Source organism: Rattus rattus, chromosome 3 (genome assembly GCF_011064425.1).
Source record: "Rattus rattus isolate New Zealand chromosome 3, Rrattus_CSIRO_v1, whole genome shotgun sequence".
In the NCBI taxonomy this organism is placed as follows: domain Eukaryota; kingdom Metazoa; phylum Chordata; class Mammalia; order Rodentia; family Muridae; genus Rattus; species Rattus rattus.
The window spans coordinates 8,833,380-8,977,558 of record NC_046156.1 but is presented as its reverse complement, the minus strand read 5'-3'; the positions used below and the strand labels follow the sequence as shown (position 1 = coordinate 8,977,558).

The 144,179-nt window shown below is 45.0% G+C and overlaps 2 protein-coding genes across 3 annotated transcripts in view; one reads left to right on the top strand and one right to left on the bottom strand.

Annotated features, from left to right (window-relative positions):
* Positions 1-9,468, bottom strand: part of Ak5 (adenylate kinase 5) — a 193,904-nt gene extending 184,436 nt beyond the window's left edge. Inside the window, exons 1-2 of one of the 2 annotated variants that reach the window (XM_032897134.1) lie at positions 9,132-9,468; positions 401-587 (exon numbers count right to left, since the gene is read on the bottom strand). In XM_032897134.1, the coding sequence (XP_032753025.1) occupies positions 401-587; positions 9,132-9,191 (247 nt within the window). In that variant the 5' untranslated portion in view covers positions 9,192-9,468. The remainder of the gene's footprint in view (positions 1-400; positions 588-9,131) is intronic. The other variant, XM_032897135.1, reaches the window with a different exon arrangement.
* A 42,537-nt stretch (positions 9,469-52,005) lies between these two features.
* Positions 52,006-134,477, top strand: Pigk (phosphatidylinositol glycan anchor biosynthesis class K). The gene is made up of 11 exons (XM_032897133.1): positions 52,006-52,115; positions 53,222-53,275; positions 58,215-58,306; positions 75,030-75,165; positions 76,818-76,929; positions 78,212-78,308; positions 79,818-79,935; positions 80,077-80,187; positions 82,878-83,050; positions 109,290-109,374; positions 134,027-134,477. Exons 1-11 carry the CDS (start codon positions 52,023-52,025, stop codon positions 134,141-134,143), a joined length of 1,188 nt encoding a protein of 395 aa, XP_032753024.1. The 5' UTR covers positions 52,006-52,022; the 3' UTR covers positions 134,144-134,477.
* Positions 134,478-144,179: the final 9,702 nt, after the last annotated feature.

Genomic DNA, 144,179 nt, shown 5'->3' with positions numbered 1-144,179 from the left:
CGTACTTGGACGCAATATTAGCCAGCCAAGACTCTGACTAATATACAAATGCTGAATCGTTATATAATAACTACTAATTTTATCTGCATTCTACTTGTGTACTTGGAAAAGGCCTATTTGCAATGTTAAAAATAAAACCATCATTCTTACATGTAATTTATGTTGCAAGCTAATGAGTTTAGCGATACAAACTTTCATTACACTTACAGAAAATTGCCGACAAACAGTATGTTGCTTTCTTCCCCTTATCACGGGCGATTAGAATTAGCAACTGAAAAAGATAAATCCTCCCCAAACACTTATCAACCCAATCACCGAAAGCTCTCTCTCCAGTCTGCATGGTGTATCTTAAAGAGGTCTGCTCTCCCGTGAGACGCCTGTCATTCTGCACACACATTACCATTTCGGAGGAAGGATCTTCGTGATTGTCCTCCGTTTAGTGGTGGTAGCGTCTTCTTTTCCTGGCTGACGAATGTGTCCCACTTCACCTTGTCACAGCCTCCGAGCTCCTTGACTTTCTGTAAACAAGTTTCCAAGTACTCTATGGGGTCTTCTGGCTTGGAACACATCAAGCCGTTCAGCAGGCTCTGAAATATATATGTGTAAAAAGGTAAAAATAAAATCTATTTTGACACCTTGTCCTAGTTTGCTTTCTTTTGCTGTGATAAAGCTCTAGATGCATGGAGAGGAAACGGTTTCTTTGGCTTACACTCTTGCATCACAGTCCCACATCACAGAGGGACATAGGGACATTGGAGCAGGAAGTTAAGCAGGACCCTGGGAGCAGGAACTGGAGCAGCCCCCCCCCCCCAAGCAGGCACTGGAGGGGGGGTAGAAGGTGGGGTAGAAGGGGAGGGGAGGGGGGGAGGGCGGAGCAGGGGCCCTGGGAAACAGGAACTGGAGCGGGGGTGGGAGGGGTGGGGGAAGGGCGGAGGAGGCAGGAACTCAAGCAGGAGTCTAGAGGCTAGCACTGCTGGGTCAGGGACCCGGAGGCAGGCACTTGAGAAACCATGGAGGAATGCCGTGCCGGCTTGCCCTCGTGGCTAGTTCATCTGGATTTCTAATATAACTGGGATCACCTGCTCAGAGGTGGCACCGCCCACCGGTGAGCTGAGCCCTTCCTCGTCGATTATTAAAGAAGACAATGAATGCCTCTCAGATTCCTCTTCCCAGATGTCCCTAGCTTGCACCAAGCTGACACACCCACTAGCACACAGGATCTTTCTTACGACGCTGTTATGCCTTTTCTCTAAATTCGCCCGGTTCAGTTGTTTTCTTTTCGTTGTACAGACTAGACCTCGGAATGGCATTTGCATAACCGCCGTGAGCATCTCATTGTGCTCCGCTCATGTTCACGTTGTCCAGTCCCGTAGTCTGTCCGCTCTTGTTCCCTCTTCCTTTGTCCCTCTTACCCGGAAAGGGTCCCTACTCCACTTTCCTGCCATTCTATTGTTATGTATAGTTAAGTCTAGATTCCGTCCACAAGACAAGATACGCAATACTGGTGCTTCTCCAGCATCCTCTCCCCTGTAGCCTCCTTCCTCACCACAACCAGCGCCTTTCTGTTTCGATGCCACTTATTTGTTTAAATCTTGATTTTTTACATGAGAAAAAGCCTGTGATATTTGTCTTTTGGGCCCGGCTTATTTCGCCTAACACGGTTTCCAGTTCCAATCGCATCTTTTAGTGTCCCTGAAAGCGGCAGGATTTTGTTCTTCTGAATAACTGGCTAAGACTCCATTGTGTGCAAGTATCATATTTTAAAAAATCCATCTGTTGATCAACGTCTGTCCTAGTTATTGTTAACTGTCAGTTTGACACAGTCCAGAGTCATCTGGGTGAGTCCCAACTGGAGGATTACCTAGATCAGATTGTCCCGAGGCCCTGTTAGTGGGATTGTTAATGGGATTTCCCAAGAGATGATTGATATCAGAGACCACACCACTGTGGGCGGAACCGTCCCTAGGCAGGTAAGCCTGGGAAGTATAAAAAAGCTCAATGGGCGAAACCAAGGGAAGTGAGGCAGGGAGTGTCATTCAACCATGGCATTAACTTTGTTTATCACCTAAGCTGAGCATAATCTCGGCTATAGTGAATCGTACCAAAATAAACATGGGTGTGTGGGCATTTGTGTGGTTGGCTTAGATTCCTTTGAGTGCCTAGAAGTAGCCTGGAGTCATATGGTAGGTATATTTTTAATATTTTAAAAATATTAAAACATTTGGACAGGGTTCCACACAATCTAATGTGGCTTTGAACTTGCCAAGGAGTCGAGGATGATCTTGAACACCTAATTCTCATGACCCTGCCTCCCTTGTGATGGGTTCCATACATCTGGCTTATGCAGTGTCTGGGCTTTTACCTGGGGTCTCCTGCACTTGGGACAGGAGCTAAAGCTTCAACCCATTTCATTCGTGGCTCCATCCCCACAAGAAGCACATAAGGAACTTCCTTCCGCTAAGACTTCTGGCAACTTCTCCAGCATTTGCTCCCAGCGTTTGCTCCATTTCTTTGCAGTAGCTTTTCTGACTAGGGGGGGTGGAGTCTCATCGGTGAAGATTTGCTCTGCCCTGATGACTAACGGTGTTGACCGCTTTTCTCTTTACATTTTTTAAAATCCAATTTGGAATTCTTTTGCGAACTGTATTCTTGGTTTCTTCTGTCCAGGTATTGACTGAATGATTTGCTTTGATGGTGCTTAAATTTATGATTCTTCAGATGTCACGCATGCTAACTCTTTGTCAGGTAAATAGATGGTATTTTTTTTTCTCCATTCTGTATGCTGTATTTTCCCTCTGTCTTACAAACACTTCTGAAGTTCAGCTCCTTGCTCATATTGCTGGAACTGCTGGGGTTTGATTGCTCAGAAAGCTTTTGCTCATGCCTAGATCCGCTGGGGTTTGTTTGCTTGCTCAGAAAGCCTTTGCTTGTGCCTAGATCCTGATGTGTCTTCCCTGTGTTCCTCTAGTTGCTCCAGAGTTTCAGGTCTATATTATATTAGGACTTTGATTCACTCTGAATCGATTTTTTAGGGAGATACAGACTTAGTTCCACTCTGCATGGGAGTACCCAGTCCCATTTGTTAAGAAGGCTGTCTGTCTGTCTGCTCTCTAATGTTTGTTTTGGCATCTCTGTCAAAAAATTGGGAGTCTTTAGCTTTGTGAGTTTTTTCTAGGCCCTCCGTTCCATTCCATTGGTCTACACATCTGTCTCTATGCCTGTATCATTGGTCTACACATCTGTCTCTATGCTGGAATCATTGGTCTACACATCTGTCTCTATGCTGGAATCATTGGTCTACACATCTGGCTCTATGCCTGTATCATTGGTCTACACATCTGGCTCTATGCCTGTATCATTGGTCTACACATCTGGCTCTATGCCTGTATCATTGGTCTACACATCTGGCTCTATGCCAGTATCATTGGTCTACACATCTGGCTCTATGCCTGTAGTATCATTGGTCTACACATCTGGCTCTATGCCAGTATCATTGGTCTACACATCTGGCTCTATGCCTGTATCATTGGTTTACACATCTGGCTCTGTGCCAGTATCATTGGTCTACACATCTGGCTCTATGCCTGTATCATTGGTCTACACATCTGGCTCTATGCCTGTATCATTGGTCTACACATCTGGCTCTATGCCTGTATCATTGGTCTACACATCTGGCTCTATGCCTGTATCATTGGTCTACACATCTGGCTCTATGCCTGTATCATTGGTCTACACATCTGGCTCTATGCCTGTATCATTGGTCTACACATCTGGCTCTATGCCTGTATCATTGGTCTACACATCTGGCTCTATGCCAGTATCATTGGTCTACACATCTGGCTCTATGCCTGTATCATTGGTTTACACATCTGGCTCTATGCCAGTATCATTGGTCTACACATCTGGCTCTATGCCTGTATCATTGGTCTACACATCTGGCTCTATGCCTGTATCATTGGTCTACACATCTGGCTCTATGCTGGAATCATTGGTCTACACATCTGGCTCTATGCCTGTATCGTTGGTCTACGCATCTGGCTCTATGCCAGTATCATTGGTCTACACATCTGGCTCTATGCCTGTATCATTGGTTTACACATCTGGCTCTGTGCCGGTATCATTGGTCTACACATCTGGCTCTACCAGTATCATTGGTCTACACATCTGGCTCTATGCTGGTATCACGCCGGTTTTGTTGCTATGGCTACACAGTATAATTTTAAACAACCAGGCACCGTGATTCCTAGCAGGCCCTTTTCTGTTCTTGCATTTCATGGAGTTTGGATTGAAACTGTGATATGACTGAGGATTTAAGATAACCCCTTAACTTCTTGACCAGTTCATTGTGTCTGGATATTTATCTATCTATCTATCTATCTATCTATCTATCTATCTATCTATCTATTTATTTATTTAGAGGCAGGGTCTTGCAATGTAGTCTTGGGCTAGTCTAGAACTCATTATGTAGACCAGGCTGGTCCCAAACCTATAAAGATCTCTCTGTCTCTGCCTCCCATCATGCTGAGCACAAGTGAGAATTCAGCTCAGTGTTCTCTGCCTTTCAAAAGCAAGGCAGGCGTGCCTTTTAATACAGAAGAGTGTCATCAAGGCAAGACCAAGTGCATCATGGGAAACGAAATGTCCTCATCGTTATTTATGCCCCTCAAGTCTTACCCCATGTTTATTAAAGCCAGCAAGGCTTTAGCTCTGCTGTGAGGTGGGCTTTAAAGAACTTTTAAAAATACATTTATATATTGCTTATTAAGTGTTTGATATGTAACACACGCATGCTTCACAAATGTTGGCTTTGCTTCCTATCGTGGTAATTATCACAAAGCCTTTTCTGAAAACCCAGGCTGGCCTGTGGACCCTTGCTCACATGTTCCTAGGGACTCAGGATGAAACACCACACTTGTTATTTATACTGGAATGTTGATTTGTGAGCCAGTCTCCCAAATCTTAAGATTTCAGCAGAACAGAGTAGGCCCCATCTGCTTTCTTCCCTGGTGTATAGTACATACATGTTGGAGTTTTGATTAGGACTACAAGATAATTCCAAACTCATGTTTAAGTGAGACTTAAAATTGAAGTCAGGGGCTGGAAAGATGGCTCAGTGGTTAAGGTATCTCTGTTGCTCTTGCAGGGGACCCAAGTTTGGTTCCCAGCACCCATATCAGGCAGCTTACAACTGTATATTCCAGCTCCAGGGCACCTGACACCTTTGACCTCCACAGGCGCTGTACAAACCCAAACATGCAAGATGACACATGTGCACACATGCCAAACAAACACACACACACACACACACACACACACAATTAAAAATAATAAAAACAAATATAAAATTTTGATGTCAGATTTTAAATGCTGATTGGTATGCAATAAATCTCTACAGTATTTATAAGATTATAGAGGGAAGAGTATGGTCTGACTTGTCTTTAATTCATGATGCCTTGTAAAGCAAGAGGTCCACGTGCTCACAGACTTAGAGGAACCAGGACTGTCAACCACACAGGCTTCGTTCTTCCGTGGAAGAACCGACAGCTGCTCACCCGGAAGGTTGGAGCAGACACTGCTTGTTAATCTGGTGATGTTTTGCTAGTTTTTAGTGCTAGCCTTCACCAGAATCCCCTGGAATCCTGAGCAGCGTTTCTCAGTCAATAGAATACGTCCTTATTATAAACCCCTCCTCTCTGGGTCCTGAGCACTGCTTCTCAGCCAATAGGATGCATTCTGTATGTAAACGTCACAGGTGCTTTGCTAAGGAGGTGTACTTTGCAAAGGAGTTCTGGGGTAGCCCTGCCTGAAGCTTTGTTGTGATAACTGTCATGGGGAAACTTTTCTCCAAGTTTTATTGTGTTAAATGTGTAAAAAATAAACCACTTGGCATCGGGCTCCAGAAGTTTGAATCAGCACTGGCTAAGTCGTGCTGAACCTGAGTTTCCCTGTCTTAGCTCCCTCTGACCGTGTTCCTGCCAGCCACTGTATTAGCAGGGACCCCTCAGGTGCCTGGTGTGTGTAACTAATGGAGACAAGCACATGCCAGTTCCCACAGATTCTACACCTTTGAAAACGTCAACTCCTGGAAACTGGTCCAAAGTGCAAAATATTTTCCTTTAGAGTGTTTCGTGGAAAAAGCATACATTATTATTCCTACCTGCACATTACTAATGTATAAAGCACTCACCCTTCAGAATGTTAACAAACCCTAACATAGCTTTTAATTTTTAAACCAGTATTTTCCACCACCGCCACCCCCAGGCCTTTGGTGCCTTTGCTTTCTAAAATCCTGAATGGGGTGGGTTTGGCTTCATCAGATGAGATCATCTGCTGAGGGGCAGAGGAAGTGTCATCCAATTCTGTGAGGCAGGTTAGCGTCCACACTCCTGTTACTCTGTGGGCCAGAACCAACTGTATCAACACGTGAGGTCTTGTCTCTCACGTGAACTCTCACATATACTCTCAACCCCGTGGGCTTCACTACCTCTACTTTTGGGTCAGCAAATCTTGTTTCCGGGATATCAGTAGGTTTCCCAAGCGTAATTACCCAGATGGTCTCAGGGTTAGGACTCCAAGCCAGATTCTCACATAATCTTCCTTGTACACTTTATGAAAACATGGAATGGGGTGAAAGAAAATACCAGATTCTCTGAACCTTGTATACAATCCAAGCACAACATTAATACTTAAAATCCAGGTCTGTTAATTATGTCTTTTCCTAAAGCTTAAGGTGGGTGGGTATATGCAGTGCAAGTTTTCCGAGTGGGAGACAGACATTTCGAGTTTCCCCAAACAAAACTAGTTCCCCAAAGGATTTTTGAAGGGATTTTGATTTTTAAAGGGAGCAGTGAGCCTCACTCTTTCATTGATAATTCAAGTCCTTTTCCCTAAAAGCCAGCAGCATCCCAGGACTGAATATAAGTGGTAGATGCTATTTCTTTGACTCTGAGTTAGTCCTCTGAAAACGTAAATAATCTAATTAGACTTTTGATAGCATTCAACTAATTGCAACTCTTGGCTCTAAGGTCTGAGACCAATTACGTGTTACAATTTGTCATGTTACAAAGCTGCCGCGAATTAGGAACACAACAGAACCAGCTGGAAGTGTTTCGTTTTTTAATTTATTTTTAAAGATGGAATACTTTTCAACCACAAACCTAGCAGATACTCTATATCACCCAGAGAAATCTGAGAAGTTCCTTTACTTCCGTAGGTTTCGGTGATTCAGTCGTCTGTTCCCATGATCTGCAATGACATGTGCTATCTGTCATGTAGTAATGGTATGTGCTATGTAACTGTCTGGGGCTTTGGCAGGCACCCGGTTAAACTTTATATACTCAGAACGGTGTGAATTCTGGCACAGGAAACCCATTTTAGAAACCTGAGGTGTTTGATTTTTGAGGTCTGTACTCGTCACATGGACAATCAGGCCCTGCTTCCCTCTGAGCCTCACACAGTGGATCTCACCGTTTGAATGGAACCTAGAAGTCTCCTGGTCCTGTCTGGCTCTTGGCTGTCCTGAACCCAGTTTCTCCAGTACACTGCATTAGTGCCTCTCAGGTAAGCAAGCTGACACACTTTTGAGAGTGCGAACTATTTGGAGACATCCCATTCATATGCAGAAACGCCAATGAAAAGCTTGAAGCCTAAGCAGCTACCTACCTCAGCTCATTAGCACACACCTTACCGAGTTCTGTGAAAGGCCACCCTGGCTGTCACCTGGCACCAAGGGAGAGAAACAGTTCCCACATTTTGCAGTCAGGCAGCTTTGCCGGGGATTATCTATCATTCTTTTAGAAGCGTAGAAATAAAATCGGGTTCACTCTTAACACTTATAATTTTTTTTAAAAAAAAATCTGCTATTCATGTCCACATTTACAAAAAAAAACCCAGCAAAAAACAAACAAACAAACAAAACCTCTCGAAGCACTGTAATTATGGCATTCTGTGTTCAGTAAACATAGTTGGGGGGTATTGCAAAAATTATTCTCTTAAGGGCTGCACTTTCCTTTTAAGAGAACAGATCCCCTAAACCGGGGAAAGAACACTGCGTGGCCTTTAGTTTATTATATTATTATATTATTCTACCACTTCCTTTAGAACGGGAGGCCAGGTTTTCCAGGACTCATCCTATGAAGCTTGGATTGGTATCGTTCTTTTTTGAATTTTATTTTGTTTTATAACCTAAGCGAAAGCACTTCGGATTTAGGGTGTTTTTAGATGGAATGTGGAGAGAATAATAGGAAGCAGGACTTCTCTCTGGGAAGACGGCTGTGGCTTGAGCAAGGTACCTTTAGCTCATTCCCCAAGCCTCCTTTCTCAGGTTCTTTGAGAGTTACCGCATCCCGGGTCCCCGGTGCGGATGCTGCTGCTACGCCCAGCAGAGGCCAGCAACAGGAGTCACGCCTGTCTGGCCGCTCCCAGTCGAACCCAGTCTGTGTAGGTAGGCGGGAGGGAGGGTTGGGGCTGGAGGCTGCGGCCCAGAGGAAAGCCTGAAGAACCTTTCAAGCAACCAGCAAATGCGCTCAGGAGTTCATTGACTGGCGGAGCAGAGCTTCATCGACCCAGGAGATAGCGCTGCACTTGATCGGCTGCGCTGTGTGTGTATATGCCTGTGTGGTTTTCTCTCTCCCTCTCCATCTTCATCCCTCTCCTCAAGCCATCCCCCCGGGAGAGTCGCTTCGTCCAAGCTTTTCCCTCCCCTGCAGGGGGTCCCAACGCTTGGCGCCTGGAATGTTTAGATCTCTGGAACCTTCAGTTTCTTGTCCTGGATCGGTGTGGGCGACAGTGCTCTCACCTGGCTTGACCCTCAGCCCCAGAGAGTGCGGCCAGGCCACGGTCTGCTGTCCACTCTGCGAGCCCATCTCGGGGAGATGCTCTGCGGGCAGCCTGCACCCAGAACCCAGCTTGAAGAGGGAAACTTGATCCCAAGATACAGATTTCGAAGCCTGCATTTGAAAGGGACCCTAGCGACCCGCGCGAAAGGCTACTTGACAGGGGCGAGGGTACAGCGAGCTTCCGTGAGTGCCTTCATTAGGTACTCCGCACTGGAAGGTGCGGCCGAGCGCTGGCCCTCTGAGCCCTGGGGATGGTCACTGGGGATCTATCGGCCACCCCAACCAACGTCTTACCTCGAAAAGCTGAGGAATGTCCCTCCGGGCCAGGTACTCCTTGGCTTCGTTGGTGTTCATGGCTGTACGGCGCGTGCAGTGGGAAGCAGAAGGGGAGGCTCCCGAGGTTGGGGTTGACGGGCGCAGCCCTCACTTGGATGCGCTCAGGCCAGGGTCCCCTCGGCGACTCCCGGGCAGCTGTGCCGTCCGCGCTCCAGTCGCCCCCGCGTCCGCGCCGGTCCCCGTGCCAGCCAGCAGCGAGCAGCGGCGGCTTCCCAGGCGCAGGCAGCGCGAGCGCCAGGGGAGGGGCGCGGAGGAGGACCACGCGGCCGACGCCACCAGCCGCCGCCTCCGGCTCTGCGCGCTCGGCCCGCGCCTCCAGAGCTCGCTGCGGCGGCCGCCAGTCACGCTGCGCGGGCGGACGCGGGACGCGGGGGTGGGGACGCGCGGGCTGCAGTCACTCCCCAGCCCGCAAAGCGGTCAGGGCATCTAGGACCGGGCGATTGGAACTGGATACATTTTCACTTCTACACACCACACACACACACACACACACACACACCCCACAGACACGTATACACACATATCTCACACACACACCACACACACACACGTATACACACATATCTCACACACACACATACACACACATATATACATATATCTCACACACACACCACAGACAGACAAACACACACACACATACACACACACACACACACACGCAGGCATACATACACACACTATACAGACACACACATATCATACACCCACACACACACACCACAGACAGACAGACACAGCACACACACACACACACACACACACACACACACACCATTTACCATGAGCTCCATTAGGAGCTCTTCTGGGGGTCGGGGGAAACCCAAGTCAGGGAATTCATATATTCTTAAAGTTAAGGTCTTTCAGTGACAGCGAGTTGGGAGTGGGGAAGGAGGAAGCGTTCTGTTGGGTCTTTTTACATTTGAGTCCTTAAGGAAAGTTGGGCCAACTGGTTTCACATTTCCTTAAAGCTTTGAGTAGAAGTCCTGAAATCCTTAGCACAAGACTTAGTGAGTAGTCAAAGAATCACTTCTGCCCAGAGGCACTGAAGGAAGAGAGGACTGAGTGGGGGCGAGCTGGGGTCTGCTTAAAACTGGAAAGGGCTGGATGAGTGGAGTGAGTTGATCTCAGATTAGAGGATCATGTGGTCCCTGGCCCAAGGGCCATCAGAACCCCCTAATAAAAGACAGCTGTCGAGGCACACTGGTGCCTACCCAGTTGCAGATCACTACCAAGGTGCACCCATCCTCCCCACAGCTACCAAGATGACTCATTCCCCACACAAGATGTCTTTTCACTGCCTCTTTGAGAGATGCTCTGGGCCTCCTGGGAATGTGATCTCTAACTGCTTGCAAGGGCCCACTCTGGAGAGGGTACGTGGGAGAAAGGAGGCAAAGGCTACAGACTCCTGGGTCTGGGGTCTGGCGGGAAGCACACTAAATACTTCAGATTAACAACTCACCATCTGAATGACTGTTTCAAGATCTATCACCATCTGAATGACTGTTTCAAGATCTATCACCATCTGAATGTCTGTTTCAAGATCTATCACCATCTGAATGTCTGTTTTAAGATCTATCACCATCTGAATGTCTGTTTCAAGATCTATCACCATCTGAATGTCTGTTTCAAGATCTATCACCATCTGAATGTCTGTTTCAAGATCTATCACCATCTGAATGACTGTTTTAAGATCTATCACCATCTGAATGTCTGTTTCAAGATCGATTCTTGGACCTATTTCTTGGTCCACATCATCCTCTGTTGCTCAGGCCCAAGGATGGATACAGCTTTGTTTGACCAGAGGGAGGGAGCTCAAATTCTAATTAGTCCTATTTTGTGAATTAAATAAAATTTGTGAACATTTGTGAAGCCACGTGCCATAACGGTGTGTCGTGTGGTAACCTTGATGGAGGCCATTTTTCAGTTCTGAGGACATAGGCTTCCTCTGTGAGAATATGTCTCTATTTATGTTTCTCTAGCTTAGTTGACAGCAGGCTCTGGAGGGAGCCAAAGCCATTTTTTGCCCTGTGAAACCACCATCCTGGAAAATCCTAGGGTCTGGTGGCTTAGTAGACGCAGAAGCACAGGGGACTGAAGCGGTCAGTTCCTGTAGGTCTTCTTGGGGTCCTTCTTCCCTGGGTTCTGTTCCTGGTGTTATGATTTGTCTTGTTCTGAGGTGATACATGAGACTTAGCGTCTTTAGTAAATCCAGCAAGTGACAGCAGAGGCCCAGCAGAGAAGGGTCAGAGAAAACACACTGTAGCTAGCTTGAAAACAGATGTAGCAAGTTTTCGTTAGCCTTGGAGAATGACAGCCGGTGCTCTCTGGCATATCCCAGAGTAGAGAGGTGCAGCCTCATAGGGCCGGGGCCTATGCAGAAAGTACAGGCTTTAAAAGCAGGGCTAAGGGGTGGAAGAGAGCAGGAACAAGATCACAAGTACATCCTTGCCTAACCCGTGCTGTCTTACCAGCTCTGTGATGATTCTAAGGCTGGTATGGAAAAGGCTTGAAGCCCCTCACACTGCGGGGACACATTCCTACAAGCTCAAAGGAACGATGATGCTCTCCATATCTGCTTTTTTGGGAACAATTAGCACATCGTGACATTTCCCTACCTTATGTTCAGGTAAGTGGGTCATGCCCAAATACGTTTAAACAAAGATTTATGGGTTTTCACTCTATATTAAATACGAATGAAATTGTCCCCATCCTCTTCAAAATCTCTTGGTAAGGCTTTAATTTCTACAGTTTTTGAAAATGCTTTACGTTTTGAAGGTATAAGGAGTTGGGACATCTGAGGGGAAATGAATAAAATTGTCTCTTGTGGTCACATCTTGGGAGACTATGGTAAGTTTTTGTGCATGGCTGTAACTAAGAAGGACACCGTCTCTTGCTGGCAACGAGCCTTGTTTCCATTGGAGAATGTGTGTAATTAATAAGTGTGTGTAATAAGTGTGATGGGGCCAGCAAGATGGCTGTGTCGACAAGTCTGATGACCTGACGTGTTCCCCAGGACCCCCATGCTCGGAAAGAGAGAACCGACTCCCCAGATCTGTCCTCTGGCCTCTCCAAATGTGCATCCACAGGTGCCAGCACCCATCCACCTACACAAATTCAGGCAGACAGACAGACAGACACATACACACAGATACACAGGCACACAGACACAAAACAAACAAATGAATAAAATTCAGTAAGTGATTTAAACAGTACCTGGGGAGGAAAAGGCAAAGAAAATGATCAAACATCCGACTGTGGTAAGCAAAAGCAGATAAAGCACAGAGAGCGGGGAAAATCAGACACAAGCAAGAACTTATCAGATAGCGGCCAGTGTGGTGGGAAAAAAAAATTAAAGCTGACTCTATTGATTTGAAGCAACGGGGCCGGTCCAGACCTGTCCTGTGGGAAGGGGCAGGGGAAGTGGAACTGTAGATAATCACAAGACTGTGACAAGGACTTTCGAAGGGCCAGGGATGCTGGAGGAGGAAGGAGCTGTGGAAGGGATTGCTCCCTGAGTCAGCCATAAGGAGCTGGTTCCTGCTGACACACAGACCTGGCCTCAGCAAAGGACTAAGCCTGCTGAGCTTGTTCTTTCAGTAGCCAAGATGGAGCACCACTTGCCCATCCACACAGAGAAGGCTTGAGGACTCTACCAGACTCTAGACCAATGGGTCAACCTTCCTGATGCTGCCACCCTTTAATACAGTTCCACACGTTGTGGTGACCCCTAACCACAAAATTACTTTTGTTTGTATTTCATAACTGTAATTTTGCTATCGTTATACATTGTAATGTGAAGATCTGTGTTTTCTGGTGGTCTTAGACAACCCATGTGAAAAAGTGTTTCAACCCATGAAAGGGCTAGAACCACACGCCTACACTCAGCCCCTCAGTGACCCCTGGCCAGCATGTCTGTCAGCCATCATCCAACTATGGTCAGGGTAGCATGGAAGCGTTTAGCAGTAATGCAGAAAACAACTAGAACAATGCTAGAGGAGGAGGGAGAAGAGGGGAGGGAGAAGAGGGGAGGGAGAGAGCAAGAGGGGGATAACAGAGGGCAATGGAGGGTATGATCATTTGTAAAAGAATAGGAATCTCTATTGGTAACAGTGGAATAGAAAGGAAACCTTTCTCATTCGGTAGTCGCCCCTCCCTCATGGGAGCTACATGGAGACAATGGCAGGGACTAGTCTAGTTGATGGTACTTGTGTAATGACAAGGTTGACCACAATGTGCAACAATGTATCATTTGTTATGTGCCCACAGGTGCTAAGAACCTCAGAAAGTATACAGTGTTACATATGTGTCTATATGTCATATAAATTTTTAAAACAACCAGTAAGGTATACATTATTTTTATCATGTTAATCAACTCACCAAAAATCAGCAGGCCTAATCCTAAGGTTACCCAATGGTAAGCACTGGTTTAGTTACAGGCTGCTGCCATACAACTCTTCCCTTACACACCAGCAACACAATCCCTTGCAAGCTGACCAAGGACTGCAACAATTTCCTTTTGTCTCTGTCACTGCTTCCCCTCAGCCCCTCCGTGTGTGTGTGTGTGTGTGTGTGTGTGTGTGTGTGTGTGTGTGTACTTGAGTGTGCAAACACAATTGTGTGGAGGCTAGAAGTTGACTTTGGGTCTCTTCCTTACTCACTACTCACCTTATTTTCTGAGACAGCACTGCTTACCAAACCCAGAGCTCACCATCTGGTCAGACAGGTAGGGCAGACAGCTCTAGGATCCTCCTGTCTCTGCCTTTCCAGCCCCAGAATTGCAGGCACAGGCCACCCTTCATGGTCAGCTTTCCCACCCACACCACACTCTGCAGGCACTGGGGATTGAACTCAAAGCCTCGTGCTTACAGGGCAAGCATTTCCCCCTAAGCACTCTCCCCATCCCATCCCCACTATGACTGGTTTCTAAGGGACTTTCCATCTCTCACTTCTGTTTTCCAGCAGATATTAATTTTCATTGGGAGCAATGTGTCATTTAAATCATGAGCACTAGAGCAGCAAACTTACACTGTGGGTTTTCCAACTGGTGAGCTCTGTTTTCTGCTTGAAAGATCTGTGGTTCCAGAGGTTGTATAGAAAGGATACCATTTCCAATCATTAAATGTCTGAGTGCTGAATTTCTCATGTGTAGTGCAGAAAATATCTCTTCTAATAATTCTATTTCCTTCATTAATTTACAACCTACTGGACCATTTAAGTCTATGAGAAGTTTGGATGCTTTTTCTCCCCTAGAAAAAGTACTAAACATGTAAGACCTGCTTCTACATTTTTGCATACACCGTTTTGATAAGTAAGCCTCTGGTTGATAAGCAGTCTGTTTTTAGGGTGTCTTTTTTGCTTCTGTGGTCATTGAGATGCATGTATTAGTCTCTTAAATCTAAGATGAATGCAGGATGATATAATAGTGTGTGTGACACAAATCTTCAGCCATAGAGAAATTTCGCTATATTCCCTTTCTTCCCTACACAGGCTGCACACTTACATTCTAGATTTCAAAGATCACCAGGAATTCTCAGGTTAGGATTTAAAAGACTGAAACTTCTCAAGGTGTCTGAACGATTTGAGAAAAATTCCAAGTTGATTCATTCTAATCTGGTATCAAAAAATAAAAAAAAAAAAGGTATGGTTCTGGGGAGCTTACCTGATGGCTTCATTAACAGACCGTCAAGGCCCAGCGCACTCCTTGATCTAACGCTCATGGATAACTGTCTATGCTTCCAGCCCATATTTGGAGATGGAATTACAAAGGGCAAGACCCAAGGAGTTCAATGTCTGGTAGAAAGAGAGAGAAGTGTGTCACATAGCTTTAGATAAGTGCTGTGCTCCAGTGGTGGGGTGCACAGGTGAAGGACTTCACAGTAGGGGCCGAGAGTAAGCATCACACAAACCTTCGTAAAAAGCACGGGGCAGAAACCCCCAACAAACTTTGCTTCCGCTTTTCGCCAGCCTCAGAAACTGATTTGTGCTTTACCTGCTGAGCCTTCCGGTTTCTGCCCCCTGACAGGCAGCTCTTCACAGCTGTCATGGTGGCCATGATGTTCACGCTGTCGCATCATTTAAATGGCTTTCCAGTCACTTGAGAGGCTTGGAGCAACGTCCCCGTCGTCTCCCAAGGATGCACATTTTGGTTGCTTCTACTCTTCTGCTACGCTAAGCAATTCTGGTACAAACTCCATGCATAATTTTTCACATTTTAAATTATTCCTTAGTATAAACTTCCCAAAGTGGGATGGCTAGATGAAATGGAAAAATCATTTTGTGGTTCTTACTTAAGTTTCCAGAAGGGTCTGGTCTATTTATAGCGCCATAAGTCATGTTTGGAGTAGATGAGAGATCTAGTTTTATTGCGCATTCTCTAATAAGGAATTCTATTGTCATCATTCATGTGAAGCAAAATGGATAAAGACTGCACATTAAGGCAATGGCACCTGTGCCTTCTTCCCTTTTCCAGTGCTGTCTTCTGGCATTAGACCGTTTTTGTCTTCCCTCCCCTTCCACTGTCTGCTCTTCACTGCTTTCTTGTGATGAACGCACAGTTTATGACTTGATTACAGTATCTATTATACTCTGCATTATAGGACAATTAATTCCCAAATTGTGTTTTTAATTGGCTTTGGAAGGAAGTTATGTTTGTATGGGCCACAACTCAGTGTAGCATTTTCCCCATTGAGGTGTTGGTGAGCATAGCACTGAGCACATTGTCTCCTTTATTGGCACATAACTTAAACAGGCACTGTTTCCCCTTTGCGGACAAGAAGAAAATGAATCTGATTCTCAGATTGCATGAGTGTAGAGAGATTAAACAGTACGACAAATGCGCTTAAGGTCTAAGTAAACAGTAAAGCATGCAGCTTCTAGAAGGACACCGAGGAGAAAAGGTCTGTTACTGAGATGTAGATTAAAAGTTTTAAGCAGGTGGTTGACATAGTTAGAAATAGAAAGACAATAGCGGGAGAAACAGGAGTAAGAACTTCTGTTCAGCAAAAGATACAATGAAGAAAGTGAAGACCCAGCCCCTGAGAGGGAGGTGTGCAGTCAACAAAGGATACAATGAAGAAAGTGAAGACACAGCCGGTGAGAGGGAGGTGTGCTGTCAATGTAGCCAGCCAATAAAGGACTCAGATACATAAATGACTTCTACAAATCAAAGAAAAAGACAATCCAATGTAAAACTGGTCCAAACACTTAGGGAGACAGGTAAGACACCAAAGATCACTTTGTTACAGGAAAATATGATAGCAAGTTTTAATTGTTAAATTGATAAAACCAAGAAACACCTGTTTAAAAAAAGTCTCAGGGAATGATTGTCCTCATTGGTCAGCCTCTGTGCCTGTCTGTGAGAGGATTGTATTAATTAAGGTAATCAATGTGGGGCCGGGATCCAGTTCACTGTGGGTGACACCGTTACTACGCAGGTTTGTGTTGATACACTATCTAGAAATGCAATAGTTTATGAGAACAAAATCGAGCTACACAAACCACTAACAGTGAGAATTGAGCCAAACATAAGCAGTGGAGTGAGTGTGTCTTCATCCACTGCTTTCTGCTCATAATTACAGCGGTGAGGGGACTAGGTGAGGTGACTACTCTTTCAAGTTCCTGCCTTGACTTCCCCAGAATGATGAACTGTAAGCTGGAATTGGGAGCTGAAGTAAACGGCTTTCTTCCCTGAGTTACTTTTTTGTTGGAATTTTTTTTTATCACAACCACTGAAAGTGGGACAAAATGCAAACTAATATCACAAGATGACACGAGTGTATACCCACTGGAGCACTTACATTGGAACAAAATAAAAGACGGCAATTATCAGCTAGCGGGCCTGTGGAGCTGTGAGAGTCTACTGTGCTTTGGGGAGGATGTAAATTTCTGCAACCACTCATTATATAGTAGGTCCTTTATAGAAGCATTGTCTGAAACAGATCCAGGCTGGAAACTACAGTGGCAGTCCCCAGTAGCACACATCGTGCGTTATTCACAAAATGCAGTCCCCTAAGCACTGAGAATCACCGACCTCCAAGTACTTGTCGAAATGGATGAAGCTCAGAAATACGTTGAGCATGTGTCAGACCAAAAAAATACTCACTCTGTAATTCTATTTATACGAAGTACAAAACTAGTCACAAGAAAACTAGTCACCTTAGAAACCACAACAGCGTTTGCCCACAGGAGACTGAAGTGGCCAGGACTTGAGCAGAGCCTTGGGGATGACTGCTTACGTTCTGGCCCTAGATTTGGGAGCGAGCTTGCATGGGTATAGAGCGGGCTTGCATGGGTATGCCCTAATCGTGTGGACATACATCCAGCTGCACCAGAGGACAAGCATTTTTCTGCATGTGTGCCACACTCCTACAGAGACTTAAAAGCAAAATGTTATAGAGCACGAGACTCAGGTCCAAGACTCTACTGTTTTGTTTTTGTTTTTGTTTTTGTTTTGTTTTGTTTTATCCTAGCCTTCAAAGCTGCACCGTGTGATTTTGTCATTGAAGGATTGGATTTCAAGAGAAATCTGAAACCCACAGCCATTTCGCCCTGGTCTCCATTGCTGCTTTTGGAGTCAACATTGTACTGAAATACATTATATTGTAGGCCATAAGCTGTTTCCAGATCTTTCTCTCGCTGGCTCTGGGTTCCCCACATGCAGAGACCATGTTCTAGAATTCTCTATATTTCTGGGCTTTGGACATTGCCTATCTCCAAATAGACACACATGGGTGGAGGAATGAAATGCCTATCTTTGTAGCTATTATATCTGTAGCTAGACTATAATAAGATGCTCGAGACTGTAGCAGTGGCTTTATAATATCCAGAAATGCAACCGTTTATAAGCACACAACTGAGCTACACAAACCACAGGAAAAAATAACACAGGATAATTCCTTCAGTCAACAGCCATTTCACAAGGACCTACTGGATGCCAGACACCAATGGCAGGAGCCAAAGTGAGTAGGACCAGCTAGGTTGCTCAGCCTGATGGGTGACCCAAGTGCTGTCCGACCTGTATGATGCGCCCCCTACAGTCTAAAAGAAAGTTGTACAGAATGCAAATGACACATTTTCAGTTCTTTGTATCGTTATTTGATAAATCGCCTGGAGACCTGAAGCACTATACCACACACCTGTAGCAGAAACAGTTATACCCTTCTGGGTGCTGAGACCGTCTATCTTTATACCTTTACCTTGTGGCTCATGAACAATGCATTAGTAATGCATACGTTAATCACCAGGGATGAGTAAGACAGGCCCCTAGCATCCAAGGAATAAAATGGGATGGTTCTCAGCAGCCACAAGTCAGTCACGTTGGCATGCTAGAATTTTTTTTAAAAAAAAATTACCAGAAATCTACCATCTGCTCCTGTTTTTATCTAATCTTCCCAGCCACGTGTCTTCTGTTAATTGCCATCCTGAGGTATAATTAATTAATTTCCATGCTGCTTCTAACTGGATGGAATTAAAAGAAACTAAGAACGGAGCACATCTCTGCAAACAGTGGGTGCTTCAGGAGAACTCTTCCCAGGTAAGTCAGCTCTGCCACAGAGGCCAGAGGACCGTGTCAGGTCCCCTGGAGTTGGAGCTATGGGTGACTGTGAGCTGCGGCTGACTCATGTGGGTGGTGGGATCTGAATTCTGGTCCTCTAGACGAGAGCGCCGAGAGCTCTTAAGTGCCGAGTCATCTCTTCAGTCCCTTGTGTAAAAGTCTGAGTGCCATCTTCTACACCACGCCCCACACTGTCTGCCCGCATTTAAATACAGTTAAATGCAGCTAAGTCTAAACCCAATCAGAATTTTAATTTCTTCATCGAATGAGCCACACCGCAAATACTCCATAACCACATGTGTCCAGTGGCTGCCACACTGCATGGGTGTAGAGCTCACCGTTACCATAGCCAAGACCTACTGGGTCTGTCTAGAGAACGAACTGTCAGCTTCATAGCACAGAGCTCGAGGCACTCCACGGTTGCACCCCAGCTCACTCTGTATATGTGTCTTCCGGTGTTGCTCACACATGAGCTGTGTGCCCTGAACTTCTGTGTGAATTTCTGAGCCTCAGGTTGATTCTCTCAGTTAAAATTTAATCCCCTTCTTCTCCACTCAGTAGAATATTCCTGAACCACTGAGGCCCCATTTTAAGAAAGTCTATAAAAGCCATTGAGTCTTAATGGGTTTAAGTGTTCTCTCCTTCAGCCCCATCTCCCGCCTTGAACCTTTTGACCGTCTACCCGGGCCTTCAAATGTGTCTCCACAGTTGTATCCCCATGCAGCTTGTCATAGGTCTGTGTACATAATAAATACTCTAAAACGACTTTAGGGATTTCAAACATTAGGTCTGTCTTATGAATATCTGTAGATCCATCGCTTGATGTGCAGTGGATATTAAAACTTACTTGAGCCATTGTTTTCTGGGATTACTGTTTCTAGGATGATTATTGTTGTTTTGAAACAGGGTCTCTCTGTGTAGCCCTGGATAGCCTGGACCTTGCTATGTAGACCAGGCTGGCCTTGAAATCGCAGAGATCCACCTGCCTCTGCCTCCCGAGTGCAGGGACTGAGGTGTGGGTCGCACTGCCTTACTTCTCGTAGTAGAATTCTCAAATCGCATCAGCATTGGCTGGGGGCAGTTGGGTCAAACAATTACGTCATGCCACAGGAACAAGTTTCCCTCTGGCTGACTGGAGTTGAGGCCGGAGCATTTTGGTTACCATGCTCTCTCACGACAGCAAATGAGATGCCATCTATGCTTTTGGTTGTGAGCCCAGCCTTTAATGGCTGAGCCATCTCTCCAGCCCATGAGATGCATCTTAAGCCAATCAAGCACATGAAAAATGTCTTTAATTCCCGACAACTGGTGCTAGGTGCTAAGTACTAGGTACTAGGTACTAGGTACCAGGTGCTAGACATTCTTCCCTTCTAGCTGTGTCTGGTCCCTGGTTTTACAACCAACAGAGGCAGGGAAAGGTTGTTAGAAATGTGTACGCTCTCCTAAGACACCCATCATGACGTTGCCGTTATTTAGAACCACAGGAGGTTTGATATGAATTTATCTGCTTTCAAATGCTAAGTTGCAAATAGTTGAGCAGAGATCCTCCACCCTTTCATTCCGGGAGACTCCACAGACACAGGATGCTGCGTGCTCCTTCTAAGGGTACTTCGAATTGTATTCCTCTTCTACGGTATTCTTGTTTATAACTTTCAGAAATTGGCATGGTTATTTGTGAAAATCATTTCACACTAATAAAGTGTTCTATGTCCTAACGATGGAATTACCACCACACAGGTGAGGTGTTTGTATATTTCTGTTACCCTGAACAGACACTTTCAAAGGATGATGTTCCCTAATACGGCCCTGGTGGCTTCCGGTCAGTCCTCCCAGCGTCTTGATCATTGTCATTCAGTGAGAATGGGCAGTGAAGCCACCCAGTGCTCAGGCCAGAGTTCTAGCAGGTGATAGCTCCCTTTACAGTTCATTCTCAATGCCTTCACACCCATCCATCTGGTAACTACACCACTGACCCTTCTCCTTGTGGTTTGACTGGATGTCTGCTGATGTAGTGCAGCAGGAGGAGCAGAAGTATGGAGCTGCCCCCACTCGCTTGCCTCTCTTGCTCAGATATCAATGTCCACAAGTGATTAACTGAACCTTGACCTTATTTCTCCTGCAATTGCAGTCCTTGAGCTGCAGAGGAAGGAAGAGCAAAAGCTCGAGATCATCCTCGGTTTCTTAGTGAGTCTGGTTACAGGAGACCCTGCCTGAAAAACTCAAACCAAACCAAGAAAAACGATGAGGGTAAGGACACAGTCACCTCCATTTCACTGAGCTCTTGTGTGGGAGCGAACTGATGCGTGCAGTTGACTCTTCTTTTTAATTTAACTTACCTTAATTTATTTATTTATTTATTTATTTATTTATTTATTTATTTATTTTTCTTTTATCAAGACAGAGCTTCACAATGTAGCTCTGGCTGTCCTGGAATTCACTATATAGACCAGGCTGGCCTCGAACTCACAAGGATAACCTGCCTCTGTCTCACAAGTGCCGGGATTAAAGGAGTGTGCCACCATGCCCGGCTGCAGAGTTGAAATGTAATACAGCTCTTTGCCTCCAAATTATAGTCCATGGCTTCCTGAATCCCTTATTCTAATCATTGATAAGATCCTGATTCTAACAGCCCCTGCTCCCTCCCCCACATGCTAAGCTCAAATTAGGTAGATTTGTTTCCATGGACACAGGGACCTGATGCTTCCTTGTTCTGCTGAGTGGATCCTTCCTGCCCAGATCACATTCCCCATCCCACACAGCTAAATTCTTCCTGTATCAACAACCTTGATGAGCACAGTCCTTACTTTAATATTCCCCTGTTTCCTGCACCCCAAAACAATTGTCTTCCATGACGTCCCCAGCTTTTCATTCAGAGTTGTAAAAACATTGTGTGTGTGTGTATGTGTGTATGTGTGTATGTGTATGTATGAGTGTATGTGTGTGTATGTGTGTGTATGTGTTTGTATGTGTGTGTATGTGTTTGTATGTGTGTATGTGTGTATGTCTCTGTGTGTGTATGTGTGTGTGTGTGTGTGTGTGTGTGTGTGAGACATGATACATTGAGTACAGAATGAGAATAATTAAAATCTACACATAGAGACCTTGAACCTTGACAACAGTTTGCACTTTGAACTTGGGGGAAATATGGTGAAGAGTTTTAACACTAAAATCAAAAGAAACCTGCGGGGTATGAAGAAGGGACAGTGAGCTTTCAGGTCACCGTGACAAAAAGCCCAGCGGGAACAACTCCTGGAAGAAAAGCTTCAACATGTCTCAAGAGTTTCAGAGGGTCATCCGGCACTGGGCGCGTAGGCAGAACATCATGGCAGCCCAAGGAAGAGGTTGTCCACTTGCTGACAGGTGGAAAGCAGGGAGAGGAGACGCAGAAACGGCCAGGACATGGCGCAGCTCAAGACGCAACGTACGTATCTCTAGTGCTCACACGTTCTTCTCACTCAGGAAGCTGGGTGCATGCTTTAAAGGCAATTAAAACTGCAACAGTTTACCAGTCCTAAAAACTTGATGTCCTGAGACCTTGTGGATAGTTTGAAGGTGGCCACTTTCTATCTGTAGCTATTTCCCCGGTTCTTGGTAAGCATGGTTTTGCTACTTCTCTTTAAACCAGCTTTCAAAAGAACCGAGCGCTTGAGAAGAACTTGCTCTGATGTGTACCTTCAGAGCTTCAAAATGTTTTAATTATTGAAGAAAGAGTGGATTTCACGGTGACGTCATTTGCTTCCCATGCTATTAGAACACTGAAGCACTGGAAATGCTAAATAATCGTAAATAAGGGATACTTTCTGAGTCAGCAATCCAGTCCCATTGTAAGGTTTGCTCCTGGGGAGCCTGATGCATAATGAATTAAATTATTCATTGCCGAACAATAGAAGTTCGTGTTTCTGTTTGTGTATACTTGGTGCAGAGTGTTCTGAGCTCTGAAAATGTCCACGTTCTCCGAGTGTTAAGTATGACTTGGTGGTAAACCCTTCCCACTTTCGTGGTCAAGCAGGGCTTAGAAGATGCTGAGACAAAAGCAGTGGGCAGCTATTTATAGTCCTACATTTCGCTCATACCACCAGCTTAACTTCTTTTTCAGAAGTGGCCTTTTTTAACTTCTTTTTCAGAAGTGGCCTTTGTCTCTGTGTCCCCGTTAATGTGCACCCGAAATGAAATAAAATGAGTGTGTGTCTCCCAGGCCCCTGACGAGCCTGCCCTTTGCCACTTTGCCCTTTGAACTTGACTCACACTGCACTTTCCTGTCTCACGGGTGTGTGGGGGGGGGAAGGGGATGACACACTCTCTCTGATTGAGTTTATATAATGTTCCTGCACTCAGAGGCTTTCCTGACTCAGCATCGCTGCCTCATCTGTCTCGCAGAGTCAGTGAGGTGGGAGCCCAGGCAGCACTGAGGTAAAAGGGCTCACATCCAAAGAACACAGTTTGACACTGAGTGGGTGTCTTGACCTGGGTACACCCGGTCCCACAAGGTACCAGCAGGGATGGCAAGGAGGAGTCCCCGAGGCACCCCATTCTGAGACAGTAGATTGGAAGCCGGGGTACGGAAATAACCATAGAAAGTGACATTCTGCCACGGTATTTATGAAGGGAAGAACAGCTACACCCAGGAGTGATGCTACCCCCAGGAGTGATGCTACACCCAGGAGTGATGCTACACCCAGGAGCGATGGAGCCCATTGGTCAACTTGGGCCAGCCAGGGCAGGGAACATTTGTCACTTTCCCAAGACAAAACCCAGTTATAGGAAATATCTGACCTGGGCAGTTACAGTGAGCTCCAGTGCAGGAGTTTGCCTCACAGCTGAACCCAAATTCCAGAGAAAGCAGCCAAAGGAGGGACAGAGGGAGCAGAGGACAGCTGAGGACCTCAGCAGTCCCCATTGCCTCCCCAAGGCATATGCTATCCTCAGCACATGAAGACCATCTAACCAGAGAGGAGCTGGGAGGGCTTTCTGAGATGCTGTGTTTATATAAGACAGAACTTACCAAATATGCGTGTGCAAGAAGCTTTCACACAACTCTAGCTGTATAGGTATATAAAACAGATTTGCAAATCAAATTGTTAACTTACTGATAATATATCATAAAGAAATGTTTTTTAAAACTATTCTGTGGTAAATATATTTTCACTGTTAAAATTGAAAGCAAATCCACACACTAACAAGATGGGCATGTTTATATTTATTTTACATCTTGATTAATCAAGATTAATTCAATCTTGGCTGAATAGTTGACACTAGAGGACATAGACCATCTATAATGTTTTTTCTGGGTTGACAGTTTTGATTTATAATCAATACCGAGAATTCTGCTGTGCACAAGTACATAATACAAAATGGCAGAAGTGTGTGGACAGTCATCTCAGAAACTTCGGAGCTCTGAACTAATCTCAAGCCAAAATTTATTGATTTCTTTTTAAACATCACCCAAGTCAGCAATCCAAATACCGATTTTTAAAATCAGACATTTTAAGACAATAATATCAAAAGCATGCTAATTTGGCACTTGGGTGCTGAGGAAATGACTGTGAGACGGTATTGTCATTTTCCATAATAAACTAATTATACTGCTCAAAACTCGGCCCACACAATAAAGAGCCTACAGTTCATGTGTTGGCATATGTAGGATTCCAGCGCATGCAGGTGCATGTGTGCATGTGTGTGAACACACACACACACAGACACAGACACACACACAGACACACACACACACACACACACACACAGAGTTTATTTGGAACCAAGACAGGGGTAAAAATTGTTGGATACAACCCGGACAATTGCTACCGGCAACACCTTAGATTCATTTTGCATTTGATTTCCATCCACTTTATTAATGTTACTGTGTGCTCAGAAACCTTTCACTTTTGTCCAAATTTCCATAAGCCTATCTGCAACTGCACAGAGTCATGGCCCAGGTTTAAGCACTTAGGATCCAAGGGACTAGAGACCTCAGGTAGGTATTTAAATGTCTGTGTGATGCAGAAGTTTAAGACATACGGACTGAACTGTTTCTGTTCCTGTGAATGACAGGCTCACTTCCTTTGTGCTCCTGGAATTCTGACTTCTAAACATGCTATTTTGAGGATGAACAAGCCATTGCCTGACAACCTCATAGGCATCCTCAGCAACCCTGGCACACAAACGGTGCTAAACACTGGCAGACACCCTTGGTATGACCACTACATGCTGTGGGCTTTTTTCAAATGACTCTTATTTTACTTAGAATGGTACCCAAAGTGCAAGCACTGAGATGCTGGCATTTGGATGTGCCAAAGAGAAGCCATGATGGGGTTTTCTTAATGAAGAAAGAAAGATACTGCGTGCCGACATCTGTAAAATTGAGAGTGAGTTATCGCTGTTAATCTCCTGGTGTTTCTAACTTACAAACTGAGCTCTATCACGGGAAAGCACCTGCTAAGTCCCGACTTATATCTTAATGGGAAATATAATATTATTAACTTGAATATCTTATTGTTTGAGACAGATGTGTGTGGGTTTTACTTTTTTGTAGCTCATATCGTCGTGGTTAGCTTTGCCTCATAACTGTGACTTCAGTAATCCTCCAGTTTTTCTGTTCTTTGTGGCTGCAGTGAACCTTAGTTTCATGTTACTACCGACCTAGTCACTCTCCTGGCTGTCCTGAGACTCCTCTAAATTCAAATACTCTGTCATTGCTTCATCCCTACACACTAATATATACCAGATACTTTTTACTTGCAGGCTGTGTTTCACACTGTCTTTTGGATGAAGAATTTACAGATCCTTAGAAGAAGATGAGGTGGTAAAATCGAATGGAGCTCCACACCAATTTCTGGTTCACATTATCAATATACGAATCATAAAGAAGAGTAGCATCGTTCAGATGGTATTAGCATGTGCCTCTAATCCTAGCACTCAGGAGGCAGAGGCAGGTGGATTCCTGAGTTTGAGGCCAGCCTGGTCTACAGAACAAGTTCATAAACAACCAGGGCTAAACAGAGAAATCTTGTTTTGAGGGGAAAAAATTAATACTCAGTTTAGCCTCAAACTGACCAACCGTGGGACAACAAGTTATGCCGAGCAGTTCTCTTCTAGACTCATTGTCCATGCCCCTTGTTACCTTTGTTGGTTCCTTCTGTTGTTGTAGAATATAAAAAAAATAAAAAGGTATCTTTTCTCCCCACTAGATCTGGCACCACACTGCCCCAAGATATCTAGCAGACATCTTAAGTCTCAGTCAGCAAAGCCTCTCACCCTCTCTGCTCCATCCTATAACACACTGCCGAAGGCCTCTCTCTGAGCCTGGCAGCAATCTCTCTACCTATCTAGTTCCCAAGGCAGGTTTCCATGCCAGAAACACACATCCCAACTCCGCGGCGGCCCAGTGTCTCCAACTGCTGCATGCTTTCCTACACTCAAACCCTCACATAAAGAACACACAACACAATAACCTCTGATCCAATTGATAAGATATAATTGCCCACCTAAACATACAAAGCCCAGTACCATCCATCCCTTAAGAACATTAATAACAACCTGTAAATACACAGAGTGGAATCTTAACGTCAGCTTCCATTTTCTCTCCACTGCGGCTACCCTCTCTGTTCCTCCTATCTCTCCCTCTTTCCATTCCAGTCTCCTCTTCCTTCAAACTTTTCTCCCGCCCATCCTTCCTTCTCATCCAATGACAGGCCTCCTTCTCTCCTGTACCTGCCCCTCACCTGTATTTTACAAATTAAATAGGGAGAAGGTTCTGGTGAAGTCACCTGAGTCTTGAGTACAAGACTAGGCAGCTGTCCTTGGGGCAGTGGAATTAGCATCAAAATACAGATAACTCCAGGGCAAACCACAACATTTCACCCTTTTTTGTCTAATTAAAAAAAAAAACTTTTCTCTCAAATATCAACTGACCAACTGAGGGGCAATAAGTCATGTGCACAGTTCTCATCTAGGCTTTGTCTGTGTCCCTTGTTACCTTTGTTGGTTCCTTCTCTAGTAGTAATTGTGATGGTGAGTATGAAGGAACTTACTTTGTGACCTTATCCATTCTCTGGCTTTATCCACCGTGTGTATACTCTCAGTGTTTCCAAATACAAGCTCTTGGCCTATACCTTGATTCTAATAAACACTTGTGTACAACACTTACTTGATAATTCCACTTTAAAGTACCGCTAACACTTTCATTTTAGAGCTCTGAAACCAGGTTTCTAATTGTTCTCGGTGCCCCCACCCTTGTGATGTCTCCTCTGTTGCTGTGGTTAGAACATGGGTTTCCCTCCAAACCACACAGCAGTACCTCAGTCCCCATCGTGTGGGGAGAAACTTAACTCAGCTGTGGTGTTCAGACTCAGGACCTTTGGGAGGTGACAAAGGTTAGAGGAAGTCATCAGGAGAGAGAGCACTTGCGATTGACCACTGGTGGCTTTGTGGGAGTAGAGGTTAAAGGCTGCAGATACATTTGTACATGTGTGCACCGCCCCTGGACTCTGTCTTTTGGTGTGTGCTTTCTCGTTTATCTCTTGAGACTCTACGGACAAGAAATGGCTCCCTGATCTCGCCAGGAGGGTACTGTGAGGGCACCGTCCATATGACAAGCCACCTCCCCAACTGCTGGAAAGATTTGTAATGAAGCAGATCTGGGGACAAGGCCAGGCCATATCCTCTGCCACATGGGAGTCTGTTTCTTCTAATATTCATTTTACATCTGTGATCATTAATATTATATATAAAAGACTAGAGGTTCTGATCTACTTGTCTGGAAAGGTATTTTTTAAAGATAATTTATCATTTGGAGGAAAAAAACAATAAATGCTTAATTTGACAGAACTTAATTCCTGGAAAATATTCCAAGTCTTGACTAAGACTATTGGCAAGATAATCCATTACAAAACCTGGCTGGATTTCTTGCTGACCATAGGAAACAAGAGGATTACTTTTAAAGATTTTGTTTTCTTTTTCTGTGTGTATATGAGTGCATGCCCCATTTTTACCAGGAGAGGACATCAGATTCCCTGAAGTAGAGGTGCAGGCAGTTGTGAGTTGCCTGTTAGGGATACTGAGAAGTGAACTCAGGTCCTCGGCCGGATCATCAAGGGCTCTTAACTTATGAGCTGAGTAGTAGATTTTTTAATACAATATATTCTGATCAGAGTTTCCCCTCCCCCCAGCTCCTCTCAGATCCTCTTCACTACCCCACCCACCCAAATTCACACCTTTTGTTTCCCTCTCTCTGATTAGAATACAAACGGCCTTCTTTAAAAAATACATTCTTTCTCTCCACATTTTGCCACTAACTCAAAAGTTGTCAGTGTTACTAATATTCTTTGTCTCTTAGGGAATGCTTTTTAGTTTTCCTGTCCAAAACCAAAAAATAGCGTTTGAGCCAATTAAATTATTAGCTCTATATATCATGCTTGTTATTCAGCGAAGATATTTTTATGTCACATTAGGAAAAAGACCAAGAATTTCTAATGTCAACTTCGCATTTTCTCACCCCTTGTCTCGCGCCCTCCCCGCCCTGTTCTAGCCTCCGGCCCCTGCCTGGCTCCAGCCCGACACTGCATTGCACAGCGTGTTTTGAGATTGTTCCCCCGAGATCTGTCTAAAGAATCGGTGAATTTACTGCGTGTTTGCAATGCTTTATTTTCATAGAAACTATTCTAGGCTTGACCTCGGCTCCCAAAGGCATGTGATACAAAGGAAAGAAATCGGGAGCAGCTCAAATCAGAGGAGCCTTAAAGGTGAAATATTTAGTAAAGTTCTCACAGGTTTCTGAACATTGTGGGGTCTTCAAATGGCATTGGGTTACCACGGTCTAACTGTTAGCTTCCGAAAGAGACCATCGATGCTCGGCCCAACTGCTGCCTAGCAACAGCTTACATCATCAACCTGCAGCCAGGTGGGAGCAAGGCCCTGAAGAAGGACTGCTCGGCTATGCCAGCTCTCTCTCCCTCCATCTTCTTTCTCTCTGTGCTCCTGGTCCCTGGTCCGCCTCTTCCTCTCTTCTCCTCTCTCCTCCCTTTTTCTGTCCTCTATGCCCGCCTTTCTCTGCCTCTACCCATTTTCCAGGTCCCCCTCCCCCAATAAACTTCCTTTATACTAGGCCTGCCCCAAGGTGTGATTGTTCAGGGAGTACCTCAGCATGGACCCACCCAGGTACAAAGGCATTTTGAAGGAGTCTTTTGAATTCCTGTTCGAGCCAACTGCCCCAATATTAGTGTTCTTACCAGATATAGTACAGGTCTCCCTAAAATAAAAATACCCCTAGTAATGAAAGGATTAAGTTTAAAAGCATAATAAAATAGCGTGCATTTCCATACGCGAAAACTCCTGATAAACTCCTCTGGGGACACTGATGAAATAACGGATGGTTCTCTCTTGGTGAACTTACCCAGGCTAATGCTGCGTCAGTGCGGGAGCAAGTGCATTGTGATAGCTTCTGTGGTCTGTGGGGTGGAGATGCAGGGAGCAGAGCGCTGGGGCCTGGGACCCGGGGGTCTGGGACCCGGGGGTCTGGGACCCGGGGGTCTGGGACCCGAGGGTCTGGGACCCGGGGGTCTGGGACCCGGGAGGGTGCTATTCTTCCTTTCACGTGCACGTGGCGGCACCATGGATCTTGCCTTTGCTGCGGGCCTGGTGTTTTGGAATCATCAATCCAGAGTTAAGCACAGTCCATGTTTTTGTTTGTTTTAACTAGCGTGAGGGCCTTCTGAAGGTTCTTTTGTCTCGTGTCTCGTGTTTTTTTATAGTCACGTGCAAACAGCAAGTACTTATCATCTTTTGTTAAAATTATCATCTTACAGAGCAGAGCTCTTGGCCAGCAGACGGACTGAAGCCTTCCACAGTAGCCTTCAGGGCTGGCCCATCACTAACGAAGATACCAACGTGCCTAGTTTCCCCTTCTTCATCTCTGCTCCCCAGCTTGCTCCCAGCTCACCCCCTGATATTGTTTTTCAGGCGAGTGCTATATTTATAATGTCCATTGGCACCGTGAGATCTGTTTTTATTAAAAAAGTTTCATGCATCGCTGTGCACATTGCTGGTAACCGATATGTAATAAAAACCACCCTGCCAAAACCTTACTATGAGAAACTCACAGTGAACTAGATTAAATTTTACTTCATTTTTCTATTCATATAATTTTTTTCATGTTTTGATGAAAAGAGACAGCATAACTTAGCAGCTGAGAGGGCAAAAAGTCATTGTAACTCTCAGGGCCTTAATTTCTTCATCTGAATGACAGGGGTAAAATTATATCACCTCAGAGGGCTGAGTGCTGAGTTAGCCCGCGTGATAGTTCCTTCCCCTGGTTCCATGTAAGCCATTGTTTCCCAGCTTAAGAGGAGTCATTGAATTCTGTGTAGATGAATTGATGGTATTGAATTCCTGATAATGATTTTATAGAATTCCTAAACGGATACAAGTAATCTCAAGTCCCCTGTAGAATAAAAGCTGCAAATAGAGCTCTCTAAACCTTCCCACGTCACGGGCTAATTGCATTTGGAAAAGAAAGCGGGCTTAGAACTAATTTATGATCAAGGAAAGCACTCCTTTTAGGTTAAGAACGAGGCCACTATCTGGTAACTAAAGGTCATAAACCGGGAATGGACAGTTTATTGTAGGTGCGGGGAACAGAAAATAAACGATGGACTCGTCTCTCTACACAAGAATTGGAAACAATGAGGCACAGGGCAGATGATTTGTCTCTGGACAAAACCGAGCTAACTCATGACATAAAGAGTATTGCTTTAAATTTAGAATGAACTAATGGACCTAGTAACAGATAATGAATGTTTAGCCGGGCGCTAGCCTTAATGGAAAGACATGCAAACCATTGCTTCTGTAACTCTTTATGAGTCTGAGGCACGGATCATTGCCTTAAAGTCACTGTGAACTTAGGGAATTGAAATGCTTAGAGAACTATGTGAGCAACTATCCTGAGAAAGCATAAATACTAAGTGTTGGCATTTCGCCTAGGCTCCGCCCCACAGTTACCTAGCAACAACCAGGTAAGCCTGACTCACTATAAAAGGGGCTGCTTGCCCCCTCCTCTCTCTCTTACTCTTGCTCTTCTTACTCTCTTCCCTCTCTCTCCCCATTTCCCACCCCCTCTATCTGCACATGTTCATGTCTGGCCTCTCCTCTCTCTCTCCCTCTCTCTCTGTCTCTCTGTCTCTGTCTCTGTCTCTGTCTCTCTCTCTGTCTCTGTCTCTCTCTCTGTCTCCCTCTCTCTCTCTGTGTGTGTGTGTCTCTCTCTCTGTCTCCCTCTCTCTATCTCTGTCTCTGCCTCTCTCTCTCTGTCTCCACTACCCCCTAAACTCCCCTCCCTATGCCTTAAATAAACTCTTCTATGTGGCTGTACCTGGGGGGTGGGGGAACGCCTCAGCATGGGTCCCTAGAGGCACCCCCTTCCCCCACCCATGCCTTGCCTCCTCTAAACATATCCCTGATTTCTTTATCTTTTTTATAAAACACAACACTAAGAACAGCAATAAAAAAGGCAATAAAGAGGCGATTTAGCCATTCTTTACTTAAAACAACAACAATGAAAACAAAACAAAACAAATAAACAAAAGTTTAATTGGAGTGGCCTTAAAGTTTCAGAGGTTTAGTCCATTATCATCATGGCAGGGAGCATAGTGTTGTACGGGCAGACATGGTGTTGGAGAAGCAGCTGGGAGTTCTGCATCCGGATCCGCAGGCAGCACTGAGAAAGAGACTGGGGTGGACACAGGCTTTTGAAACCTCTAAGCCCTCCTTGAATGATACACTTCCACCAACAAGGTCGCACCTCTGAATCCTTCTCAAGCGGCTCCACTCCCTGATGACTAAGTGTTCAAATATATAGGCCTATGGACCTGGGTTAGCAGATTTTTCTAAAATGCCTCTGCATGTCAGGCTAACATGCTTTGTGTGCTACAGGAAGACAAATTCCTACTGTACTAATTCCCACATGTGTGATAGGCTCTCTGTAACGGAGGGGAGGGCCTAATCAAAAACAGAGAAGAGGCCCATTTAGATGGACGAGGACACTCCACTATTTAGCAAAGAGTTGGCGACAGAGCCATGTCCCCAGCCTCTCACCATAAGCCCCAGTTTGGAAAGGAATTAACGCTGAGTTAAATGGGTGGGTGTTGTAGGTTCTTGGAGCATTTTGTGATGCAATGCCCGTAAGTTTCAGCCATTTTGCAGAGTGAAAGGTCAAGCTTGGGTGAGGTGGAAATTTCCGGTTTCTTTGGAGACTCTGTTGTGTCATGTGATGTTTTTCTGGAAACTGTCTCATGAGAGGATTTTTTTTTTTCTGAAGCAGACACGTGGGAGGAGGTTTTGCTGAGAACAGACACGTGGTGTTTTTCTGGAGGCAGCCTGGAAAAAGAGTGCGTGATGCTTCGCTAGAGTAGATGCCTGAGAGCGCCGTGACGTTTGGAAAGGCATCCAATAGGCAGTGGATGGCGCTGTGCTGGTCATCATTTGCTGTGACTCCACAGAGAGAAACAGACCAAAAGCCTTCTGGTGGTGCTCTGCAGATCTGGGCCCATTGACAGAGACTCACGGACTCTTCTGGATCGACCTGCCGTTGCTGGTTTGCGAGTGGTGTTTGTGAGTGGATCGAGCTGTGGCCGAGGATTCCTGTGAACTGAACAGCCGATCCCCTGTCAACGTAGATCGGGTTTGCGCCAAAGACCTAGTTCTAAACAGGTCCACAACCTCCGTTGCCCTGTTAACCTTTCCTTTCTGCTACCTCTGGAAGGGAGGTTAAAGCACTTAAGAATCCTTATTAAAAGGTAGATTTTGAAAAAAAAAAACTAAGGCAAAGATTTTTCTTCACCTAGTTTCCATTATTCTCGTCTGTTATTCTGTTATTCTGTTATTTTTCTGGCCAGGGTGCTGAGAAAGCCAGGGTTGATCCATCTCCATTGATTAAGTCTGCAGTTCTTGGCACACAAGGTCCCCATCCATATCTCTCTCTCTCTCTCTCTCTCTCTCTCTCTCTCTCTCTCTCTCTCTCTCTCTCTCTCTCTTCTGAATAGCTATTCTATGGCACTAATTCAGAGTGGCAAATGGGGTTAGATGTCTTCATAATGTTTTTTTTTTTAATATTAGGCTAAATCATCATTGAGCTTCACTTTACCTTCGTCGGCTGGAATAAAGTAATGGAATTTTAAAATAATTTTCTTTCTTGATGTTACATCTTGGGGGTAAAACCGATCTCCTGTCCGAGCAGTTTCGAAAGCCTTTCTATTGACTTGTTTCAGGAAGATTTCATTCTTACGTTCTTAGAATAGAAATAAATGATGTCAGGCTCGCCTAAGCAGCACATCATATTTAGCATCTTTCGAGGCCATTACCAGGAAAGCAGTAATGGAAATCAATTATACACATCTGTCCTAGTCCTCTGGCAGCCATAGCCAGTAAGGCCGTCACGTGTTACACAGGCACACACAATTTTATCTTCGATTTTTAAAGTGCTTTCAGTGCTTTTATTGGTTTGCATCAAAAGGAAAACATTGTGATTTTTCAAAAATCAAAACTCTTGTGGGCAGGGTTGGGATCAGGGTTGGGGTCAGGGTTGGGGTCAGGGTTGGGGTCAGGGTCAGGTCAGAGGGAGGGGTAAGGGTTGGGGTCAGGGTCAGGTCAGAGGGAGGGGTAAGGGTTGGGGTCAGGGTCAGGTCAGAGGGGGAAGGGTTGGGGTCAGGGTCAGGTCAGAGGGAGGGGTAATGGTTGGGGTCAGGGTCAGGTCAGAGGGGGGGAGGAGTCAAGTCAGGGGGAGGGAGGGGGGGGCAGGAGCTGTAGTAGGCTGAATCTGAGCGCAGTTTGCATAGCCCTCCCCTCCACAGAGCCCTGGATTCCATCCGCAGAACTCCATCCTCAGAACACACGCCTGTAATCCTAACACTTAGGAGGTGGAAACAGGAAGATGAGAAATTCAAGGCCATCCTCAAATACATAGCGAATTTGAGGCTAGCCTGGGCTACGTGAGACTCTGAAAACGCAAACAAACTTCCCGTCAACAAAACCTAAAAACTCGTACAGGCAGTGATTGTTCTTTCTCTTTCCTACAGTTAGTTGTATCTCTAGTCCACCTTAGTCAGAAAACTCTGTCTCTGCAGCTTGAGGTAAAGGCAGGCAAATGCAGGAGAGACCCCGAGTTTAGTGGCTGGAGTAGACACTCAAGGCTCGGTGGTAGCACTGGCTGGGCAGAGAGCTGGATGCGGACATTCCTTGAGGTGGCTGATAGCTGCATATGCTCAGACCCACCGAGTCCACGCTGGCACTGGGTTAGGAGGTGACACTGTTGTCTCTCGAGATGGTCCCTCTGAGGGACCAGCAGACCGTGAACTTCAGGTGCCTCCTCTGTGCAAGTTTGTCATTAAAGCAAGTGTGGGGAGGCATAGGCCTTACCCCTTGCCTTCCTTATCTCTAAGTAACTCAAAGTTTCTATCGGACTCTGTGGCATGCCTTCCTGGCAGAGAGGCACAGGAAGCTTCTCTGAGGTTACACGTGCTTCATTTTCAGATCTCCAGCGTGGAATAGACGGAAATCTCCTCTACAGGGCTCACTGCGGTTCGCACCACTGCGGTTCGCACAACAGTTGTCTGCTACTCCCTGAGAAACCAGCTCTTAGATGCCGAAGTCTATCTTAAGGCCTTGCTTCATCTTCGACGTCTCAGAAGACAGCAAGTGGGTGCTACTCTAGTAGTTTCTCGAAGGAAACGTGGGTCTCGACTCCTCTAAAGCTCAACCTTTTAAAACTCAAAAACTTACTGGTTTCAAGAGTCTACTGCCGAATCTAAAATATGGCTATTCCTCTTTTTAATTTTTATTTATGTGTATATATGTGCACCTCCTTGTCTGCGTATGTGCTCATGGACCCTAGAAGAATGCTTTAGACCCCCTGGAGCTGGAGTTTCAGGTAGGTGTGACTTGCCCAGTTCAATACTGGGAACTGAACTTGGTCTTATTAACCAGTGAGCCATCTGTCGGGCTCTGTTTAACTATTTCTTTTATAGCCTGCTACCCCTGGAGTCAAGAGATACCTTGACCAAGCAGAGGAGCCCTGAATGAGGAAGTGTGAAGGAGTGGGCCAAGGAGGAGTTGGAAGAGAGGACTGGAAGGAACCTGGTAATGCCTGAGAAGTCTTTATTCCTCTGGGAGTTCTAGGATAAAGGCTCTTGTGGTTTTCTTCTGACTTCCTCCTCCTCTTCTGCCTCAACTCTTCTCTTTCCTCTCCTTGCACCCCACTTTCCTCACTGCCCTCTGCTTCTCTGAAATCCCAACTCATTCTACCTTCATCTGGTGTATCTGTAGACAATGGCCCATCTAATTCTCCCTTCTGCCGTTGTACGTCAACGCTGGAGACATTTCTGCTCGGATCGAGAATCACTTCCGCGTAAGACACCCGCGTAGACTCCATCTTTCATCCACAGTTTAAAACTTGCCTCACTTTTCTCTTCCTCTCTGTGGAAGGCAGCCCTTCACTGCACTCAGTGTCCTTCAGTGTTTTGACTTCTTGCTCTGCCTGGGCCCTGTGCTTGGTTACCTTTGAAATAGCTCAGATTCAATCCTGCCCGAACCCGATACTTACCATGGACAGCGGCAGCCTGAGCGTGCTCCCTTTGATGTAAGAATTTGTGTAGCTTCCTCTCCCCCTGCTCTGACCATCCCCTTTGATCTCTAGCTTACATCCGTCCTGATTTAGCTTCATGTTCTCACTCTCAGATTCCAGGCTGTTTCTTGGGTGAATAGATTTTGGACGTTATGGTCTCCCTCTGACTCTGAGCATCCTTTGGAGTTCTGTTGTTCATCCTGTGATCTGGGGATGGAAATTCTGCTCGCCAAGGTTCCCAACTAACTTTGTGGAATGGGAGGAAGGGCTCCGATCAACTAGCTTTGCTGCTTGCAAGCTTGTGTGCACTGTCTTGACGTTAATGATAATTTTATTCTGCTTATTTCTCACTTTCTGGTCTGCAGGGATTTCTCACTGTCTATAAGAGAAGGTTTAAATGCATTGGTCTTATTTAAGCCTTACTGCATTCTATGATCCCAGCGGTCTGGCTGCATGGCTAATGACAGCCCTAAAAGAGTTAGGGCGAGGCTGAAAAAATGGCTCAGTGGTTAAGGGCACTGACTGCTCTTCCCTCTGAAAGAGTCCTGAGTTCAAATCCCAGCAACCACATGGTGGCTCACGACCATCTGTAATGAAATCTGATGCCCTTTTCTGGTGTGTCTGAAGACAGCATATATATATATATATCTTTAAAAAAGAATTATGGTGTAAGAAAATGGCTCAGTTGGGAACATGTTTGCTCTGGGATTCTATGTGGTAGCATGCATCTGTAATTTCAGTGCTGGGGAAGGAGAGGGGAGGGACACTAGGGCTTCCTGTCCACTTAGTTGAGTCACATTAGTGAATTCCAGGTTCAGTGAGAGACATTGTATACAAAATTAAGGTGGATAGAGATAGAGGAGGACACCTGATGTCTACCTCTGGCCTGCCCTGTGAACACATGTGATCACACACACACACATACCACATACACATATACATACACACTCATACACACATACACAACACATACACACTCACACACACATTCACACACACACTCACACATACACACACATACATACATACACACACACTCACACATCACACACACATACACACTCACACATACACACACATACACACACACACACACACACACACACACTCACACACACACACACACACACACTCACACACACACACACTCACACACACACACACACATACACACACACTCACACACACACACATACACACACACACACACACTCACACACACTCACACACACACACACACACTCACACACATACACACACATAAACACACATACACACATACACAAGTACACACACATGCATACATACACTCATACACATATACACACATACACTCACACACACACACATACACACATACACACACTCACACACATACACACATACACACACTCACACACATACACACACACACTCACACACATGCACACACACAGCACACACACACAGGCACACACACACTGCAGAACGAGGCCTCAGTGACTCCACTAAAGCATTCTGAAACATTCTGATTATTGTCTCTCCAGCATCTCTTGCTTTTGGATAGATCTTCTGAGACATCTGAAATAGCCTCCACCTGAGCAGACATCCACTCTTGGAAACATCCCTTGTTCTAACTTGAGCTTAAATTACTTTCTGAAGATTTCTCATGGGCAGATCAATTCTCGTTCACTGAAAACCGAAAGCAATAATCGGAAGTAAAATAATGTCTCATCGTAATCGTATAAACAGGAGCACGAAGCATTATGACATCCACATATACTGGTTGCATATAAGTAATCTTATCATCTGGTACAGCAATCAGGGTGTTGAGGTTCTGAGAGGTTCCATGGAGAAATAAAACGTGTTTTTAAATTGTGTGACAAAGATGCTAATGACCCCTGAAGCCATGGGTCTCTTCTCTTTTCCTGGATTTCCCTTTTCTTGGGCTCGTTGCTAGTCTGCTTCCCCCGGGCATTCTATGACCCTTACAGTTCTTTGCTGGCGTCTTCAGCAGCCATCCCTGGGGTCTTTCCTCACTGCATGCTCCCCTAAGCCCGGCTTTCTAGTTTTCTCATCCTAAACCTGGTGTACTGTTGCTCCCCAAGTGATTTCAAAGATCTGCTTTTGATTCACGACATTGCTTTCCACTTTTAATGAGTTCACTAGCTAGCTCATTTCCAAGTCTTTCAAACTCAAGGCCTATGGGCTTCATGCAGCCAGGGATAGTTATGAATGCAACTCAGTAGCAACTTAAAGCACTGAGATTGCTCTGAACTCTTTAACTGGATTTTCCAGTCCTTTAGAATCATTTACCGTTGACAACACTGTTTCAATGTTCAATGGTTGACCACACCTGATCAACACGTTTGTAGCTTGGATAGTCTGTATATGACTTAGACTTCAAACGCCCCAGGGTGAATTCACTGTTTGTCCTCCTGAACCAGTATTTTCCGCTCCTGTATTCAGCGCTTGCAACAGAAGCCTCATCCCTGGAGCCAAACATTTTGAGATAATCTTCAGATGCTCCTCCATTCTCACAACACCCATTCTCTCCCTTCCTGACACACTTGCACATCTCACTGTGACCTCAAAAAATTTTTACCGTGCTGTTGGACGTTCTGCAAACTGACCCCTACTTGACCTCCAGCCTTGTTGCGTGCCTCCAATCTCCTCTCCACTTCTCAGCGCTCACAACTCGATTTTTCAGACCACACATTGTTAGGTTTACTGGGATTATTCACAGGAGGGCTTAAAGATCACCCATCACAGTCACAATTTACCCAATTATGCCTTAATTATGTTAGCTTCCCCTGGGCTGTTTTCTACTGCTTGCCACATACTATTCTTTCCTGCTTTGTCCTATTAAAGAGCAGCAGAATGCACGGCTTTGGAAGGAGTGTGATTCTGAACTAACAGCACTTGGAAAAGTAGCATATGTATAAGGATTCTCAGACTGACCCTTGCCTCTCCTGGAAGGCCAGCGGTAATCTCCCTGAGGATGATACTTTCCCTATCCCAGAAGGGAAGTCATGATCTTAACTTTTTAAAATTATTAAATTAACTAAATAGCTTAGTGTGTATGTGTCGTGTGTGTGTGTTTGGGAATGTGTTTTCTCTCGCACTTGTGTGGGGGTCAGAGGATTACTTGGAGGAGTCAGTTTTCTCTTTCTACCACACGAGTACCGGGAAGCAAACGTTCTGCTTGGCAGAAAGCACCTATACCACTGAGCTATCTCCAATCAAGGATGGGAAATTTGGTAGTTAATTTTGACCTCCAGTTGATGGAATTTGGAATTTCCCAGGCGACAAATGATGGCTGTGAGGATGTTTCCAGGGTAGTTTAACAGAAAGAAGACCCACCCTGAATGTAGCTGGGTCCCTGGACTGAATAGAAAGTGTGTGTGCTTGTGTGTGTATGTTGGGGGGGGGGGGTTGGTTTCAATGTTTTGAATTAATCCGGCTTCCCAAATTGGGAATCTGTGAGTCCAAACACTGAAGGTCCTTGTCCCCAATTGGGTTTTGATGGATCAATAAAGAGCCATCAGCTCTTTAAACTGAGGTGGGACCTTTAGATTTTCACGGACTAGGAACTAGGAGAAAGTAAGGAGGAGAATCATCATGACTCAAGGGAGAAGGTCGGGATGTAAGAGCTGCAGGAGAGGGGTTGGGGATTTGGCTCAGTGGTAGAGTGCTTGCCTAGGAAGCGCAAGGCCCTGGGTTCGGTCCCCAGCTCCGAAAAAAAGAATTAAAAAAAAAAAAAAGAGCTGCAGGAGAGAAAGCCAACCAGCCACAGGCCACATCTTGAATTGGGCCTTGGTTAGCAGGGAAAGGTTTAGGAGTCTTAGGAGTATGGGATAGGGGCTAGTCATGGCAGGTCCAAAACTAACTCTGTGTGTGTGTGTGTGTGTGTGTGTGTGTGTGTGTGTGTGCGCGCGCGCGCGCGCACATGTGTGTTCCACTGGGAGCCAGAGCAGCAGTTTAGGTAAACTTACCACTACAACAAAGGACAAATGAAGAAGAGCGGCTGTTCTCTCTCTCTCTCTCTCTCTCTCTCTCTCTCTCTCTCTCTCTCTCTCTCTCATTGTAAAAATATAAAAATAAAAAAAAGGTATTGGCATCTTTTACCTCGCTGGTTCCAGCACCGAGGTGCCCCAAGATATCTGCTAGATATCTTGGCGGAAACACATCCCAACTCCGCGGCGGCCCAGTGTCTGCAGCCGCCGCACACTTTCCTACACTCAAATCATCGCATAAAAGAACACACAACACAATAATCTTAGATCCAATCGATAAGATATAATTGCCCACTTAAACATACAAAGCCCGGTACCATCCATCCCTTAGGAACATTGATAACAACCTGTAAATACACAGAGCAGAATCTTAACATCACCTGCCATATTGTCCTGCCACGGCTTCTCCCTTCTCCTATTTCCTGTCTCCTCCTTTCTTTTCCCGTCTCCTCCTCTTCCTTCAAACTTCTCTCCCACCCATCCTTCTTTCTCCTCCAATGACAGGCCTCCTTCTATCCTGTACCTGCCCCTCACCTGTTTTTACAAATTCAATGGGGAGAAGGTTCTGGTGAAGTCACCTGATTCCTTAGTATGTGACTAGGCAGCTGTCCTTGGGGCAGTGGAATTAGCATCAAAATAGAGATAACTCCAGGGCAAACCACAACATCTCTCTCTCTCTCTCTCTCTCTCTCCCTCTCCCTCTCTCTCTCTCTCTCTCCCTCTCCCTCTCTCTCTCTCTCTCTCTCTCTCTCTCTCTCTCTCTCTCTCTCTCTCTCTGCTTGCTAACTGGGTAACGTGACCAGTCACCCCGTGCTCCGTGGCAGTGTGTTTCTCTCACGTTCTGTGGCCAGAACAAACTCCTTCTTGCTTAAGTTGCCTTTGTCACGAATGCCAGGGCAAGCAGTAATCACCTCAGGATCTGTTCTGAGAAGTGAGGCTGTGCGTCCTAGTGTGGGTCTCATTGCTGTGAAGACACACCATGATCAAGACAGTTCTTATAAAGGAAAACACTTAATTGGGACTGGCTTACAGGTTCAGAGGTTCAGTCCATTATCATCATGGTTGGAAGCATGGCAGCATCCGGGCAGGCATGGTGCTGGAGAAGCCAAGAGTTCTACATCTTCTTCTGAAGGTAGCAGAATCTTCCACGTATCTTCCACGAATGGACCCTTCTTTATTCAAAGCAGCCTGCCCCCTCCCCCCATTAGCAAAAAAACAAGAAGAAAACCTTCTAAAACAACACATGAAAAAATTAGCCTTTTTAAAAATTGTCAACACTGACAGATAAATTTAGAAATTCTATTAAAAAAATGTAGCTTTGTGAAAATGTTTAGTTTGTTTTCTTGCCAGAATATGCTTCTAAAGAGAAAGATGTCAGGCAGTGGAAATTATAACCACTCTGTTTTGCTATTTGCATGGATAGAAGTATTACAACATTAATTTGAATTTTAGATTTTCTTGAAGTTATTGTGGAAATAAGAACAATGGAAATAGATCCTTGGTGAATTAAATAAAACCCAGAAGAGCAGGGAAGTGGATTTGGTGACAGAGTTACTTGCAGACCACTGTGGTGATTTTTGTGCCCATCGGCTCCCGTGGTCTCTATGTGGCAGTGACTAAGCAAGGCTGGGTGAGAGGAATGAAGACTGAGAATAATGCAAGGCCATGCCCACAATCAACACGGACTGAGTATCTGTGTATCAGGTGTCCCGTGTGAGCATATACATTTAGAAGATGTCCTTTAAACCCACCACAGCTCCAAGGAGTCAGCATTTCTGTTATCTCTACTTCCTGTCAAGAAAACCAGGGCACGGAAGGACTTGCCTATGGCTTCTTAGGTAGTAATGCCCACACTGAGAATAAAACCCATGCTAGCTTGCCCACAATGTCGCAGATCTCAGCACCATGCCATAAATGACTGGAGACCCATAGGACTCGGGTAGATCTACATTTAACATCAACTACAAATAATGAGAAGCGTATGGCGGTCCACAGATAGACACTTAACATGACCACACACAGCAGTTAGGTTCAACTTAACACATTCAACAAAGCAGGAAGTCAAGGAAAACATTTCCGGTCACGGTTGGTTACTGCTGGTCTTTGAAGGGCTGTACCTCTTAGGAATGCTTTTTAGACGATGAAAGTTCAGAGCACAAAAGTACCAAGGTCAAGATGTAACTGAAAAGCCATAAAGTATTTGGCCCAGTGGAGGAAGCTATAGTGCTAAAATCGTAGAGAGGAAGGTAGAATCTTTGCAATAGTGTCAAGATCTTCAGAAAGGGTAGTTTCCAGTTTCCATGACAACATGGTCATGAAAGTTTCCAAATGTTTAACCTAAACCTATCCAATTTCCCTAATTATAAATTATTCGTACATGTTCAGTGTAACACTGCAGGGAAATGGTGACATTTGGGTAATTAATTAATTAGAGTAATTAGTGGCAAATTCTATAGGCTACAGCAGTCCATGAGTCTTCCAAGTGTTAAGGAAAAGCCAACCTCAAAGGCCTAGCTCAGATTTTGCATTTGGAATTCCCTGTGCAGTTCACCTCTCTCCTCCAAGCAACCCTTCTGCTTCTTTGCAGCTGTTCGTTAGGGAAGGAGAGCACAGGCACTGGTTAGGTATTAAAGCAGGACTTTTGGTTGTGTCACCGTGCTCCAGCATAGCGTTACATTTGTCCTGATTGACAGACGTACAGAAACAAATCATGACATCATGCTTCCTGTCAGGGTTCTGTATCCGTTACTTTTCCTGTTTGTGTGATGAAAATAAGATACCATGGGCAAAAGCAACACCTTAAAGGAAAAGAAAGTCTATTCTGGCTTTCAGTCCTAGAGGGCTACAGTCATTTAAACCACCAAGTTCTTCCCCTTGGACTAAATAACAATCTCTTGGCCACATCCTAATGCAAAATTAATTTAGTTCACCCTCAAAAGTCCCCACAGTCTTTAAAGATCTCAGTATTATTTCTAAGTCCAAATTTCTTTGGCAGGCTCTTAATTGTGAAACCCCATGAAAAAAAGCAAACAAATGAGAACCAAAAAAAAAAAAAAAAAAGACAAAACAAAACAAAAACCCCAAATTATGTATTTTCTTTTCTTTTCTTTTTTTTTTTTTTTTTTCCGAGCTGAGGACCGAACCCAGGGCCTTGTGCTTAGTAGGCAAGCGCTCTACCACTGAGCTAAATCCCCAACCCCAAATTATGTATTTTTTTTTTTTTTTTTCTTTTCTTTTTTTTTTTTTTTTTTTCCGGAGCTGGGGACCAAACCCAGGGCCTTGCGCTTGCTAGGCAAGCGCTCTACCACTGAGCAAAATCCCAATCCCTCAAATTGTGTATTTTCAACGTGAAAATATACATTACCATTCAAAAAAAGGAGCAACAAGGGTGTAGTGATAAAACCCAGGACCAAATCAAGACCTGGGGCGCCCTGGGCAGCCTATCTGGTGCTTCATTCACGAAGACCTGAATGGTTCTGCCCCTCTGGCTTAGCTGCCTGTAACAGGGCTGTTCTTGGGTTTGTTTGCATTGTGTGGGTTTTGACAACTGTGTACTGAAACATCATTACCATTGTAGTCTTACCCCAAATCGGCTCGCTCCCTAAATTCTCTCAGCCCTGAATCTTTCCCTCCTTGCCCTCTTGGTCCTGCTCCCCGCTAACCTGTTGACTGTCGCTAGAATTTCACACAGTTGGAATCACACAGGACGTAGGCTTCCAGTTCGATTCCCTTCATGTAGCGATATGTGTTAAGACTACGGACGTTCTAATAGGTGTGAAAGGAATTTTCTCAGCTTCTGCAACCACAGATGACGACACGTTCTACGTGTTCGCTTGCTGTCAATCATTGATGGCATCTGAATCTCCCTGTGGGGAGGCTTCTGAAGCTTGCTTCCCAGCAGGGGTCATAGCAGGGGGGAGGTGGGGGTGGGAGGGGCTGGGGAACCCGCAGGAGGTGGAGCCCAACTGGTGTAGGTCAGTAGGGGGCAGGTCTTAGGGGGCTGTACCAGGGCTGTTCTAGCCTGTTTCTGCTTCCTTGTCTCAGGTGTGCAGAGTTAAGACTTCATGCTTCAGAAGCGTGGAGCTGCTCTGCTAGGTTCGTCCCGCTAAGATGAGTAGGGACCCTCTGAAACAACGAGCTGAAACAAACAAAAACAATCAAACAAGCACACCCTTCCTGTCCTTAGCTGTTTCTGTCCTGTATTTTAATCCCAAAGATGGGAAGATGATGAAAACACTGCTTATGTTTCCACTAGGGGATTTTCCTCCTTAACTCTCTTGCTTTATTTGTTTATTAAAATGTATTTTATTTTACATTTGTGAGTGTTTTGTCTGCAGGAAATTCTGTGCACCACACGCCTGCAGTGAATATAAGGACCAGAAGAGAGAAGTGGATTCCCCAGGGACAGGAGTTACAGATGGTTTTGAGGCACCATGTGGATGCTGGAAATCGAACCTGGGTTCTCTAAAAAAGCAGGCAATGCTCTTAACGGTGGAGTCAGCTCTCCAGTAACTATTATTTACTTATTTACTGTTTAATTTATGTTTGGCAGTGTTGGGATTTGACCCCACTCCCCATTTTTGTACCTGCTAGGATTGTGTCCAAAGAGTGTGGTAATTTGATCACAAATGACCCCCATAGGCTCATAATATTTGAGTGCTCAGTGACCAGTAAGTGACATTATTTGAAAACTTGGAAGGGTTATAAGGATTGGGAAATATGGCTTTGCTGGAGAAAGCGTGTCACTGGGAGTGGGCTTTGAGGCCTCAAAATCCAGGATGTAGCTCTCGGCTACTGCTCCAGTGCCCTGTGATGCTGGACTCCCTGCCATGGTGATAATGAACTAAGCCTATGAAAGTATAAGGCAGCCCCAATGAGGCACTTTCTTCCCAAGAGTTGCTTTGATCATGGTGTCTCTTCACCGTAATAGAACAGTGACTAAGACAGCCAGTGAGCCTCCTAACTAAAAAGATGGCCTGCGGATGGTGTCTGTGGTTAATTTGCTTGCCACCAAGTCTGGCAACCTGCGTCCAATCCCCCGAATGTGTGGGAAGAGAGAACCAACTCCTGTGAGTTGCCTTCTGACCTCCACACGTAGGCCATGGCACCCCATCCACATAAATAAATGCAGTAAATGATAAGGGACGTTTAAAAATAAAGTAATTGAATAGTGTCTCCAGACGCCATTAAGAGAGAAGACCCAGAGAATTGTGCGTGGAACAATGTCTTTAAAATTAGCAAACAACTTTGCGAACGTGTTCTTTTCTGTTTGCACACGTGGAGTGTAGGCATTCTCTTCTCGTTCACCCAGGTTAATCATTAATCATCCACTCTGGGCAAAGAAGGTCTGGGAACTGGGAACGCAGGGAGAAATGGACTCCCTGCCCTCACGGAACTTCTATGTATAGCGGAGAAGGCAGTTATTAAACGGACAACGGCACAAGTTATTAATTAACTATGCGATGACACTGAATAAAGGATGGAGCGAGGTGACATCGCCACGAGCTAGGGCAGGCCAACCTACCTCAGAGCTGGAGAACCTTCAGGGCAAAGGCAGGGAGGAAAACCTCTACAGAGAGCGAATAACATTTTCATCAGGAAATGGCATTTTGAGCTTTTTAAAGAGAAATAACTTACATCTATCTCTCTCTTTCTCTCTCTCCCTTTGTTCCGGAAACCCACAGCTGCACCACACCAGACGTTTCTACTCTCTGCTTGAATCGGGAAAATCTAGCTCAGTGATGAGACATTTTCTCTCACATTCTAGTACATCAACTGAATGAGATGGAAATAGTTAAGATAATAAGTTCAGGCGGCGGCACAAAATCTGTAAAACAAAGTGATGGTTAAAGAGCCTCCTTGCCTGGGGCTTACATTAGGGAACAGAGTTGTGACCTTTGATAATGCGTCCACCAAAAAGCGTCTGAAATAGCCTCGCTGGTGACCTCGAGGAGAGTAAGAGACAGCGTCTATGCTGGCCGAGGTTCTGCTTTTATAGGTTCAAAATTGAGGGCCACAAGAAATGAACAAAGGACAAGAACTGTTTTTATATCCGCACCACACGGATCAGTAATGGAATTTTCCTCAAGTTTCATGAACAAAGCAGCTGGGCTGGATGCAGAAGAGTAAGGACTCTGAACACCTTCCCTCACGCCCGCTAGGACTCTCCGGAGATCACTTTTTATCTCTCTGAAACACACTCATGACCAAGTTAGCCAACGCAGGTTTGCATTCATCATTTTTCTGGGCACTGGGAATACAAGGTGAACGAGACGCTTGCCCTCCGCCTCAAAGCCTTCAGTCCTACAACCATAGGCAAATCAATAGGAAGACCAGTAGGATGTGATGGGCGTGAAAGAGTGTGCAGCCTCACTGGGACTGTACCTTCCGTGAGGCTAGAGGAGAAACCACCTCCACCATTCAATGCGCAGCCAGGATCTGTTTTTCTAAAGTTACATTTACTAATGTTATTGTTGTTGATGATGATGGTAGGGGTGGCATGCATGTGTGTGCACATGTAGGAGTGTGTGTGTGCATGTGCCTGTGCATGTGTGTGTGTACATGTGTGTACGCACATGCAAGAGTGCGTGTGTACGTGTGTATATATGTGTGTGTACATGTGTGTGCACTCATGCAAGAGTGTGTGTGTATGTGTGTATGTGTGTATATATGTGTGTGTGTACATGTGTGTATGTGTACGTGTGTATGTGTGTATATATGCGTGTGTGCATGTGTGTGCACACGTGCAAGAGTGTATGTGTGTGTGTGCACATGTGGGAGTGTGTACATGTGCCTGTGCATGTGTGTATATGTAGGTGTGTATGCATGTGTGTGTATATGTGTGTGCATACCCGCCATGATGTGCATGATGTGACAGTTTTCAGGAGTCAGTTCTCTCTTTTCACTGTGAGTTCCATGGAGTGAAGTCATTAGGTTTGCTTGACAAACACTTTTTTGCCCACAAAGTCACCCCTTCAGCCACATTCATGATTCTTGCAGTTCCTTATTACCATCGCTAGGGAAAAGAGAAGAGAAAAGAATGATAGCTGGGCCTATTGACACCCACTAACCATGCCAGGAAAAAAAAGCACCAAGTAGTCAGGGTGTAGGTGCTGGATAAGTTCCTTTTGCTGCTTAAACAATTAACCACAAACCAGGTTTGCACCCTAAAACAAATGCACAGTTTTATAGCTCTGCAGGTTAAAAGTCCAAATGAGATGTGGCAGCTGCCTTACTTCTGGAGGCTTTGGGAGAATCTGATTCCTTCTTCCAAGACTTTCTCCCGACCCTTGGCTCTTGGCCCTTCACTCTGGCCATTGCCTCTGTTTTTGTATCTCTTCTGTAGCCCATTGCCTCATCTTTAAGGACTCCTACAATGTGAATGCTCTCAGTATTTCAGAAGAATTTATCTTTCTCAATATTCTAAATTTAATCACTTCGTACAAACTTTTCATGTACAGTGACCTTAATTTCATTCATATAAAGTAGCATATTCTCAGGTTTACAGGATCAGTACACACACATCTTCACAGAGCCATTTTTCTGCTCGCAGTGACATCTTTACAGTAAATTTCTACAAAGAATACTCATTCCTGTGTCTCTCCTCCCCAGTATCCTCCTATGGCTGGATTGTCACTTTTTATTTCTGTGATAAAAACATTATTACCAAGGCAACTTATAGAAAGAAGATGACATATGTTTCCAGAGGAGAGTCTGCAATGTCAGAAAGGCAGGGCTAGAACCACGCACAGAAGCAGAAAGAAACCACAAGTGGGGCAAGACCATACACTCTCAAAGCTCTCCCCACCAAGGGACATGCTTCCCCTAGCAAGGCTGATCCTCCCCAAACACCACCACCAACTGGAGATCGACTGTTCAAATACCCGAACTTTTAAGGGACATTTCTCATTTGAACCCCCACAGAAGAGCCATTCAGGTTGTCTCACAGTTTACAGGACCTGGTGTAATTAAAATAACTATTAAATGTTCCCAAGATTTCTGAGACTTGCAAAGGATGTTTAATTAAAAAAATACGTACAATTAAATTTAAAAAAAAACAAACAAGAAAAATGCGTTGCACTTGTAGAGAATTCTCAGTTTGTGGAGAACTGGATGTTTCATCTGTCAGCTTCGTGTCAGGAGAACTAGGCTTGAGTGACATGGGAGGATTTTAACAGCCTTCCGGTTGCTGAGGACTCTGACATGACTTTTTGTTCAGGTCATTATGGCATTTCAATAGCTGCACTTACTGAAGGGCAGTTGTTCTCCTTTGGCACTAGAGGGCAGTCTGCAGCTAATTAGAAGGTCATGGGTGGAAGTGGGCTGGGCAGGACAACAAAACAATGTTACCGGTTCATTAGAAAGATGGAAGGAAAGCATTTCAAGTCAAGCCAAAATGGAACGGGAGGTGACTCAGTGTCAAAATAAGACTGAAAATGGTGTAGATGCACTGGAATCCAGGTCTGCTTTAGTTATCTTTTTCTGTTTGAATCTTATTCAATACATACAATTGCCTTTTATTAATATTTTTCCTCTCTGTAAAAATTAATTTGTTTTTTCCCTTTTTTTAAATTGGATTTTTTAAATTTACATTTCAAATGTTATCCCCTTTCCCAGTTTCCTGTCCATAAACTCCCTATCCCATCCTCTGTGCCCCTGCTTCTATGAGGGTGTTCCCCCACCTATCCACCCTTCCCGCTCCCTGGCTCTGACATTCCCCTACACTGGGGCATCGAGCCTTGGCAGGACCAAGGGCTCCTCCTCCCATTGGTGCCTAACAAGGCCATCCTCTGCTACATATGCAGCTGGAACCATGGGTCTGTCCATGTGTACTCTTTGGTTAGTGGTTTAGTCCTGGGAGTCCTGGCTGGTTGGTATTGTTGTTCTTATGGGGTTGCAAACCTCTTCAGCTCCTTCAATCCTTTCTCTAACTCCTTCATCGGGGACCCCATTCTCAGTTCAGTGGTTGACTGCGAGCATCCTATCTGTATTTGTCATGCTCTGGCAGAGCCTCTCAGTGGACAGCTACACCAGGCTCCTGTCAGCATGCACTTCCTGGCATCTGCAATACTGTCTGGGTTTGTGGCTATGTGTATATGAGCTGGATCCCCAGGTGGGGCAGACTGTGAATGGCCATTGCTTCAGTCTCTGCTCCAAACTTTGTCTCCATATCTCCTCCTATAAATATTTTGGTTCCCTCTTCTAAGAAGGACTGAAGCATCCAGACTTTGGTCATCCTTCTTCTTGAGCTTCATGTGGTCTGTGGATTTTATCCTGGGTAATCCGAGCTTTGTGGCCAATATCCACTTCTCAGTGAGTGTATACCATGTGTGTTTTTCTGTGATTGGGTTGCCTCACTCAAGACGATATTTTCTAGTTCCATCCATTTGCTATGAATTTCATGAAGTCATTGTTTTTGATAGCTGAGTAGTACTCCATTGTGTAGATGTACCACATTTTCTCTATCCATTCCTCTGTTGAAGGGCATCTGGGTTCTTTCCAGCTTCTATTATAAATAAGGCTGCTATGAACATAGTGGAGCATGTGTCCTTGTTATATGTTGCAGCTTTTTCAGGTATATGCCCTGGAGTGTTATAACTGGGTCCTCAGGTAGTACTAGGTCCAATTTTCTGAGGATCCTCCAGACTGATTTCCAGACTGGTTGTACCAGCTTGCAATCCCACCAACAATGAAGGAGTCATAAAACAATCCTCAACAGATACAAGAAGATTGACATAGTCCCATGTATCCTATCAGATCACCATAGGACTAAGGCTGGCCTTCAATAACAACAAAAACGACAGAAAGCCCACATAGCTATGGGAGCTGAACAACAGTCTGTGTTTTGTTCTCTGAACAGCAAGTCCAATGCAACTCTCACCATTCCTCTGTTAACCTAAACGTCTTTCTACTCGGGAGTGTGCACACGGGTTGCTGTGTTTGTCCCGACATTTTTTTCTGTTTGCCCTCTGCTCCGTTGTGGCTTTCTTCCCCTTGGAGGCTGTTGGCCACTCGTCCCTGACATGGGGAGCAGAAGTGGGGGGCCAAGGTTTGGAAGGCCAAGAATACTGACAGATTGACTTCTGGGATCAGCTCAACTTAATTTGGGGGTGGACAGGGCTATCTAGATCTTGGGGAGTGGGTGGAAATTTCCAAGGTGGGTAAACTTTATTGTTGAGGGCAGAGGCCTGGGAATGCTTCATTTGCACGAAGAGGAATTTCAAGACCCTTTTTTTTTTTCTCAGTACAACCTCCTTTATTTATTTATTTTTTTTTTTATTAACTTGAATATTTCTTATATACATTTCGAGTGTTATTCCTTTCCGGTTTCCGGCAAACATCCCCTTCCCCCTCCCCTTCCTTGTGGGTGTTCCCTCCCCACCCCTCCCCCCATTGCCCCTCCCCCAACAGTCTAGTTCACTGGGGTTCAGTCTTAGCAGGACCCAGGGCTTCCCCTTCCACTGGTGCTCTTACTAGGATATTCATTGCTACCTATGAGGTCAGAGTCCAGGGTCAGTCCATGTATAGTCTTTAGGTAGTGGCTTAGTCCCTGGAAGTTCTGGTTTTGGCATTGTTGTACATATATGGGGTCTCGAGCCCCTTCAAGCTCTTCAGTTCTTTCTCTGATTCCTTCTGGGGGGGGTCCTATTCTCAGTTCAGTGGTTTGTTCAAGACCCTTCTTAGCAGGTTTTATGTGACTTTTCCTCAGAGATTTTTGGGGGGTTACAGGCAGGAAGGGCTAATTGATCATAACACAGTACCTAATTATCATATGGTGTGAGGGGCCGAGAAGGACTTTTGTGCTGAACCATGCATCTCTTGCAGGAAGCTCCAGTGCAGGGTTATCCTCCAGATACGGTCAGGCACCTGTGTTTAGAGACATTCTCCAGAGGTCAGTGGAGAAGGGGAAACCCCACCGAGAAAGGGAATCCTCCATTTGTGTCCAGCTGGAAGAGCTATCTGGACATGGTGGACTGTGACCTGAATAGCAGGGTCTTCCAACACTTGATTAACAAATTAGTTTCAGCTTAATACTTTTCCCCTGGGAAATCTACTTTGGCTTTTAAGTGATTATACCTTCCTCTAGAAACTCTCCTGTTAGTCCGTGGCTAAAAGCCCCTGTTATCAGAGTCTAGCTCCTCTAAGTTGTGAGGTCAGAAACCTGCTCTGTTTATGTTTTCTTGTGTTTCCTGTGTCTGCCACAATGTGCAGTAAATAGCTAATGCCAACTAAATATACCTGCTGATGGGAAGGATATGTTAGCCACATTTGCTACACACATACACACACACACACACACACACACACACACACACACACATATCCATCCATCCATCCATCCATTCCTCCATCCATCCATCCATCCACCCACCCACCCATCCATCTATTCTTCCCTCCCTCTATCCATCCATCCATCCACCCACCTATCCACCAACCCATCCACCACCCACCCATGCATCCATCCATTCCTCCCTCCCTCTATCCATCCATCCATCCATCCATCCATCCATCCATCCATCCACCCACCCATTCATCCATCCATCCATCCACCCATCCACCCACCTACCTATTTGGTGTATGTGCACTCATGTGTATTGTACATGCATGTACAGGTGTGTGCACACTGGGGAGGTCAGAGGAGGACATTACAAGCCTTCTACCACTCCACCTTAATCCCCCGAGACAGTGTCTTTCATTGACTTTGGAACTCACAATTTTAGGTTAGGCCAATGGCCAATGAAGCCCTGAGATCCTCTTTTCCCCCAGTGCTGGGGTTACAGGTAGATGAGGCCCTGCTCAACTTTCTTACCTGGGTGCTAAGGTCCCCTCAACTCAGGTCCTTGTGCTTGCACAGTAAGTGATCTTACCTCCTGAGCCTTCCCCCCAACCCCACAGCCCTGGTCTTGATGCCCAAAGAGGCGAGAACTAAAGAAGAAAACAGGGTATGAAATGAGGGTCGGTGAGAAGGGAAGCAGGATCCACTCAAGTCACTGCTGAGTCTGTGAGGTCAGTCAGTCTTTATTGTCATTGTATTGGAGGACAGTAAAACAGCATAGAAAGACTGTGGCGTAATTTAGTGTGTGTGTGTGTGTGTGTGTGTGTGTGTGTTACAGGTCCATTTCCGGAAGCCAGAGGCAGGTGTTGGGTGCCATCTACCTCTTTCTGCTTTCTTGAAGCAGCATCCTGCACTGAACCCATTTTTTTCCCTTGTAGGCTGGTTGTCAACAAACCCCAGTGATCACATTTCCACTGAGTAGTCCTTTAATAGGAAGTTTGGTCCACATAGACAATGAATTGACAGCACCACACAAAAGGGAAATCGCAAAATTGTGGATCCAAATTTATCTTTTAAAAACTTTCTCCTTAAATATTGTGTCTGTTTTACAAAACAAACCTAGAAACACAGCTGAATAAATATTCTTCAGTTAGGTTGCCCCAGCCACTCCGGGAATGGAGGAAGGTGTATGCGGTGGAAAACAAAACAAAACAAAACAAAACAAAACAAAACAAAACAAAACAAAACAAAACAAAACAACAAAATAAAGCAAGAAAAGTAAACTAAAACCACTAATGGCCACCACCGTGAGAAAAAATAAACCAAACAGCAATCGGGCGCGACAGCGGCAGCGGCAGCGCGCTGCTTTACGGCACACGCCCCGCCCCTTTACTATTCGGGGCCTGAGAAGCCGGCAAACATGGCGGCCCCCTGCTTCTTTACCCTGCCAGTGGCAACCTTGGCCACCTTGGCGCTCTTGTCTCTCGGCAGCTCCGCCGCTAGTCACATCGAGGTAGGCATCGCTGTCTATTGAGAACTGATCCCCGGGAAGACCGGGTGTCGTGGCTGTGAACTCCTCAGGTGGGACGCACGGCTCCTGAGGGAAGCCGCCTGCAGTGTCTTCCCTCCCCAGGCTGGGCTGTGGACCGTCCGTCCTAAGGACAGTGACCTAATCCAGCCTTTTAGATTGCCCTGTTAAGAGTGCGAAGCATTCGGTGACGGAGGAGGGCCCGGTCCTCTGCTCCTGTGACAGGCAGGGCAATGGAAAGGGCTGTCATGGCTTTGGTGTTTTGCCCTTCGGCCCCGACCTCCTAATGGAGGCCACAGGATGGCATCTTAGCATCCTAGTGAAAGCTATTTTGCTTAGTGTCTCAAGCAAGACTTCAGCTTTGATCTGTAGATTTCAAGGTTAGCTTTTTTCTCAGTTAGCTTTTAAACTAGATAGGGCTTTTTGGAATGAAACAGTATCTTTTAGAAGTTACATTAATTGACAGTTAAGTAACATTAATTGCTTGATTATGTGTACCATAGAATGCTTGTGAGTATCAGAGGACAACATAAGGGAGTCAGTTTTCTCTACTATATGGGTTCAGGGCTTGAGCCCAGGTCCCCAGACTTGACAGTAAGAACCATTACCTACTGAGCCTAAAGTAGTTCCTAATGTATGTTTTATTATTCTGTTCATAAGGCCAAATACAATGGCTTCATAAAGAACTTGATAGCTATTATGGAATAGCCCATGAGGGGCTAGAGATGGCTCAGTGGTTAAGAGCCGGGAAGCTTTTCCACAGGACCCAGGTTTGGTTTCCAGCACCTACTGGATGGTTTACAGCTTTCTAGTACAGCAGTTTAGAGGGTCCAGTGCCTTCTTCTGACCTGTGTGGACACTAGGCATGCCCTTAGTGCACTGCATACATACATACATACATACATACATCACACACACACACACACACACACACACACACAGGCAAAGCACACAAATACATAAGTAAATCTAAAAATTCAAATAAGAAGGTCTATGAATCCCATTGTTTCCCCCTCTTTAATTCTTGGAAATTGTATGTTTCCATAAACTGTGTGTATGTGTGAATGATTTTGTCTTTATCTGACCCATAGGATCAAGCAGAACAATTCTTTAGAAGTGGACATACAAATAACTGGGCTGTTTTGGTAAGTATGCTCTTTAAACATATATCTTACTGCTCACATTGTATGAATTATGAATTAAATGTTTAAAAATAAAATTTATCCCTTAAAATAAAAATTTTGATAGAAAAAGAAAACCTTCCTCCCTCTCCCTCTATCTTTTCTCCCTTTTTGACTTCTCTCTTCCTCTTCCACTCCACTTTGTCTCTCTTTGAAGAAGGGTCTTATGTAGCCCAGACTGGTTTCAAATTCACTATGTAGCTGAGGCTGGCCTTGAACTGCTGGCGCCCTGGTCTCCACCTCTGGAGTGCTGGGTTTACAGGTGTGGACCACTATAGCAAAATCAACAACTTTTTTTTTCTTTAAACTTTATTTTAAATTGACAAGAGCTACTAATAATATTCCTTACTGTAAATTTTTCTGCCAAGTGGTGATTCATAAATAAATACATTTGGGAGGCTGTCATGACAAGAAACACTTACAAAATGTAGAATTATTTTAATGCCTGAAATGAATAATTTCATTTCTCTGTAGCACTAGTTTATAGAAAACTTTACTAATGCAGTCTTATTGATTTTTATATTTGCAAGAAATGATAATTGTAGAAAATCCAAATCATACAGGAAGGTGTAAGAGAAGAAAAGACAGATTAATTGCCTGTGTGACTTTTACCTCAGCTGAAAGGGAGAGGGAATGCTTTCACACTTCACATTCCAGAGTCAGCATTGGGGAAACAGCTCTCTCTTCACAGAGCATAGAGGTGTTTTCTGTGTTTGTGTGTTATGTATTGCTCACACTGGGACTGCCCTTAGTGTGTTCTTTTGCAGTGCCTTACCATGTCTTAGGTTCTTTCCTTATTAGTGAACACATAGGTTTCTTACGTTTTCCAAATGGCGTAAGGTTTTCTGTGTTAGGATACATTGTATCATTTAGTTCCTAGGTGTAGAGATCCTAAGTTTTCATTACTTTGTTCAGTTATGTTATATATTCTGTTTGAAATCAAGGCTCTCACTCTAGCCCAGGCTGGCCCCAGATGCACAGCAGTCCTGACCCAGCTTCCTCAAGTCTGGGATTGCCAACATGAACCACCTCACCTGCCTGGCTGTCCTTTAAATGTGTGTTTGTGAACACGACTGGTTTCCTCAGGATGGTAATTCCTGGAGTCCACGAGGAGTTGTGCACATCTTTCCCCTGGGAAGCCTGCTCTGCTCCTTCTGAACTCCGCTCTTATTTCATCAGCTCTTTCCTGTTTGATTGCTGCACACGAAATTAATGTTTGAATTGGAATTATTTCATTTTCTGAGCACAGTTTGCTTGCTGGCCTAGTTTTTTTCTCTACCTTCCATCTCCCTGTATGGTGTGAATTTATATCTTTAATAGAGTCTGGCTCATGAGTTTGTGTTTCTCATTCCCCAAATAGAATGCACATAAGTCCGCTTTTCCTGTATGTTGATCACTTTTAGTCCCAGAGTTTCATGTAATGGCATCTGATTCGGAGAAAGACTAAGTCTACTTCAGTAAAGGACACAAGTTGTAGGCTCTGTTTGAAAAAATCTGCAATTAGGTACTTATAAAGAACACGGTTCTGTTTCCCTCCCATCTCTGGAGGCTGGAAAGGGTGTGAACCTGGCACCAGCCTCTGCGTGTTGTGGGGGCCTCCTCACTGTACCATCGTCCAGCCAAGGTGAGGCAGAGAGTCTGCCAGGTCAGGTCTCGCTCCAGCCTGACGACCTTGGCCCGTCCTCATTACTGCCCAGAGACTCGACCTCCAGATGTTATCAGTGCAAGAAGTGGTAGTTAAACTTTGGACATATGAAATTTGAGGATCATTTTTAAATGATAGCAAGGGACAACTAGGAGAAAGGGGAGGGCAGGAGCAGAAACTGTCAGCATACTCACGCTGACAAAGAAAGGACGTTTGGCACAGGACTTGTAAGAGTATGGTGGGACCATAGTAGAGCAGGAGAAATATACCCAAAGTCTGACAACAGGAACCTGAGACTGATTACTTCCTCCAGGCCTTACGAGGAGCTTGCTCAGGGCTCCTCCGTAGAAGGGTGGGGTTAGCTACAGGTCACTAGGAAAGGGGCAGTTGTGGGGAAGGTCTGTGTGATTGCAATTATATTTTGACCAAGTAGAATAGGATAGTGTGGGATAACCCTGGGTATGCTTCCCACCACAAGAGACTTTATGGAGGGATTGACCAGAAGATGTTGAAGATAGGAGAGAGGTTTTCAGTGACTCCCAGTGGTGACAGTTATAGAGGCCCAGGCTAGGACACCTGCTAGAAGGAAAGGGAGGGCTCTTCCACAATCAACCCCTGAGAGCAGTTCTTAGGTGAGGACTAGATAGCAGCTGGTGTGCAGCCCCTGATTGCTAACAGTAAAGCTGTTAGCTTAGGCTACACATGAGTCAGAGTCTCCGTGGCTCCATGCTCCAGATGACAGTAAGGGTGAGAGACAGATTCCACTGCAGCAGGAGACCTCAATCAGTTGCGCGCTCTTAAACTCACGACGTTTGTCCAGAATGGCTCAGGAGAGATCGCTCACTTGGTAAAGTGGTCAAATCCCCAGAGGCCGAAAAATCTGTGCCTGCACTGGGCTCGGGTGGAGGCGAGGAGATCTTTGAAGCCAGTTTAGCCAAGTCCAGACTCAGTGAGAGGCCCTACCTCAAAGTGTAAGGTGGATGACTGAATGTAACAGCTAAAATCAATCTGACATGTGACATCTACAGGCCACACCCCCCTGCTGCACACCCATCCATGACCCATCTTCTCTCACCTCCCACCAAGAAAGGTACAAGTCCCTCATCTCGTTGTTAGCTAGGTTTTCAGAATTCCACGTTTGTTTCCCAGTTTGAGTTAATTTGCTTTAGTCTTGAGTAGAGGATGAGAGAAGAGTGAAGCCTGCCCAGGAAAAGCGGGATTCTATTTTGGCTCCTACACGTTGGGAATATACTGCTAACAATGCAAGTGACGGGACCGTGAGCCAGTCTCCCCTCACTGGAAGAGACAGTGAGGAAGGACAGGCTGCTCCTCGTCCTCATCACTGCTGTCCCATCCTGCCAGCGTTAGTTTCCCTGTGTCCTTTAGAGGGTCCCAGGGCAGCGGCCACGGTTCTACCCCACTTCCTCTTGTGAAAACAAATGGTTTAGACACGTGCCCCTGCAGTGTGTCCTCATGCACTCCATTTGCTGACTATTTAGTAATTTATAATAAGGTATTTCCTGGTATTTCTACTTCTTTTCTCTTAGTATTTTTTGTATTCCTTGTTTATTTTTCTGGCTAATAATTTGTGATTGAAATTGAGGCCAGTTTCTTATGCTTATCAGATAACAAGTTGACACAGGCCTTTACTTGCATAAAGTGCAGTAGAAAGCCTGGCCTTCATTGTGGGTAATTTCTTCTAAATTGTTTTGTACATCTTCAAACTTTCAGTTAGAGGAACTGCAGGCTTTGGTAGTGACTTGTATCCTCTTGTTTGTTTTCATTTTTTCTTTACTTTCTTTTTTCCCTTTTGGCCAATGCTCAGTCTGAAGAGACAGGAGTTCATGTATGTAAATGCATGTAAATGTGTCCATTTCCACACATACTGACTGTACTGGCTGGTTTTGTGTGTCAACTTGACACAAGCTGGAGTTATCACGGAGAAAGGAGCCTCAGTTGAGGAAATGCCTCTATGAGACACAGCTGTAAGGCATTTTCTCAATTAGTGATCAAGGTGGGAAGGCCCAGCCCATTGTGGGTGATACTGTCCCTGGGCTGGTGGTCCCGGGCTCTATAAGAAAGCAAGCTGAGCAAGCCAGGGGAAGCAAGCCAGTAAGACACATCCCTCCATGGCCTCTGCATCAGCTCCTGCTTCCTGCCCTGTGTGAGTTCCAGTCCTGACTTCCTGTGGTGATGAACAGCAATGTGGAAGTGAGCTGGATGAACCCTTTCCTCCCCAGCTTGCTTCTTGGTCATGATGTCTGTGCAGGGATAGAACCCCTGACTAAGACACTGACTTACTTGTTTTAATACAGTTAGAAATTTCAGTCTGCTCCCATTGCATTCTCAGATGATAATTCACTTTAAGTGTTAAAGAAACCATGACATTTATGGCCCTCCCTCAGATTTGTCACTTCTGTCACCATAGGCCTATGGCAGGAGGCAGGAGTGTGTGCAGCAGATACAATAACTGGATTTCCCTAGCAACTTAAAGAGATTTTCCTTTTTAGTTGTGTGTGTGTGTGTGTGTGTGTGTGTGTGTGTGTGTGTGTATGTGTCTGTATCTGAGTGTTGGTTTGTGCGTGTGAGTACAATACCCATGGAGGCCAGAAGAGGGCATTGGCTCTCCAGAGTTAGACTTACAGGTAATTGTGAACTTACCTTTTCTGGTCCTGGGAACTGAATTTGGGTCCTCTGTAGTAGCGGCAAAGTTGTCTCTCCAGCTCCTCTCTAGGTCCCTTGACATTTTTAGTGAAAAGTTTGGTTGACTTCTTGTAGTCTTTGGTTCAGTAACTTTATACCTTGGCTCTTCCTATGTATATGTGAACCTATTTTGTAAGTTGCATTTCGGTGTCCGTCTCACTTCCCACAATGAACGAAGCAATTAAATTAAGAAGTAGATATTATATGTCATAGGGTAGCTAGTCTGAGGAGCTTACAGATGTTTTCTCTGATCTAAGGAATCAAGTCTTTTAGAAATAGGTTCACTAATGATGCACAGGAATGGAGATGAGCTCTGTTGGGTCAGTATTTGGTTAAATTCTGTGTGGACTGCTTTCTTTTCAGCTGGGTAAGCTTATTTAATATCAGTTGTAAGAGCCTTTCTTTAGGGAGATTGGTTTTATTGAATTTTTTTATATTTTTTGATGTTTTTAAGCCCGAAATGCTTTCTTCAGGCATTTCCCCATAGACTTCAACTACAGTAATTCTGTAATCCATGGTCTGACTTATAAAATCATGTTTTTGTTTTAACCCTAGGTATGCACATCCCGATTCTGGTTTAATTACCGACATGTTGCAAATACTCTCTCTGTTTACAGAAGCGTCAAGAGGCTAGGTATTCCAGACAGGTAAGCTGGCTCAACTAAGTTTAATTTAAAACCCTGTGAAGACAACTCTTGGCTGAGTTGATTTTGAAGGAGGTCAGGAGCCCCTGCTCTCAGTTTCTGCTGTGTTTGGAAGGACCATCATGTGTGGTGTCGATGTTACCTTAGGCCCACAGTGGCCCAGCGCACGTGAGGGCGATGGACACTAAGGTGATAGGATGTGGTAAACTCTGGCGATCCCTGCTGTTTGCTAGTCTCTCTCCGTAGACGCTTTAATAGGTTACTATTTTAAGCAGAGGAGGGACTGATTCAAAACATGTTGATTTGTTCATCAGATTCTGAGGAGTGCTGTAGCCTAATCAGGAACAGGAAAAGCACCTAGTAGGATGGGAAACTGAAAACCATGATGTGATGTCATGCTGCAGGTCGCTGAAGCTGGGCTGTGCGCTGCACAGGGGCAGGATGTTAAAGCCACTTCATGTTGCTACTGCCTCCTGCTGCCCAGAGCCAACCCTGGCACCCTCAGCTCCTTACCGTTCCTCCTAGTACCTGTTGGAATGTCGTGCTGGTGGTAGAACGTAGGTTGCTGTCCGTGTGAGTGGGGCATCTCCTACTTGTAGGGCATCAGGGACCCTGGCCCAGACCATATGCTTTGGATTATTATGGTGACTTCAGTCCTGCTACCACAGGATGAGTAACCACAGAAGGCACCATTGTCTCAGTGCAGTTGACTCAGTCCGTGTCCTCAAGGGAGGAGTGTCCACGAGCTTGCTAGTGAGAGGAGTTTGAAACCTGACGCGTGTGCTGATTCTGGCTGTAACTTCCAAGGCTTGGCACCTGTGACATAGTGCTCATATAATGGGACCATTGCGGGATTCGAGCAAAACAGCAGAGGCAGAGGACACAGTGCCTGGCTGGGGGTCAGAGACGCTGTGCTCTACTTACCAGATGGTTTTAGTCTGAGGAAAGCACAAACACAGCTCAGCATCCGTGCTCCGTCTCACCGAGAAGTCAAAGCAAGCACATGCTTTACCGCTATTGGTATCGCCTAAGTCTGAGAAGGAGGGCGATCTGTCAGGCAGGCGGGCGAGTCCTCTCTCGCTGTCCGTGGGTCCTTTGCGGGTAGCACTTTGTTTAGAGCTTAGCCCTCCCTGTCCATCTAGAGGCTTCACAGCAGTTTTATTTTGGAAACGGGATGGAGTCACGCTGTTGTGAGTCACTCGGACACGTTGTTCTGGCTGAGGAGATCTGGAGGGGCGCTGAGAAGCAGGCGTGGCAGCACGTGCTGTTCTGGACGCCCTGCTCAGTAAGCTTGCCCTGGAGTTTCTGGAGGATTTCTTCTGAGGTTATTTCTGTTTCAGATGCTTGCTTGTAGCTCTGTTTATGCAGCCTTTGTTCTAGACATGAATTGGGGGATTCAGAGAAGGAGAATTTCATGCTGCTTATTTTTTTTTTAACAAAGAGAAATTAGCAACAACAAAAAGAGAGAGATGGTTTGCTGTTAGCTTAGTATGGGAACTGTTCCTTTGCTGTTATTGAACTCACAGTTAGAGGTTTCTCTTAGTAGACATTATCTCACTTTATCTTACACTACTCTTTAGAGATTGGTATAGTTATGCATATGATTTAAATACCTAATTAAATCCTCAAAGGTCTATCTGCATATTGAAGGCAGTAACCAGGTGGCCATGGAAACACTAGGAAGTAACCCGTAAGGAGCCCTTCCATTTCTCACTTTCCTTTCACTAGGTGCGTGGGTGGCTGCTGTCCTGCCCCACCCCCCCCACCCCCGCCCAAGCCTTCCCGCTGCAGCGGCTCAGCAGGCTCTGCACATGCGGCACCTGTAGCTCTCTGACCCTCAACCCAAGTCTCCCAGAATTCAACATGCTCACAAATTCCACAGGACCTGTCTGCACTCGGCCTGGAGTGGCAGGCTGAGGGGGATACAGGCGTGCTAGCCCGCGTGTCTCGAGGCACCAGCAGATCCCTGTGCAGACCGGGTCCCATCTGCAGGGCACTTCAGCGTGTGCTCTGCAGTCGGAGCCAGCTCTTCCCTTCCCAGCCCTTCCCACACGCAGCTGTTAGGCCGAGCGAGCTTCCTCAGACACCGAGGGCGTCAGCACACCCACCAGCACTGTGGTGAGTCTGTCTGTCTCACAGACCCGAGCATTTCTAGCTGTAACTGGTGTTTGGTTAATTTTGACTCACTGTGTTGAGTTTGTTAACTTGTTTTGGTTTCTCTGGCCTAAGAGTTGGTCATTCGTGTCTGGTTTGGCCTTTTATCCCCCAGACAGTCGGAGTGTCTCAGGTTCACTTTCAGACTCTTACCATTTTCTTAGTTTTCATTGTGTAGAATACTCTGTGTGGAAGGTCACCCTGATTTTTGTTAATTACTGATATGTTAAAGCAATTCTAACCAGTTTGTAAAAAAAATTAAAGTCAATATGTTAATAACATTAAATTTTTGTTCCATGACTAGTCTATATTTTTATTTTATTGTGTAGAAAATCATCTTATAATTTGTAATGGACAGTAGTGGAACTATATAAATTTGTTTTGTAAACAGTCTCTGATATACTGCCATAGTTACAATCAAGATGATTTTAGCTCATGCCTTTGAATGTTCTTTCTCTTGTCTCCTGCCACTTCTAACAGTTTTTTCCCATGTAGTCCTTCAATGTGTGAATAATGATATTTGAGTATAGATCCTTACACGATCTGAACAATCTGTCCTTTTCCGCTTTGACAGCCAATGTGTCTCACACTTTATGTGATATTCCTGGTGGGGCAGTGTGTAAGAGCGTGTGTGTGTGTGTGTGTGTGTGTGTGTGTGTGTGTGTGTGTGTGTGTGTGTTGTGTGTGTGTGTGTCTGTGTCGGGTGGGCACTTAGTGTGGTTAGGAAATGAAACGTGCTTTAAGGAGAATAGTGATCCAGGTAGCAGGGGCATTTCAGCCACTAACTTCCTGCTGTTGTGTTTAAAAAATAAAAAGGATCAGGACCTTCAAGGGCGTTTGCAGGGCATGAAGGCACATTCTGTCTTGATGTGTAGCTAGATTAGAGGTCTTTGGATGCTTGTTCCTTCCCTAGTACCAGTGTGTTTGTCACTGTCCTGTCTGGTAACATGATTTTCTTGCTTCTGTCCTTCAGAACCATCTATTCATGGATGTTGACTTTCGCATGACCTTTCTGTGTGTGGGGTTGTGGGGATGGTACCCATGCCTCCTAGGCAGATGCTTCATCCAGCCCTTCTACATTTACTTGCTTTCTAAGGGAAGCATAATTATCTAGATAGTTTTTTGAATGTTGGCCTGAATAGTGGGCAGCTTTCTCTCTTCCTTTCTTGTTCTCTGTCTGTACACACACACACACACACACACACACACGGAGCTCTCTGTACACACACTCTACTCTCTGTCTGTACACACATACACAGTGTTCTCTGTCTGTACACACACACTGTTCTCTGTACACACACACACTCTCTGTACACACACACACTGTTCTCTGTACACACACACTATTCTCTTCTGTACACACACACTCTCTGTACACACACACTCTCTGTACACACACACTGTTCTCTGTACACACACACTATTCTCTATACACACACAACACTGTACGCACACTGTTCTCTGTACACACACACTGTTCTCTATACACACACACTGTACACACATGTACACACACTGTTCTCTGTACACACACACTATTCTCTATACACACACACTGTTCTCTGTACACACACACACTGTTCTCTGCACACACACACACACACACACACACACTGTCCTCTGTACACACACATTGTTCTGTTTGTACACATACACACTGTTTTCTGTATACACACAAACACACATATGTACACATACAAGCATACACACATATATGTACACACAAACACTGTTCTCTGTACACACACACACACACACACACTGTCCTCTGTACACACACACATTGTTCTGTTTGTACACACACACACACTGTTTTCTGTATACACACAAACACACATATGTACACATACAAGCATGCACACATATGTGTACACACACACACACACACACACACACACACACAATGTATTTCAATCCTGTTCAATCCAAAGCCATCTTTTATTTCTCTTCCCTTCCCACTGAATGCTTTCTTTCTAAGTAGCCCCCTTTTACTTTCTTTCTTTCTTTTTTTGTGACACATTGAGTTTGATCAGAGTTACTTGAATGAGCAGAGGTGAGTTCTTTACCAGAGGGTGGCTTGTGGCTATACTATTTAGTAAAATGTCTCTTCCTCCTTCAGCAAACATTAATAGCCTGTAGTTAACTTAGGGAGTGGGCTTCATGAATGGAGTCCTTCCCCCAGCCTTGACAGAATGTTGACACATTCCATCTTGTGCATGTAAGCACAGCTGTATGCCTTCCTGACTGCAGTGGTCATGTCATGTCTAGAAAACAGTGCTCCTCTCACAGAAAATAGTGCTCCTTGGCACTCCTCTCACAGGCATTAGTGCTCCTCCTGTCACCCTCCTATGATGTCCCCTTTCTGTGATGTTCTTCCCCGAGTCTTGGAAGGGTATCTGGGTAGTTTTCTTTTGTCAGTTGACACTGTCTAGAATCATTTGAGAAGAACGTCCATTGAGAAGATGTCTTAATCAGATTGCCTGTAGGCATGTGTGTAGGATTGTTTTTTATTAATAGTTGATGTGGGAGGGCCCACCTCACTGTGGGAGGTGCTGAGTTGTATAAGAAAGTAAGCTGAACAAGCTAGAGCCACGGAACAAGCCAGCAAGACTCTCCACAGCCCAGTTCTGTCTCCAGGCTGCACTCTGGAGCCTGTGCCTCGGCTCCCTGAGGACTGGGAGTTGTCAGCCATATAGAGCCTTCTCCCTTGTTTGGTTTTGGTCAGTGTTGATCACAGCAACAGAAGGAAAGTAGGACAGAGGGGTGGTAAAGATGTTCTGCTAGGATGACCCCATGGTCATGGACTAGAGTCTGCACACTCGCCAGAGTCTCCGAGTGTGGTGCCACGCTAAAGAGAGAGACTTCCTCTTGGAGTAATGTAAACCAAGAGAAACCCCGACCTTGTTCTGTCGTCTCCGTCTGATGCCTGTCCCCGACAGCTTTGCTCCTTGGCACTGTGCTTGGCCTTGTAGTGAACTGGGAGACTAACCCAGAGGGCTTCTGGGCTTAGCATCACTTAACCATGTGGAGCAGTCGTTGAATTAAGTTTTATACTTTTCTATTTTTCTCTTAAACATCTTTAGTAGAGTGCTTTATCTTTTTTGTTCATATTATAATGCCTTTCTCCAGACACGTTTTTCTAACTTGATCGACACATGTGCAGTCCAGCTTTTGTGGCTTCTTCTAGCAGCCTGTTGAATGTCAGTGATTAGGCGATACAATTATTTTCTCAGAACTATACATGTACCTAGAAGTAAAAAGAGTTGACAGTTTCAATAATTAAAATTTTAGGATAGAAATTGTCTCTGAGGTCCTCAGAAGTAATAGTCCAATGAAACACTCTTGTTCTGAGAAAGTGTGTTCTAGAGAGGAAAGTGACTTTTCAGGCCAGCAAAGTGTTGGTGAAGTTCTTGTGTGCGCACCTCACAGACTTGCTGTACTGTAGTAAGCGATGACCTGGATACCATGAAAACGGTGACAGCCAGTCTTCAGAGCTTTCAATGAGAACAACTCAGCTACTTGTTTTGTTTTTTTAAGTAGATTATATTTCCTTACTTACATTTCAAATGTTATTCCCCTTCCTGGTTTCCTGTCCATAAGCCCCCATCCCCTCCCCCTCCCCCATACGGGTATTCCCCCCCACCCATCCCCCTTTCCCCCCTCCCCAACATTCCCCTGCACTGGGGGTCCAGCCTTGGCAGGACCAAGGACTTCCCTTTCCACTGGTGCTCTTACTAGGCTATTCTCTGCTACATATGCAGTTGGAGTGCTGGGTCAGTCCATGTACAGTCCTTGGGTAGTGGTTTAGTCCCTGGAAGCAACCACTTGTTTTTATTTTCCGTCTGGTACTCTCCTATAGTAACCTACTGGTGTTTCGGTCAGTGTTCTCTCTTGGTTTTTCCGAGCATTTTAACAGTCCAATTAATATAATGGTTATTTAATGATTGCTTTAGCAATAAGTTTAAGCCCAGTGTTTCCAACTGTGCAAAGCGAAGGGTGATGTGATGTACCTCAGACAGGGAGGCAGTTGGCAGTGCTCTCAGTGTTGATCCCGGCAGCAGGTGACCTGTTTCGGTTGTTGCTTTGTTAGAGAGTTAGGCCAGACTACGAAGGGATGGGCAAGGTGATGACTTCAGGTTGGTACCAAACCATCAAGGAGACAATGCACAGTGTGTGAGCCAAGAGTGCGAGTGTCTGGCTCACTGTGCCTCATCCCTTGTTTCTCACTGTGGTGCACTGTGGCAGTTAGCACGGAGAAATCGGATTGGTCAGAGGAGTCCTGAACAGTCAGCAGGAGAAGATGCACCTGTCACTCAAGGCAGTTCCTTGCTGGGCCTGCTACAACCATTTGCTTCCTGGGCTTCATCCTTCTCACAGCGTCATCAGGCTTCAGTGACCTCTTGTATCTTGGGCGAGGTTGTGGATAGAGATGGGGTGCATACTTGTGGTTGCCTCAACCCAGCTCTTTCTCCTTTCCAGTGTCTTAAGTCAGCCTGGCATCTTTTTAATTTGATTGTGCAACTCCCACATTAACTGGCTCGGACGGAATCACTAGCTGTGCTATTACTTCCAGAGCCTTAGTGTTGAAAATCAGGTTATGAAAAGGTGGAAGCTTTAACAAAATGTTTTAAAAGTTTGTTTATTTATTCATGTTACATCCTGATGAAAACTCCCCTTTTTCCTTTCCTCCTACTCCTGCCCGCACACCCCTCCCTGTCTTCTCCCTCTGTTCAGAGAGGCCCCCATGGGTACCAGCCTACTTTGATACATCACTCACAGCGGGAGTAAGTACATTCCTCCCTCTGAGGCCAGACAAGGCAGCCCAGCCAAGGGGAAGGGATCCAAAGGCAGGCAACAGAGTCAGAGTAAGCCCCTCCCTCAACTGTTAGGGACCCACGCGAAGACCAAACTGTATACATCTGCTACAGTGTGTGCTTGGCCTGGGTCCAGCCCAAGCATGCTCTTTGGTTGGTAGTTCAGTCTCTGAGCTTCCATGGGCATAACTTAGTTGACTCTGTAAGTCTTCTTTTGGGCCGAAGGATTTATGGGTGGATTGGTGTCTCTATCCCTTCACTGGAAGTTCCACCTAACTGCAGGAGGAGGCCACTTCAGGCTCCATATCCCCCACTGCTAGGAGTCTCAGCTAGGGTCATCCCCATAGACTCCTGCCTCCCCTAGGTCTCGGACTCATCCCAGAAATGCCCCCTATGATTTCTGTCCTTTTTTCCAGTCCCCCACCTCCCATACCTGATCCCCACCCCAATTCTCCTCTCCACTCCCTCTCCCCCCCAGTTTCTCCCTCCATCTACTTTGTATGTTTATTTTATTTCCCCTCTGAGTGAGATTCAAGCATCCTCCCTTAGGCCCTCCTTGTTACTTAGCTTCTTTGGGTCTGTGGCTTGTAGCATGTTATCCTATACTTTATGGCCACCACCCACTCATAAGTGAGTAGATACCATACGTGCCTTTCTGGGTCTAGGTTACCTCACTCAGGGTGATACTTTCTAGGTCCATCCATTAGCCTGCAAATTCATGATATCTTTGTTTCTAATAGCTGAGCAGTATTCCATTATGTAAGTGTACCACATTTTCTCTATCTATTTTTGAGCTGAGGAACGTCTAGGTTGTTTCCAGTTTCTGGCTATTACAAGTAAAGGTGCTGTGAACATAGTTCCACAAGTGTCCTTGTGGTAGTTTGGGGGGTATATGCCCAGGAGTAGTATTAGCTGGGTCTTGAGGTAGAACTATTCCTAATTTTCTGAGAAAACACCAAATTGATTTCCAGAGCAGTTGTACAAGTTTCCATTCCCACAGCAATGGAGGAGTGCTACCTTGTTTCACATCCTCACCAGCATGTGCTGTCACTATTCACAGATGATATGATACTATACATAAGCGACCCCAAAAATTCTACCCGAGAACTCCTACAGCTGATAAATACCTTCAGCAAAGTGGCTGAATACAAACTTAACTAAAAAAGAAAAAAAGATCAGTAGCCTTCTTTAATACAAACAATAAAATGGATGAGAAAGAAATTAGGGAAACATCACCCTTCACAATAACCACAAATAGTATAAAATATCTTGGGGTGACTCTAACCAAGCAAGTGAAAGATCTGTATGGTAAGAACTTCAAGTCTCTGAAGAAAGAAATCAAAGATCTCAGAAGATGGAAAGATCGCCCATGTTTGTGGATTGGTAGGATTAACATAGTAAAAATGGCCATCCTACCAAAAGCAGTCTACAGATTCAATGCAATGCCCATCAAAATCCCAGCACAATTCTTTATAGACCTTGAAAACTTATGTGGAGAGATAACCCAGGATAGCTTAAACCATCCTGAACTTCTGGAGGCATCGCCGTCCTTGATTTCAAGCTGTAGTATAGAGCAACAGTAGTAAAAACTGCATGGTTACTGGCATAAAACGAGACAGGTTGATTAATAGAATAGAATCAAAGACCCAGAAATAAACCCGCACACCTACATACACTTGATTTTTGACAAGCCAAAACTGTACAGTGGAAAAAAGAAAGCATCTTCAACAACTGGTGCTGGTCCAACTGGATGTCAACATGTGGAAGAATACAAATAGATCCATATCAGTCACCCTGCACGAAAGTCAGATCCAAGTGGATTAAAGACCTCAACATAAAACCAGATGTACTGAACCTGATAGAAGAGAAAGTGGGGAACAGCCTTAACACATCGGCACAGGAGACAACTTCCTGAACAGAGCACCAACAGCCCAGGCACTAAGACCAACAACTGATAAATGGAACCTTGTGAAACTAAAATGCTTCTGTAAGGCAAAGGACACTGTCAATAGAACAAAACAGTAGAATGGGAAATATTGTTACCAACACTACATCCAACAGGGGACTTATATCTAAAATATATAAAGGACTCAAGAAGTTAAACACCAGCAACCCAAATAACCCAGTTTAGAAAAAAAAATGGGGTAGAGACCTGAACAGAGAATTCTCAACAGAGGGATTTCTAGTGACCAGGAAGCAGTTTAAAAATGTTCAGCATCCGTAGCCATCAGGAAATGCAATCAGAACGACTGAGAGTCCACCTTACCTCTGTCAGAATGGCTGGATGGGAAAGGTGGAAGCTGTAAGCTGGGCTGTTTTCAGTGATGCATGTAGGCAAAACAGGGTAACCAAGTCGCATCAGCCCCAAGTGGAGTCTTCTGTGTTTTCCAGGTTTGTATTGATACAAAAGGTCTCTGCAAGACCTTGTCTGTGGTTTTCCTCTCAGGTGCCAGGGATCACACTCATGGCCTCTCGCATGCTCCGTCAGCATCTGCAGCGGCGGTCTCCCCTGGCCTGGCTCCTGATTTCCACAGATTGTATTGCATTTTCATATTCATCCTTCTAGAGAGACGTCTAGAGCGCTGTGTGAGGAGGACACAGGAAAGCTTGGCTTGTGCTGCGTTCTGGTTACCGCTCTGTAACTCTGTTAAAGGCAATGGTTGCTCTTTATGCAAAGATCTTTACTTAATTATGTGACTGTAATTAGACTGGGCTGGAGAGATGATAACTATCGAGAAGAAAGTGTTTTGGCGCTTCTCAGGGTCATAATTTCTACATTTGTTTCTTCCCCTTTAAGAACCCTGAAAGCTTAGATGCGAGCTCCAGTGGGCCATTGATTGTTTAGTGAGAGTGAATATCTGCCCATCTATTGTGAGTCTTCTTCCCTCATGCCTGACATCTCCTGCAGGACCAAAAAGAATATTTCTGGAAGATTTTTTAATTTCTCCTCTTCCTGCTTCTCCCACTCCTTCCTTTCTTCCTTCTCTCCCTCCTCCCCATACCTGGTGACTCTCTCACAGACACACACACACACACTGACACACTCACACTGACACACACACACACTCTCACACTGACACACTCACACACACACACACTGACACACACACTCTCACACTGACACACACACTCTCACACTGACACACACACAGAGTCACACTCACAAGGACTTTCTCCCTGCTCACTCCCAGGCACACATGTGCCATGCTGTCAGCTGCAGGATGGCTCTGTGCATCCAGAGCCTCTGCTGTTCACAGTGCATTTACCAGTCTGTGATTTCAGACGAGGCTGGCATAGGTAGAAGGGAGGAGATGGGGAGCAAGCTATGCCCTTGATGGGAGGTATGGGAGTGAGTGCACTACTAGTAAGTCAGACCGCCTTCACATGTCTCCATAGAAAGTGCTACTAATTATTTCTAAGACATTTCTGAGATTGGTTTTCCTGGAACATTCTTTCTTTCTCTAGCATGTTATATCCTACTCTTTGAAGCATTGAGAGGACAGGGGAACTAACATGTGTGAATATAATTTGATCTCCTCAGAGCAAAGATATTTCACAAAAATTCATGTTTCTGAGAATTTGTCTAAGTATGAATGAGAGGTTAATCAAATCATTTAGATTCCCTGATGTTACATTCTTATACTCATCCCTTAATTCACATTTAAAATTGTCTTTATGAGTAAGGCTTGGTCAGGGAACTCAATATATTATTTTGGAAAACTCCTTATTAAGTAAACCTAATTCACTTAAACTGTCTTGTCTTTTCTTTCTTTTTTTAAAAACAGGATCTCACTATGCAGACTTGAAATTCTCCTGTCCCTGCAATCCTAGGTCTGGGCTTACGGTATGCTCTGCATAGCCAGTTAACCACAGTGAGCTTCTGAAAGGTAGAAGCAAAAGATAATATGATCTTAAGGGACTGTTCACTAATGTGCTTCTGAAGTTTCAGGAGAAAATGGTCTAACCCCATTACACACACACACACACACACACACACACACACACACACACCCTCAGCTAGTTCTGTCTGTGTTCTTCTACTCTTACTATGCTAAGTAAAGATATTCAAGTGTTGCTTTGATCTGCTGATCGTGCCTTATGGGTGCATGTGGAAAAGCCCTTTAAACCCCAGTGTATGAAAGGACCACTGTGGTGGCTGTCACTGGGTAAACTTAGCTCTTGTTTCCAATATCCCTCTGCCAGTGCCCCTGCTTTCCTGTGGCCACACTGTAAGAGGGTCTCAGTGTGTGACCTAGTTAGTGTGTCCTGAGCAGTGCATTCAGGGACTTACCCAGTTCCTTATCCACAACTCCTCTCTTTCATTTACATCTAATTTGGTTATTACGTTCATCAGGATCAGTTTAGAGGATCCAAGGAACTATTCATTTCTCAACCCAAATCAGTTTTCTCTCTTACTGCCTGGAAATAAAGTACAGTAGTTAATTTGTATAATCTTATTTTCATTTTTATGCCACAAACAATCCAATCTTTCTGTGATCTTCTTAAAATGGGGAATCTAAAATTCATAATTACGGTAAAATTTTGTATCAGTGCTGGAACAAATACTGTGGAATGGTTATGTCAAATTCATGTCTGTGAACACAGCTATGTCACTTAAAAACACTTTGTTGAATTACATTTAATTGGGATTGGTCTGTGATGGCTCCTATTTTGCATTATTCCTGCTGAATTTTCCCCTATTTGATACATTGTTGCATTAAAGAGCAGGTCAGTGGCTCAGTGCTCTTCATTCCCAATGTTTTATGTATTCTGTCTTATTTAAAAAGTAAATGAAACCTGGGAGGATAGTTCAGTGGTTAAAGCACTTCCCATGGACCTGGAGTTCAGATTCCCCAGAACTCACATAAATGTGGTGTGGGCATGGTAGCCCACCCATATTTCCACATGCTCACACACACATACATGCTTATGAACGACACTCAGGTACTCCTGTCCTTGTTAACATGGGTACATGCAAACACACACATCACACACAAGTACACACGAAAAGGAGAAAAAGAAGAAAATAATACCATATGAGAAGCACTTGTTCAGACTCTCAGCCATTGTTATCCCTAGAGACAGCTTGGAGAAACTTTGGATTTTCTTGCTGTGAGAATAGAAACAGTGACCTTCAACTCCTGATCCTTCTGACCCTCCTGAACTCCTGACTTTCCTGAACTCCTGTCACACCTGACCCTCCTGAACTCCTGACCCTCCAGACCCTCCTTACTTTCCTGATCTTCCTGGCCCTCCTAAACTCCTGACCCTCCTGACCCTCCTGAATTCCTGAAGGCCTGACCCTCCTTAACACCTGACCCTCCTGACCTCCTGACCCTCCTGCTAACATTTCTAGGTGCTGGAATTACAGGTGTGCCATAGTGCCCGGCTTTAGTCTTAGATTTGAGGTTTTTTTTAAAGACTTACGGATAGTTTCATTTAGACTTTCCAGGGCCTACTTTATTTTCATTACGTGTCATGAATATTAACAGTCACAACATGTTCCTGCATCTAACTTAATCATCGTGGTCAATTTGGTTATCAATATAAGATGAACACATATTAAATCTTTCTAAATTAAGTTAATAGAGTTTCAGGATATCACAGAGTTGTTCACCTTAGCAGAATTGGTGACTACAGTCAGGCTCCACTGCGTTTGAGCCATGTGGCCCAGGGCACGGCATTAGCGCTCCTTGCTGTAGCTTCACACTGCCTTAAGTGGAGACGACAGCCCAGATTTGAGAGGATAGTAAAGACAGTGATGGGGCGATAAGCTCACCGTTTTAGTGCAGTGCCCAAGCCTCACCCAGCACTTGAGAAAAGCTTGTTGTTGTGACTTGGTTGTGCATGAGCCTGTAACAAGGCTGCTCTGTTCTCCTGATGACATTTGCTGTCCCTGTGCTACGATGACTTCTGTCTGCAGTGTGTTGTGAGACTCCCCCTTTCTATCTTCCCCTCGTTCTCTCTGTTTCTCTCCCTGCACTTGGACTTTCTCTTCACGGGTCTCTTGTAGTTCAGATTGTCCAGTAACTTGAGGTGTAGCTGAGGATGACGCTGGCCTCTTGATCCTCCTGCTGCTCCCTCCATCTTCTGGCGTTTCCATTGCTGCCATGCCTGGTTTTGCATGTTTACTTCTGACACTGTGAGCACAGAATGACTGGCGTACACAGTCTAGCAAGGCCAGTCATTCAGAACGGCCTCTGTTGTCCGTGTGTGTGCTAGGGTTACTGCGCTGTGTTGGTGGTAAGAGTTAAGAGTTCGGAAGGAAGATAGAAGAGGGAGATACAGCATACAAATAGATACCTTGAGTTCAGGCTGTCAGTGCCTGACCTTTCTCGGTCCAGCAGTCATTACCTAGAGCTGCAGCAGAGTGCGTGATCGACTGCCTGTAGGGAGAGGGCAGCACCTCAGAGGCAGAAAAGAGGGATTAGGGACCCATGAGCTCAGTTCAGCTGCTATTCCAGCTTTCATGGTGGTGTTGAACAGAACACCAGCTCCAGGAGTTACAGATCGTCTTCAAGGAAGTATTTGATTGTAGCATGCCTATAGAATATAAAGCAATTTTAAGGAAAAAAATTAAAAATATTTTGAACAGTATCAGTTATTTGTTTTATTCAATGAAAACATTTTAATAAGGCAGTGCCAGTTTATTATAAGTAAGATTTTATGTCTTTTGAAATTTCAGATTCGTACTCTAGACTTTGAGAGCTCCGTCTGTCTAAATGTCATGTAGACCCATTGGTTACTGGTTGCATTGAGGGGCACATTCAGTAAGGAATAGACAGTCACCCAAAAGGATGCTCTGGGTCCCAGTATTTGCCAGGACAAGCGTTGGGAAAGTGTTTATTTAAGTCATCATTGCACCACACACATTTGTATATAGTTGGATTTCTTCCTTTTTAAAAATGATGTTTTAAAATTTATTTGTGGGCTGGAGAGATGGCTCAGTGGTTAAGAGCACTGACTGCTCTTCCAGTGGTCATGAGTTCAATTCCCAGCAACCACATGGTGGCTCACAACCATCTGTAATGGGATCTGATGACCTCTTCTGGTGTGTCTGAAGACAGTGACAGTGTACTCAGATAAATAAAAATAAAAAAATCTAAAAAAAATTGTTTTTTTGTATGGTGATCATAGTCATTAAAAAGTCTACATAGGTTCAGTCAGGGCATCCAGTGATGCATACGACGAGGAAAGAAGTCTCAGCAGTTTGCTGTGTTTTCACTTCCATCTGAGCAAACAGAAGTCCTGCTGGTGGGATGGTAGCCACATAAAGTAGTGAGCACACCACATGTGCCTCCAGGTCAGCAGATGCTACAAGGTTCCCTCCTAATCCTGATTTTACTGAGTAGAGAACATGGCTGTAGAAATAAAGCAGATGTGTCTCGAGACAGCCTCCAGAGAGCTGACTCGCCCTGCAATTTGAGAGCTCCCGTTTCTTTACGTTGCCACGTTACATATGCTTTGTTTTGTGGAGGAGTGTTAGCTGTGGCTGGAGCAGAGTTAGGTGTGAGAGCTGTGTCCTCATGTGAGGCAGCTGAGGCTCCCGACTGCGAGAGACACCTCCCCCTGCAGCTGGCTTGTGTGTGATGAGTTCTCTATTCTCTTAATGAGGCAGGGGACCTTGTGTTTACAGAAGCTGCCCTTCAGTGTCAGTGTCTCCTTGTCTCTTCTTGGTGATCCAGTTAGTGCGGGTTGAAATCCCTGCTGTGATGCTAAACTGGCCTCCAGGGAAGACAGGGAGTCAGCCAGTGGACTGCTGATTGTTACAAGCTGTCACTCAGGGATTCAGATGGGCAGAACTCACCTAAATACACAGCCTGATTGAACCACAGGCACTGAGGACTCTCGGTTACACAGTGTACAGTATAATAGTGTGGAGAGACACTGTCTATGTCAGCAAGTTAGGATTGGTAGAGTAGTTGTCAAAATAAGGAAAACAGTAGACGCAGGCCCAGACCCACCCCTCTGTGTCACGAGGACCCAGACTGAAACCCTTCTGCGCGCACATGGCAGCCCTCTGTGGCACAGGCCAGCAGATACTTTGCTTTAGCAAAGTCTGTCATGCTCATCCTCCAAACGGAAGTAAGGTTTTCACAATAGTGCTAGCTTGCTAATTTATTGGAATTGATTTACAATTTCCATCTTTAGTCTGTCGTTAGAATTGTAAGCCCAAGTAGTGGATTAAGTGTTGTTACACAAAAGTTTAAATATCTGGACCAAAGAGAAATTTGTATTTCATCAGAAAGTCAGTTTTGAACATTTTCTAAGCTCTGAACAGTGAGTTACTATGTCATTATACTTCGAAACCTTTGTAATCTATTGTCTTTCAACTTGTTACTCATTTATGTTGTTATTAGTAAAATTATTTTTTTGATATATTGATGATATTTAATCAAGGGTCATAGTACTTACACTGAGGCTCAAACTTATCTCTGAGAAAAATATGGATTACATATACTGTGATTGATATGGAATCACTTCATTTCATAGAAATTAACTCTGAACAAAGTATGGCCTAAATAAGTCTCACTTTTTTACATGTGTGTATCAGTTCTGTCTTGTTTAGTGAAACTTATGTGACTTAATAATAACTTGATGTAAACTAACGGCCTTCCTAAGTTATAAAGAGAAACCACGTTTGCAGTTTAGAGGTGTAGCAGTGGGCGGGCTGATACTGCATGGGCAGGATTGGGCTGCTTCCAGAGGAGAAATCTTCCCTGAGAGATCACAGTGTCTCAGGCTCGGACTTTAATGTATTTGGAACATATGCAGCAGAACATTTTCTTCTTGCTGTGTCTGCTAAATTAATTACATATACCACCATGTTGGTTTCCCCTGTGCTGGCGAGCTCAAGTATACGTAGAATAGTTTCAGTGGTAGGACAAATTTCCTCTTCAGGTTTTCAAAAATGAAAATACTTGACTCATTTAATTGTTAAATATCAACAGGCCTGAATGTGGTGGTGACCAGGACAGGTACAGTGGAGTCCTCCATCGGCTTGTATCCTCAAGCAATGATGCAGGTTGCTGATGCATTCTTGTCCTGGAGGCAATAAAACAGACCATGAGATACAGTGCCTTATTGGGGACCTGAATCGTTTGAAGTCTGTCTGGTTAGTGGCTTGGGAAGAACAGAAAGAACAGAAAGGCCAGTGAAAACAAGCGTTCTGAATATTAGTGGTAGAGCTTGGAACCCGTAGACATTATAAATAACCCTCTCTGTAATCACAGCCAGACGTCTGTAAGAGGGGTTTTGACTGAGGGAGAAATGATGGTGGCTAGCATTCCTGAGGGGTGTGGCCCGGCATGGTGCAGTTTGAGTTGGCTCCGTGCCTGGCTGCACCGCTTGCACAGGCTAGGGCTGCAGATTCCATGCTTACAGGTCTGAAAGTTAAAGTCTTCAGAAGATCATAGTTTAGTGTGGAGTCTTCCACTTCTGAGGATGTTAGATATTCTGGAAAGTTAAAATGTTTGTCTGCTATAGCTCCTTTAGCTTCCCTTTGTTCCATGGAAAATGTTAACATACACCAGGTTCTGTGGGTAAGTCCATGTCAGAATGCCTGTTCTGTGCTTTGAGTTTACCCTCCTAATGCATTTTATAACGCGAGAGTCAGGTAAGGCTCTGCTGCCTCAGTGAAAATTCAGTTATTTTTAATGAGGGAAAAGTTGACTAGAATTTCTACTTCTTATGCATGAGCCATATCTGTTGACCTTGGGGCTTTATGTAAAGATTAGTTTTCACAATTCTTTTGCCAGTCACATTGTCCTTATGCTTGCTGATGACATGGCGTGCAATGCTCGGAACCCCAAGCCAGCCACAGTGTTCAGCCACAAGAACATGGAGCTCAATGTGTATGGGGACGACGTGGAAGTGGACTACAGAAGCTATGAGGTTCGTCGTCAGAAGCTTCGGAAGTGTGGCGGCCATCTTTAAACTCCAGTTAGTTGATGTTGAGCTCCTGTGGGATCTAGTCAGCTTTTGGAGTTCCCAACTCTGAATGCATAAAGTTGGCTAGGACAGTTGTGTTGACTGTAACAGGAGAGGTTGGGTTTTCATACTTGATCTACAGTCTGAGCTTCAGTATTTTCATTTGGCATATTAGTTGTGGAAAAACAAGGACAGTCTGCCCCGTGGGCCTTATGTGCCCCAGAATAGCTATGAACATAACCGAACACAAGATTGTAAACTTAGAGAAGCATTACGAGACTCTTGTGACTTTTTTTTTTTTTTTTTAACTCTATTTCATGGTTCTCAGGCATTACTTCGTAGATGACAGTTTGTGCTGTGGGGTGAAGGGTAAATAAGCTCCACCATTGTCTAGTCACCCCGTTAAAAGTGACTTGCATACTAAGAGTGGCATTATACCCTCTCTTCTTCCTTAAAAACTTAGTTTTTCAGTTCAACCCTGCTTAGGTTCTGAAGCCATCTTAGATACCACTTCCTTTTCACTGGGCCCCCTGAGAGTGGGAGACTGTCTCCTGTCTGCAGAGCTCTCACGACAGTTGTCAGAGCGTGCCTGTCTCCGGCTGTGAGCCCCTTTAAGGACTCATCCTGTTCCTGTGTGTCTTAGGCTAGCGAGAACTCAGGGTACAGCTGCAGACTGATGTGAATGGATGCTCGACTCCTTTGGTCACTTGAAAATGTAGAAACACTCCCTTGTTAGCCAGTAAGAGATCCTATTAAAACCCTCAGCATTCTGCTGAGCTCTGAACAGCTACGTACGTATGTATATGCATGTATGTAAACAGCTTGTGCATGTATGTCCATCCATGCTTCCCACTCACGGTCTAAAGAAAAAACACATTGAAAAGCTGAATGGATATTTCTTTTTAAATTAACTTTTAAATGATGGATGATATATGACTCAACTGTTAACTTTAAATTAGTATTTTCCCCTACAACTTTAAATACACCTTCAAAGAATCCCAGAGGCCTAGAAACTTCAAACAGGGCAGATCTGTGTAAAATGTGCTTTGTAAGTTGAGGATAAGCGGATAGAAATCTAAGTGGGACAGTGCGTCCAGGTGCCATGTCCTCCTGTGTGGCCAGCCCGACATTGACTGAGTAGTGCCACAAATTAGCTGTATGGTGTCCTTTACAAGTGTTTGTATTGGGTGTCCTCTGAGAGAGTTGCTTGTATAAATAAGTCAGTAAACTTGGATCAATTTTTAACACATAGTATTTAAAATTCTAAATTGAGAATTAAATTATTTTGCTCCAACGTAGCTTTTCCTTGTTAGTGTTTAGTTCTAAGGCTTTTCTTTCCATTGTGTCTTTCTGTGTAGCCCAGTCTGGCCTTGACGTTCCCTTCTCTAGCCCCAGTCTTCTCCCCACCCCCACACGGGGCCACACACCCAGCACCAGGCGGAGGCGTGCAGAGGGGCTGCTCAGCCTTAGTTAATCCAGTCTCGATTGACTGTGATTTGTTTTCACTTTTATTTTCAATCTACACTGAGTAATCTATACATAGGAATATTTTTCATATCTTCAGGTTCATCAGAGTTTGTCTGATTGCTCTTTTTTAAAAAAATAATTTCTTTTAGGTGACCGTGGAGAACTTTTTACGGGTATTAACTGGGAGGGTTCCACCCAGCACCCCTCGTTCAAAGCGTCTTCTCTCCGACGACAGAAGCAATATCCTCATTTATATGACAGGTACTCCAGAGTTTAGAGTTCCTAGTAGATTATACTGAAACATGATCAGATGGGAAGTGGTGAACACACGCTAAAGTAAGAGTGGCCTTTGGTTAAAGTACTGTGCTGTGCAGTGGCCTGGTGTCTTTGTTTTGGTCCAGGGTGAGGTTTGTGAAGCTGTATGGTGGGCCTATTTCCTGGATGGTACAATTTGTAGGTTAGTTTCAGGTAACGTACTAAACTGCAGGATTCACAGATTTTACATTTTATTTTCTTGCTTTGTTGCCATTCTTTAGAAATAACTCTAGACATGAAGGAAATCCCAGCAGTTCTAATACAGAGTCTGCAACCCAGTGGAATAGCTGATAATTATGATAATAAAATGATAAAGCCGCTATTTTTGAGGCTTTCTGTACACCGTGAACTGTCTCGGATTACTGCCTCTGCCAATGCGTTTCATCCTTAGGCAGCCTGGTGTATTTGGTATTCATACCCAGAGCCGCCATGGATGGTCATGCACTTGGCCTGGTGTGTGTGGTAGCTGACGTCTGGTGTGCTTTGCCTGACTCGTGTGCCTTGCTGCAGGGTATCTCACGAGAAGGAGAAATACACTTTTCCTCACAAAGGCTTAGTCACCAACCTCTCAAGTCACTAGAATAGGCTTCTCCCTCCCTCACTGTTCTAATCTGCACAGGGGCTATGCGAGCCGGCCGTGCTCTCACTTTATGGCTGAGGAGAATGAGGCAGAGATTAAGTGATTTACCTAAAATAGCACAGCTTGTAAGTGGCACAGCTAGGGTCTGAGTCCACACACTGGCTGTTTCATATCACCACCCACCCCTGACCCGCTAATGGACTGTGTTCAATGGTCAGGGATAAAACCGCCAGCTTCTAGTTGAGAGCCACACTGAATGAAGAGTGCACCAGGGACCAGTCAGTCAGTGTTTTAGCTTCTTTGTCACCAAAATGTGAAACGTTTTTATGAGTGAAATTAATTTCAGAATATTACTAGGGCCAGTGGATTTATGCAACTGAATGATAGAAAAACACTTCCGTATGTACTGTTCTTATGCATTCTGTTTTAAGTGGAATGAAAAATTAAATCTGCTTTCTAGCCCACATTTTCGTTAAGGGAGCATTATTAAAGCATCCCAGCAAATACTCTAAGTGTTTCTACGTGGATGCGTTTGTGCTGTATGTGGTTCTGTGTGCCGTAGGGAATATGTATGTCAGCATTTGTACTGTGTGCATTTCTATATGCATTAGGGAATACATCAGTGTTGTCTTTTTGGCTTTCTGTAAGGTCACGGAGGAAACGGTTTTTTGAAATTCCAAGATTCTGAAGAAATCACTAACATAGAACTTGCAGATGCGTTTGAACAGATGTGGCAGAAAAGACGGTGAGTGACTCCTCACTTCATCTTTAACTTCCCCCTCTCTCCTCCCCCAGCGTCAGGGCTGACCGAGGTTGTGCACACTGGGCAGGTGCTGTGCCCTGGGCTGCACACCCAGTCCCAAACAAATGACCTCTTTTTCCAAGATAAGCTAATATGAACAGTTCCTGTGGGAAACGTTTCTGGTGGGAGACTCACCGTGCAGCGCAGGCTGCCCTTAAACTCAGGACATCCCTGCGTCAGCTTCCTGAGCAGCTGAAGGTAGGGCTGTGCACCACTGAGTTAGTTCATCATGGTTGAATTCAGTCTCACTTAGAGCTTCAGAGCATAGGCAAAGTGTAGCCAGATTCTTTGCCAGGATACAGAAGGAACATCTCAAGTCCTGTTCCTGGTGTCGTCTGTGACCTGATGAGCCAGGCTTTCCTGCCCACGCTGCTGTCGGCCTGTTGCTCACTAAGGTCTGCCTGGAGCACCGTGGGCCTTCTCTAGCCAACACCTCCAGGTTCTAGGTCACTGCCTCAGTCAGGAGCAGCACAGCACAGCAGTGACCAGGCCTCTCAGTGAGCTTCTTTGGTGCGAGCATCTTCGGGGGACTGCAGTTCTGGAAGGGACAGCCCACCGTTGTAAGGAAGACACAGTGACCCGAGCGATTCTCCTGTTAGTGGCCGCAGCTTGTGGCTGGCTTGGAGGGTGAAGAAGGGAGACAGGAAGCCGGAGCCGTGAGCCTGGGAGGGTTGGGGTGGGAGTCTTCCTAAGGCTCATTTTCAACACGTGGTTCCCAGCTGTATGAGAGGCCGGGGAGCCCTGGGGACTGTGGCCAAGCTAACAGAAACAGCACTCGGGCGGACTGTGAGTGTCATGGCAGGATTTTGATCTCGCCAGAGCTTTCAGGTTCTGAACCACAGAGGTGTGAGTATGTCACAAGCTCCTGCCACCACGGATGAAGCTAGTCAGCCACTGTGCTTTCCCTCTGATGGGCTATGGGACTGTTGGTCAAAGCAGACACTGCAAGTTGTCCCTGACGGCAGCAGTGGCTTGGACACCGTGCCCGCCCAGTGTGTCCCAGTGCGTCAGCTGTGCTCGCCTCATTCCTGTGATTCTGTGTTCTTTCCTTCCAGTTGTACGTTACATAGCTTATGTGTGAGATGTGCGCACCAGCGGATGTATACACGCATCCGTGTTCACAAGTTACATCTCTGCATGTATGTGTGACATGTCCAAGAAAACCTGTGTGCCAGGCGGTTCTTGGCTGTCTGTCAGAGTTCTGAGACACGTGGCAAAGAGAAGAAGGAAAGCAAATGACAGCCTCTGCTCGGGAGGGGACCCCTGCCTTGGGAGGAGGCCGCTGCCTCAGGAGGGGACCCCTGCTCCTTGTTTGAATGTTGTCATGTGTAGGATTTTTCTTTCAACTTTTAGCTAATGAGACGGCTCAGACTTAGCTTTTTGAACTATTGGAGAAATGTTGGCGTAGTTACAGCACGATCCACCGCACAGCCTCCGTCACTTCTCTTTCAGCTACAACGAGCTGCTGTTCATTATCGACACTTGCCAGGGCGCGTCCATGTATGAGCGGTTTTACTCTCCTAACATCATGGCCTTGGCGAGTAGCCAAGTGGGCGAGGATTCCCTGTCGGTACGTATTCCCCCTGGTTCTCAAACCACGTGATAGGTTGTATGGACGTGCGTGCTCTCTTAGACGTTGAACCAGGACACTGTGTACTGAACCATTCCTTAAGGTGATCTTACTGACGTTGACTCTGCTTCACCCTCACAGCACCAGCCCGACCCCGCGATTGGCGTCCACCTTATGGACAGGTACACATTCTATGTCTTGGAATTTTTGGAAGAGATTAATCCAGCTAGCCAAACTAACATGAATGACCTTGTAAGTATCTGTTGACTTGATTACAACACGTGGGCATGCGGGCTGTAATGGGGTGCGTGAGGTCTGTTCTTTCCAGGACGCCATGGGTGCTGTCTTAGCATCATGATGTGGCCTTTTAAACTGCTTTTAATTCACCTTTTTATAAATACCTTCTTTGGAAAAACCTTCAAAATCATGCTTGTGTGCTGTGCGTGTGCATGTGAGGCCGGAGGACAGCTGGCAGGAGTCCGTGGTTCTGTCCTTCCGCCGTGTGCACTCGGGTGGAACTCAGTTGTCAGGTTTGGTGGCATGTGCCTGTACCTGCTGGGCCATCTTGTTTCCCAGTGTGTCCTTTAGCACGCAGGGACACAAACTTCAGCCCAGGCAACTTCTGTTCCTGAGGCACTTGACTGTCATTTCATATTTTTTTCTCTCGCCTACAAGGTGTTTGTTTAAAACGATTGCTTTACCTTTTGAAGTTCCGCACATTCTGAGTGCGTTGTCAGGTGGTACTCTGCCAGGAAAGCCGCCTGAGCTTTTCTTGAGATGTGTTTTACCTTTTCAGAGCTTCCGTAGAACTTAATTTCTCCTTTTTAACATTTACCACAGTCTGATCGCAGGCATTGAGTGAAGTCTTGGTCATTTAATGTGAAGCTCTTGGAAGCGAGTCTTTACCTTACATAGATTTTGTGGCCCATAATTTCCTGATATAACTTGGATTGGATTAAAATCTCCCGTCTCCTGTCGATTGTGCCATTCCCTTCACAGAAGCTTGGGATTGTTGTTGAGTTGGCACAGCGAGAAGCTGCAGCCGGTGGTTATGTGATGACGTCGCTCTTTGCGGCTGCTTGCACTGGGTCATTCACCCTCACGCAACAGTCGGGTCCTCTTGCTCAACCCTCTCAGTGCCCGTGTGCTGCTCGCACTGTGGCTGACTGTGGCTGACGCATGGGGCAGACACTGTGTGTTCCTTCCTGGGTGTTAGGAACCCAGTGACCAGGCATGGCTCTGCCTTCCCCCCACCTCAGCAGCTCTGCACTAGGATCCAATTGAGCAGAACCATTTTGAGTGGGTTTTCAGTATTGAAAGAGTCCTGCCAAATTCCGAGAGCTCCTGCCGTTGGCTGCCAACTACAGTAGGAGTGCTTGCTAGCACCAATTTGAAGATTATGTATTTTGATGCCTGTTAACTCCTGATAGGGACTTGAATATTAAAACAAACTTTTTATAATGCTAATTTCATTTCTAAATAGAAAAAGGCACCATCTTATTTTTCTCCCTTATGAAAACACGCTTTTCCCTCAGACCTTCTGCTATTACAGAACTGGAGAGGGATGAAAAGGTACTCACCCACAGCACAGCAGCTCCCGTGGCCGTTTGTCCACAGGGGAATGAGACCACATGTACTCTGAGCCCAAGTAGAGCGCAGCATCCCCTGGCTTACCGCGCCTTGGTTTACGTCGGTTCTCAGTGTTTGCAGTGCATGGCACGCCACCGCAAAAGCTTAAAATGTGCACTGTTGATGTCCATGGCGTGCCACCTCAGAAGCTTAAAATGTGCATTGTTGATGTCTAATGAATTTAAAACATTGAAATTCTATGAGAAGTAATATCATCTGTCATGTGTCTATCATAGAACCTATCCACCCATCCATCCACGTGCCTTACTAATATCTTACCTTGGTTTCTTGCTTGCATTGGAAAATGCATTGATGATTATTTTAGTGTCTTTCAATAAGAATAATCTATAAGTGCTGGGCGTGGTGGCACACACCCTTAATCCCAGGACTAATGAGATGGAGGCAGGCAGATCTCCGTGAGTTTGACATCAGCTTGGTTACAGAGTAGATCCAGGACAGCCAGGGCTATGTAGAGAGATCCTGTTTAAGGGACACCCCCTAACCCCGAAAGGAACAAAAACACTGATCTATAAATGATCAATAAGTATTTATAGGTAAAGCGGTTTGCTATGCCTCTGAGTCATATTGTCTTCCATTGGCTAGAGATGCAGAGTAAAGCTTGCTGAAAGGGACTGTAGTCATAGGACTGTGCTGGGGTCTATAGAGCAAAGTTAGAAGAGCTGGTCGCCTGAACGTGCACCATGCCATCGGTGACAGCTGTTTCCTGTTTAGAGTCTACACCTCAGGCCCTCTTCAGGGAGGCACTGTGTGAACATTAGTAAACACTCCCGCTTTTCACAGTGAGTGAGGATGTTCTGTCCTTGGTAATTCACTGTTGAATGTCACAGGAAAATTAACACAGATTTTATTCTGACATCTGTGAGTGCAGAAGTCATGGTTTTCATCTGGGTGTCTTGGAGGTAACTTTGGTTCATTTCCACTGTGGTTAATTAAAGTGGTTAAAGTAAGTTAATTGGCATGTAACGTGGGACATAGCTTCACGGAAACAGCAAGGGGTATGCTGTAGGCGGCCATACTTGACCTCCCTGGAGTCTCTGGGCCTTTCTGCATATTGGACCACATTTTGCTTACTGCCTGTCATGTCAGAGTTAACCCCTCTGACGGGGTTCTGGCCAGGTTTCTTATAGCATCCTTCTCATAGCTGTGGCTTTATTAGAATGTCAGGCACTACAGAGGAACAAGATGCTAGTCTTTAGAAGCCGTGTGTATCTATAGGTTGGCAGACTTACTGGATTTAAAGGTGCTTGTGTATGTGTTTGTCATGGTCCCTACTGTTTTGTTATTATTTTCAGTTTCAAGTGTGTCCCAAAAGCCTCTGTGTGTCTACCCCTGGACATCGTACTGACCTTTTCCAGCGAGATCCTAAAAAGGTCCTGATAACCGATTTCTTCGGAAGCGTGCGGAAGGTGGAAATCACGACAGAGACGATCAGTTTGCAGTGGGATTCACAAGTCGTGGACAGCAGGTAGTTTCTATTTGGGTAGAAGTTTTAGAGACAGCTCTAAGGGCAGACGGTGGCGTTTGTAACTAGTTTTGTTTCTTCGCCATCTTGAGCTCTCCACAACAGTCTGCCATTCAACCCTATTTTGCCGTTGGGACTTTTAGTAATTGGTTAGGGATGGGGGGAAAGGGCACAAGCCAGAGGTCGCTGTGTAGGGCAGTGGTGTCCATGTGTATGTGTGAGAGAGACTGAGGGGAATTGGCTGCAGTTGGGGGTTTGAGATATTTATAATGCTCAGGTTTTTTTCAGTAATTACTTTTGAAAGGGAAATGCCTGGTGAGATGAGAGCACGGTTTAGATGACAGGACTTCTGTGGGCACTGTAGCAGTGCATCTTTACCTCAGCACTGCCTGAAGCGTGGGCTGCTCAAACTCCAGCACCTCGCTGGATCACCAGTGGCAGCATGTGCTATTTCAAGTGTTTATAGTTGCAGTCCTCAATTAACAGAAATAAATTAAATTCTAGGAAAAATCTTTCCTGTGAAGAGCTAGGGATGATCTCATTTCTTGTTTTAGAATTCAAAGCCTTACTTTATTTTATCTTTTCTTTTCCAATTTCTTATGGCTGTTGGCCTGTGAAACTGAAGGCAGCCGATAGGAGCGCTAGAAATAACAAGGTCTTCTCCTTTTACACAATAGCTTTGTTTCCCAAGCTGTCGCCTGTCTGTGGGATATGTTCCTCTAGCTGGGCTGCCTTGTCTGCCTCACAGAGACTTGATGTGCCAGGGTAGGGGTTACCCAGGGAGGGCCCCACCCACTCAGAGAAGGGGAAGCAGGCAGGGAGGATTTCGGGAGAGGGTGACTGGGATGGGGGCAATGAGCAGAATGTAAAGTAATATGCAAAAAATAATAGAAAAGAAAAAATGAGAAAAACCACAATAGCTTTAAAATTACCTATGAAAAATTGCCAAACTATACTTTAGTACTTTAATAAACCGAACTGTAATTTAGTACGTTTAGCCATTCATCTCCTAACAGATGAGTTTTATAATTTCTCTTGATCTCAAGCCTAAAGGCTGTTGACTCCCCTTTAGCTGCCTGAACACTGATGTAATGTGTCTTAGAGACAAGGGCATTGTTAGGTTTTCGTTCTTATCTCCTGTCAAGACACTGAACTGCATTATAGGGAGGCCGAGGAGGCCTGCAGTGACATGGGAGTAGTCTGCTGTGTACTCTGGAAGAATGCGTTTCTGACTCTTTAGTCTTTTAAATGTATTTGTCAGGAAGCAAAATTCTTAGTGCTGACAATTGCTCAGTTTATATTTGAGAATAAAATTAAGTTTTGGTTTTTTTTTTAGGTTTTTTTAGATTTATTCATTTTTAATTTTTTAAGTGTTCTTTTAAATTAGATGTATTTCTTTACTTACATTTCAAATGTTATTCCCTTTCCCGGGGAGAGATCTATATCCGGTCCCTTTCGGCATGCATTTTTCAGCTTCATCAATAAAATTAAGTTTTACAGCTGCACACCAAGGCCTGTTGTCTCAGAGCGCCCTCTAGTGTTTGAAAATACATTTTATTTAGGAAATTGCCATTTACTTGGTGATACTATGATGACTGGTATAAACAGAGTGTGAGTAGGTAGTGTTATGCCCTGGTGTCCCTCTGACTGTTTGAAGGTTCATCTAGGAAGACTGCACTCAAGAATTAGATGTCCTGTGCAACATGGCGAGATCGCTCTCAGAAGCATTGCTCATTCCTTCATTTAATCATCATGAGAAGTTCATTTCTATCTTGATCTAGGAGCTTTTACATGTATGAACAGGTGTTATCTCATGTGTTCAGGTGCTGTTCACATGTATGAACAGGTGTTATCTCGTGTGTGCAGGTGCTGTTCACATGCAGATATGAATGACAGTTTATATAGAGAAAAGTTATCCACCAAAAATACATATCACAGAACACATTTTGTGAAGGTAATTTTTGGTTACCTGTTATTTATTGTTTCAGATCTTAGGCCAGCAGTATTAATACAGTGTTACTAAAAATACTAGTTATATTTTAAAAAACATTCTCACGCAATGGAAACAATGAAGTATATTTGTTCAGATGGGCTGTTTTATATTTTTGTGCAGTAACTTAGCACTTAGTATCTTAATCATGTAGAATGAAACTGTTGGTATGTAACACCAACTGAAGCAGCTGTAGGAAACAGAATTCTTAGGTGTTTTCTGGAACTTAGGCAAGCCCTGGTGAGCAGAAGAGTACAGATTGCTCCTTGACTCGGTTAATTCCTCCAGACAATTAGTATGTTGATCAGAGCTTTATTTTTTCATTAAAAAGGTACATTGTAGTCGAGCAGTGTGGCACGTTCCATTTATCCCAACATTTAGGAGGTAGAGGCAGGTGGATTTCTAAGTTTAAGGGCAACTTGGTCTACAGAGTCGGTTCCAGGACAGCCAGAGCTCCACAGAGAAACCTTGTCTCGAAAAAATAAACAAAACAACACAACAAAAAGATACATTGTATGAAACGTTCAAAGAATAAAAATATCTTTAAACAAAGGATACTTGGATTAAATAGAATGCCTTTTAATGTACATTTCAGAATTCTGACAAATATATACAGTTGAGTAATCATTTCAGTCTGTCCTGCCAAGGACTTTGTGACTAAACTCTCACCAGTGTAATTGGATGCCCTGTTTCCTGCGTCCACGGTTTGCTGTGTACATGGGTAGACCAACATGTACACGGGGCACGGCTTGCAGCGCTCTGTGAATGTGGCCTCTGCCCCTTGGGTAGTTTACATTGGTGTTGGTGTCTCAGCAGCACCTTGCGCCTCGGAAGTAGACTTTGGCTGCTCATCCTACAAATTGTCCCTTTACTAACTGAGGCCATTTCTCCCCACTGCAGATTTTAGAAATAATTTAGAAAAAAATGCCATGAGTACGTGTACACACATGTTAGGATTTCTTTTAATATGAGCAATATCTGAGTGTGACAGTGCTGGCTTGCCTTCGTGAGACCTTGTAAGCTGTTTCCAAAGCAGCTGTCCCTTCATAGAGCACAAACGCTCACTCTGCCCCCGTGCTCGCTCCCTCAGAGTGGCTCTAGGAATTCTAGGGGTAGGAACTCATGGCACCTCCGTGCTCGCTCCCTCATAGTGGCTCTAGGAATTTTAGGGGTAGGAGCTCATGGCAGCTTTAATGTGCATGTTTAACAGGGAAAGATACTGCATGTAATTTTATTTACTGGTCATCCATACGTGGAAAGGAGCTTTCAAAGTCTTTTGCTCATTTTCAGAATATTGATTTGTTCCCTCATTCAATGATGCAGGTCTCTGTATGTTCTGGATACAAGTTCTTTTTCAGATACGTGGATCCCAAATTGTTTTCTTCAGCCTTTGGCTTACCTTTCATTTTAGAGGCTCACAGTTGGTTGGCCAACTTTCTCCATGTTTACTGTCCTCTGGGAGTCATTCTTTGCCTAACCTGAAGTCACAGAGGCTTCTAGAAGTTTATTGTTTCAGATTTTATGCTTGAGCCCCTGGTCCACTTCCAGTTAATTTTTGAGTAGGACTTGAGGTTAGGGTTGAGTATGACATGAGCCCTAGACAGCTTGTTAGTTTTCTAAAGAGAGCCCATTGGGATTTTGATTGCGATTGGCTTGACTCTATTAGTTTGGGGAGAATGGCTAGCAACATTGGGTTGTATAATCTGCTTACACATCCCAGCAATTATTTGAATAGTTATCTTCGGCATGTTCGTTTATAATTTATTTTTTTAATGTTCCCTTGTTTGGGGATCAGATTGACTGCTGATGCTATGCTGAACCAAACCCCATCAGAAACTCCAGCCAGATGCCTCTTTTGACCAGATAGACTGACAGCTTGATTTCAGTGCTTACAAGAGGACTACAGTGCCTGTAAGTCCCTGCAAGCATTTCAGCGAATGTGTATTATTTACTAGGAATAAACTCAGGAGGTAGGGTGTGTATTTCATGAAGCCATCTGAGCATTGGTTGAAATTCATCCTGAGCATTATGAAATCTGTGGTTACTCCATTGCCCTAGTCCTGCTTGTAGTAAGTGGGTGAGCCTGGGAAGCCTGAGGCACAGGAGGAGTGGGGTGTTGCAGTCACAAGGAGGTTTGTCCCTGACTTCTGCATACTGTTGTATTTCTGAGTGGCTAATGGATTTGCATCGCCGTATTCCTCTTACCCTCGGCACCTTGCTTGGCCTTCTGGTTATGATCTCATGACAGTGTGCCACTCTAGTCACCTCAGACTCTGTTCAGATGGAACTTGAGGAACTGGGTGGTTATTTGACTTATAAAACAACTACTGAGGAAGCAACCCATTTTATCAACAAAATTCGGAATGCACTGATCATTTTGTAAACTCTTTTGTAGTTTCTTTTGCTGCCTCTGGAATGCTGAAGCACATGTGGGATTGCTTTGGGACTTGGGGGATGGCAGTGTGTGAAGAGTGCAGCCCCATGCCTTACTGTGCCTCTTCAGAGGAATTCAACATGCTCAAGTGGAGTGGCCAATGCCATGCACGCCAGAGTTAGACTCCAGTTAATGTTGATTGACATTTCAAAATACATCACAGCAAACTGTTCTTAAAACCACAAATGACAGGCCTTAGAATTTGAAATCATGTTCAGTCTGAAAATGGTGTTGTTTACACATCACTGTCTGTCTGTGGGGTGCTCGGAGGGTGAACGTCTGATTCCATCACAAGATGGCTAAGGCTCCTTTCAGACCTTTGTCTCTGCTCCCTGACACTCTGCATTGTCTGTTAATTATGGCCGTCTTCATTCCAGTCGGTTAAGCTTGCATCACAATTGTCCTGCATGCTGTGGGGAACTTGACAGTGTAACAGCCACTCTGAGTCAGTTCCTGGATTCAAACCCTGCGCCTTCACCAGTTGCTAACCTGAGAGAGGGTCCTGGGCCCTTCGCGTCTCCTGCCTTGATTCCTGCGACCTGTGTTTGTTCATAAAGTATAAAGCAAGAGTCAGCTTCACAGGCAGCTGAGTGCTTGGCCTGAGCGCTGCCTGGAGAGAGCGGATCACAGCGTTGTCAGCTGCTTCCTCTTACTTAATGACCTGCCCTGCTGTTGTTAGTGCCAGCTAATCGTTTCAGGTTTGGGGGCTCCCCTTGGTGGAGCTGGGTTCTTTGCACCAGGAGATGGCAGCATTAGCTCATGTTTGTACACGTGTAACAGATCTTTCCGAAATGCTGGAGGTCCAGGTAGGCTGTAGCTTTAAATAAACTGTGGTGCTCCTGTCTCCACCTTGCAGAAGACAGAAAGACTTTTGATATGAGTTGTCAGTTCAGAAAAGAATGCTAGGAATTTCTCTGTGTACACATATTTTTGCCATAAGAAATATATAATATTACTCGAAAGAAAGCTAAATCAATAGGATACCTCGGAATTACCATACATTAGTATCTTTTAATACATTAGTTTGCAAATTTGTTTGTTAATTACTTAATGTTTGAATAGTTATTACTTAATAAACTATCTTTAACATGATGGGGGAAAGTAGATTGGATTATTAAAGGCTTCACTTTATAAAATAAACACTAGGAATGCATTCTGTAGGTGAAGCAAGAACAAGATATAATTAATAACAGTGAAAATGACTTACTATTACTATTGCTAAACTGCTCTATAACCCCAGTTTACACATTGAGAGCACAGTGAGCCTTCCACAGGCTCTCAGGTGTTTCCCAGGCTGTTGATTGCCAGATCTCCTGTCCTGGTGCTCGAAGCCACCTGAGGCAGCATGGCATGGCAGGAAAGTCATGTCGAGAATGCACTTGACTCATTTTGATCTAATCTAATTGAATTGTGACTTGCTTTCCATCTTCAGACAGGTTCTTTAGTCTTCTTTAAACTTAGGTATTTTATCTATGAAACGATGATTCCTTTGCCCCTCTAGAGTAGCATGAGGGTTGAAGAGGATGCGTGCAGTGGGCTACTTACAGTCTAATGCTTCAACACTCCTGTGTCGTGCTCTCTCATGCAGTGAGATACTTACAGTTTAACACTCCTGTGTCCTGCTCACTCTTCCTTCAGTGTGGGGGCAATGTGTGTTAGCCTCTTTATCTCTGTGGCTTCATGTGCATTTTTATCAGCCATTCCACAAGCTGCCCCAGCTGACAGGAGTTGTTGTTAATGTGTCTTATTCTTACCTCTGTAGATGATGTTGGGAAACTATTTTAGGAGTGAAAGAGATGGTTTAGTGGGCAAGTGCTCACTGTGCAAGCAAGAGGACGCAGCAAAAGCCACTCACGACTGAGCATAACTGTACCCCAGCCCTTGGTGGGTGTGGAGTTTGGATATAGGGGGATTGTTAGCTTCTTGTTGGTCAGCCACCCTAACAGGAACAACAAACAGAAAAGCAAAAAAACCAAAACTTGTGCTCCAGGTTCAGTGAGAGACTGTCTCAAGAGAATATGCAGAGACTTACACAGCAGGAGACTCAGGGTCTCCTCTGTCCTCTGCCTGTGTGCAAAGGGATGCACACACATATACAACACACAGATGTACACACATGCACACCCCCATGCATGTGCACATGTGTACACATATGTGTATATACATGCACACAACATATATACACAAAAAATAAAAACTACTTTGGTCTGGGGGTTGTGGCTCAGTGGCTGAACTGGTCCAGTGTACTCAGTGCCTGAGTTCTATCACAGCACACAAGGAACAAGCAGAACAGCTCTTCAGGACTTCATACGTATATCTGACTTTACTTTACTTTTATCCAAGTCGTGGCTTAGAGCTTTTAGCTCCTTATTGTAGCCTCTTAGCTATTAAGAGCAAGGATTTTAATATAAGCTGCATTGTAGCAGAGGAAAGGGACTGGGTTACCCTCTGGCCCCTAGGTCTGTTTGGCAGCAGTCTTCACAGCAGCCCTGCTACTTTCTGCCACATTTCTTGGTCTTGACAGACTTTTGTCCCTGTGGGACCCTTTGCCCTAATAAACCCTCCTTTGTGTAAGTCGCCTTGGTCATGGTGCTCTTGCATAGCCACTGATACATTGGACTTTGTTCAGCTTGATGAAATGAGGACTAGTTCGCTAACGTTTCATCTCAGGAACATTATTATGGAATGCTTTAAAATGGGACTGGTTGCTTCAGTCTGAACCTGCACCTGGAGCAGACCTGGGGCCCTGGCTATGTACCCACTCCTACAACACCCAGAGAGAGCCTGATTCCCAGGTGCTCTGGAACACCCAGGATCACAGGAGGGGCCACAACATCTACCCCAATACCCAGAGTAACTGGGTCCCCAGGGATTCAGGGATGCAGAAACAGATGTCTCGGGTTCCTTCAGATCTGAGCCTGCACCCGGAGCAGATTTGGAGAGATCTGCATCCACTCTTACAACACTGAGAAGGAGCCCAAATCCCAGGTACTCTGAAACACCCAGGATCACAGGATCACAGAGGAAGCTCAACTCCCAGGAGACACCCAGAAGCACTGGAGGTCTGACACACTCAAGATTACAGTTGAGGCCACAACATCTTTCCCAACACCCAGCACAACTGGAACTCCCACACAGGAACCAGGAAAACATAAACTCCTGCCCAGCTAGAGGCATGGGTTCCTTCCAGTTTGCACCAGTGCCAAGAGAAAATCCAGGGCTCTGGCTTCCCACCAACTCCTGCAACACTTTGAGAAAGCTTGACTCTCAGGAGCTCTGACACAGCAGGATCTCAGAAGCTTGGTCACACCACGAGTTCAGGATCCCAGAGGCAACTTGACTCCCCGAAGCTCTGACACCTAGAATCTCAGGATCTCAGGATCCCAGGATCCTAGAATCACAGGATCATAGAGACAGTTGGGCTCTGAGGAGTTCTGACACAACCAGAATCACAGGAGGGACAGGCTTTAGTCAGGGACAGCAAGGGCAGAGAGCACTAGAGGTAACCAGATGGTCAGAGGCAAGTGCAAGAACATAAGCAACAGAAACCAAGGCTACTGGCATCATCAGAACCCAGTTCTCCCACCACAGCAAGTCCTGGATACCACATTACACTGGAAAAGCAAGATTTGAATTTAAAATAACATGATGATGATAAAGGACTTTAGGAAGGACATAAATAATTCCCTTAAAGGAATACAAGAGGACACAGGTAAACAAGTAGAAACCCTTAAGGAAGAAACACAAAAATCCCTTAAAGATTACAGGAAAAGAAACAGGTGAGTGAATTGAACAAAACCATCCAGGATCTAAAAATGGAAATAGAAACAATAAAGAAAGCACAAAGGGAGACAACCCTGGAGATAGAAAACCTAATAAAAAAAGATCAGGAGTCATAGACACAAGCATCACCAACAGAGTACAAGAGATAGAAGAGAATCGGGTGCAGAGGATACATTGAAAACATTGAAAAAAACAGTCAAAATGCAAAATGCAAAAAGCTTCTAACCCAAAACATTCAGGAAATCCAGATAACAATAAGAAGATCAAACCCAAGGACAATAGTTATAGAAGAGACCAAAGGTTCCCAACTTAAAGGGCCAGTAAATACCTTCAACAAAATTATAAAAGAAAACTCTAACCTAAAGAAAGAGATGCCCATGAACATGTGAGAAGCCTACAGAACCAGCCTCCAAATAGACTGGCCCAGAAAAGAAACTCCTTTCGTCACATAATAATCAAAACACCAAATGCAGAAAACAAAGAATATTAAAAGCAGTAAGAGAAAAAAGGTCAAATAACATATAAAGGCAGACCTATCAGAATTACACCAGACTTCTCAACAAGACTATGACAGCTAGAAGATCCAGGGTAGATGTCATACAGACCCTAAGAGAACACAAATGCCAGCCCAGGCCCCTATACCCAGCAAAACTCTCAATTAGAATAAATGGAGAAACCAAGATATTCCATGAAAAAAACCAAATTTACACAATATCTTTCTACAAATCCAGCCCTACAAAGGATAATAGATAGAAAACTCCAACACAAGGAGGAAACTACACTCTAGAAAAAAGCAAAAAAGTATCCTTTCAACAAACCCAAAGAAAGATAGTCACACAAACATAATTCCACCTCTAACAACAAAAATAACAGGAAGCAACAGTCACTTTTACTTAGTATCTCTTAACATTGATGGATTCAAATCCCTAATAAGAAGATATAGACTAACTGACTGGATACATAAACAGGACCCAGCATTTTGCTGTATACAGGAATTGCACCTCAGTGACAAAGACAGACCCTATCTCAGAGTAAAAGGCTGGAAAATAGTTTTCCAAGCAAATTGTACCAAGAAACAATCTGGGGTAGCTATTCTGATATTGAATAAAATCGACTTTCAACCAAAAGTTATCAGAAAGGATAAGGAAGGACACTATACACTCTTCAAAGGAAAAATTTACCAATATGAACTCTTAATTCTGAACATCTATATTCCAAATGCAAGGGTATCTACATTCATAAAATTTTACTAAAGCTCAAAGCCCACATTGCACCTCACACAATAATAGTGGGAGACTTCAACACCACACTCTCATCAATGGACAGATCATGGAAACAGAAACTAAACAGAGACACAGAGAAACTAACAGAAGTTATGAACCAAATGGATTTAACAGATATTTATAGAACATTTTATCCTAAAACAAAAGAATATACCTCATGGTACCTTCTTCAAAATTGACCATATAATTGGTCACAAAACGGGCCACAAAACGAAGTTTGAAATAATCCCATGCATCCTATCAGATCACTGCAGACTAAGGCTGGTCTTCAATAACAACAAAAACAACAGAAAGCTCACATACCCATAGAGGCTGAACCTATTCTCAATGATAACTTGGTCAAGAAAGAAATAAAGAAATTAAAGACCTTCAGAATTTAATGAAAATGAAGGCACAAAATACCCAAACATATGGGACACAATGAAAGCAGGGCTAAGAGGAAAAGTCATAGCTCTGAGTACCTCCAAAAAGAAACTGGAGAGAGCACACACTAACAGCTTGACACCACACCTGAAAACTCTAGAACAAAAGGAAGAAAATACACCCAAGAGGAGTAGAAGGCAGGAAATAATCAAACTCAGGGCTGAAATCAACCAAGTATAAAGAAAAAGGACTAAACAAAAAAGTCAACAAAACCAGGAGCTAGTTCTTTGAGAAAATCAACAAGATAGGTAAATCATTAGGCAGACCAACCACAGGGCACAGAGACAGTTTCCAAATTAACAAAATCAAACATGAAAATGAAGATGTAACAACAGAAACTGAGGAAATCTAGAAAGAAATAATCAGATCCTACTACAAAAGCCTATATTCAACAAAACTGGAAAATCTGGATGAAATGGACTATTTTCTAGACAGATACCAGGAACCAAAGTTAAATCAGGATCAGATAAACCATCTAAACAGTCCCATAACTCCTAAAGAAATAGAAACAGTCATTAAAAGTCTCCAAACCAAAGCCCAGGACCAGATGGGTTTAGAACAGAATTCTATCAGACCTTCAAAGAAGACCTAACACCAGTACTCTTCAAACTGTTTTACAAAGTAGAAGCAGAAGGAACACTACCCTGTAGTGTAATTGTTCTGTGAAGGCACAATTATGCTTATGCCTAAACCACACAAAGACCCAACAAAAAAGAACTTCAGACCAATTTCCCTTATGAATATCAACGCAAAAATACTCAATAAAATTCTGGCAAACTGAATCCAAGAGCACATCAAAACAATCATCCATCATGATCAAGTAGGCTTCATCCCAGGCATATAGGGATGGTTTAATATACGGAAAACCATCAACGTAATCCACTATATAAACAAACTCAAAGAAAAAAGTCACATGATCATATCATTAGATGCTGAGAAAGCATTTGACAAAAGTCAACACCTCTTCATGGTAAAAGTCTTGGAAAGATCAGGCCCATACCTAAACATAATAAAGCAATATACAAAAAACCAGTAGCCAACATCAAACTAAATGGAGAGAAACTTGAAGCAATCCCACTAAAATCAGGGACTAGACAAGGCTGCTTGCTGTCTCCCTACCTATTCAATATAGTACTTGAAGTACTAACCAGAGCAATTAGACAGCAAAAGGAGGTCAAAGGGATATAAATTGGAAAGGAAGAAGTCAAAGTATCACTAATTAAAGATATATGATAGTATACTTAAGTGGCTCCAAATATTCCACCAGAGAGCTCTTACAGCTGATAAAGAACTTCAGCAAAGTGGCTGGATATAAAATTAACTCAAACAAATCAGTAGCCTTCCTCTACTCAGAGGATGAACAGGCTGAAAAGGAAAGTAAGGAAACAACGCCCTTCATAATAGCCACAAATAATATAAAATACCTTGGTGTGACTCTAACCAAGCAAGTGAAAGATTTATATGACAAGAACTTCAAGTCTCTGAAGAAAGAAATTGAAGTAGATCTCAGAAGATGGAAAAAAAAATCTCCCATGATCATGGATTCACAGGATTAAAATAGTAAAAATGTCCATCTTGCCAAAAGCAATCTAAAGATTCAATGCAATCTCCATCAAAATTCCAGCTCAGTTCTTCACAGAGTTAGAAAGTGCAATTTGCAAATTAATTTGGAATAACAAAAAACCCAGGATAGTGAAAACTATTCTCAACAATAAAAGAACTTCTTGGGGAATCACCAACCCTAACCTCGAGCTGTATTACAGAGAAATAGTGAGTAAAAACTGTGTGGTATTGATACAGAGACAGGCAGGTAGATTAATGGAGTAGAATTGAAGACCCAGAAATGAAAGCACACACCTATGGTCACTTGATCTTTGACATAGGATCTAAAACCATCCAGTGGAAAAAAGACAGCATTTTTAACAAATGGTGATGGGTCAAGTGGCGGTCAGCATGTTGAAGAATGCAAATTGATCCATTCTGATGTCTTTGTACAAAGCTCAAGTCCTTCACATAAAACCCAATATACTGAAACTAGAAGAAGAGAAAGTGGGAAGAGCCTCAAACATATTGGTACAAGGGAAAATTTCCTGAGCAAAACAAGAGTGGCTTATGCTGTAAGATCAGCAATAAACAAATGGGACCTCATAAATTTGCAAAGCTTCAGTAAGGCAAAAGACACTGTCAATAGGACAAAATGGCAACAAACACAGTGGGAAAAGACCTTTACCAATCCTACATCCAATAGAGGGCTAATATCCAGTATATACAAAGAACTCTTGAAGTTAGACTCCAGAGATTCAAATAATCCTATTAAAAAATGGGGAACAGAATTCTCAGCTGAGGAATATCGAATGGCTGAGAAACACCTAAAGAAATGTTCAACATCCTTAGTCATTGGGGAAATGCAAATCAAAACAACCCTGAGATTCCACCTCACATCAGTCAGAATGGCTAAGATCAAAAACTCAGGTGATAGCAGATGACAAGGATGTGGAGAAAGAGGAATACTCCTCCATTGTTGATGGGATTGCAGGCTGGTACAACCACTGTGGAAATCAGTCTGAAGGTTCCTCAGAAACTTGGACATTCCACTACCTGAGGACCCAGCTATACCACTCCTGGCATATGCTTCAACATATAACAAGGCCACATGCTTCACTATGTTCATAGCTATTTATAATAGCCAGAAGCTGGAAAGAACCCAGATGCCCTTCAACAGAGGAATGGATACAGAAAAAGTGGTACATCTACATAGTGGAGTACTACTCAGCTATTAAAAACAACGACTTCATGAAATTCTTAGGCAAATGGATGGAACTAGAAAATATCCTGAGTTAGGTAAACCGATCACAAAAGTACACACATGGTATACGCTCACTGATAGCTCACAGGCTATTAGCTCCAAAGCTTGGAATACCCTAGATACAATCCACAGAGCACCTGAAGCTCAAGAAGAAGGAAGACCAAAGTGTGGATGTCTCAGTCCTTTTTAGAAAGGGGAACAAAAATGCTCTCAGGAGGAAATAAGGAGACATTGTGTGGAGCAGAGACTGAAGGAAAGGACATTCAGAGACTGCCCCACCTGGAGGATTTGTCCCATATCAGACACCAAACCCAGACGGTATTGCAGATGCCAAGAAGTGCTTGCTGACAGGAGCCTGATATAGCTGTCTCCTGAGACTGTCTCCTGTCTGCCAGAGCCCGGCAAACACAGAGGTGGATTGTAGAAGCCCACCATTGGACTCAGAAACGGGTCCCCAATGGAGGAGTTAGAGGAAGGAGTGAAGGGGCTAAAGGGGTTTTCGACCCATAGGAAGAACAACAATACCAACCAACCAGACCTCCCAGAGCTCCCAGCGACTAAACCACCAACTAAAGAGTACACATTGTGGGACCCATGGCTCCAGCTGCATATGTAGCAGAGGATGGCATTATTGGGCATTAATATGAGGAGAAGCCCTTGGTCCTGTGAAGGTTTGATGCCCCAGGGTAGGGTAATGCAGGGATGGGGAGGTGGGAGGGTGTGGGTGGGTGAGGGAATACCCTCATTGAAGCAAGGGGAGGGGGATGGGATAGTGGGTTTCTAGAGGGAAAACGGGGAAAGAGGATAGCCCTTGAAGTGTAAATAAAAAAATATCCAATAAAAAAAAAAAAAAGAAGTGGGTCTAGTTGGCTAATTTCTAACGCAGTAAATCCAATGGCCCCAGCTTCTGATGTTTTATATATTCTGATATGGTTTCCCAAGCATTAAAAAAACCAGACAAAACTGATCGATCCCAAGAGTTCGTAGGCTGTACTCCCAAGCTCACAAATTTGTCTCATAGGAACCAGATAGGAATATGGCTGATTGTGTTTTTCTACTGTTGGCAGGGATGACCATCATTTACTTGGTTAAACTGTGTTCCAGACCAGAGGCTGAGAGTGAGTTGGTGAGCTGTTTAGACTGGCTTTTATTAAATTAGTAAACCATGCTTTTGGTTGTGGGGCCTTTTATTTTAAAGCCAGCAAAGTAGTGGGCTTGGCTCTGGCATCATTTCCGGTGCTAGTTGGAACACTTCTCCCAGTGCTGTCTCTGCCTGTATCTTGGTGAGTTTTCTGTTTTCTCTATTAGTTTCAGAGTCTCAGATCATACATTAAGGTCTTTGGTTCATTTTGAGTAAAGAATCATGCAAGGTTGAGAAGGATGGTACCCGTTTCGTTTTCCTGACAAGTGGATGTCTCCTTTCCCCAGCACTGTTTGCTGGCACTGCCCTGTTTCCAGTGTTTTTGACACTTTTGTTATAAACTAGGTGGCTGTGCCTGTGTGCATTTATTTCTGGGCCCTGTGTGTTTTGTGCCAGTGCCAGGCCTTGTCCCTGTGGTGCTGCAGTGTGACCTGAGGGCAGGCATTGTGACACCTCAGCATTGCTCCCCCATCAGGGCTGCTTAGCTATCAGGGGCATTTGGTTTCCAGGAGATGGTTTCTGCATGCAGTATAGTCCTCCCAAGACAGCTCCTGACACCATCCTCATACAGAAGGACAGTGGTGGCTGTGGACACTGCAGTCATGTGACACTACACACAGAGTGACAGCCATGTGTGGACTGCCCTCACACAGAGTAACAAAACGGGATCCCGTCCACTGCTGGCCAATCTGCCACAGGGAGTGATACCTCACCAAAATAGGCGGCTGTATGTCAGGTGCATACGCTGTGCGCTTGTCCTGCTGAAGGTGGCCCTCCCATTCTCTTATTACACGGGCCACTGCACATACCTTTTGAGTAGCGCTTCTGCTCCTCGCCCTACTCTTGGGACCAGACCAGCATAGCTGTTGTGTCTGTCGCCAGCTTTGTTCACATCTGTTAGCTGTTCTCTCATCATCTCCCTCAGTTTCCTAAGGTCTGTCTCCCTGGAGTACAGTCTGTTTGTAAATGAACTCTCCTTGACCATATCTTGGACAGGCAGGTCTTAATCCACCATGTCGCCTGGAAGTCTTGTGTAGTTTAAAATTTCCCTCTCTTCATAACAAACATATGTGCAGTCAGAGTGTGAGCATTGGGACCAGAGCATGTGTTGGGTACATACATCCCAACTGCCCGTCTCTCAGCAGTGTCATACATGTGTGCTTTCAGCCCGTGATGAGAGTGAGGCACGGAGCTATAACGGCTGTGGCTCCTCTGCATAGATAGATGCATTGGTTTCAATCACACACCTGCCTGAAGGGGAAGCTCTAACTTAGGCTGCAGTAAGTGAAGCTGATTATGATTCTCTGTTTAGTGTGCACACTATAATTCATATTTTCTACATTACAGAAAATGACTGGAATATATCTTGTATAGCTTTGCTCTGAAAGGTTTTTTTTTTCTTTATATTAATTTGAAAATTAGCCCTAGTCAAACCTTGGCTGTGTGAAAGCCACCAGTGAGTTAAGATAAGTCATCCTGTTTTTTCCTCAGATATGAAAACACAGCCGGCTCTCCTGGCTTTGGCATTAAGCTTCCAGTTTGATGAGAAGGAAACATTTCCCTGTGAGAGGGTTCTGTGGTACTGTGAAGGAGCTCAGTACCCCCATCTCCAGAGCACAGCGTTCCTGTAGTGAAGTGGAAAGGCTTGAATCAGTGCGAAGGGGTCAGCTGACTCGACACTGGGTAGTCGTTGGCTGACCAGAGTCTCCTGAGCACCCCGTAAGACGCCCAGAGACATATCTAGTAAAAATGTACTTGTAGCACCCCGTAAGACGCCCAGAGACATATCTAGTAAAAATGTACTTGTTCTTACATTGTTGAGCTGCCAAGACAGTGAGTAGATAGAGCCAGGCTCATGCCTCATGGAAACACGCCAGTCTTTTCTGCCCCGCCCCATTCAATGGAAGGAGCTTGGCTTCTCCAGTGCTTCGTCATGGTAGCAGCTGGTATTAAGTATCAGTTGCCATGAGGCTCAACCTCTGTCTCTTTTTGTAAGGCTTTTTGGATTTCTGTCAGAGAGAGGATCAGTGAGGGCTGTCTCCTGATGTCAGACGCTGAGCTTCAGGGCTATAATTTTCTTCCTGGTCCAGCTCAGGCTGTGTCCAAATGCACTTTATCCACATGTGCCTCCATGGGGTTCCAAGTCCCTCATCCTGCTGTTGGCATGGTTGCTGCCTGTGCCCAGGACCACCCACTGCCCGACCATACCTGCCTGTGGGGGTTGGAGGTGGTGCTGAATCAGACACAGACTCCAGCAGCAGGTGAGAAAGCCACAGCAAGCTCATCTGAGCGCTGCTGCAAGCTCCTTTAATACCGGCGCCCCGTTGGTCCCAGGAAGGCATCTCTTCCTAATAGCAGTTCCCGATTGGCTGGCTTGTCTGCACTAGCAGTCCTTGGTCTCCCAGACAGTCTTCAATTAGGTCGTCCTGCAGAAGTTGCCTTTGCGGCTGCGCAAGAACCAATTGCTATAAAATCGCTAGGAAACTCTCAGAGAGCTTCGCCTAACAATAAAGAGCGCTCCCGGGAGAGACAGCCGAGGAGCTGAAACCTAAGTGTTCTGTGAAGGTGCCCGAGGAGTGTTCACTAGGTGACTGAGGTAGGATATTACACATGAGATCCAGCACCAGGAGCTGTGCCCACCTGCATGGCTGTTCAAAGATGTCCGCCGAGATAACGGAGATTGGTGCTTACCGTAAAGCCTCTTACAGGCCATAAAGAGCCATGCCAGCCATGGAGGGTAGAGCATGTCCAGAGACACACACGTGTCAATATCACGGAGCTTGGCCTAGCTTAATTGTGTTTGTGACTTACTTCAAGTATCCTGTATTTAGTAAACGCCCACTGCTATTCCAAGAGCTTTGAAATCATTATTTTGTTTAAACCTCAGAACAGCTTCAGGGTTTGGAGCCATTTTCCAGATGACTGCTGTGAAGAGGTTGGTCATGGGGGCCCTGCTCTCGGCTCTCAGCTGTTACTGTGCTCTGTCCTGCTCGGGTATCGTGGAGTTTGCAAGCTCTTGTCAGACTCCCGCAGACCGGTGTAGGAGCAGGGATAGCCAAGGCCATTTAGTGGACAGAGGACCCCTGGAGGCAGTGGCGCTCCCATGCAAGGCTTCCTCATCGAGGCTGCAGTGATGCGAATGATAGGGGGTTCCCTTGGTTCAGGGAGGAAGCAGGAGGTAGGTTGTCAACTGGGAGGAGACCCACAGCTCCCTGTGAAGCAGCAATGTCTAAAAGGTCATAGGCCATGCTGAGGCAAGCCCCTGCTTTGTAGTGTGTACGATGGAGGTTTCCTCGCCTGCACTTGGAACTATGAAGACGTGAGTGGTGAACATCGTGAGCTGAAGAACGCCTTTCTGACTCAAAAGGGAAAGATGCCATGTCTACCTAAAGCATCGCTAATAAGAGAGAAATCCTAGTTTGCCGGCACAGCTTTAATACATGTGTGCATGTGCATGTATATTTCCAAGCCAGCACCCCCAATTGTACAGGTCAGGAGACTGGGCCAGTGAGTGCAGCAGGCGCCGAGGCACCCCATCTGGTCATGCAGATAACTCGGGTTGACGTTTCAAAATAATTTTGTCTCTCTTCTTAAGGATTTCCTACATTTGGTGACATCTACCCCCTACCCCCCAATTTCCCCTTCCAACTCCCCCATACTCTCCCTAACATGTCCCCTGAAGGCTTTTGTTTTTGCACAAACCTCCCAGTAGCTGCTCAGTAAGGAGTGTGGCTGGAGAGCACCCTGTGCTGGGTTGATCATGTCCACGCCATGTGCAGAAGACTGCACTTCACAGCACCGCCCCGCCCCACTCTGCAGCGGTTTGCACCTCCACTCCACGGTGCTCCCTGAGCTGTGGTGGTGGTGGTTGGTGTGGCTGTCCATAGGGCGGAGCACTCAGTCTCTCCTCAGCACTCTGCACATCCGAGTGTCTCTCCACTGACTGCTGCCAGCTGCAAGAAAGAAGCCGCTGTGCCCAAGGCGGGAGCAGCCCAGGTCTGTCTAGAAGCATAAATATTTAGAGGGCGATTTGACAGCGTGAGCATCGGGCAAATAGCAACAGGAGGCTCCCCCTAGGACCCATGGCCTCCCTAGCCATGGGCTTTTAACCAGGGTGATAGTATCATCATGAAGTGCCCGCCTGTGGAGCAGGCTTCCTCAGGTCCACTCAGAAACACTTATCCTACAGGAGTCGAGCCACTGCTGCACCAGTGGGAGTACCTTGTCTCTCAGGTCAGTGCTATGGCGGTGGGCAGCATCGTCTCTCCCCAAGCAGTCAGCGTGGCACCTTCTGACTGAAAGCTCTCCCCCCGGTGGGGGTTCCCAGTCACGTGGTTTTCTCTGCCGTGCAGGCCAAGCATGTGGTGCCTCTGGGAGGAGGTCTTACTGTGAACTTGTTGGGTGACCAAGGGCAGTGACGGTAGCCTGTTTGCTCTGGAGGCACCTACAGCTCTTTGCCCTGAGGAAGGCAGCCTACGCCTGGTCCAGCAGGCAGAGTCATTCCACTTGAATGCTTCATCTCTTAGGTTGTATTTTGAAAGTGGCTCTAACTAGCAGGTTTCCATAAGATGTTTATTATGTTTTTCATAAATGTCACCCTTCTTTTGGATTAGTGCCTCCCTCCCAATTTTCCTGTATTCTTGTCCCCTCCTACCAGAGTCTTTCCACCACCAGTTTCTGCCTCTCCACTCTCACGGTATGTACCATCTGCCTGTCCCTGCCTGAAAGCTTCTTCCTAGTTTCCTGCCTTCCATTTCTGCTAAAGTTAATCTCAGAGGAAGACTTGAAGCTAGAGTCACCATTAAGAGGGTCCTGCAGATTTTGTCTTTCTAGGCCTGAGTGACTTCACTCCACTTGCTGTCATGATTTCTTTCTTCCTGACAGGAGTAATGTTCTCTTGCATGTGTACACCACATTTTTCACTTTTTAAGATTTATTGTGTGTGTGTGCACGTGTGTGTGTATGTATGTTTGCTTGTGATCATGCGTGTATGTATCCACAGAGTTCAGAAAAGGGTATCAGGTCTCCTGGAGCTAGAGTTACAGGTCCTCGTGAGCTACGTGACTGGATGCTGGGAACTGAACTCCGTCCCTCTGCAAGAGCAATGAATGCTTTTACCCACTGCCTCCTCAGAAGCCCGTTCCCACCGTTGCCTGTCTGCTCATCAGTCAATGGACATTTGATGTGCAGGTGTCTAGAGCAGGACGTGGAGTCCTTCAGGTATGTCCATGAGCAGGGCAGCTAGCAACTAGTCACGCCACAGCTCTATTCCTGTTCTTCCGGGCCGGGTCCTGCAGCTCCCACACCCACCAGCAGCATGCCTCGGCCCACAAGTGCCAGCATTTTGTCAGTTGACCTTCTGATGACGGCCATTCTGACTGCTGTGAGGTGAATTTAATCTGCATTTCCCTGATGGCTGAGGGTGTAGCTACTTAGGGATGGAAATTTTTCTATTTCGTCAACACACACACCATATACATACATATACACACACACACATGCACACACACACACACGTGCACACACACATATACACACACTCGCACACACACTCACGCACAGACATATATGTATACATGTATATTGGTTTACTTTATATAAATAAACTAATTTGCTTTCTCTGGTGTATATTTTAGTTTTGAGTAATTGTTTCAAGCTGTCTTGTTCAAGGAGTTATACCAAATTGTGGGTTTGGATCTGTTTCCGGAATCTCTTTCTAATGTCCTTGGGTTACTCTAGATAATGTGTTTTGAATTATTTATTGATTTTATTGTCAGTATCTACCATAGCACAACATCTCTTCTTACAGTTGTTTTCAATTCTTAGAAGAATGCTTTGGCCTTTAGTCCCCAATAAGCTCTGTCATTTTATACATGACTAATCTGATTTCACCATGGCATTGTAGAAGGAAATACACTCTTTCTGAGTCAGCGATGGCTTTATGTGTGGGTACCGTAAATAATTTTAGAGTGTTGTTTTTAGGAGTGCTTCAAGTGTAGCGTAGTAAAGAAGTTTCTGAGGTCACTGTGCATCTAAGAGAGAAACAGGACACAAAGGAGATCATAAGCTGATGTGCAGAGTCTCTCGTGTGTGCGTGTGCGTGCGCCTGCTCTGCCTCCTTCATCCACACAGGGTTTGGGCAGCATTTTAATCAGTTTCAGGACAGATTGTAGCATTGCTGTGTTGGATTCAGAATCCTTTCACAGTAAACAGACTCAGCTTGTATTGGTGCCATGCCGTTGTCTGCGACACAGTGACATAGGGAAGAACTGCCTGGCCTTCCTGTGCAGACACTGCTCCTTCATGGAGTGCTGTCAGTAGAGCTCCTTAGCAAGGGGTCTTGGGAAGAGAAATGGAGGAGGTAACCTCTGGAACCAGTGAGTGTCTTAGAGCTCTCAAAATGTTCAATAAAAGGGACGATCTTAAGAAAGAGAACATACGTTATTTGTAAGAGAAAAAAATGAGGTATTTTGGGGTTCCAGCCGTGTGTGTTGGAATGAGCACCTGTAGTTGTCTCACAGTTACAGGTACTGATTAGAGAGTTTGGTGATCTCAGTTCTGTGAGAACAGAAGACATTGTGAGGCGGAGGCTGGGGACACGGTGCCCAGAAGTGTTAGATGTGAAGGAAAAGAATAAGGAAGGGCTTTATGAAAGCAAGGGAGTATTTAAAAATCCCACCTCTGGTATAGCAAATAAACTGCAGTTCATTGCGGCTACAGAAGAGGGTGCTCTTGAACTGAAAACCCTCCCTTGTAAGTTCATCTGCTTGATCCATCTCCAGATAAATGGTCATTACTAATTCCAGGAAAGCCAATGTAACTGATCCTCAAGAGAAAGAGAATCCAGAAAATGTACAAAGTTAATACAAGAATAAGATAAGAAATTAAGATAAAATTTTATTAAAGTATATATAATTTATATACTTTTAAAATATGTATAGACACCTTCAGTGAATAAAAGAGAGAATAGAAGGAAGGGTTGAGGAGATGGCTTAGTCACTAAAGTGCTTGTTATGCAAGCGCAAAGGATCACAGTTCAACCCCATGATCCTCATAAAAGAGCTGGGCTGAGGGCATGTGAGTCTAGTCCCAGTACTGGACACAGGCAGACCTCTGGGGTTCACAGGCCAGCTAGCCTGGCCACGAGCAGGACTCAAGCCAGTGAGAGGCCGCCTCCAAACCAAAGTTGGGCAGGCTGAGGAATGAGGTCTTCAGACATATACATTCATATCATGCACATGCACATGCATATGTGTGAACAGAGAGAGAGAGACAGAGAAAAGATATAAAAGAAAAAAGAGAAGAAGGCTAGCTGGGAGTCCTGGAACCTGTGTTATGAGTGAACTCACAGAGAGTCGTGACTGAAGGAAATAAACAACAGGAATGTCTAAAAGACCCGACTGGACAGAAATGGACAGGATACACAAAATCACCCTGGAAGTGAAAGCTATATTACAAGATACCCAGGAGAGGTGTATGTCACCAGAAGTTCAGTGAAAGGAATAAAGACTAGAAATAAAAGTCAGGAAAATAACACTGAAATATGAGAAAGACAAAGACCAGAGAGAGAGAGAGAGAGAGAGAGAGAGAGAGAGAGAGAGAGAGAGAGAGGGAGAGAGAGAAAGAGAGAGAGAGAAGTAGAGAGATCCATTATATTTACTTAATGCTTAAACCAGAAAACCAAATGGAAAATAAACAGAAATAACATTAAAAACCACAATGGAAGTCCTTTCAGAGCTAAAACAGAATTTGTGCATTGAAAGATCCTGTGTCGTGGGTACCTGAGGGAACTGTCTAGACTGCCAACCCTCAAAGTAAGTCCTAGGGCGTCACCTCAGTATAGGCAGGTAGGAAGAGACTTTCTGAGCCTCTGAGTAAGCAATGAAGAACAGAAATAATAAAGAGGAAAAGCGCATCAGGATGAAAGTCGTCCAGCTGGAAAGAGCATGGAGCCAGGTTCCTGAAGCAGTGTGCGACCTGTGGGAGGAACCGGGCTCTCCAGGAACCGACTGTAAGACAGCTGAGCTAATGGAAGGTTCCCGGTGTGTGCGCCCCGAGAGTCAGCGTGATAGACCCTGTCTTTGGAAAATTGTTGACATTGTGAAGGAATATTGAAATATTTAGTTGATGTATAAGTGCTGGAATATTTAAATGTGAACCATAATGATGTCTCAACTTTCAAATAGTTCAAGAAAAATTTAAAAATTGGAAAATTGCTCAATGTTTTCATAAGTTCCCTTTTCTTTTAGAAACATTTCCTGTTGAACTGGTTCTCATGTACTACAGGCTGGACAGAAACTCTATTCCTGAGATTGGTCTTGAACCCCGATCCACCTGATGTTACCTCCAAAGTGCTGGGACTTTGTGTTTTAGCCAGCATTATTAGTATAATAATTATACACAGTAGTGGATCTCATGATGTCAGCGTATACATGTGCATGGTGTGTGTCTGTCATAGTCACCCAATCCTGCTCATCCCTTCCCACCTGGCTCCCTCTGCTTTCCTGTCTTGTCTTTGTTGTTTGTCTGTCTGTTCTGGTCCCTGTGAGTCTCCTCACGGCTGTTGGCTGGAGCATGGCTGGGAGTTTGTTTAGAGTTTGCACACCTTATAGCTACACTGCTGTGGAGAGAGCTACACTGCTGTAGGAGGCGGCTACACTGCTGTGGGAGCAGCCACACTGCTGTGGGAGGCGGCCACACTGCTGTGGGAGAGCAGCCACACTGCTGTGGGGGCGGCTACACTGCTGTGGGAGAGCAGCTACACTGCTGTGGGAGGCGGCTTCACTGCTGTGGGAAAGCAGCCACACTGCTGTGGGAGGCCACACTGCTGTAGGGGAGGCGGCCACACTGCTGTGGGAGGCAGCTACACTGCTGTGGGAGGGCCACACTGCTGTGGGAGAGCAGCTACACTGCTGGGGAGGCGGCCACACTGCTGTGGGAGGCGGCCCACACTGCTGTGGGAGGCGGCTACACTGCTGTGGAGAGCAGCCACACTGCTGTGGGAGAGCCACACTGCTGTGGGAGGCGCCACCTGCTGTGGGGAGGTGGCCCACTGCTGTGGGGAGGCGGCTACACTGCTGTGGGAGGCGGCCACACTGCTGTGGGAGAGCAGCTACACTGCTGTAGGAAAGCCCCTCCCCAGAAGGCACTAACAGACCCAGCCTTGCAGTCCTGTGCAGAAGTCACTGCCACTGGGGGTTTGAGATTGCTGTAACCCTGTCATGGCCAGAAGTTAGTTAACTTCCCACACTGTTAGCTCACTACCACTAACTCTTTCGCTCTCTCTGCCCCATCTTCCACAATGCTCCCCAAGCTTTGAGGGGAGTCCTATATGTCCCATATGGCTAGGCATTCAAACTGTCATTTATTCTCTCTACTTTGAGTAGTTATGAGTCTGCAGTCACTGGTGACAACTGGAGAAAAGGCTGCTCTGACCAGAGCTGCGGGCAGGCATGAACGCTCTGGAGAAGGCCACTTGATAGGCACATGATTTCTATTTAGCAGCCACTGTAGCTTCTGCAGAAGAGCCTGAGGCCTTCCCAGCTACAGGCTTTGACCTGGGTATAGCATCAGAAGTGAGTTCCTTTCTGTGGCATCAAGTCTAAGCACTGAGGTGGGCTTCTCACCGCTGTCCAGTGCTCTCACCCTACCTGGCCAGTCAGTGTTGGTACCCGGAGGGAGCAGCAGGCCACCACTGGCAGCATCAGGCTGGCCAGTGGGGGTTGGGGGAGACAGCAGGGGAGGCTTCCAGCCCAGCCACAGCTTGCTTTCTCTGTATCTTGTGGTCAAATCCTGTGTGGGCTTCAGCAGTACAGTCTTAGCAACCACTTATGGTAGGCAACTAAGGGCAGTGGCCTGGCTTGTTTGGGGTCCTGAGAAACACCCATGGTCACCTCCTGAGAAATGCCCGCCACTGGCCCTAGGATTTTTGTTTAATAAGCTGTAGCTTCTGGAAACAGCTTTATTCATTCCCATAGGGTCAATACCCCATTCAAAATAATTTTTAAATTTGTTTTTTGATTAGCTTTCCATATGTCATCGCTTTTGGTTATGATTCCCTCCTACCATCTGTGCCTTCCGTCTGCCGCTGCTGTCACTGAGTGAGACTCAGTGTCCCCTTCCTCCTGCATCACATGGGTTCTGCTGTCCCTTGAATTAAAGACTGTTTTCCCTCTCATGGGCTCCTTTTACTTTTGTGTTCTCCAAATACACTGTGATACAGATGCATATATATAAAAGAAGCTAGAACGTACATATGAGAGAGATAAGGTGATAGAATAGTTTTCAGTTTCTTCCATTGCTTGGAAAACCTCATAATTTCAGTTTATTGGATGAGTTTATTGGATTCCACTGTGTGTGTACCACATTTCCTTGTTCATGCTTGAGTCAGTAGTGACCCGGCCAACTGTATTTCATGGCCACTGTGAGTAGAGCAGCGGTGAACATGGACGTGTAGGCGTCTGGGTGACGAATGCCCAGGAGTGGGGTAGGTGGGTCGTATGGCAGTTGAAGTTTTGGTTTTGAGAAATCTCCATGTTGATTTTCCTGGTAGCTGCACAAGTTTATACACCGCCCACCAACACCATTCCAATCTATGTCTTAATGTTAACCGTTCTTCTGTCCTGGCCTAGGTGAACTCCCATAGTGGTTTTAACTGGTGCCTCTCTGGCTAAGGACACCGAATGCTTCGAAATAGTTATTGGTCACTTGGGCCTCTTCAGAGAGCACTCTGTTCAGTTGTGTAGCTGAGTTTTGATGGAGTTGTTTTCCTGACATCTATGCTTTGAGTTTTTATATATCATGGATAGTAATCCTCTGTTAAATGTGTAGTTGGCAGATTATCAACTGTCTCCTCTTTCTTCACCCAGTTCCTTTGCTGAATGGAAGGTGTTTTGGTTTGGTTTTGGTTTTGAATTTCATGAGATTCCGTTTCTCTGCCATTGGCCTCTTTATTCAGGAAGCCCTCGCCCACACCTGGACCTTGAGTGTTTCCCTCCAGCAGTTTTAGAGCGGGCCCTTCCACACCTCCCCGCATCTCCTCCCACCCACCATCTTGGAGCAGTGATCCACCCACTCTCCATCCGTCAGAGGCCAGAACCTGGCCGCCTTGTGGATCGAGCTAACTATCTCTTGCGTTCTGTGAGAGATGCCCACGCCATCATGAGCTGCTGGTATCCTTACATCTTGGGCAGTGATGGGACTGACGTGTAGTTCAGCCTCCCCTTGGGAGAGCCCTCGTGATCTTCACACTGCAGGGTTTGAGTCGTAGGCCAAGCTAATTCCATAAGATTTTCAGGAAAAGTCAAAGTTTACATTTTTAAAATCTAATTTTGACACACTGATGTGGAATTCACAGGAAAATAGGTAAAAGAACATTTTACTGCATGCAGTCAGGTCTTACTAATATCCAGTGTTTATTTTTAAGATGGCCAATAGTTTAGAAAGATACATTTTATTGGACTACTTAAGGTTTTGTTTGTTTGTTTGTTTTTTTTTTTCAATTTCTGATCTCCAGGAATCAGAGAGTGACAAGAGAGAGTGATGGAATTTCTGTAACAGAGCAGAGTTGAGGACTGCATAGGAGAAAGGGGCCGGCATGGAGGGTATGGGTGGAGTAGTGAGGGAAGAAACAAAGAAAATTGATGATACTGGTATGAATTGTCACAGTGAAGCCCGGTACTTTGTATGCTAACTAAAAATTCTAATAAAAACAAGATGAAAGGGAAAAGAAATCTACCTCCCAGCACCTTGCATTTCATATTGTAGTGGTGTGCATTGTGTGAATTCTGTGTATCATTTTACATTGAGACCTTGAAGTTGGGCTTACTTCACACTTGGGGAGATACACGGCAAACAGTGGATAAGCTGAGAAGCACATGACAGTTTGTATCTCTGAAGAAGTGAAAACAATCTAGCTCGGTGGTTTTAAACAAATTCAGACATTTACAAAGAGTGAGCATACGGCAGGTTGGAGGATGGTCCAGACAGACAGGAGTAATCACAGACAGGAGCACGTCCTGGAGCAGCAGGGCCTCTGGCTGCAGGGATCTGGACGTTCCCAGAATGGTTGTGCGCAGAGAAAGTCGAGAAGTCAGTCCTCATGATCAGAGGGCTCCTAAGTGAACGCGGAAACCAGGACAGTAACCAGGACAGTAAGTGACGTCAGCTGATCTCACCACACCATTGCACGTAGTCTGAATACTTTCCTGGCAGAGCCATTAGGTACTGGTCATTTCATTGGGTGGTTTTTCCAAAATTATCAACAACTATTATTTCCAAAGTTCCTTTGGGTGTATGGTAAGCACATCTCAGAGCTGTGCCCTTAGGCAAATGCTGTTCTCCTGTGGCACTTGCCTGAGTGTGTGTTCTGCTTGCTTTCTAGTTCTGCCGAGGACGGAATGGCGGAGGAGCCCACGGAACCTCTCAAGTTCGCTGAGCAGTTCCCGGTGGCTCAGATAATACACCAGGTTTGTTGTTCTTTCATTCCTCTGCCAGAAACAGGTTTTTAATCTCAGAAGGTAATTGCTTTTGTTAGGTTTTTCAGAGCCAGTGTGTTCTGTCTAACGGTGTTTTGGGTGCGTTCTTCCTACTGTGCCCTACCCTCGAGTGACCATTCCCACAGGAGGCTCAGTGTTGGGGGGCCATGCAGCGTAATGCCCAAACTCTTATGTACAGTGTAGCTAATGTAAATCACCTCTTACGTATTAGAAAATGTCAGGAAACTTAATTTTGAGCCGCTGTCTGTGGCTCACGATGAGAAAGCTGAAAGGAACCATTACTGTCATGTTTTGGGAAGCTAAGGAGGGGAAGCCATCTCTCATCGACCTTCCCCACCAGCTGCTGTGAAGCGTGACCGTAACACTCACGTGGGTAGTTTCTTATTTCCAGTTAGGACGACTCTGTCATCCTTGTGTGTGGGGATCAGCTGAGAACAGGCAGTGTTATAAGCACTAAGCTTGGATTCTGTGTTATGATTGTGACAGCCTAGACACATTCTGCCCTGCTGGGCCAGAAGCAAGTCACTTCAAATAGCTTGTTGACCAGCCTGTGGGCCTGCAAGGTGCTTTAGCTCCTCAGAGATTGTTGGAATCACTGAACATCCTCACACATCAGAACCCCTCAGAGTTGGTATGGATATTAATACTCGGAGTTTTTCCTGTTTTTTTTTCCCAATCATAAGACTTTTAGCAGCTGTGGGTTGTTAGTAATGCCATTTTGAGTTTATTAAAAGAAAGAGGATTTTAATTTGAAAAAAATCATTATATAAATAAAACTCAGTTTTAAAATTCTGCTTGAATCTTAAAACTGGTTAAAAGTCTGTCCCTCTGGATGCTCATCTGTGTATGGTAACCAAGTCTAGTTTACTTGTCAGAAAGTCCTGGGTCGTCAGAGCTAAAATGACCTAACAGACTGCAAATGTCACATTTAAAATTCTGTCTTCATGCCTGACTCTCAGCATAAATGAATTAAACAGCAGAGCAGGCAGCCGGCCGGCATGCTCTCCACAGCGAGTGTGTGTGCTGAAGCAGAGTGCTCTGCTCAGAATAGGTAAGCAGGGGCTGCCAGAGCTGGTCACCCGGAATGAAACCCGAGCGCGCAGCAGGAATTAACCTTAGACGGCTGACCACAGGACATGTCAGAAATGTTTTCATAAGGCACGGGAACCAGGAAACTGCCCGTTCTCTGTAACCACTGCTTTGTAGCCAAACACTGTTTGGATTCAAGGTAAAAAAAAAACACTTGACCCTGGTGAAAATTTTAGATTGTAGGATTTTTCTAGTATAAGAGATGGTGGTACTTTAACACTAAATTATAAGATTCTGAATGATCTATCATAAAAATCTCACTCTTTAAGAAATTCTACATGATAGAAATTTATTTTTAGCAAAAAATTTATTAAACAAAATTAAGGTATATTCAGGAAAGATGCCTTTAAGCCTGTATTATTTTTAGTGATCTATATCCTATCTGTCTACCTATCCATACCTAAACCTGTGTGGGCCGTGTCCCTATCTGTATCTATTGGATCCATTTCTGTATTTATCTGTATCTGTATCCATATATCCATACCCGTGTCAGCTGTTGTGTATCTATCTGTATCTGTATCTGTATTCCTGTCTGTCTGTGTGTGAGTTTGTGACCCATGAGCACAGCTCTCAGAGATCAGAAGAGGGTGTCAGATCCTCTGGCGTCCTTCTAGGTACAGAAGTGGCAGAAATACAAGGATGACAGCGACGACCCTTATGAGCAGATCACATGTGGCTGAAATGGGTCAGTGACCTGGTGACCTGCATGACCTTATGAACTAGAGGTCCCATGCCCTGAAGAACCTGCACCTACATGGAATGTTCTGCAAAGGCTGTTAGGCTGACTAGAACTGAAGTAACTGTGGGTGGGTTGGAGTGTTACATCCAGGTCTAGAGCCACATTGTCTCGGGCTGTCTTTGCTCCCTTCCCAGCCATCCATTGCTCGTCCGTGGCTGATCTAGCACTCTGTGACTCTCAGGAAACTCTTTGGGATGTAACAAACCCCTTGTACCTAGCAGTCCTGCAGCCATAAGATAGACTGTTTTCCACGATATAAGGAGACACCAGCTTAGAAGACAGATGCTACTAAGAAGATGTCAGCAAGTTGTGGGGATGAGACTCAGCACAGGAGATGGCCCAGCAATGCCCTGCCCCCGGCCCTAGCAAAGGAAGAAGGGGGCAGTCAGCAGTAACACATAAGAACACTTGGGTGGCCATCTCAGTACATGGGAGCAGTGAATAAACAAGCCCCAACTGTTACGAGCTCATGCTGTCTCCTCAGTGACATTAGTGCCTATCAGACTGGCAAACTGAAATCCTGTTGGGGAGGGCTGGGAGTTGGTGCTATGCATAAGAATGCTTGCTGCACAAGTGTGAGGATCAGAGATCAAATCCCACCCAGCACTGTGGGAGAGGGAGGAGCAGAGATCACAGGGCCTTGCTGGCCACCAGCATTGCTGCAGGACCAGGGAAACAGGCAGAGAGTGATAGAGCAGGACACCCAGTGTCCTTTTCCGGCCTGTGTGAATATACCCATGAACACACACACAACCCCCCTCCCCCCAACGCACACACATACACACAATAAAGTCACAGTTTGTGAGAAGGTTAAACAGAGTTATCACATGACCCAGTGATTTCAGCCTAGGCATATGACAGAGATTTAAAGACAGGGATGCATATAGACAGTTGTTCACAGCGGCAGTCTGTGAGTAGGTGGTAGGTGGAAACAGCCCAGACACTAAACAGCTGGTGAGCAGGTAAGCGGAACCAGCACATCCCGGCAGCAGAATAATACTGAGCAGTTGAAAGGACTAAGATGCGTGTCACCTGCTGCATGGATCTACCCTATCAGGTGTAAACGTTGTACTGTGTGTGAGGTCAGACACAAGACGCCCATCATTGTCACATCTGAGATTAAGTTGCTAGGTCTGCGAGGAGGCAGGCTGTGCTGTTCCCTGCCAGGGACCCAGAGTTTCTCTCTTGAGTAACAGTGATGGTTGCTCAGCTCTGGAAAGCACTGACTTCAGAAGGGTGAGTGCTGTGGTGTTCCAGTAAATTTGATAAAGACATCTGGAGAGTTAAAAGTACCCTTTCCAGTGGAGATCCAGGAAACAAGGCTTATCACCCTCTGCTGCTCTTCTTAAATGCCAGCAAGGCAGCTGTAGAGTGATGTGTAGTGCACAGTGCTTCTGCTCATTAAGACTCTACTAAGGGATGAATGTACAGGCCTATGAGACCCAGTGTAGTGACATGAATCAGAGTCACCGTGTCCAAGGCTCACTGAAAGAACACATCACAACATACACCGTGTCCACAGCACTCTGAGAACACATTGCCACACTCAACTGTGTCCACGGCACATTGGAGACACGCACTACAGCACATATAACTGACAGGGGAGGTAGGACTTTCAGATCCAGAACTCAGCAGAACAAATATGTCTGTGCTTTTTCCCTTTTTCCTTTCTTAAAAAATATTTAAAAAAAAAATAACTGAATTTTATTTTTTTTATCAACTAAATGTTCTTTTCTTTTTCCCTGTTTCTGCCAAATGGCAGAAAATTTGATCCAGTGCTTGTAGATAGTCACTCAAACCCAGGCTCTTCTCCATCCTTTTTCTGGTCTCTCTAGGACGACAGGTCACAGTGCAGGCGATTAGGTGTGGCTGGCATGGCTTCATAGCGTGTGAGATTCCGTGTCACTGCTGAGATGCGCTAGACCAAAGTGCGGCCTGGGCTGCCCTGATGCAGCGGGCTCAGCACATAGGGAGACACTTGTCTTTCCTGTCCATGGCTGTGCAGCAGGTGAGACAGGGAGCAGAGCAGGTAACTGGAGTGTCATGGTGGGGTCGAGACTTGTGTGGGAGATGAGCGGCTGCTGTGCTTGTGGGCCATCTTGACTGGCAGTCTTTGGGGTGTCCCAGGCTCTGTACTAGAGAAGTGGAGGTGACCTGTAGTCCCAACTGTGGCTACCATGTGACCAGCTGCCCTGCTGTGACTTCTACTCAGTGCTTGCTACCCAGCACTCTGAGGGGGAGTAGACACGCCCTTCCTTCCTGAAGTGGCTTGTGAGGATTTCCTCACAGCTACAGGAAAAGCAGCAGCCCGGGAGCAAAGAGCCTTGCTGTTGTTGGCTGTGTGGCCTCCCTCTGCCCTCTGTTTTCTCACTTCTCTTTATTCCCTCTCCTTCCATTTCCTCCCACTTGAGCCTTTAAACATGGCACACCTTCTTCCTAAATGTTGGCAGTGTTGTGAGTGCTTCTGTTGAAGATTAGTTAGGCTGGATCTAACTCGAAGTAACACAGAACACACTTGATGTCCACCGCTTATTGGCTTCAGACTTCTTCCCCACTGACTGAGGAGTACAGGGGCCTCCCAAGGCCACACAGGGCCTTGCTGCCTACTTGCGTGTGGAATTCAGGTTTCTTTCATAGCCAGCAGTGGTGGTATTGTAAGAGGCTAGCAAACTGAGGCCTTTGTGTGCTAAGTGTTTAGCGGTAATTTGGGAAATAGATATTGGAGTTGCTGGTGAGGGCATTGCTCTGTGAAGCACAAGTTCGTGAGGAATTTGTTAGCCCACAGCACTCCGACATTATGGAAAAACAGCAGGAAAGTGATTCAGAGAAAGTGGTTGGTGACTCCGCGTTCTTGTGTCCATAGTCCCTATTCAGATTGTCACATGTTTTGTTTAGAAGTACCATCTATCGTTGGGACATTGGAGGGAGAGAAATGGGTAGTTTTCGTGTATAAGTAAACTTCATAGTTACCTCACAGATGTTGGTTTGAAAATCAAACCACTATTTACAGGGTAGTATGGATTTTGAGATAAGATGTCAAATTTATAATATAATATGGTGTTTTTATTGAAAGTTAATGCAATTTTTCTTGTAAATGAAATCGCTTACAAATGAGTTAGGTAACATTTTGGGCAATTAATAGGTTCGTTTCACTTTAATTTGTCAGCATAAAAAGTTGATTAGCCCCATGTAGAGCTTATTAATTATAAAATAATGATAATTAGTGATTTGAAAATTAATCAGACACAGAAGTCTTTCAAAGAGAGAATTATCTTTGTAATTAGAAATTTCTATTTATCTCAAATGCAACCTTGTCTTAAGCTTCATTTGGGTTAAAATAGTCTAGAAATGACAAGTCCATGCTGAATGGATGTGTGGACCTCCTGTTAGGAGAATTGTCCTTTGGTTTCATGCAGTGAGGTAGGCCCTTTACTGTTGTATTAAGGACCCATGTTAATTACTCATACTAAGGTATTTGGCCCAGTGTTTCCTAGATATAAAAGATGGCACAAAAGCAAGAAGGATGATGGCCTTATGAACAGAACACATGTGCCTGAAATGGGTCTGTTATCTGGTGACCTGGGTGACTGGATGCTAGATAGAGGTCCTGCTCTATCCTGTTTCTCCTCCTGCTCTTCCTCCTGCCCCTCCTGCTCTTCCTCCTGCTCCTGTTCTTCCTCCTGCTCCTCCCCTTCCTGCTGCCCCTTCTCTCCTCCTCCTCCTCCTCATCGCCATCATAAGATAAATAGTACTACTGAGGAAGTTTCATTTACATGTAAATGAACAGGAGCTCTGGCACTTTTAATCTGCTTGAAGTCTTATAAATGTCAAAGTGAGAATTTGGGTCTGGGTCAAGTGGCTCCAGAGTCAATATTCTTGACTACTAATCAATGTTCTCTCCTTATCAACACTTAAAATTGCTTTCACAGAACTCCTTCCCTCAGAAAATTTGGTGACTGTGACTTATAAGCAGGTGTAACTCCTGTGCTAGCTGATTGAAAGCTTGTTTTTCCATAAAGCTGACCATAGAGACAGTGTCTAAGGTGTGACGCCATGGCTCGGTGCAGGGTGCCTGTCCCACTGCTGTGCCCTCCCATGCTAAGTGGGATATCCAGGTGGTCAGAAGGATGAGTGGCAAAGATCCTGGGTGTTAACTTGCCTGAGCGGACCTTGGATATTCGAAAATTAGCGATTATGCAGCTAAACATTAAAGTAGGGAAACCCAGAGCAATGCACATTTCTTCCACAAGACATGGAGAGGTTGTCACCTTGAGAAGACAAACACCTCTGCTGAGTATCAGCCCTGGGACGCTGTGCATTGCTTTGAATATTAGCTACTGGGCCACATTACTTCACCCCTTTCTACAATGGCTCCGTCATTTTAGTCACAAGACAAAGGGCTTTCACAGCAGCTTTTTGCCACCTTTCAGAGAATATAATTTTAAATGCCTATAGATACAGTAAAGGCGTTTTAAAATGTTCTAGTATCCATTTCCATTTATTAATAGAAACCATGCACAGTCATGATGGTGGTTGGAAATTGACTTTTGATTCTTTAACAGTCACTGTAATCATAAATATCCCAAATAGAAGGATTTTTTCTTTTTTCTGGGTTTTATTTTACAAAAATGCATCACTTAGAGAAATCCAGTGCTGTTAGTATCTGAGGCACGTGTGTGCTGTGGTGGAGGGTTCAGCGTGTGAGTGATGTGCGTGTGAGTGATGTGTGCTTCTGTGATGAAGTGAACAGCACTGGCGCAAAGACAGATCCTACCTCCAGCAAACACAGGGACCATGCTCTCTGGGAACCAGGTTCCCCTCCTGTGTTTCCAGGGGAAAGGTTTAATCTGCACTCTGATATGTCAGGTTACCATAGTTACCCAAAGGACCGTAGAGCAGAGCATTGCTGCTCTGAGCAGCTGCCTTCATTGTCACTTGCCCATCTCAAGGAACTCGACAGCCCCCAGGTTCACCTAAATCTGTTCCTGAAGTATGGGAAAGAGAGCACTGAGTCAGTCGGGAGGACTTGTGTGCAGGACCCGAGTCCTTAGATACAGTACAGGTCCCTTACTTCACTCTGCTCAGCAGTGCTGCTGGCTTACCGCACATGAAGGAGTGTAGCTGGGGCGTTTCTCCATCTCCTCACTGACCTGAGCTGGAATGAGCATGCTTCCTAATAAGAACTGAAGTTCTCGTTTGTGGTGACACTGGCCTTGTCACATGACAGAGTCCTGTCTTATGCGAGGAGGGTCCGTGTCTTTAGTTGCAGATCTGTGACAGTCAGGGTTGACTTGCATTTCCTCTGCCAGCCACAGTGTGGGTCACTACGCCACTCTTTTACCAGCTACCTCTGATTATAATTTCTGGTAAATTTTAGAGAAGCCCTGTCTGTCTGTATGTCGGTCGGTCGGTCTGTTGGTCTGTCTGTCCATTTACTTATTTGAGGGTCATTTTGCTTTACATTCAAGATGCTTTATATATCAGTTTTTGATTTTCTCATTTTGTGTGTGCACCTTTTTAAACTTTGCAGTACTCCAAGTTTATTAACATAAATGAAGCCCATGTTGCTGTTTAACAGCATGTACCTGGTGGGCGTGGTTTAAGGTGCACCCATAGATGTCTCAATCGTATGGAATATACACATCTATGCGATTGCTAGAGATGCGTGGTGATTATAAGTGAATAGGGTGGGTGCTGAGTGCCTTTCTCTGTCTGGCAGTGAGCACCACGCACTGTCATGAAGCTTGTAAAGTCTGCAGCGGGACAGTGTGTCAGCCGTTGAGGTCCTAGAACTGGCAGAGCGTGCAGCTTCAAGAGACAGTTGCGATCTGCCGTGCATCCTGTCCTATGTACTCAGCTCCTGCTGGCAGAAGAAGGGCTGTGTAAGAGCATAGTCACAGAGATCTGGGCCCATGGAAGAATCATTGTGAGTGTAGGGAAAATAATTCCAATGTTTGTTTTTATTGCAAAGAAACGCTAAGCACTTTCATAATGACTGCTGTGACTAACAGTTACTACTTTTATTAAAAATGCTTTGTTGAACTTTATTTGAAAAGGCATTCAGTCTGTGATCGTATTTTGATGCAAGCAAATAGAGTTCCAAAAAATTAATTTGACTTAAATTAAATTGTTTCTTCCATGAATGGCTTCATTTAAGCACAGAAGGGGGTTTTGTGATGTGTTCTTTGGCTGGTGTATCTCAGAAGAGAACACACCAGGATTCAGACATTAAAACTTGAAAGGATGGTGAGGATTCTCCCGGGAAGCCCGCAGTGAGGAGCTTAGAACAATTTTGCCTAAAACCAAGAAGTTGGAATTTAACTGTGTTTAAACAAGAGAGTAGCAGACGCTGGCTGGCACAGCGACGTCTAGAATAACTCCTCGACCACTCAGGCTTCAGCGAGCTTCGTTCACTTGTGGTGTGTGCTGGGTTTCTTTTGATACACATAAAGTTCTTTTGGCAGGGGTGGGGGAGGGGGATGAGTTGGGGTACTTTAGGTAATTGACTTTGTTTTTACCAATGTGAGAAAATTTCTTCCTGCTTTGAAGTCCTAAGGTGGACCATAGTCCACGCTGATTTTCACATCTCCTCCAGCTCCCTCCCTGGGAGTTGGCCTAGTCTGTTAAGACCCCTTCTCTCCTTGGCTCTTAGGCCGCCTCCCACACTGGTTTGCTTGATGGAGTAAGACATATCCATCTGGCAGAGTGCCCTCGTCCCCTCAAACAGCCCACTCTTCCTTTCTCTTCCCTCCTGGCTTTGCTGAGAGTCTGTCTTGTCCGTCATCAGGAACTGCCTGCTGTACTTCCTGTCCCTCATGTTAGCTGCAGCACCCGAGTCCAAACCAGACCCTGTCCCACGTGCAGCTATGTGAAGGGCTCCCCGCCCTCAGCTCCCAGGCGGTCTCTTCTAAAGGAAGCGTTACTGTTGTGCTCGTATGGCCTTGGGATGGGCCAGGACAAGGTGCAAGTGAAAGTGTGCTCTTGATCATTTCGTCACGTCCGGTGATTTGTCTCTAGTCTTTTTATCTGTAAAATGACATTAATAGGAATTGAGAACTGGTACAAGACAATAGAGAGAGAGCACCTAGCACATTCCTGATACCCAACAATACTGGTCTGGACTACGCTGACTGTCTTTCCCTCTTTTAACAGAGAATTTTACTGCTAGGCTATAGTGTGGGTCACAGTGAGAGGCTCTAAGAATCACCAAGGAACCGGCCAGATACTGGAAGATCCTCCGCCAGCCTTAGCCGGCCCATTATGACTGGCAGAAAACAGTCAAAATGCTAGAGAACAGAGTAAAGTAGGAGGGAGCAGACTTCGGGGAATTTAAGTATCATATTCTTTTAACCCCTTCTTGCTGCAGAGCCAAAAGCCTTTGGAAAGGAAGCAGCATCACCTTCTCTCCGGGACTCTAAGACTTAACTTCTGCCTGCGGGTGTGTTTGCACATCACTGTTCACTGCTGGTCTGTCCCACTGCACTGTCTGTCCCTCCCTGGGGTTGCCCTGGGCATCTGAGCAATGCCTGGGGTGTGGTAGGTGCGCAGACCACGCTTATCAGATCAGAGCTCTGTATGTATCCGATCGCTATACTGGGCGTGGCCACATTCGTCTCGTAGGATGCTTGAAGAGAACGTGCAGTCCCGTGCACTCACTTGTCAGCTCCTCTGTCTCAGAGCCCGTGTCTTATCTTACGTGAACACTATTGCGGTTCATGCGTTTATTCACTGAGGTAGTCTCTGCCTTTTCGTCTGAGTGTTTAGAGCCCGCCTTATGTTGTGTGTTCTCCATTTGCCCTGTTTGCTCTTGGTTCTCCCTCTTGCTTCTGCACAATGTTTTAGATTGCATAATCTGCAGAATTCCACTTATGCTTTGTCAGTCATCATTGTCCTGAGACTTACTCCTGGCCTAGACTTCATCACAGTCTGTTTATTTATTTTCTTGTGTGTGTGTGTGTGTGTGTGCGTGTGTGTGCGTGCGCGCGTGTGTGTCTGTAGGGGGGTGACCTCCTCAGATGTCATCTTCAGGTAATAAGCTGTCGGCTGCCTCTTCTGAGACAGGCTTTTGCATTTACCTAAACCTCTGGCAGTTAGGCTCGGCTGGCCGACCCATGAGCCCTGTGACTCCTCCTGTCTCTGCCTCCCTCCTGGTGCTGAGGTTGCAGGTACAGGTGTGACCTGGACTCTGGAGCTTGGCTGCAGGTTGATGCACTGGCAAGGCAAGCATGTCACCACTTTTCCATGCCCCCCACCGCACGCTCTCCTTAAATGGTGCTCTGTTCACGCATGCCGTAGGAAGACTGTCCCCAGCTCCTCCTTCTTTGTGCCATTCTGAGCTCCTTTTGCCTTTAAATAGTTGACTGTATACTCAGATATTTAAAACAAGGGAGATGTTATTTGGTCACCCGTCTCACCTCCCTCCTTCCACTTGTGTGAGCCCACCCTACCCAGATGTCCCTTCTGTGCCTGAAGAGCTCCTTTCCCACTGTCCCTGCAGTGGGTCTGTGATGCTGACTTCCCACAGCTTGGCCCTGGGGCTCTCTTCTCTCCTTTTTTACCTAGAGTCCAAGGTGCTAGCTTTCCTTTACTTTTCTGCACTCTAACGATGTCTTTCTTGGCTGGGATCCAGTGGGACTTGGTCACAGACCAGGGTACATCATGGCTGGAGTGTGCCCACCCTGCTGCTTCTCAGTGTCTGTCCCTGGTTTACATCATTTGATCCCCATATCCCTTTGAGTGGTTTTCTCTGTTTGCTTGGTATTGTGTGCACAGGTATGAAATTTTGTCAGCCATTATTTTAGATCTTTTCCTCTATACCTGGGAATGAGGTGTACAAGTGTGATGGTGTCCTGTCTCTGAGCTAGGCTCTTAGCAGTGTTCTTACTCAGCCTGAAGGCTCCCTCCTCGCTCGCCCCAGACTGTGCTGTGTTGGGAAGGCTATGTGTTCCTCTCTTACTCTGAGTCACCCCTCCCAAGTACACCGTCTTCTAATTTTGCTAATTATGTCCACTGTCTTCTCATTTCATAGGTCTTTTTCAAACAGCAAATTTGTGTGTATTTATTATCTACAATGTGCTTTGAGGTATGTGTACTTTGTGAATGCAATCTATATGTAGTCTTTTACCAAGAAATTGTCAGTTCCTGTGAAAGTAAGCTACAGGCAGCAACCAACCAAAATGCAAACTCATGTATGAACTCTGTCCACTCTGCTGAAGGAGTAAGTCTTTTTGGTTTTTGTTTTTCTCAAAAACTTAAAGCGTGTCAGGCACTTTTTTTCATAGACAAAAGATTAGCTTTAGCATCTGGGAGAGTGGGTTATTTTTCTTTTATTGAACACAGGTTTTTTTTACTTACAGCAGATACTGATTACACTCCCCCCCACCTCTCCCCATCCCAGTCCACCCCTTTTTTGCCTCTCATTAACAAACAGGTTTCTGTGGGATAATAATAATATAAAATTAAATATAACAAGATAAACAAAGCCTAACACATCTGAACTGGACAAAACCAACAAAGACGAAAGAGAAGGAAATGAACCCGAGAAGGCATAGGAAACAAAGATCCACTCATTTGAACACTCAGAGACTCCATCTAGCACCAAACTTGTCTGTCTGTCTGTCTGTCTGTCTATCTGTCTATCTATCTATCTATCTATCTATCTATCTATCTATCTATCTATCTATCTATCTATCTATCTATCTATCTATCTATCTTCTATCTATCTACTATCTATCTTCTATCTATCTATCTATCTATCTATCTATCTATCTATCTATCTATCTATATCTATCTATGTATCTATCTATCATCATGAGAATGTGTGTGTGTATCTATCTATCATCTATCTATCCATTCTTCCATTCATTCTATCTATCTTCTATCTATCTATCTATCTATCTATCTATCTTCTATCTATTTATCTATCTATCTATCTATCTATCTATCTATCTATCTTCTATCTATTTATCTATCTATCTATCTATCTATCTATCTATCTATCTATCTATCTGCATGCAAAGGACTTGTGTGCTAAAAAGAGGGAAGAAGAGGTACATAAATAAAACAAGATAAAAAAGATTAAAGACAACAACAAGCAGGGAGAGCCCTGGCTGACACTGTAAGACGAGGGCCCTCCTAAGATGAGTTGAGTTCATCTTCTGTTAGCCATCGGCTGCCAGGCATGCAGCCTGCCCGCCCTACAGAGGGGGTCGTTTCTCCAGGGAAGACCCTTGGAGAAGACGCCATTTTCATTTCAGTGGCTGTCAGCTGGAGATTACTTTCTGGGATAGGGATGGGCACACATATCTGATTTAAGCTCTGGAGTCCCACCTTATGCAGGCCCATGCAGGCCCATGCAGGCCTGTGCATGCCGCCTCAGTGTGTACGCTCATGTCAGTCATGTGGATTTCAAGAGTCCTGTTTTGGGAGTGTTGTACATTTCCTCTTGTGCTCACCCTTTCTACGTCCTGTTCTGTGGGTTCCCTGATCCCTGAGTGGAGGGACCTGCTGGAGACGTCCCATAGGCCTGAATGTTCTAACGTCTCTCACTCTGCATGTTGTCTGGCTTTCGTCTCTGTGTTTGTTCCCGCCTGCTGCAGGAGGAAGCTTCTCTGATTATGGCTAAGCAGGACACTGATCTGCTTCCCTGTCTGGAGTGACCTGTGGGTTCCCAGGGAGTGCGGCTCGAGCTAGGCACTGCTACCTCCCTGGCCACAGTTCCACACTTTTAACTTCAGAGTATCTTGCCTGGGTTGCATTTGCATATCTGTTTCTCTCCTCAGATGTTTTCCTTTACACTCAGTTTAAAGTATGTGTTTTAAGGTTCCTATTCATTCGCTAAACCCTTCTTCCTGGACAGCTTTGTTGCACTTGGGGGGCGGTGTGAATAAGAAGGGCCCACTTCACAGACTCATATATTTGAATGCTGGGTCATCAGGATGGCACTTTGGGGAAGGAATTAGGAGGTGTGGCCTTGGAGTAGGTGTGACCTTGTTGAAGGAAGTGTGTCACTGGGTTTGGGCTTTGGGATTTCACAATCTTAGCCAGACCCAGTGTCACTCTCTCCTCCTACTGCCTGTGGCTCTGGATGTAGAACCCTAGCTGCCCAGTCTGCCTGTGTGCCAGCATGCTCCCCACCAGGAGTGTAATGGGCTCACCCTCTGAAACTGCCAGCCACCCCAATCAGACGCTCTCCTTTCTAAGAGTTGGCACGGTCATGGTGTCTCCACACAGAACACTGAAACACTTGGATATGGTGGTTGAGCAAGGTCTTGTAGGATACACAGGTATGGAGAAGACAGAATCTTAGTGGAGTACTTTATTTTATTTTTATGTATATTTTTAAAACGAAGGGTAATCACTATGAATTATTGTCTCAGAGAACAAATATTTGATAATTTTACTTCTTATCAATACATTTTTCTCCAAATGTGTTCATTAGTTTTGTATTGCTTTATAACAAACAGTGATTTAAAGTCCTCAATACTTCACATTTTCCCAGAGTCTGATCAACCGAGTCTTCTGCTCATGTCTCAGAAGCTTCAGTCAGGATGGCGACCAGTGATGTGTCCGAGGCCCTGGGCCATCTCTCACGCTCACTGGATAGTTCTCCATGATGCAGAATCCAGGCCTTGCCTGGAGTCTGGAGGCTGCCTGCCCTTCCTGCTGCTCCCTGCTCTCTGTCTGTTCTGAAACGTGGCTCTGATTCTTAACACCCAGGAATCAGTCTGGGTGATTCTAACATGTCTCCATCTCTGATGTCTCTCCCTGATACTTTCACTGCATTCCAGTGACCTTCCTGTTGTTAGAGACCATCGGTGTCTTCTCAGAATCCTCCTCCTTTACACTGTAATACAGCTGCCCACAGGAGCCTATCACAGGCCCCATGCCTGCCCTACAAGCAGTTGTTCTTGGAGTGGGAATCGTGGGGTCATCTTAAGAGTCTACCTACCATGGTTTCCCTGTGAAGTCATGGGGGCTGGGGAAATGTCTCAGAGATAAGAGCACAGGCTGCCTTTCCAGAGGACCCTGGTTGAATTCCTACTACCCACACGGTAACTTGCAGAAGTCTGCAGGTTCAGTCCCAAGGGAATCCAATGACCTCTGCCAGCCCTGTGGGCACTGCATGTGCCAGCCCTGTGGGCACTGCATGTACATGGTCTGCAGAGATACATGCAGGCAGAACACTCATACATACTAAGAGTATAAGTTAGGTTTTATGTAAAGGATATAGATACGTTGAAAATTCTAATGAACTATATTAAATATATAGTGGAAACCAATTATTTTCTGAAGTAGTGTTAACTGTAACCTTGGTAGATTGTTTTATAATTTTGTTTCTCTAGAGTATAGTATAATTAACTCTCATTATTCTTAGAAAAGAATCTTGGTGAAATTTTGGTAATTTTCTCTTTGCTTAGCAATAAATATGTATAATTTCGAAAACCCTGTTTCGTCTTTACATAAGTTTAATACTTAGTTCTGTACCCTAAGTGTTTTGAAGTTATGTGGTAATTTCTCACAACGTGAAAGGGGGAGTGAACAGCTCTGAGCGTAGCGTTGCTTAGCTACCCAGCCCTTCACTTGAAGTATTAGACATTTTGATAATTGGTAGCCCTTGAGCTTCTGAGTGTTGGTTCCTGACACACTGGTTTCATGTAAGCCTTCACCTTCGTAGTGCAAATGTTTCTATGAGGTGAAATAAGAGTGTATTTAACAGCAGCCTGTAGAGTGCCTTGACTGTACACCATCAGTCGGTTCAGGAAATGCTCTAATGGAGACAATGAAATTATAAAATCCTTTTTAATATGAGCTTGCTTTAAGTACAGCTGTACCACAGAAGCCGCAACTCTCTACTGGTCTGTCGCATGGCTGTAGGGACACATGGAAGGTGCACTCGCTTGAGTCACGCTGCTGCAGCAGTACTGGAATTACTTGAGTAGCATCTTGTGTGGGCCATTCCTCCAATGGGAAGAGAACGTGAAGCTGCGCCTAAGTAGCCCTGTTCGCTTTACTTTTCATGTGTGTATGTTTGTGTATGTGTGTGCATGTACATGCACATGTGTTTTCATGCATGTGGAGATTCAAGCCTGATGTCAGGAAGCATCCACCATCACTTGTCTACCTTATATATAAGGCAGGTATCTCTGTGAAATCCAGAACATTTATGGCAAGACTAGCTAACTGGCCTGCTCTGAGGATGCCAGTCTGTGCCTTCAGAGCCTGGAGTATAGGAGGCACACCCAGCATCACGTGGGATTATGCGCTCCACACTCCAGGCCTCACATCTGCAGGACATGTGTGTTAGTGCTGAGCCCTCTCCAGCCTGTGCACAGTTTCTTCTGTGCACTCTCCCGAGGCCCCTCCTTACACTCCTATGCACTGTGCGTAGACTTCTTCAAAAGTGCGGCTCAGTCAGAGATGAGCAGTGTCCACTTCCAGAGAAGCAGAAGTAGTATATTTCTCCCCTTTACGTATTTTGCTGTAGAATTCTAAGCCACATTTCATATTCAAAATTTTCATATTGTTTTAACTTCCTTATTGTGGGATATGAATCTCTTAAATCATTAAAACTCTTTACAGGCGTGTTGGTGGCCGTGTACTACATGGCACCGACTGCCTATGTTATTTCTGAGGTCCACTGAGGAGGGGGTGAGACTGGAAATTGTGGGAACCTTTGTCAACACTTCTGAGTTCCTTTACTATGGTTCCTAGAGGGGAAAAAAAAAACACTTTAAAGACCTAAAACTGAAGCTGACCTTGCTAATTAACATTTACTAGTTTAGTTTTTAAGGAGCAAAACATTTGCATACTGTTTTTATGACAGGGAAGGTGAATTAGCCCTTTATAGATTTGTGAGAGCTTTGATCCCCATCTCCTTTATTGATAAGCCCTGCCTGCACCTTGTGACTGTGGGGGAAGCCTCCTGAGCCTAATCTTTTCTTCTGTTCCATTTTCCTATTGATTTCCCTTTTAAGCTTATTTATATACTTGGTAACGTGCAGGTATTTCAGAAATTCATTCCCATTCTACTCCTTTGCATTCTTGTTTTCATTCACTGCATTTGGACTTACAAATCATTTCCCTGTGTGCATCCCAGTTTACCCCTTTCACCCTCTGTATGTATAGCTGACTTTCAGTAATAGAAAGTGTACTTTGGTGTTTCCAGGGCTGAGTTAAAGCACAGCTGACTTTGACTCACCCAGTGTTGAGAATGGACACAGTACTTCTTCCCATTGACTTCAGAGAGGTCTAGCATCTGTCAGTCTTTCTTTTATATTCATATATCTCCTGTAGGAGGTCATTATAACAATTATATTAATATTAGTAATCTTTACTGTGCCATTTATAAATTCAAGTCTGTGTTCAGAATGCTTGTATCACAAGCCAGCTCCAACTACCTGTCTCTCAGATGGGGGAGGACCTACCTGTCTCTCAGATGGGGGAGGACCTACCTGTCTCTCAGATGGGGGAGGACCTACCTGTGGCCTCAGATATATGGTCTAGGACCTGTCTCCCAGATGAGGGGAGGGACCTATAATAACCCCTTATTGTTGTAAGCCATTAACATTTGTAACGTCATGCGTGGATACAGTGTATCTAGGTCATAGCCACCTGCTCCCCATCCTGACGCCCATCTTACCCACACAGTAGTTGTGGTTGCCTTTTCTTGTCTCTTATGCTCATCTTTCTGGTTTTGCACCAGTGCCTCAATATTGGCTAGCATTATCCTTTTTTTTTCTTCAGAGCTTATCCCTCTCTGTAAACTAATATAATTGTTTACCTGACATCTCATGCTATAGGCATCCCTACTTGTCTTATGTTTTTAAATTGCTATTATAAAGAAAAGAAAAACATCTATTCTTCTACTGACATGATTGATGGCTACTGATTTTAAAAAGAGTGTTTATTTCAAGCATAAGCTCTTCTCAAGGTAAGTATATACTTTGTTATATGTATAAAAGTTTCAAATGAAAGTTTACTTCCCCCAGGAGTTGTGTCTGGCTTGGCCAGTGAGAACAGAGTGATATTAATAAAACTTTAACAATAGGTATTTTCATCAATAAAAGTGAAATCCACGGGAAGGAAAAACTGTGGTGTTCTGTCAAAATGGAAGTGCCAGTGGGAACAGTCGTCCTAATCATCTGATTAACCACACTGTCATTTTAGTCAGGGTCCAAATCAGAGGTGGGAGGGGTTTCTTTGTCCAGCAGGGGGCAGCATCTGACTGTCGCTAACAGGTCCCCTTGTCTTCTGATGGCCATGGAGAAGTCTTGGAAAGGGTCCCCAGCAGACAGCAGAGCAGATACTGGGACTGGAGAGTGGGAAGGAAACACAGGGCAGTGGGACAGGACTCACTGATCCAGCAGAGTTCATGGTGGCGCAGGGCCAGTCACTTCCCTCAGGCCTTCAGTTCCTTGTTGAAATCTGAGCCACAAGTGATCTGTGCGAGCCCCTTATGACTTTAAGTTCCTTTCACCTCAGTGTTTGTATTTCATGGCAGTGATGTATAATAAATCATTCCAAAAGTAGCGACTTAAAACCTCTGTTGATCATTTGTTGAGTGGATAGTGTTTCAGCTTGGCAGTTTGGGCTGAGTGTAGCTGGGTGTTTCCTTTGCTCTCCCTAGTGTGTCTGTGGTGAGTGAAGTGGTCTGGCTGTACAGTGGCTGGAAAGATTTGTTCTCCACTTTTCTTCCAGAAACTTGAGGTTTCTCGTGATGGGAGCAGGCGTCTGAGACAGAACAGACACAAAGGCTCCCGAGGTTACACTTGGGTTACACATTCCTTTACCCAAAAGCAGTTCCTAAATCAGCCACTTCCAGGAGCAGAGATGTAGAAACATCTCCCCGCCCCCAGCATGATACCCAAGTCTAAGGCCTTCCTTATGCATACTGGGCACAGACCCCTGACCTGCCTCCCCAGGACACCACCTGCTTATGGGACCTGCTGTGAAGCCTACACTTGCTGGGAGTGCAGGATCCAGAGGTGTGCAGCATCCCTCCCTAGCCTGCCTGGGCGTGAGGAAACTGCTGTCTGCTGGGGCTGGGCCGCTGGCTTTCTTTTAACCTCAGGCTGTTTGTTGTCTTTGTTTCGTTTTGTTTTGTTTTTTTGCTGTTTTTGTTTTTTCTTTTAAGAGCAGTGATTCTTAACCTTCCTAATGCTGTGACCTCCTAACGATAAAGTGAGTTTTGTTTCTACCTAATTTGCTAATGTTATTCATTGTAAATATCTGTGTTTTTCTGATGGCCTTAGGCAACTCCTGTGAAAGGGTCATAGACCCCTGGGTATGACCCACAGGTGATCACCATTGTTGTCGCTAATTCTTACATTTTCTAGTATATTTTTATTTTTATATAAAATTTATACTGTATATTAATCCCTTAAATTGCATCGTGGTTCCTTATTAAATTTCACTTACATGTTCCTTCCCTGTATCCTCAGGAGGCATCTCATAGTTTCCTTTAAAGCTTTCCTTTATCTTGTTTTATTTATTATTATTGGGGGTGGGGGGCAGGCGCTTCTGCACATACATTGAGCTCAGAGGACAACTTTCCAGGTCTACTCTGACTTTCTACCTTGTTCTGGTGTTTCTGCTGCTGCATGGGTAACACAGCTTAGCTAGACCACGAGCTTCCTGTTGGAGCTTCTGTCTCCACTTCCACCTCGCTGTAGACAGTCTGGGCCTCAGCAGAGTGTGGGTGTTTCTCTGCCCTTGCGTGTGAATGTCTTCTTATATCCGCGCTGTTTCTACTGTTCCAGGATCTGCAGGCAGCAGTGAGACTACCCAGGGTCACATGTTGCCTTTCTACTTACACCCGGTTTGGGCTCCTTAAAGAAGATGAAATGCATAAGGAAACCACAGTTCTTAACATGCACTACTGATGAGGCTGCTTCTGTACTTCTCCTGGGTGATGTCTGTCCCTCTGTCTAGATAAAGTATTCATGTCTGAATATTCCAGGGCGCAGTGAACTGTTTTCAGTGCCCTCTGCAGTGTCCATGGGTTCTGGGGGATTGTGTGTAAGTGGAAATATGGCAAGGCATGCCACTGGGGAGTTTGGGATGCACTGGACAACTTGGGCTGCCTCATAGATCCATCTCACCACTGTAAATAGCAGGCAGAAAGAGAGCAGACTTCCACATCCTTCTCAGACCTGTTAGCAGGCATTAGCATAGGGTGTAGCAGTTTGCAAACTGGGCCCTCTAACCCTTCATAGGCCTGACATTTGAGACTCACAGCCAGTCTGGGGTTCATGAAGAAGTTAACTACATTTGGGTAGGATATGTGTTGAGTTTTGTGCCTTTGTACAGGTTTCGGTGAGGGTGCAGAAAAGCCTAGCAATTTTAGCTCAGTCCAAAGGACATTTAATGGATTTTCCACTTTTTATCAAGCAGATATACTAAATGCATTATAAATTAAAAAAAAAGTTCACTGCAAATGTTGGTGTTTGAAAGCTGAGGTTTGCTGCTTTTGTAGATTTATACTGTATTTTGTGATTCTTGTACGAGTGAGCGCACACACACACACATACACACACGTGTGTGCACACATGCTTCATCTTCTGAGTCACTTCCAAAACTCCCTCCTGGGAACTGCAGCTCTGGTCCTCTCTGGTGCCCTTGTCCAGGGGCTGAAGGATCAGGGCTGGGTTAGTTTTGAGTCTGGAGAAATGATGCCGACCTCCAAAGATGCTGCTTCCTCGTGACTCAGCTTCGGCAACTCTCTCTGGTCTCTGGTCTTGCAGCTTCAGATTTAATGGTAAATTAAAGGCCAGGGAAGGCCTCTCACTGGAAAGTAGCTTCTCCAGCTATAGAAATAGTTTGCTATTGACCATGTGTTACTTCTCTAATCTTATGGGGAACTTAACTGTGGACTGTAAACACCTCCTGAACCCTTTCAGCAACAAAGCTGTAATTTGATGTATAGGGCAATTCTCTGGGTCCTGCTGGCCCCCACTGAGCTTCCCCTAGTGGCGAGTTTCGACAATAATTGTTTTATTTTCCTAGGAGAGTAACGTGTGCATGCACCTGCGTGTGCTTTCAAACGTCATGAGAGTCATCAGCTCCTGCTGAGGGAAAACCAGAACTCTTATCGTCCCAACTAGCTCTTAGCCCAGGCTCCAGTTCACCCACAGTTGTGTGAGGTGTTCTCCTCTACCGGGAGCTGGACCTGCTCTGGGGTGCGGAGGAGAATACTGTACTTAGCCTTGCTAGGGCTTCCACGGGCCTTAGCAAGTATTTGACTGGTGTCGAAGGAACATGGCACGCTTAGTCATGCTTAGTCACAAGTTAGCTTTCCTGTGGCACCGAGATCACCTAGGTTTAACGTACTGCTTTGTAGTAATTAGTCTCTACTTTTGACTAAAATTAATTTTCCATAGTAAAGAGACCACAGTTTTAAAGAATTCTAAGCTTTGAATGGCCTGAGACCTGTTGTACTTAAAGTTTCATATGACACTAGAGGGCAGGGACCTTTGTCACCACCATCATTATAAAAAAAGATCAGATCCATCTAAGAATCTGTGTGTGTAAGTATGTGCAGGTACAGACATGTGCACACATGTGTGTATGTGCTCATGTTTGTGTGTGCGTTTGCGTGTGTTCATGTTAGGCTTCTACAACTCAATGTCCAATTGCATACCTTTAGTGGGAAGTAACTAGGAAAATCGCCTTTAATTTTTTTCAAAAATTGGATATTTTATTTATTTACATTTCAAATGGTATCCCCCTTTCCCGGTTTCCCGTCTACAAATCCCCCATCCCTTACCCTGCTTCAGTGAGGGTGCTCCCTCACTCACCGACCCACTCCCGCCTCACCACCCTAGCCTTCCTCTACACTGGGGCATCAAGCCTTCACAGGACCAAGGGCCTCCCCTCCCACTGATGCCAGATAAGGCCCCTTCAGCTCCTTCAGCCCTTCCCCTAACTCCTCCAGTGGGGTCCCTGTGATCAGTCTGATGGTTGGCTTCGAGAATCCATATTTATATTGGTCAGGATCTGGCAGAGCCTCTCAGGAGACAGCTGTATCAGGCTCCTGCCAGCAAGCACTTCTTGGCATCAGCAATAGTGTCTGGGTTTGGTGTCTGCATGGGTGGGGCAGCCTCTGGACGGCCTCTCCTTCAGTCTCTGCTCCACTCTTTGTCCCTGTATTTCCTTTAGACAGGAGCAATTCTGGGTTAAAATTTTGGAAATGGGTGGGTGGCTCCATCCCTCAACCAGGGAGCCATGCCAAACCTCTGGATGTGGTCTCTACAGGTTCTCCCTCCCCTTTGTGCGGTATTTCAGCTGATGTCATCTCGAGGGGTCCTGGGAGGCTCTTGCTTTCCTGGCATCTGGGACTTTCTGGTTGCTACACCCAGTTCCCCATCCCCCACTGCTGAACGCCTCTGTTCACTGTCCTGACCCTCGGTCCATCTCCTCCTTCTTCCATACCTGGTTCTGCCCCTCTTTCCCCTCCCCCTCCTCTGTTCCTCCTAAGTCCCTCCCACCCTCTACTTCCCTTGATTATTTTGTTCCCTCTTCTAAGAAGGACTGAAACATCCACTCCTTGATCTTCCTATGGGTATTCCAAGCTCTTTGCCTCATTTCCACTTATCAGTGAGTGCATACCATGTGTATACTTTTGTGATTGGGTTACCTCACTCAGGATATTTTCCAGTTCCATCCATTTGCCTAAGAATTTCATGAAGTTATTGTTTTTGATAGCTGAATAGTACCCCATTATATAAATGTACCACACTTTCTGTATCCATTCCTCTGTTGAAGGGCATCTGGGTTCTTTCCAGCTTCTGGCTATTATAAATAAGGCTGCTATGAACATAGTGGAGCACGTGTCCTTGTTGTATGTTGGGGCATCTTTTGAGTGTATGCCCAGGAGAGTTATAGCTGGGTCCTCAGGTATACTATATCCAGTTTCCTGAGGAACTGCCAGACTGATTTCCAGAGTGGTTGTACAAGTTTGCAATCCCACCAACAATGGAGGAGTGTTCCTCTTTCTCCACATCCTCGCCAGCATCTGCTGTCACCTGAGTTTTTATCTTAGCCATTCTCACTGGTATGAGGTGAAATCTCAGGGTTGTTTTGATTTGCATTTCCCTGATGACTAAGGATGTTGAACATTTCTTTAGGTGCTTTTTGGCCATTCAAGTGTTAAGAGATATTAAGGAATAGTGATTGTTGCTTCCTGTTATTTTTGTTGTTAGAGGTGGGTTATGTTTGTGTGTCTCTCTTCTTTTGGGTTAGTTGAAAGATTACTTTCTTGCTTTTTCTAGGGTGTAGTTTCCCTCCTTGTGTCGGAGTTTTCCATCTATTATCCTTCGTAGGGCTGGATTTGTGGAAAGATATTGTGTAAATTTGGTTTTGTCATGGAATAGCTTGGTTTCTCCATCTATGTTAATTGAGAGTTTTGCTGGATATAGTGGCCTGGGCTGGCATTTGTGTTCTCTTAGGGTCTATATGACATCTGCCCAGCATCTTCTGACTTTCATAGTTTCTGTTGAGTAGTCTTATGTAATTCTGATAGGTCTGACTTTATATGTTACTTGACATTTTTCCCTTACTGCTTTTAATGTTCTTTGTTTTGTGTAGTTGGTGTTTTGACTATTATGTGATGGGAGGAATTTCTTTTCTGTCTAATGTATTTGGAGTTCTGTAGACTTCTTGTATGTTCATGGGCATCTCTTTCTTTAGGTTAGGGAAGTTTTCTTCTATAATAATGTTGAAGGTATTTACTGGTCCTTTAAGTTGGGAATCTCTCTCTTCTCTACCTATTATCCTTAGGTTTTGTCTTCTCATCATGTCCTGGATTTCCTGGATGTTTTGGGATAGGAGCTTTTTGAATTTTCTTTGACCATTGTGTCAGTGTGTTCTATGGTATCTTCTGCCTCTTCAATCTCTTGTATTCTGTTCGTAATGCTTGCATCTATGACTCCTGATCTTTTTCTTAGGTTTTCTCTCTCCAGGTATGTCTCCCTTTGTGATTTCTTTATTGTTTCTATTTCCACAGTTCCTTCACATGTTTAGTTGTGTTTTCCTGTAATTCTTTAAGGGATTTTTGTGTTTCATCTTTAAAGATTTCTGCCTGTTTACCTGTGTTCTCCTGTATTTCTTTAAGGGAGTTATTTATGCCCTTCTTAAAGTCCTCTGTCATCATCATGAGATGTCAATTTTAAATCAGAATCTTGCTTTTCCAGTATATTAGAGAATCCAGGACTTGCTGTGGTGGGAGAACTGGGCTCTGACGATGCCAAGTGGTCTTGGTTTTTGTTGCTTAGGTTCTTGCCCTTGCCTCTCACCATCTGGTGTTAGCTGGTCTTGCTGTCTCTGACTGTGGTGTTTATTACTATCCAAATTAATTACTAAGGCTTTTGTCATTTTAGTTTAATAAATTAATTTTGAACTAATAGAAGTTGAATCTCATTTTGCAAGTGTTACCATCCTGGTCAAAACTACAATAAGTTGACACATAAAGACATAGTAGGCTCACACCCCAGTTACAGAGCTGTCCGTAATGCAGCTAATGAAGACACAGCAAAGTGGAAGAATGGTCTTCCCAGGATACTCAGATGTGGACTGTGGGTGTGTTGGAGAAGAGGTGTGCAGTGGACTCTAGACAAAGGCACACGAGATATGGGGATTTAGCTCAGTGGTAGAGTGCTTGCTAGAGGCCCTGGGTTCGGTCCTCAGCTCAGAGAAAAAAAAAGATACTCAGCTGTGGACTCAGACAGGCTTGGACCTCGCAGGCTGGCGTGGAGATGAGCGGTAAAGGCAACTGCCAGGGTGGATAGCACAAGCCGTTCAAGGAGGAGCTAGCTTTTGAGAACTCAGAGAAAACAGCGTTTCAGCCTGAAACAGTGTTGGGGCCCAGCATCTCCCTAGTCAGTGTGTTTTAAGGAAGTACACCAGGGTAAGGGTCTCTTCTGTGAAGGGAAGACACAACTAAGGTTGTGGGGGCCAGCATCTCCCTAGTTAGTGCGTTTTAAGGAAGTACACCAGGGTAAGGGTCTCTTCTGTGAAGGGAAGACACAACTAAGGTTGTGGGGGCCAGCATCTCCCTAGTTAGTGCGTTTTAAGGAAGTACACCAGGGTAAGGGTCTCTTCTGTGAAGGGAAGACACAACCAAGGTTGTAGGGGCCAGCATCTCCCCAGTCAGTGCATTTTAAGGAAGTACCTCCTTAGGGCCTCCTCTGTGAAGGGAAGACACAACCAAAGTTGTGGGGGCCAGCATCTCCCCAGTCAGTGCATTTTAAGGAAGTACCTCCTTAGGGCCTCCTCTGTGAAGGGAAGACACAACCAAAGTTGTGGGGGCCAGCATCTCCCCAGTCAGTGCATTTTAAGGAAGTACACCAGGGTAAGGGCCTCCTCTGTGAAGGGAAGACACAACCACGGTTGCCTGCATCCAGACAGGTGGTTGCTGCTGTTGGAGTGGGGTTTGTATCATGTCCTCAACCTCTAATTAGTGTGCTCTGTGAGTGCTTCCAATTTAATAGAAAAGACGAGACATATAAAACTAAATTAATGAGGAGATAAACAGTGGCAGGACTCTGCCCCTGCTGAGTGAGTTGAAGGAGGGGAGGTGGTTATTCTGGTGCCAGGCAGCCCCTCTGCGGGAAGGAGCTTCACTTACCAGGATATTTATCTCATTTGAAGTCTTTCCACTGTTGCTGTCCAAGTGTGTTCAACCGGGCCACACCCTCTTATACACTGCCACTAAATGCTGACTTTCGTGTTGGTGCCTACATTATCTGCTGCTGGATTCTTCAGCTCTAAGGTGGCCATGTTATCCTTGTTTTGCAGAAGCCGAAGCTGAAGGACTGGCACCCTCCTGGAGGCTTCATCCTGGGGCTGTGGGCGCTCATCATCATGGTCTTCTTTAAGACCTACGGCATCAAGCACATGAAGTTCATCTTTTAGTCTCAAGGATGTTTGGAGAAGAATGAATGGAAGACTGCAGCCGTGGATAAAACTTAGGTTTTTATATGTTTTTAAAGATGTTACTTTTATGTAAATTTGGGAAGAAAATTAGGAAAGTTGAATTTTAATGAACTTTTGACTCTTTTTAACTTAGTATTGTTAACATACTTGTTTATTGGCCACAGAATGTGTCTTTCATTGTGTTTGTGTGTGTGAGTTATAGAAACCAGAGGCAATGTCACTGGAGCATATTGCTTAATTCTTTTATCCTCCTCTCATTGTAAAAGTAAGAGTTATAACGGGGGAACTCCCACTAAAGGAGGTTACTTTAATAGTTTTGTGTGTGTTCTTGGTCTTTTTATTTATGTACATATGTTCCCAATCATAGAGATTGTGCCATTTCATAATCTTTCCGTGTTTACCATGCATTCTGAGCCTTTCCCCTGCCTTGGATAGCCTTCAGGAATACACTGGAGCCTGACTTGGACACACTTGCCTGCAGTCCAGGCTGATCAGGAGGTGGAGGAAAGTCTTTGAGCCCTGGGGGTCGAAGGTCAGCCTGGGCAACAAAGAACCATGGAGTGCATTACATAGTGTGTGGAGTTCGCGTGACAGCTCTGATGGACCCTCACCTTGTTCCCAGAGTTCCCTGCGGCTTGCTCTGCAATGCACTAACGACTCTGAGTCATTCGTGGAATTGTGCAGTTTAACTGCACTGGAAGATGGCAGCAGGGCTTTGGTAGCGTCTGTCCGGGGAAGTAGTGCCTCTGAGAATTCCCAGGGTTAACTGCTCAGAGGAACAGGCCCTACTATTTTTTATTTTTAAGCATCCTATGAATTTCTAGAACTGATTGTATCTCTTCAGTTTTTGTCCTGAAAGACACAGAGTGCCCACAGTTGGATGTGTGCTGTCCCGGAGGACATCCCATAAATTGCATGAGCGGGACTGAGGTGCATGCCATGAAACTCACAAAGGATCAATAAATTGAAAAAAGGAAAAGGAAGCTTCTTCTGCAGTAGCGCCCTTAGAGCAGCGGCTCTCGGTGGGTTGCAACCCCTTTAGGGTGTGGACTGATCACTTCACAGTGGTCTCATGTCCCATATCCTGCACATCAGATACTTACGACTCCCGACAGTAGCAAAAGTACAGTTACAAAGTAGCAACAAAATAACTTTGCGGTTGGGGTCAGCACCACATGAGCAGCTGTATTGAAGGATCCAGCACTTGGAAGGGTGAGAACCACTGGGTTAGAGTTAATAGCCCACTGACCTCTTTACCATTGAGCACTTAAAGCATTGTGCTGTAGTAGTAAGCAAAGCTTTCACAGGCAACAGAGTGACTGTCACCACTCCATGACAGTCTAGGGCAGGTAACATGGACGTCTCCCTAGCTGGAGTCTTTATTTAATAGACAGTTTTATTGGTGTGCTGTATAGGAGGAAAGGGAAGTCTTACCCGGCTGCATAAGGAACTGTGCTGTGAACACAGGAGGAGAACCAGCAGAAGCGAGTGGCCGGGTCTTACAGGAAGAGGAAGTCTGACCGTGTCCCTTCTAGACAAGGTAGTGGAGACATGGCTGGTGGAGCAGGAGGGGCAGGGAAGTGAGTACTGCTCTGAGCCGAAGTCGTCTCCTCAGAGTGTGGCTCTGTGCTCCTCTGTGAGGGCTGCTGGGAAGCAGGGCTCTCCCTCAGGCTGGGACAGCTCCTTTCCTAAACCAGACTGAGAGTAACTCGCAGGGTTAATTCACCGGGCACACTTAGAGAGGGCAAGGGCCTTTATTGTTAGTGATGTTTGTTCTTGTTTGTTTCTCTTTCACTCTTTGACTTCTCAGAATACAGTTGAACAAAACTTGACAAGTCTGCTTATAGCCGGAATCTTCTTCCACGAAACTGCTCTGTGAGTAACCGTGTGCATATATACAGCAGATAACGTATATCCCGAATGTGTTCTTAGAGTCCCAGAGAGCGTGAGTGAGGACAGTGAGGTAATGCTGGGACTGGACCTTTCGGAAGCTGTGAATATGCACTTGTTCTCATTTGTGCTTAGGAGTACACAGGTGTCGCGCCCAACCTCGACCGGCAAGGAAGACACGACCAGCAAGATCTTCTTCAAGCAGTTTTACTCAGGAACCTTAATACAATCTTCTGACCCCGGGAAATCCCTGCACCACACTTAAATAGCTAGCACTAGCCAATCCCAGCAAGCCATGTGGGATAGGTTGTACTTTGTGGAAACGACCAGGCCAAGCAGGAACAGCCAAATAAGGACTTGTTTTTCTCAAGGACTTGTTTTTCTCAATGAGCAGATGGCAGGAACCGGACTTGTTTTTCTTAATGAAGGGAAGGCGGAATTCAGCGCCCTCCCCAGGGCCCGGGACCTCGCAGCCCTCTACAGTTCCCCCTTTTTGTTTTATTGGCACCCAGACGACACTGGCACATACTGAGCGCGGTGACTCCCCCTGTCTTAGGATCGTCCCTTCGTGTACCCGTCGTAGGATTACCTTGTCGTCCTCAAGGCTCCATGTCTTAGGTGAGAAGGGAAGTTGCCCGTCACTGAGTAGGGTCACTCGATATGCTCAGGGACGATGGAATATGCCAGGGGAAACAGGGGCCCAGTAGAGTAAGGGTGGCTATGTATCTTATATGACTGTTAGCCATGCCTGGGGGGACTGTCCTGCCTCAATTACTGCAAATGCCTGCACTACCTTGGCTGCATGACGCCTCTGTACAAACCTCATCCTGCATAAACACCACAGGCTAACTAGGGAGACCAGCAGCAAGAGTCCAGCTAGGGCTCCCATACCCGCCCACTCCCTCAGATGATTCACAGCAGCAGCAATCCAAGATGACAACCCCGAAGCCAGTCCAGCATCCGCACGTGTGGAATTCACGGTCACGATGGCTACACGTAGCTGATGCTTTAAAAATTCGAATTCTCCAGTCCAATTACCCAAAAGATAACTTAACAACTGTTTAGACAAATTAACGGAGTGGGCTTAATGGTCATGACGTATCGGCATGGGTCTCGGGAACACCGATAGTATCCCCCACCAGGGCTCCGTTTGGACCAGCACTTGGGTCACACCAAGAGAAGTGTCAGCAACAGCAGGATCTTCATTCTTGTTGCACCTCCTGGTCAATCTTTCAGGGACCCACAACGGATCTTGCCGGTCCTGAGGAAACACACAAACAGACCCTCTCGCCCACGCCAGAACGGGATCTGGCCCATGCCATAAGCCAGTGATCACATCTTTCCATTTCACATAACCTTTCAACATGCCCGCCCGACATTGATGTCGGGCAGCGGCAGAAAGGCCATCATTATTCATTTGTAAATCTTGTAACAATCTTCACCTGTTTAAATTAAATTTTTTTTTTTTTTTTTTTTTTACAAATACTGGATCTGTTGGTACCTTAAAACAGCCCAAGGGCAGCTGCTAAGAGCGAGCAATCAAGATAAGCATTCATCCCCAACAGCCTTGCCGCTATTAAGGACCTTAACAGGGTTTACACACATAAAATGATAAAAGTCAGAACAAGATATAACATGGGTTTCACAGAGGAAGTCCAATTGAGAACAGTTTGTTGGTTGAGATGAAGAATAACCGACTGAATCTGAATATTAATGCTATTCTGCACAGCCAATGACGTGGCGACTTCTCCAGACTGTATCCATAGTCCCACAGTCCCAACGACAACTGTCAACTGAGATATAGCCACACCGGCCACTGTAGCAGTAGTGGCTGAAATGGCGATGGCAGCAATGACTGTCGCAGTAATGCCAAAGTCTCTTTTATGCCTGTAGAGTATCACTGGGAATCAGCCTTTATCCAGAGGTATGGGGATCACACCAGGAACTCGAACAATCCATGTTGAATCTTCTTGTTCCCAACAACTGGTCAGTAGGATAGGACCTGGAAGAACAATTGAGAATCTCCTCCCTTGACACTGTCCTAGCCCCATTCAGAACCAAAGGAAAAGGGGTGCCAACCCACATGGCACAGATTTTAGAACATTTTTTCTTTCTTCTTAGTTGACCAACGTCTCAAATACTGAAAAGAAATACTGAATCTTTTCTGGAGCAGCAGCTACTCCCAAAAATTTAAAGCACATTGTAAGCTTGTAGTAAAATTAAAATGTCTATATAATGAATAATGCACTGAAAAATTCAAAGTCTTCTTGTATTGAAGCAGTGACAAAGAAAATTTTTACATAATGTAGGGCCAAAAGTGATTCAAGGCAAAACTTTCCAGTGGTATCACTTTCATGGGCTTTCCAAAATTACAAGCAAACTCACTAAATGAAAATCTTTTACAATCACCAGGATGTAAAGAAACAGCATAAAAACAATCTCTTAAATCCATAATAATTTTACATATATTTCTCGAAATAGCAGTTTGAGTAAACAAATAGTGTCTATAGCCTCATCAACCTTTTGTAAATCCTGTTAACAATCTCCACCTGTTTGATTTTTCTTAATTACAAATATGTGTGAGTTAGAATCTTGAGCCTGTCTGTGATCAAACTGTAAACTGTAGCCAGTGCAACACTGGCAATCTTTAACCACAATCTTTAAGCTTCCCTTTAACACCAGAGCACAACCATAACTTTGGAAAACAAAACTTCAACCTCCAACAAACCATCTGTTCTCCAAAATCCAGTCTCTCCAAAACCAAGTCCATTCCTCATGCTTTAAAGTTTGACCGCCAATTCTTGCATATGAATGGATGATGGTGCAGGCTCTAATTTCTCAACAAAGAGACATTGTCCTAAATTTTTATAAGTCTGGTTTCTAGGATAAGAATTATATTAAAATATTATTCCAATTAAGACCTGTTTCCCTGGATTGGCTCATGCCACGTGTTGTCTAAAATTACTCTATCATGGGGTTTAAGCCAACTTTATGTTACCAATGTTATAACCTTTTAACCATACTCATTAACTTAAAAGCCAGTAACCTTTAACCAAGACAATGTAGAGGTATTATACACTTAAAACCAATCAGAAACAAAAGTGAAGTGGCTACACATATCTTTAATATTTAAACCAATCACCATTTTTACCTTTTCTAGTTATAGTTTTAAGAGAAACACCTTGTCATCTGTTGAGTCCAATAATCCCAGTCAAAAATTTTTCTAAGAGAAAAATTCAGTTCCATTACCATAGAAGCTCCTAGTGCCTCTAGGATCGGCTAGTGTAAACATTTAGCCAGCCCCCTGGGGAGCTTCCTCAGCGGACTTAGGCTTCTAGCTACAGATGTAGCTAGAAGCCAATTGAAACTTTGTATTTGTTCCTTTCTCGAAAGGAGTTAAAACTACATCAATGGGTGAATCAACCAGCATTTAAAGTTTTAACCATTTTTTTTCTTTCAAACATGAAACACAAAACATTCAAGCAACGAGAAGCAAAACCCAGACATAAATTGACATACATGGACAACTTGGTGCACCAAGGACAAACAATAGACATAGAGGAAAAGAATTAGATGGTGTTCAACCAAAGGGACCCAGACATCCTAAAGGACCCAGAACCAGAAATAAGCACTTCTCCAAGAGGAGCCAGCAAGGAGGCAAGACGTCTCCCACCTCCTTCTGTTCCCAGGAGAGCTCCAAAAAGGCTTAAGCTCATTTCCTTCTTTTGCCAAAACATCTGTGGAGAATCCGGGAGGACTGTTTCTCTCAACCCCATTCTCTCTCTGGTCTAGGGTGTAAACTGTCTCTAGTCAGGGTCCAAAGACTAAAAGCATCTATGAGAATCAACTTTGCTTCTTTAGATTTTTTTTTTTTTTTTCCTTTTCCGGAGCTGGGGACCGAACCCAGGGCCTTGCGCTTCCTAGGCAAGCACTCTACCACTGAGCTAAATCCCCAACCCTTTAGATTTTAACATAACTCTAAAAGAACACATACACAAAAACATTTTACCATTATTACCTTGCCCCCTTTTGACAAGGCTTACTCACCACTACCCCAAATCTTTATCTTTGTACATGCTTTTAATTTCTGTGATCCTTCTGAATTCTGTTTACTGGGGCCTTTCCTGGCCCATTTTCTCCCAATTTCTCAATCTCCCTTTCCAATCCAGAATATTCAAACCACCACTAGCTATAAACCAAGGACTAACTTGTTCTATTAATTCCTGTAACTCATCCTCAGTATCCGTCCCCTCTGTCTCTCTGTCTGTATCTGATCTTTCCATATCTGTTTCTTTCTCACTTCCTTGCTTTTCCGATCTTTCTTCCTGGAGCATTTCAAGAGCTGCACGTCCCTTTTCTAACACTTCCTGACAGCACCTCTGATCCTCCAAGCAACTTTCAACCAGACGCCAAACTTGGCGAACTCCTGGTTTTAGGGTTCCTTGGGACCATGCAAGGTCTAAGTCTTCGCCTAGTTTGTCCCAACAAGCAACAGAAAGATTACCCGAGACTGTGAACCAGGGTGCAATGGCTTTACATTCACTCAGAAACCTCTCTATGGTGCTCCTTTTCATCTTCAACTTTCTTGATTCAAACAGCTCCTGAAGAGCCAGAAAAATCGGGTGGGATTGCGAAATCCCTCTCACAGCTATAGGCAAAAATGATTCCCAAATGAAAAAAGATGTTTAGAAGCAGCCACAAAATAAAGAAGATGAATAAATCCATCGACTACAAGGCTGTCTGTTTTTACCTTGGTTCGCTACTACATGAACTTTACCTTGGTTCGCTACTACTGCGAACTTTCTTGCTTACTACCCTGAAACTTTATAGCCGCTAATTTCCCGCGGTCCTTATCGTCCCACCTTACCTTGGGAACTTTTCCAGCGCTGCCCTGACTGCAAGAAGTTCTGATCTCCTTCCCCGTACGGTTCTGATCTCCTTCCCCGTACGGCTGCCACCACTTGTCGCGCCCAACCTCGACCGGCAAGGAAGACACGACCAGCAAGATCTTCTTCAAGCAGTTTTACTCAGGAACCTTAATACAATCTTCTGACCCCGGGAAATCCCTGCACCACACTTAAATAGCTAGCACTAGCCAATCCCAGCAAGCCATGTGGGATAGGTTGTACTTTGTGGAAACGACCAGGCCAAGCAGGAACAGCCAAATAAGGACTTGTTTTTCTCAAGGACTTGTTTTTCTCAATGAGCAGATGGCAGGAACCGGACTTGTTTTTCTTAATGAAGGGAAGGCGGAATTCAGCGCCCTCCCCAGGGCCCGGGACCTCGCAGCCCTCTACACACAGGGACAGCGGTGGTGACAGGGTTCTTCCTCTTCTTAAGAAGGCTTCGGCACCTCCTTAAGCTGCTGTGACATTCCTGGTTCTACTGGTGATTTTTCTCTTCTGCCCCATGGTGTTATTGAGGTTTGAAAAGAGTGAAGTAGACGAATGGAGCCCTATAGACACTTCCGACATTTCAGAGAGTGCGGGGCATAGCGGTGCTGTACCCAGAAGGCAGCGGGTGTGAGAAAAAGATGCCCAGACTGAGTGTTGTGGATTCAAGCCTCACGAGACATTTATTTGCAGCTTATAAAAGGAAAATGTAGTTTGGATGCAAAGGTGATAAAATTGAATCAAAAATTAGAAGTAAACCTCCAAGTCATGTATGCATTTATGGTTTCGATTTTTATATATTCTCTGCTACTTGAAAGTGAGGAGGCCCACAGCGAGCATAACTCATCCCTTCCTGCTCATCCAGTGCTTTCCGTCCGGGTCTGTGCTGCCAGCGTTCCTTCCATTACGTGTGCTGTGTAGCAGAGTTACAGTTACTGGGGGACTCATCATTCACAGCTCTGATGCACGGGTTTCTGGAATCTTTACAACAAGTGTTGAGTTGACACACTCTCCTTTCCCAGTGCCTTGTACCAAATTAAGCCCATCTGTGGTCAGTGCTGTTCTAGCTTGTGAGAGGGAGCCTTTGTAAACACAGAGCAAGGTAACCCTGTGGAGCTGTGATCCAGGGCTGCTCTCCGGGCCAGCTTCATTGCTCCCTCACCCCGCCCTATGTGCAAAAGTTTACTGTCTTGGAAATGCACTGGGAGATGCTTGGCTTCATTTAATTGTGTGCATGCATATATGTCCTTCACTCCCACGGCCCTCACTGCCTCACGCTGGAGAGTCTCACCCGTGTGTGTGTGTGTGTGTGTGTGTGTGTGTGTGTGTGTACACATATGTATGTATGTATATAATTATAACTTTATATTATATGCATTTATGTATTAGAAAAGAGATTAATGCCACAGATGGACAGACAACAGCATACAGGGGCTCCAAGGAGGGCTCAGACCAGCATGGCAGAGTAAAAGTTTCTTCTTATATGTTTTAAAGGGAGGGGGAGGGGAACGAGATGGGAAGGTTTGCCACTTTGGCTCCAGTTGGCCTTAGCTAGGGTAAGCAGTGAGTGCTCACAGAATGTTAGGTCATGGTCTCTCCATGCAGGCCATTACTGGGGCCTGGTAAGGAGAGAAGACATCTAGAGAAACAGGTCTCTGGTTTTAGAGACTAAATTACCTTGGCCAGATCACCTCGGATTCTGGAATCATCAGAGTTCAACCAAACTTGAGGAGCTTTACAAACTTGGCTCACAAGATACTTGCGTGAAGGAAATGTGTGGTACAGTTAAGTCTAACTGCGCATGAGAGATCGTGCTGTTCTTTGTGTCTGCCCCTCCCCACCCCGGGTCTCTTCTCCCCATAGACCTACCTTTGCATCACCCATACATCTCTGTTTAGGTGGATTTAGTGTGTGGTCTGCCTATGAGAGAGAAAGCGTAGTGTTTGACTTTCTGAATGGTTTGTTTCACTTACACCGAGGTCCCCAGTTCCATCCCTTTCCCTGCAGACGACGTCATTTGGTTCTTTACAGCCAGCTCCAAATCTGTTACACAGCACATACCCTTGTCCGTTCATCAGCTGATGGACATCGCTGGCTCCGTATCTTGGCTCTTGTGGCTATTGCTGCAGTAAACATGAATGCAGTCTCCTCTCCTTCGGAGAGGTTGAACAGACTGTGGCATTCGTCCTAGTGCAGCCATGAACAGCATGCATTATTGGTTGGTCAAGTTTGCAGCACTGTGTCTGAGTTCTGCTTAGACCTTTCAGGACTGCACGCCACTCTGGTTTTCTTTGCTTTTTCAAAAGTAGTAAGAGCTGAAAACAGACACTATGTCGTGTTTACTATAGGCAATACTGCTTCATACATCAGGAGGTGGAGTCTATGACCCAGCCTCTCCCTCCTTGGATCTGGGCTGGATAGGCATTTAATGCTGCTTGATAGACTAGTATGGCCCATTTCAGTGAGGCCATTGAAGGGGACCATGCATGTGCTGTGCTGTCTCTGGGGCCTCCAGACCCAGCCGCTGTCCCCTGAGGAAGCCTGAGCCCTGTGGAGGAGCTGTGCCCCAGTCCAGGCCCCAGCCAATCCACATCATCATCTCCTGAGGTGTAGGCAGCAGGTTCCCTAGTGAGACCATCTCATGCTTGCCCAGAACCACAAGCGTATTGCAGTTAGAGAAATGGTGTCGGGTTAGAGCAGTTGCTAAGCAATAGTGACTGAGACCATTGTCATGTGCTGCACCTGGAGGGACTCCCAGCAGTGCACAGGTAGGATTCTTTCCTAAAGAGTAACAAGATGATTCTAGAATGATTCCTGAGAGAACTGCTACCAGGGAAGAAACAAGAACAAGTCCCATTTAGGAGCTGCGCAGTACAGACTACAAAGGAGCTTTCGCTTTTAACTTCTGTCGATGGAAACTTAGAGCTCTGGAAATGAGCTGGGCTCTGGAGCCCCTGCACCTTGCTGTCTGTCTCCCTTCCACTCACCTAGACTCAGGCTGAGACCTGCACCACCAGAGCTGGTCACATCCTGTCTCGGAGCTCCTGTTTCCCAACAGTGCTTTCTGTCTTGTCCTTTCCATCTTTTTAAATAAATGCTTTCACTTACAGTGTACTCAGACCTTTACCGCCTTAAAGTTCTCCAAGCAGTGTGCTCTCTGCTGAATGCTTGCTTCATCGTGTTATTTCATCTGCCTTTCTCCTTCTCTCACCCCAGTGCTGTGCTGTGCCGTG

Coding starts and splice junctions, on each gene's coding strand:
- Pigk (XM_032897133.1), top strand. CDS start 52,023: ATGGCGGCCCCCTGCTTCTTTACCCTGCCAGTGGCAACCTTGGCCACC. Junction 76,930..78,211: donor TATCCTCATTTATATGACAG/GTACTCCAGAGT, acceptor GCTTTCTGTAAG/GTCACGGAGGAAACGGTTTT. Junction 83,051..109,289: donor TCACAAGTCGTGGACAGCAG/GTAGTTTCTATT, acceptor CTTGCTTTCTAG/TTCTGCCGAGGACGGAATGG.